Source organism: Pteropus medius, unplaced genomic scaffold, assembly GCF_902729225.1.
Source record: "Pteropus medius unplaced genomic scaffold, Ma_sr-lr_union100, whole genome shotgun sequence".
In the NCBI taxonomy this organism is placed as follows: domain Eukaryota; kingdom Metazoa; phylum Chordata; class Mammalia; order Chiroptera; family Pteropodidae; genus Pteropus; species Pteropus medius.
In genome coordinates, this window is record NW_024349519.1 from 9,109,865 (window position 1) to 9,247,220 (window position 137,356).

The 137,356-nt window shown below is 34.3% G+C and overlaps 1 protein-coding gene and 1 non-coding gene across 2 annotated transcripts; both read left to right on the forward strand.

The window, feature by feature from the left end:
• Positions 1-5,605: 5,605 nt before the first annotated feature.
• LOC120618799 (small nucleolar RNA SNORA42/SNORA80 family) lies at positions 5,606-5,738 on the forward strand. Its single transcript, XR_005657301.1, has one exon. It is a non-coding gene; the product is annotated as a small nucleolar RNA SNORA42/SNORA80 family (small nucleolar RNA).
• A 1,720-nt stretch (positions 5,739-7,458) lies between these two features.
• On the forward strand, positions 7,459-62,484 carry SYT10 (synaptotagmin 10). Its single transcript, XM_039882326.1, has 7 exons — positions 7,459-8,027; positions 23,837-24,194; positions 37,942-38,509; positions 52,660-52,780; positions 55,546-55,717; positions 58,138-58,267; positions 60,947-62,484. Exons 1-7 carry the CDS (start codon positions 7,877-7,879, stop codon positions 61,016-61,018), a joined length of 1,572 nt encoding a protein of 523 aa, XP_039738260.1. The 5' UTR covers positions 7,459-7,876; the 3' UTR covers positions 61,019-62,484.
• Positions 62,485-137,356: the final 74,872 nt, after the last annotated feature.

Here is a 137,356-nt window from a genome sequence, read left to right on the forward strand (position 1 = left end):
TTTTAATATTACAAATAATGTTTCAAAATGTATTTTTGTTGCTAAATCAATGAACACATTTATGATATTTTCCTTAAGATAAACTGTTAGAAATGAATTTCTAAGCATGCAAAACTGTAATGCTGTTAAACAGTTTAGAGAAATACAGTATCAATTTATTTTCTAATCAGCGGTATACACAATTACCTAGTTCTCCCCAAATCTGGCCTATACTGGGTTTTATCATTTTTTAAAAGATTATCATATTGTTAAATTTTGTAGTTACTTGACTACGAATGAGGTTATTTTTATATGTTTGTCATATGTACATTTTTCAAAAACATGGTTTCCTAATTCATTATTATAATTTGGATTTTGTTTTAATTTGTGAAAGATCTTTTATTATTATTGATTTATTGTTATTATTATTAACCTTTTTTGCATATGTGCCACACACATTTTTCTCAGTTCAATTTTTAATGGTGTCTTTTCTGTACATTTTTGTCCTTTATGTTATGGTTTCAATTTTTACAATTCAAAATTCTCTAAAATGAATTTGTATTTTATAATTAATTTTAAATATTTAAGGTATTCAAAATTAAATGAGCTCCCTGGTGATAAATCAGCTTAAAAAAATAACAGCTTCAGTGAGCTATAATTTACGTACCATAATATAATGGTCACTCTTTTAAAGTTTATGATTCAGTGGGTTTTTAGCATAAAAAACCGAGTTGTGCAAACACGGCCACTATATAATTCTGGAATATTTTCAGTCTCCACAAAGAAACTTCATCAATATTAGCAGCCACTCTCCATTCCCCAGTTCTCTCCATTAGACCCTAGAAGCCACTAATTTTTTTTTTATACACACTCTATGTATTTGTGTTTTGGACATTTTGTATAAGTGGTGTCATACAATATATGTTCCTTTGTAACTGGCTTCTTTTATTTAAGACAATCCTTTCATGGTTAATCCATGTTGTAGCATATATCAATAATTTATTCTTTTTATTGCCAATAATATTCCGTTGTATGTATATATCACATTTTGTTTATCATTCATCAATTGACGGATGTTACCACTTATTGGCTTCTAGAAATAAAGCTGCTATGAACATCAGCATACAATTTTTTTAATGAACATATGTTTCCAATTTCTCTTAGGTAGATACTGAGTAGTGAATTAGTAGATACTTAGTAGGAAGTTCCAAACTATTTTCCAAAGTGACCACACCATTTTTATTATCACCGGAAATGCATGAAAATTTAATTTAGTTTGCATTTTGTCCAACACATTTTATGTTTCTCTTTTCAGTACTAACTCATTTAATTTGAGGTGGCACGTTATTGTGATTTTAATTTGCATTTCCCTAATGACTAAAGATGTTGAGCATCTTTTTATATGCTTCTTGGCCATTTATATATCTTCTTTGGAGAAATATCCATTGAAATCCTTTGCCTATTTTTAAATTGGGTTATCTGTCTTTTTATTATTGACTTATAAGAGTTCTTTACATTTTCTGGATAAAAATCCCTTATTGTATGTGTGTTTTGCAATATTGTCTCCAAATGTGTGGGTCGTCTTATCACTTTCTTAACGGTTTCATTTGGAGCACAAGTTTTAATTTTCATGAAGTTTATCTTTTTTTTCTTTTGTCGGTTGAGTTTTTGGTGTCATATTTCAGAAATCATTTTCTAACATTTATAATGTTAACTCCTATATTTAGGGTTATGATCCATTGGAAGTTATATTTTAATGATATGAAAAAAAGGTCCAACTTCATTCATTTGTATGTGGATACCAGTTATTCCGGCCCCATTCGGTAAAAAAAATATTCTTTACCCCATTTAACTGTGTTGCTGCCTCTGTTAAAAATCAATTGTCCGTAAATGTAAGGGTCTATTTCTGGGCTCTCAATTCTATTCCACTGATCTACATGTCTATCCTTATACCAATAACTCAGTCTGAATTACTGTACAGTAAGTTTTGTAGTAAGTTTAAAAATGGGAAGTGTGTGTCCTTCGACTTTCCTCTTTTGTAAGATTATTTTGGCTATTTTGAGGCCCTTAAATTTCCATATGCATTTTAGGATTGTTTCACCAATTTCTGCACACACACACACAAAAAGAGCAGCTGGGATTTTTATATGGATGACATATCTACAGATCAATTTTTGACTCATAAACATGGGATACTTTTCATTTATTACGGTCTTTAAATTCTTATAACAATGTTTCGTAGTTTTCAAGGTTTTAGTCTTGCACTTCTATCACTAACTTTATTCTTAAGTATTTTATTCTTTTCTTGCTACTATACATGGAACTGTTTGTTTAATTTCATTTTGGATTTTTCATTGTTAGCATACAGTAACAGTTTTTAAAATACTGTCTTATATTCTGCAAACTTGTTGAACTCATTTATTAGCTGTAATAATCGAGTGGGGCTTTTAAAGACCACATTCAAGGTATGCGATATATCTAAAGCGCAACAGGAAGGCATTGGGAGTGACACAATCAGAATTACTTTTTAAACAGTTATGCATGATGGATTGTATTCCTGTCCTTCCTTAAATGAAACTGAAATGAAAATAGAGCAATAAAATGGCTATAAACCCAAGAGAACAAAAAGAATAGAAGACAGGAGATGACAAAAGCCCAAAAAAATGTCAGTAAGTTTATAAGATGGAAGCGGGTGAAGTAGTTGAAACTTCCTAACCCTGAGTCATCCTTCAGTTAAGCCCATAGGTTATAAGCTTTGCTAGTATATTTGGGGCTTCAACTTCATATTACAGTGTTCTTAAATATAAATGGAGAGCATTTATATTTAGTCACTTATATCAGCAGACACCTAAGATAATCCTACAACATGAAGAACAGCAACTAAATAAAAAAATTAAAAAGCAAGTTATTCAGAGAAAAAAGACACAAGACAGAAACAAGGAAAAGAAGTTAAAAATACATTGTTAATATGGTTGAAAAATAAGCATAGACTGTGTATCCTTAAAATAGAAAACAAAAAAGATCAGTAAACAAAAAGTATTGATATCTTAAAACTATAATAGCCAATAGTTGAAATAGTAGAGATTTAATAGAAGGTTTAGAAGAAAAAGTCTAAGAAATCTCCCTAAAATTAGAGTGCAAAAAATAAGGGTAGTAGAGATGGATATAAAAGAGAAAGGAAAATTGAAGATTCAATCCTGGCAGTCAAAAATACAACATAAATGAGTTCCAGAGAAGGCGTACATGGAAAAATAGAAAGCAGAGAATTCTTGAAGGAATAAATCAATAGAATGTCTCAAAATTGAAGAACTCAAAACTGAGTCTCTGAAATGTTCACTGAGTATCTGTCAGGACAAATGAACAAAGTGAACACCATGGAAAAAGAGAAGAAACCAAACCTTCCAAGTGATGAATCAGATTGGTTAAAAGGGTCTGGGGTCAGAACAAAACTGGACCTCTCAATAGCAATACTCATCTGTGCAAACCAGAAGTCTAGTCACCATCGTCACCAGTTGGAAGTGAGTTGTGACGCCATTCTCTGAATTAAGAAATACAGGAGCATGCCAAAGTGCGTACAAGAAGTTAGAATTGGGCTCTTATGTATGTGAGGTAGCTGTAGAACACAGAAAAGGAAGGTAGGACTTTTTTAAGTTATAATTTAACCTTTGTCACTGATCTTCATTCAGACGGAGCTCAGCTGTTCTGAGATTTCCTCATTTACCCACCCTTTTAGTTCCTGTCTTAGTTCCAGTCTTATAATAATTGAAATTATAGTCTCAGGAATGATTCCCCCATTCCCATCCCATCCCATCCTTATCTACCTAACTCGCTCTCCTCCAGATTTTGAAAGGGACATGGGAAAGGGAGAAAGAAAGAATTGGAAGATTAAGAAGCAGGGAAATGACAGTGCTAAGCATTCAAAATTACCACTTAGAAAAGCTGTGGCACATATATACAATGGAATATTACTCAGCCATAAGAAGAGATGAAATACTGCCATTTGCGACGACACGGATAGACCTCGAGATAATCATGCTAAGTGAAATAACCCAGACAGAAAAAGTTGAAAGTCGCATGGTATTACTTATATGTGGGATATAAACCCAAAAGCAACAAATGAACAGGACAAACAAACAGAGACTCATGGACATGGACTATAGACTAGTGGTTACCAGAGGGTAGGGAGTGGGGTAGTGGGGACGTAGACAGGGAAAGAGGGTCAAATATATGGTGACAGAAAAAAATCTAACTATGGGAGGTGAACACACAGTGTAAATATATATGCCTTACTGTTAAAGTATACAGCTGAAACTTATTGGATTTTGTTAACCAATGTCACCATAAAATAATTAATCAATTAATTAATTAAAATAAAATAAAACATAAAACACACATACACACAAATTACCACTTAAGAGGCTAGTTTTGCTTACAGAGGAATTCTCTTAGGCTCTTCATCTCCAGACCAATTCCTCCTCTACATAATGCATTCAGAAGGTCATTCAGAAGGAAGCTGTGACAAAGCCCCTTAAAGCCTGTATTTTCTGACTATCAATGCCTCATATAGTACTTCGCACAGCAAATGGTGCTGGAGTAAATGTCGGTCTAATCTGTTTCCCCCTCCTTTACTAGTTTTAGCACCTCCATCAGGGTGCGGGTGGGGAAGTATATGCAAATCTGTATTGTACGGTTTATTCATTAGGCTCTTGTTAGTTGAAATAGTTGGAAATATTTTTAAAGATCATGAATTGAAATTCTTGTCATTTTATCCTTCAACATTGAAAAAAATTATCCTGAATGCGGTTTCTACTCTTCCCAAAACTGCTTTGATTCACCTACTAATGAGCTGTGAGATAGACTAAAAAATAAAGAAAAAAAAAAATCAAAACTTTATGGTATTAATTTTAGATAAAAGCAAAAGTATTTCAGATAAATTAATTCATAAAAATGAATATCCATATGAAATTAACTCTCCTCGTTGTGGAAGCAGTAGCAACAGGCCAGGAACAGCATAAACAAATACCGGGTAAGTTATTTTCAGCATGTGTTCACTTGATATCTAACACTGAAATCAAACATAAGAAGGTCATTAAACAGACCTTCCTCATTACTCCACTTAAGTAATTAGAGTCTGTAAGTAGAATAAAGTACTCGCTTTGTCTTCCCACACAAGTTTGTTCATACAGTAAATATGAAAGCGCACCATTGCACTGCAGTTTGTTTTATGTGGGTCTGTCTGGATTGTGGAGGCCTGGAGGGGCAAGGACAATTGTGAAGGGCTTTATTAATGTGTGTTACTTCACTTAAAACATACAGTAGATATTTAATATATTTTAATTGACAGTGAAATTATTTCTTTAGTCAATCTGATCTAAATACCACCCAAATCGACATGTATAAAAACAAAAGCAAACGAAGCCTGCGGATTTTAGTTTGTCTTAATTCATGATAAAAATAGTCCTAGTTATACCAATTGTCCTATGAATCAGGTCAAAATGATTCAACTAATGAATGCTTACCTACTGGAATGCTATGCCTAATATTTATAGTAAGCCTTTACCATGGTGTCCTTACAGAGGAAATAATTTATCAAACTGTCAAGCAGTTTAAATAAAACTACCTAGGGACATGGTAATGAGATTTTGGCGGGCCCTTCTCTGTGGGCCGCTCAGTGGACCTACGCCAGAGTAACTGGAGCCTCGAAACATTGCCCAGCCCCTCACCTGTGGGCTGTGAGTACTGAAAGGGCTTGTACAGTGTGAAAAGGAAGAAAAAATAAAATAAATAAAATAAAATAAAATAGTAAAGTAAAATAAAAATAAAATAAAATAAAATAAAAAAGACTACCTAGTCACTAGTAAAAATATGCTAAAAAGTTCAGGATATTCCACTTCAAAAGTAAAAAATCTTCAGCTAATAAAAGGTTAAATCAATTCTCAGGTTATAATATGGGATCAAATTTGCCTGAAAACAACTTAAAATCAACGTAAATGCATTTACTGTAACCCTGTGGCACATGTTAATTAACATTGTTTTGTAGCTCTAGTTCCGTTAGTGATCTGTGTCCATTTGCATTACAGAATTATAAAAACAGGAGAATTCAAGATCCTTATTTTAGTTGTTATTGAGTAGTATGAGTTCTTTGTATATTTTGGATATGGGGCTCTTATCGGAGGCGTTGCTTGCAAATATATTTTCCCATTCGGATGGTTGTCTTTACCTTGTTGATGGCTTCTTTTGCTGAGCAGAAGTTTTTTAGTTTGATGTAGTCCCATTCATTTATTTTTGCTTTTCCTTCCCTTGTCTTTGAGGTCAAATTCCTAAAAATCCTCTTTAAGTCCAAGGTCCTTGAGTTTCATTCCTATGTTTTCTTCTATGCATTTTATTGTTTCAGGTCTTACATTCAGGTCCTTAATTCATTTTGAGTTAATTTTGGTGTGTGGTGATAGACCACACTATAGACTAGTGGTTGCCAGAGGACTATAGAGTAGAGGTTACTAGTGGAGAGGAGGAGCGGGTAGATAGATGGGGTAAAGGGGGTCAAATATAGCGGGGTAGGGGGAGGAAGTGGCGGGTAAAGGGGACTGAATATATGGTAGCTGAAAGAAACTGGGTTTTGGATGCTGAACACATAATAGAATATACAGATGTCAAATGATAATGTACACCTAGAAATTATCTGATTGTATTAACCAATGTTACCCCAATAAACTTAATTAAAAAAAAATTCTCATTTTACAAACCTGAAAGCAAGTTTTTCAAGGCTAAGCAGAGGTTTGTGTGTGTCGAATTTGAATTTAACCTTCCCCTCTTTAATACCCACGCTTTTTCAATACTTAAGTCACTTGCAAGAGTGATAAAGGGAGTCATGTTGTGCATTCTCAATTACCAATTACGGATTAATAGCCAGAATCCTGACTATTAATACAAATAACATATTTTGTTTTGTGATTTAAGAGGGTTAAACAATTTTTTTTTAAAAACAGGTAACAAATTTAAATTTACCTATCCATAGTATTTATGCGTAAAGACTTCTTAGGTTAAATATTCTGTGTCTAAACCATCATTGTTAGAAATCATTTTTAAAATGTTTTCCAGGGATGTCTTACTTCTTCGTATGGATGTCTGGTTTGATTATGCAGCTACACTTTCTAAAAAAAAAATTAATTGAACTTTTTCAGTTTGTCTTCAGTTAAAATGACTTTCGGAAAAGTAGAAGCGGATAGAGTACAGAGAACAGCACACATCTGTAGTGAAGTTCAAGAGATAAGGGGTTTCGGGTTGGGGAGACTGAGTCTGGGAAAAGTACAGACAAAACCGAGATTTCTCCGTCTCGCTGTGCGCCAATATGAGTAACCCCGGCCTCAGCTGAGAAGCCCAGCGGAGGCGCCCCCTAGGATGCCAACCCCTTCCCCAGCTGACTGCCGAAGCGGGGTGCGCGTTCCCCGGCGGGTCGTCCCGGCCCGCGCCGGGTTGCGATTGGACGCGGCGCCTCCAGGCGCCTTTCAGAAACAAAAGCGCACTGGGAAGAGGCGGAGGGGGCACGTTCTTGCGAGTCGAGGGCTTTAGCTTTTTCCCGTCTCCCCCCGCCCCTTCGCACTACATGCCGGGGTTCTCTCTGCAGCTTGCCTCGGCTTGCTCGCGCATCCAGGCGTTGGCGCAAACCCCGCCGCCGTCGCTCGCGCGGGTTCCCGCCTCAGCCTCCCCGCCTTCTTTTGCGCGCTCCGCTCCCGCCATGGAGCCAACTTGGGACGCCTAAGAGTTGCCGCCTGTCAGCTGCGCGCTCTCCAGCCAAAGTCGCCGCGGGCGGGATATGGCTTAGGGCGCAAGAGGGGTCAGCCTATAGGTAACGGCAAGGGGTGAGAAGTCGGCTAACTGAGGAAAAATAGGCCAAACGATGAGTTTCCACAAGGAGGACGGAGTGAGCAGCCTGTGCCAGAAGGCGCTGCACATCGTCACCGAGCTGTGCTTCGCGGGCCAGGTGGAGTGGGAGAAGTGCTCCGGCATCTTTCCCCCGGACAGGGGCAGCCAGGGAGGAGGCAGCACAGGTAACCCGCGGAGGGCTCCACTCGCGTCCTCGCGCCCGCCAGGACCCCGCGCGCTCCCCTCCCAGCCTCGGCGTCTGGCGCCTCCCGAGCGGCACTGGGGGCATCTTTGGGACGCCGCTCCTTCCTACCTCGCTCCTTTTCCCACTCATCAGCCGGCGACTTTGAGCGCTGGTTGTCCCGGTTTTGTCTCATCTCCACCCATCCGGCTCCTTCCACTTCTCTGGTCTGCTCCTTGCCCGCCGGCGGCGTCTGGCGCCCTGGCTCCTTGGCTCCCGCGCCCCCTCGCCGCGCTCTCCCACGCCTCGCGTCTCCCTACCAGAGTGGAACGGCGAGCGCGGGCGGCGGCGCCGGTACCGCTCGCCCAGCGCTACCCGCCGGGTCAGCTCTCCTACGGGACTCGGGCTGCCCCGGCCCATCCCGGGGGTCACGGATCGCGGGCTTGGGGAAGGGGCCGGGCGTCACAGCCTGTGCTTGGACGCAAAGAACCGCCTTACAAATGGGGCTGCGGGGGCCTCCAAAGGCAGCAAAGATCCCGGAAGGGGTAACCCGCGGCTGCGACCTGTTGAGCACTTGACAGTTTCCAAAGCCCTTTAATATATATGATTTTCTAGGGCTTCATGACAAAGTTGGTAAAACAGCAGGGATTATTAATCGTCCATTAGGCGACAACTAAGGCTCAGAACACATTGAGGGTAAGAGGAAGAGAGGAGAAATCCTTTCCACACACACACTCTCATATACACTCCAAAACACAGGCATCTTCTTACCCCTTCAGGACACTTGAAAAGAAATGGGGTGGGATGGGGGATATCGATCTTGAGAAATATGGAGGTGAAAAGAAATTTTAGGTGACAGATTTTTTTGAAGAGGGAGGGAGGGAACATATGAGAACCACTGTTTTGGGGACAGAGGTTTTAACGACCTGCGCCATGGTTTGCGCAGCCTGTCGTGTTATTCACATGGGAGAGATAGACTCTGGGTTTCTGGGCCGCGTGGTTTCAAAGTCCCTCGTGAGGGTCACTTGTTGCTTTGGGAGATTAAACAAACACTGGTTTCGAGATTTTCGGCACTGGTCTGGAAGGCTGCCATTCCTTTAGTGGTGTCTTATTTCTTCCCCTTAGCTTTGTTATCATTTTAGTCTACTGGCGGGGCTTGGTAGGTTGAGGGTAGCCAGGGCAACAAGTAAGAGCTGGACTTCTAGGCTCAGGAAGGAGCGCGACTGTAGTGAATCCTGTGTGCTGCTAGAAAGGAGGTGTGGAGGGCACATTTAGTGATCCACTACCACCACCAAAAACAAAGGGAGAGGGAATGGAGGTGGGAATAGTTTTGGTTTAGCTTTTACATACCATTATTTAAATAGAATATCTGCGGGATTTTCTAATTCTCTGATCCTGGCAACAGGAACCAAGAGAGGCTTCAGTCTGCACTTGGCAAAACCTGAGGAGATGCTGCTCCTGGACCTTGGAGCAGAGTGATACATAATTGGTGCTGTCCACGTGCTGGAAACTTAGACATTTTGCTCATGTATAACCACAACAGTCTTCTTGTTCAGTAGGTATTAAATTCCTAGGAATGTATGAAACTCAACTATTACTAGAAGCAACTGGATGAACATGGTAAATATGCGCGTTATGCCTATAATTGCTAAGCATGAGATAAACACTCATTGTGTGACCTTTAAATCTTCTGGTGATATTGGATAAAGTCTTCTGAAATGTCTTTAGTAATTTAAATGCTAAAGACTCAAGAAGGAGTACAATGGAAGAAATGAGAGTATTTAAAGACCTGTTTTGTTTTGTTTTGTTTGTTTTTTTGTCATTTAACAGTAGATGCTGTGAAGAAAAATAGTAATTTTTCCTCCTCCTTCCCCTCTTTGTGATCATACACCAAGTAGTGGTTTCCTGGGTCTCAGATTGGCTGGTGATGAAAATTTGTGGAGGCTGGAAACCAAATAGTACTAGCCTCTAGATTTTTTTTTAAGTATACAACTCTATTAGCTTAAGCTAAAACACAATACTGTATGAGTTACAGAAAGGATCTGAGCTTGCCCTAAGCACTATAAGTAGTTGTCATCCTAATTCTTTTCGAACTTTCCCTTGGGAAACAAAGGGGGTGATTAGTCTAAAATAAATACATTTTTCTCCCCTTAAGGGAAATATGGACTATTCAAATGGGGTATTTGATTTAAAAATGAATATATATTGAATGGCTATCACTAGAGAAGACACTCTACTAGGTTTTATATAAGATATAAAGATGCACAAGATTGCATTACATTTTACATTTGTAAATCTATGCACCAGAAGTAAAATACTTTAATCAACAAATGAACTCCAGATATTAAGAGATATCTTTGAGATTCAAAGATTATTTACCAAATCTTTAATTATATTAGTCACTCAGCTTTATGTTATGCTTTAAAGTAGATTTTCTTATAACTTATTCATTTGTGTCCCTTACCATTGGTCCCAAAATAATACTTTCAGTAGGTGATCAACTTCTACTCACTGTTTGTTTAATGAGAAACACATCGTTGGTAGGAGGACAGTGACATTGAATGGTACAGTGGTTATTAACTTTGAATGTTAATCAGCACTGCCCAGATGGTGTCAGTCACCTAAGGTTGCAGTGACAGTTGCAAGCTTCCAGATTGTGTTTATTTTTAGATTCCTTCACATAAGGGTAGAGGCAGAGAAATTCAGGTAATATCAATTAAAGTCATTCTACGTTAAAGAAGTTATAAATCACATATATATGTAAGATATCCTACTGGTTTTTAAAATGCCTACAAAGAGCAAGCTTCATCATCCTCTTTACCATAACAGCTGAAGCAGAAGCAGCATTAGTGATATTGACATTGAAGATCTACAAATCAAGTTGACCAATCTCGTATTTCAATAAAACTTGTGAAGACTTAGACTGAAGCCACCAACACAGTTAATTTACTCTTGAAATAATTTATTACAGAGATTATTGATGTCAATATCACTAATACACTAAAAAGTTCATCATGTATAATTTTTTAAATCATATTTTACAGTCTTTTTACCACTGATTCTCCTCCTCTTCTTAAATAGTTATGTCACCCACTAAGTTTATCTTAATACACAATGTGATTTAATACTAGAATGCTTAGGAAAAATACAAAACAATATATTGGCTTCAAATGTTATTTTTTAGGTACATTGTGACTAAATATACGTAATAGTTTTTTAACTAGATTTGGGTTCATTTCCAGTCAGTCTTTAATTGCTGCTTCATATCCAAATGCTTATGAGGTTTTAGGAAACTATTTAGTTTGAAAGGCAGACCTCATAAATCATAGCTAACCCACTCCACTTAAGCTCACAGTCAATCACAGCTGTATAAACCTAACCTTAATTTAAATATTTAAAATAAACATTTAATTTGTCAATGTTTTTGATCTCGCATTTTACACATTTAATGTTGTTCTAAAAGTTTTTCTCTGTGATTAAGGCATTTTAAGTCTATCATAAGGGCTTAATATGAGTGAGGGGACATCATAGGTTTTCTCTACAGGCACAAAGCAATGATTACTCAATTTACATATAATTTTTATATCACTGTACTATTGAGTTTTACATATTCTAATGATTGTATAAAGAATTACAAGTCAGAAACATGGTAGAAAATTTTCCTTGAGACTTGTAGGTTTGAAAAGAGTAACTGAACCACAATGAATTCAAAATTATAAACCCATTTGAAGAAGGATATATGAGAGGATTTTTTCCTTCCTCCACATTGTCACTCCATTGAAGAATGACTAGCTTCTATAATTCTAGTGTAGTTTTATTAGATCATCAATACATGTTGTGTTTGGTCTCATTTTCTCTAAAGGGTAAGAGACAACTACCTTCAAAGGCCAAACAGGTCTCAGCAAGCATCTAATTTTTTAAATTCTGAAACATCAATATTTTGGCAGTATTACCAGGATCTTTTTTTTGCCTTAATCTTCTTTTTTCTTGTGACAAATTAAGATCTGTATTTCCTCTTTATATGAGCAGTGATTCTCTGAAATCTGATTATTATAAGAATGCTTTCATATACAAAGTATACAGCTATGCATTTTATTCGTTTAATCACATTTTCTTTAAAATTCAATCATTATAATTTTGTTTTATGGAAAAATTGGTCATTATTTGGGACACATCTGCATTCATTACAAACTTTTTTTGTACAAAATTCTGTCAGAAGACAAACATTGTCATAAATGTTTAGCAGAATTTCCAATGCCAATTAAAATTATCTATATTTGAAAATATAATTGTGGTCTTTCTGATCTACATTGTATTCTACTAATGATGTGTTTATTAAGTCAATAGAATGTAAGCTCTTTGAAGGTAGTGCTATGTTTACTGTTTTATCCTCAGTGCCTACAAAAATCTCTGGTTCCTAATAGAATCTCAATAAATATTTGTTGAAAGAGTGAATAATTAAATTAATGAATTTATCTTCAAAGGGCCTCAATTTCCTTATTTATAAAATGATCGGTGCTGTTTAATAATCTCCAAATTCCTTCTAAAAATAAATGTATATATTTGTAGCTCCAGTATCTAATACAGTATCTTATGTAGATAAGCATCAAAATATTTAGTTATGATACTGTCAAAAATTAGAGCACTTGAGGCATATAAAAGCTAGAACATAATGAGCAACATACTCATGAAAAAACAGTGAATACCATGGCTAAATTTGCATGGCATAACAAATATACTGAGTTTACTGAAGTTCTAGAAAAGTGAGAATGTCTTAATATATCCATTTACAGTGATAAAAGGAAAGCCTGTTAATTTGCTTAAGTAGAAAGTAGCTTGGAAAAAAATATATATTCAAATTGCTCTTAGTTATTCTAGTTAAAACTAGAAATCATCATTTTGCAGTTGTGAAAACTAAGGTAGGAAAAGTTAGCAACTTCTCTTCAAATCACAGCTAGTTATTGATGGAGCCAGGATAAGAAACCAGGGCTCTTAGATTCTAGGTTCAACAAAAAGTGGGAACATTGCTATTCCTAAGAGCATTCTTGGTGCTAAAAGGCACCTGAACAAATGTTTGTAAAGATAGGCTCTAAACTATTTCTATATTATTGACTATAATTAGTGGCGTATAAAAACGTATCAATAAAATTTCTCGGTGTATAATTATGACCCAAATCCCAAACTTTCTTTTCAGCAGATTTGCTGTCATCCAAATGTAAGACACAATGTCCTTATTTTTCTCATTTGAGTATATGCATGCATATGCACTTAAGTGTACACAACTAAATCTTTACTTATATTCTTGGCCAACTATAATTGATTTATTTCAATACCCGAATCTTGTTAAAGATTTTAGTGTGTTTTAAAGGAACAATTTTGAACTCATAAAATTATACATAAAGCTCCTTTATATGTTCATGAAAAATCCTGTGATGAAATCACATATTAGATTACCAGTTAAATTGTTTTTATTCATTTTTAATTAGAAAAACAATACATTAAAATCTCATTTGTTTTATTTTCCTACCATATTTTGGCTAAGTTAAGTAATTAACAGTTCGTGTTATTATTAAAATTCAGTACTAAGAGCATTGGAGGCAAAATATTACAGCTTAAAAGAGCTGAGACTCATCTGCTCAAAGATTCCGAAGTATAATTAGCATGAATGTGTCAAATAAAATTAGACCTCCTGATAGGGAATGTTGCTATTAAAGGTCAATAAATTATTTTGCTTGTTTCTAATTTGTACAATATCAAGTTCCTTTGTTGGTGACAGTGTTTAGAAATAAATCCCTGGCTGAAGACATGGTTTCTTGTTATTATCTAACATGATAGTTTTTTCTTCATAACAGTAAATATCTTAAGTAGCCACTGATACTGTAAGAGCTGACATTAACATAGCCTATGTAGACTATAAGAAAATACAATATAACATATATGTAATATACATATAATATATAGACCCTTTTTTATTTTAATTTTTAAAATTTTTCAGTTACGGTTAATATTCAATATTAGTTTCAGACGTACAGCATAGTGTTATACATTCATATAATTGATGAGGTGCTCCCTCTGATGTATGTATCTTTACAGAATTTGCTGCAATGGCCTCATAACTAGAAGGGTAGAATCATCCTGGGGTCTTTGAGGTGGAGGAGTCGGGGAGAGGAGGTGGAAGAACTATTATTAATAACTTTTTTTCCCCATTCAGGTAGATCCTGAGGTAGGTTATGATCTACTGTCTAATGTTCCATTATCGAATAGAAAACATTACAGTTAATTTTTAAAATCTTGTAGAAGTCAATTTGTCCATATGGCAGAATTATTTTAACCAAAGACTCCTGTTTTCTCTTCAGTCCTCATTATTTCCTTAGTTCTGTTTCAGTAGTCATAGTGGACAAAACAATATTAAAAAGCTTATTATCATTTCTGATATGTTTTAGTTTGAATTAATGTATCAGATGTGGTATTAGCATTATGCTTTTATTCAACACATGTTTATTGAGCACTTACTATGTGAAAGCCACTGTTCCAGATATTAAAATGTATTGGTGCCATTAATTAAATGCTATGCGTAGTTGTTCAAGTTGATTTAGATGTAGAATTAATATACAATCACAGATTATAAATCATTTACTCAATAATGAACATATGTAAAGATTTTTAAAATAAGTTCGGATATGTGAATATCATATCGAGTACCATATTTGAAAGCACATTTGATTGAATCTAAGATGCTATCGATTATAAGATGCACCAGTATCTTACATAGTACCAAGAAAGAACAAAGAATGTTGCTAATTAAAGACTTGATGCTTTCGATAGTAAGGAATTTTTATTTTATACTTATGAAAATACCTCCGTTAAAACTTAATTAGACATAGATTTTTAAAATCATGTCATATATCGCTCTTATACAAACAAAAAAGGTAAACAAAATAAATTGGTTAAAGTAACTTTAAAATTAAAGTTCTGAGTCTTCTGAACAGCTTTTTGATTCAGAATTGGTGATGCCTTTGTTATTTCACCTATTATTGGACTCCATGCCATTAAGAGTGCTGTCAATAATGTTCATGATGCACTTTTGTTCCTTAAAAGAATTCATTAAAAATATAAAGGCCATTGATGTTGTGCTCTAAAGCTCGCTATACAGTTATGAGGAATGTGGGCACTGTTGCCAAACTCATCTGACACTTTCTTTTCCCTCCCAGCCCAGCAAAAGTTTGATTGGGTGTGCATCACTGTTTTCTCCAGTATTTCCTTCCAAGTCACTGAGACTTATACTATGACTTTCAATGATGATGCTTTTCCTTTAGTGCATACAAAGAGAAAACTATGACACCATTACTCCCTGGCTATTAGTGATTATAACAAGCCATTGAAAGGTCATGTACTGGATTTGTAGATGAGGAAGAAACTGCTAGTTATTTCCCAGTATTCACTTTCTTCTTCTATTTCACAGTAATAGAATCCTTTTTTTTAAAAGCAGTATATGGCAGAAGTAAAAAAAAAATTTAAGAAACTTAAAAAGGACAACTGTTCTCAGCCGCACCAGCCATAGGACTAAGTTCTGTCTGTCGGAATGTCTGCAGTGGTGATGCCCACTACTCCTAGGTTGTGCCCTTAAAATGAAAGGACATTCCCTCACCTTCCCTTCTCCCTTGATATTCCTCCTCCATCCAGCTGCCCGGAATGTGGACGTGGTAGCTTGCCATCTTGGACTTTAAGGAGAAAACAGAACTCTTTAAATAGCAAAACAAAAATATAGAAGAAATCAGGATTCCAGACACCTTAAAGCTAATGAATCTGCCCTGGCCTGCTTGTGCTGGGACAGTTACATGAGAGAAAAAACTTCTATCTTGTTTAAGGCACTATTAATTTGGCCCCTTGTTATAGAAATCAGAAATTAGCCCTATTATAATTGTAATACCATATGAATAGTATAAATAAGTCGACTTCAAAGATAATTCCAAATTTTTATCCTAGAGGCAGCTTGCCTCAGTTTTTTTTAATACAAGTTCCTCATTGAAGTTTTATTCCATTCTTTCTCCACAGAATAATGCCATATTCATAGTCTGTGTTCAGGCAACAATGGGGAACACTGAAGAAACAAAAGGCTTGGAATATCTATGAACTAAATTATAATTTATGATTAATTATAAGAAATCACACTTTTATACATTTTGAAAATTAAACAACTAGAATTTTAAAATGAAAAAATATGATACAGATAGACACCGATGAGAGTATCAGCTAAGGAAGTGTTACTTGAGAACAGAGAGCATGCCAATTGGTCTATGCTATTCTGTGAGATAAGAGCCATTTTCATGGGTAGTATGTAATTAGACCTAACAGTTTTCACAAGCCACAGTGAATAGGACCATACAAATGTTATGATCTGGTTATACAACCTTTAGCAAAGTTCTGCTTTACTAAAAGTTTCTGAGGAATTGGCAGGTTTTTGGCTTACTCTGATTTTTTTTTTTTTTTTATAAAAGTGGTCTTTGTTTTGCAGAACTGTCACTTTATTTTGAGATATTAAGAAACAATAAAAGAGTAAGACCTTTATAGAAAAAATGAGTCGGAGATACACAGTCAGACAGATAGATAGATAGTGGTAGAGCAATGGTTATGCATGTGTATGTAATCAAACCAGAGTCTGAGCAATTTTAAACCTGATTGTCTTGGAGCCTAATCTAATTTCTGTAAATTTCATTAACTCTTAGTCTTATCAAGATATAATAGGATAAAGGTTATATAATAGACTCTTTTTTATTATCCGAAGACATTGAAAATTTGAGCTAGAGAGAACCTATTCATCAAGGTTGCCTATTGCAATAGGTAACTTCAAAGTCCATGTGGAAAAGGCAAGCCATTCATATTTATCACTCTGGCTCCTTTCCTTCAGTGATCTCTTCTCTACCATACCTCTTTTCTTTTATGATCATGCCCAGACATTTATTATGCTAAACAATGCTACCTTAGAATTATAAATTGAGATATCTCAAATCCCAACCAAAAGTTCCTATGCTTTCATCTTTCTCATGTAGAAATTCCAAAACATTCACTTTTCTACTTCTCTGTGAATTTCTTGTCAGTAAACACGGCATCGTACTTATGATCCATCCTTCATCATTGCAATCACTTTCTCCATTGAAGTTTATCACATTTTCCTAAGGAGAGAGGTACCTCATTGATGGACAAATCCATCTGTCTCTCAATCCCTACTCCAAAGCAACTGAATAATTAGGTGATTTTAAAACCAGGCAGACTAGTATCACTCTATTAGCACAGAATTTCAAAAGAACTCTCAATTCTGACCAGATATCCTATGTTTTCCAATTCAATTGTCTGTTCTCTACAGTTCCTACTTCAAACTTTCCCCACTCTACTTAAATATTCCAAACTATTCTCAAATATCCTAAAATAACTGGCAGTTGACCCTAACTCTTACTTTGAATAGAAAACACTACTCGTAAACAAGAATTTACTTGACTTTCTACCCAGACTTATAAAATTACCTGATTCCAGAACCACCCTCTTTTTCTTAAAAAAGAAGTGATCCAATTCTTTCACTTTGTTCATCCATTGTCACCTTTTATGGGACTTCATTATTAATTACTGACTTTGCTTAACTTTCTGTCTCTTGTGTAATCATTTCTTTCTATGAGTTTGAAAACATACTTAAGTATTACACATCTTAATAAAAACAGTTTTATCAATTCCATGTGCTACTCTAGTTATTGTTCTTGCTCTCTTCCTTTTCTAAACCCAGTTTCCTGAAGGAATTATCTACTCTCATAGAATTCACTTCCTCACCCTCATTTTTTAATTAAACCACATAGTTAACACAACCTCTGTTTCACGAGTCTCATGAAATTCATTAAAGATCTACTTGTTAATGGTTACTTGTCAACTCTCATTTTAATTGAACTTATTTTTACTTTTACACTGGTGACCACTTTTTAAAATATATTTTCTCCAAATTTCTGTGAAAACACATTGACCTGACTTTTTAAAAACTCTTCTCCTTCTACTCTTTCTCAGTGTTTTATGCATTTAGACCCTTTGTTCCTTAAAGTTATAGTTCTTTAAATATTGGTGTATTCAGAATTCCATGGAGGAGCTTTTATCTTCTCTGTCATGGATTCAGATTCCACTATTTAAGGAAGTTCTTCCATTTTACCTTGAGTTGCAGTCATGCATGACCAACAGTTTACTCAAAATGTCTATGTACATGACCACAAGTACTTCAAACTCAGTACAGCCAAAATCGGAGTCATGATCTTCCTTACTTCATCATACTCTTTGTCTCCCACTGTCTCACATTTCTGTCCTTCAGTCTTCACACTCCTTTACTTCAGCTTTGACTTCCCGAGTATCTCCTGAATTTGCTCATTTTTCCCATTTCAGAAATCCTCGTTTGGAGCAACTATAATTTCTCATGTGGATGACTTGCAATCTGTTAACTAGTTTTTCCTCTTCTAGTCCGGCTTCTACTCATATCGTCTCTCTAGCCAGAGTGTTATTTCTGAAATGTGTATTTGATCATTGCAATAACTGACTTAAACATGTTTCTGGGGCTACTTATCTTTCTTTGAACTAAGTCCAAACTCAGAACATTCTTCCTGTCATGGTTAAAAATGTTGAATTGAATCAAAGTCATAAAAGAATCATTTAATACATTTTGATGACTTTATAAATTCTCCCAGATCCTCCTTTAATATTTTGATAGTTAGATTCTTTTTTATTTTGCTACACAAATTTGACTGAAAAAAAGTTGTCATAAAGATCTAAGTATTAGTTGATTTTGTTTTTCAATAGTTTTAATTTTTAGATATTAAAATATCTAAAATATATAAAATATAAGAAATATATAAAATATAAGAAGCTCGTTTTATAATTTGTTTTATTTTTTAGGATAAAATTTTAATTAACCTATCATCTTCTTTCACTTGTTGCTATTGAAAGGAAATACCTTTCCCCTTGTTTTATGTTTCTTAATGGAAGGATCTACAAGATAGGAATAATCATGGAATCTTGCCCCACTCCCATCCCTAAGAAGTGACATACCTGTTTTCCCTTTCTTTGAAGCTCCATATCCTCAGGAAACAAATACTCTGCTCCTCCATGTGGTAATTTTACAGGACTGAGTTCTCATGGAGAATATCTGTTGAGGTTGTCCAGCCAGGCCTGTGACTGTATGAGCAAGTCTAATTGTTGCACTTCTTGTGCAAATTATAATGCTAAATACTTTATATTTTCTTATCTAAACTTAACAACATTTCTATGAAATAAATATAAATATCTCTCTTTTACTGAGGCTCTTAAAACCTAACCGGTATTCCCAAAGTCACACAGTGGTGTTGACGTTTGAATCCAGGTCTATATTGTTCCACAGCACAAGCTATGTTAAATTATCTTCTTAGTAAGAGTATTTCTGTATATTCCCTCCAAATCAGTCAACTTTTAGTCATCCATCCACCTTGAAATCCACAGACATTTGAGTGCCTTTTGAGATAAGTCCCAAAATATGTATTCAATAGCTCCATAAACAATTTTTGACTATATTGTATATACTTGACACTAAAAATAAAAAGGTGAATTAATTTGTTTTTTGCTTTGAAGGATCACAGAGTGAATGAATTAATAGGATGTGAACATGTGAAGAAGCAAAATAAATACAGATCCATATTTCCTTATCAGCAATTATGAAACCTCAAAACCTGAAAACTCAACATTATTTTTTAAATTATGATAATTTGGCATTAACACTTTACCTGAATTGGCATTTAGCTACTTACAGTCTTTGATGATCCCATGTTGTGTAAATAATTCATACATTTCATTATAGATATATTAATGTGTTTGGTTACTGAATGTTATCCCAGATAATGTGTGCCATATTATCTTTCTAATATCCAAAAGAAAATAATAATAGTTTTTGAAACACATCATGTCCCAAAAGTGTAGGATACAGGATTATAGACCAATTGATTATTATAATACTAGTGTTACAGTTGTGGGTATGCTTTAAAAGCCCAGAAGAATAGAAGAGGCAGAGAGAGCTTCAGGGAGGAGGTACTATTGTATCTGATTTTTGAAGGATGAATACAAATTTTCTAGGCAGCCAAATAGAAGAAAATGCACTGTCACTACATGAAACAGCCCAAACAAAATCATGAGAGTATTGGTGAGGTCAGAATAAAGAATATAGGTAAGAGAGTAGCAGAAGAATGAAGCTGGATCAATAGCCAGGGGTCAAATCACAAAAATGTTATGAAATACCATGCAAAGTTTGGATTTGCCCCAGGCGGCTAAGGGGTGACCTGGAAGGATGTTAAGCTAAGAGAGCTACGGTGACTATATATATCAGTTGCCAGGACTTGACTTGTTTTCCACCTGCTACACTGGCATTGATGAGACAAACTTTCATTTTCAAAACTGACTGTGTTTGGGTGAAATATTTTATAGTCCCCCCAAAAATAGAACCAGATATCAATTTTAGAAAGAAAATTATCAGCAGAAGGGACGATGGAACTAGGGTCAGAGATATCTACAGAGCTTTGTCCTAAGATGAAAACAACCTTATGAATGCCAAACCTCATCACTACAGTGGCATAAAAAAATTTCATAAAACTTTTGTGGGTGGAATATAAAATTTTCTAATACTCAACCCTCATTAATAAGAAGGGAGGTGTTTTCAATTATAGACTGAAAACTACTTCTCCTTTTTCCCCTACCCCACATTGTCCTGCAGTTTCATTATATCTTGGCTTTGGGCTCCAACTAGGTAGAAGTTACACTGTTGAAGAAATTGAGTCAAAATATTCAGAAAAATGTAATGTAAATGGAGCTGAAAATACATGAAGTTTCTGAAACCATAATTGTCTTTATTCCTCCATTTTAAAACCATAGCTAATATCAGGAAACACATTAATTTTGTACTTTTCCCTTTTTCTCAAGTTATGGTGCCAATGAAAAATAAAAATTAAAAATAAAGTAAACCACCATATAAATGGGAAATATGTTCAATGTTTCTTTTTAATAAGCAACTGGCAAGTGAAAGAGAATATTAATGTCTCTGTATCACAGCATGTCAAATTAATTTTTATCCTTATAATTTAGTAGCAATAAAAACATGGAATTATTTCAATTTCCATTAGCTACAAATGGGAGTTTAAACAAAACCATTTTATTTTACCAGTCAGGAAAATGTAAATTAAAACGAGGTATCATTTCCCCATCAGATCAATGAAAATTAAAGTACAACAATATTTCTCTGAGATTGTAAGAACTAATGAACTCATATGATGTTTTTGTTACAGCCATTCTAGGGTACATTTTGGAAATATCTGGTAAAATTAAATGTGTACATAACCTATGACCCTGCAGTTCTGTTTTTAGATATTTACCTTAGAGAAACATTCACAAATATGCACAGAGAAGGGTGCAAGGATACTCATTGTAGCTCTATTGTAGTAGCAAAACATTGGGCATAATCTAAATATCCATCATGATGAAGTATTATGGAATGGTATGTGACATGAAGTTAGACCTCAGGTATTGCTGAATAAAAAAAAATAAATTGAAGAAATAATCATGCAGTAGCCCATTTAAGTTTTAAAAAATGCATTAAATAATTCTATATTTTTATGTTATTTTAAGAGATATTTTTGTTTAGTAGTCCTCGAACTAGCCAGATACACACCCAACTAGAATCTGTGGTTACTTCTGGAGAGGGGAGGGCCCTCCCGGATTTACAGTAGTGGTTAAAGGAAATTAGGTTTATTCTGTATTAGTTTGATAGGACTGCTATTACAAAGTTCCACGGACTGAGTGGCTGAAATGACAGTAACTTATTTCCTCAGAATTGTGGAAGCTACAAGGCTGTGATCAAGTTGTCAAGAACGTTGATTTCTTCTGAGGTCTTTCCCCTAGACTTGTAGGTGGCCACCTTCTCCCTGTGTTTTTACCTGGTCTTCCCTCTGAATGTCTTTGTCCTAGTCTCCTCTTATTATAAGGACACCAGTCACATTGAATTAGGGTCCATCCATATGACCTCATTTTGCCTTACTTACTCACTTAAAGGCCCTATCTCCAAATACAGTTACATTCTAAGGTATGGAGGGATAAGACCCCAATGTATGAATTCGGAGGGTGTAAAGGAATTCAGCCTATAACATATTCCTAACATTTTTATTTGAAATAAACAAAAGAAATTGGATTCATATTTAATGTTGAAGCTAAACAAAGTTGTAGAAGAAATTACAAAGTTTTCTAAATCTAGAAAACTTTCCTTTCATAGGAAATCTATTTGGTCTTCAAAACTTTAAGAGTGTTAACACACCAAATTGCTAACATTGGCTATCTTAGAAATGTGAAAATGGAAGCAAGTAAAGGATATTAACTTAAAAAAAAAAAAGTTTACTTTTAGAACAGTTTTAGATGTACAGAGAATTGGCAAGATAGTACAAAGTTCCATATTTCCTACACCCTGTGTCTCCTATTGTTAACATTTTATATTAGTATGACACATTTGTTAAAATTAATGAATCAGTATTGATATATCGTTAACTGAAGTCTACACTTTATTAAGAGTTCCTTAGTTTTTACCTAATATCCTTTTCTATTCCAAGATTCTGTCTAGGATACCACATTGCATTTAGTTGTCATATCTTTTTAGTCTCTTGTTGGCTGTGACAGTTTCTCAGATTTTATTTATTTTGTTTCATTTTTGATGGCCTTGACAGTTTTGAAGAATACTGATCAGGTATTTTGTAGAATGCTCTTCTACTGAAATTTCTCTTATATTTTTCTAATAATTAGACTCTGGTTATGGGTTTGGGGAGGTAAAGTATCATTTTCATCACATCATATCAAGAGTGTATACTATCAATGTGATTCATCACTGTCAATGTTCACTATAATCCCCTGGGGAAGTTTTCTCTACTGTGGAGTTATCCCTTTTTCACCCTTTCTCAGACTTTACTCTTTGGAAGAAAATTACTCTGTATAGCTCACACTTAAAGAGTAGGGACCTGTGCCTCACCTCCTTGAGAGCAAAGTATCTACGTAAATTGTTTGGAATTCTTTTGCATGAGAGATTTGTCTCTTCTTTCCCATTATTTATTTACTCAATCTTATTAACTGTTTGTACTATGTTCCTTTGAATCATTTTACATAATGAGTATATATTAATTTTGTAATTATTTTGAAATAAGAATGTTTTAGAGAAACTTAGATAAGAAATCATTAACTAATTTTGGCCTTCGGAAATTAAGAGCATGAAAGACCATCAAACTATGGAGTTGGAAAATACAGCTAATAACGCACACATTCTCTATTAGTAATATGTTATTCTCATTTAGACTATACAAAGTGGTTTATACAAATATTTAACATTATTCTCTGCTGAGAGAGAGAGAAGATTGTATCTTTAGATCAAAGATGAAGCAAACAGAAACCTTTTCTGTATATGCAGTTTCTGAGTTTCTTAACCTTCGTGACTTCAAGTTGCAAGTTGCCAACCTTCACTTTGCAAACTCTTGGACCCATGGAAATAAATGATATATTCATGTATACAACTGGAAACTCTTCTTGGGATAGGATTTTTCAAATATCTTCTTTGAGAATTTCCCAACGTAATTACTAATTGTTCTTCCCTACAAAGATAACTTAAAATTAAATTTTTGAAACTCTAAATGAGGAAGCTATGATTAATAATTATAATGTAAAATTATCTCACCATTTCTACTGTTTTATATGTACTATCAAGGCATTAATATTTATTCACATTGTGATTTTTTCCAGATATTTCAGTAAGCTTGTTAGCAGTCGTTGTCAGCTTTTGTGGCCTGGCTTTGTTGGTTGTCTCACTTTTTGTCTTCTGGAAATTGTGCTGGCCTTGCTGGAAGAGCAAACCAGTGACTTCCAACGTCAGTACTCTTCCGCAGAGCACTTCAAATGCTCCTACCGAAGTTTTTGAGTCCGAAGAGAAAAAAGAGGTTAAAGAAAATGGAAAGCCAATACTAAAAGCTATTGAGCCTGCAATAAAAATCAGCCACACTTCCCCTGATATCCCAGCAGAAGTTCAAACTGCTTTAAAAGAACATTTAATTAAACATGCACGTGTGCAAAGACAAACTACTGAGCCGACGTCATCATCCCGGTAAGGAAAGATCAAAGGTATAAAACCCGCTCTCGCTCTCGCGCTCAGAGCTCTGTGTGTGTGTGTGTGTGTGTGTGTGTGTGTGTGTGTGTGTGTGTGTGTGTGTGTGTGTGTTGTTGTCTGTGTGTGTGTGTGTGTGGTGTAATTTCATAAGAGAAAAAACTGAGTTGGGAAAGGAGAAAAGACAAACAGGAGAAATGAGAAAGATATAGGGAACATAATTGAATAAAGAGAGAATGGGTAGGACATGTTATTATTTATTGACTTTTTCCCTTAAAATTATCATTGGTTGATAGCTGCTGCTTATACTCTTTCAATTTAGTTTAATTCAATCAATAAATATCAAGAAAAGGGACATATGAAATCATCTAGAAATTCACAATCAAAACCTAAGAACAGAGATCGATGTTTAGCCTACATTTGTTTAGCACCAACACCATAAACGTGGAACTGCTGGAAAATTGCTTCTTTGAACTGACATAGACCAAATGCATACTATGCAGGGTATGGTAAGTTCCACAAGAGCCCTAGTGAACACCATGAGCATACCAAGGAGTAGACATGGAAGGAAGGAAGAGGGAGACCTCCTTAAGAAGATACATTTTAACTCAGCGTGAAAAAATCAGCAGAAGTTTGCTTGAATGAAAATAATATGCTATAATCTGTTTCAAATTGTGTTAACTGTAAAGAAAAAAGAGATTCTCATGAAGAGTCATTTTTTTCTGCCAAGTATGGTATTCAATACTTAAAATGAACAACAACATGATAGTGGCAGTTTTTTTAGTTCCCAGAAGTAGCAACTAATTTTACCCTAAGGCAGAGTAAAATCAATGATATTGGGAGGTAGGTTGCTAACAAATTGACTCCCTAACCTTACCTTTCTACCTCTCTAAATCGAAGGTTCATCCATGCTTTCTGACATGTCATACTTTTGTGGGTTTAGAAATCTATCAAATTGAAAAACTGTGCAAGGATTGAAAGAATATTTAATATATCTTTTATGAAATAAAAAGATGATTGTATCCATAAATAAATCTTCTTCCTGAAATAATTTCAAAGGTATGAGTAAGAATAATTATTATTTTGTGGATAAGGAACTTTAGGATAAGTTCGATGCATGGTCTATCTTTTTCATATTATACTTTTCTGTACTATTTAAGTTTTATAATCCAAGTATGCCTCATATTTTTCTTAATTTTCTTAAGCAGTGACATTTAGTGTCATTTTTTAAACTTTTATAGTTTTGATTGTAATATGACCCAATATATATTAATTTAAATTTATTTATTATGGATATTTAATAACAAAATAATTATTCCACATGCCACTTTTTAAAATATTTATAGGAAAACTACTTTAAAATGATCTCATGTAGTTACCTGATTATCACCGGTATCATTGCTGCAAACTGTGGCCTAATATATCTAACATTTTAAGACACTCAAATTTCAGGATAAAAATGTTCACTTAATCTACAAAATATTTTTTTAAATATCAACAGCTATGAATATATATCAGCTTGTTGGCATTCAGTATTTTTCAACTCTTTTAGTTGATAAGTAAACCCTATATAAGGACACTCAATTAATGAAGATAAATTAAGGTAAGCTATGAAAATAACTTCACTTTCTCTATCGAAATGTTTTTTTGGAAACTACAGAAAAACAAAATTCTGTCTCTAAAACATTACCAATGAATGTAAGGAGGCATCTTATCTGATTATCCCTAGCTAGGGGAGAATGAAAGAATACATACTGTGAACACGTGTGTGAAGACTTGATCTTGGATGCAGACTTGGTTCCTAGAAATAATCTATAGTAGGAATGAAGACATATCATTCAATCAAGCCCTGGATTTCTCAGTAATTAATTGAATAAATCAGAAAAAAAAAACTTTATCTCTCAATCTTAAAAAAACATAAAAATTGGATTGTACATATCACATATATTCGAAGATAAAAAGTGGAATACAAATTTATAGTTTAGAACTTTGATATCATTCCATCTGCTTCTTTGAATTTTCTCATTTATATGAGTGACTGGGAAAGAAAGATTAAAAAATTATTTTTGAGTATTATAATTCAGTCACTATGCCAGGCACCCTTCCTGCAAATCCTCCACCAACCTGCATGAAGTAAGTGTTATTAATTATCCCCATTACTTGCAAGTTAACTGAAGCCCAGAGAGATGTAAAAATTTGCCCAAAGTCATGCAGCTAGTGAGAGTTAGAATTCAAATTTATCCAGATTGGTGGAATACATTTTAAGCATTAAAGTCAAGAGGATATAGTTTTTATAGCAAAAGGTGTTGGCTTCAAGTCTGCTGAGGACAGGTAGTTTGGAGGATGGAGAATGGGGGCATCTTTCTGCTCTTTCTACTCAATTAGATAGATGGAATTATATATGGTTATTATGAATGACTAAAGTTATGATTTTAATGTTTGGCCTTGAGATGAATTCTTTGCAGAAAATTTGATTATTCCTAGTTTTCAGAAGCCCTAATCTACATTAATTACTTCATCATACTAGAAATTACCTTTATATAGAGAGGAAAAGGAAATTGCTGTGTTCATTATGCCATCCACTTGGACACAGAGATCAAGCGTATATTATTATAAATCAAATTCTTTTGCTGAAATGCTAACTTTTCACTGAGATGTAGCAAAATCAAACCACACACACACATACACACAATGAATTTAACTTTAATACTTGATTTCTTTACCTTATTAGGATATCCCAGCTCCAGTCTGTTGCAACTCCCCTTTATTTGCTCAGGCAATAGATGACAAACATCATACTTTTTCAAGTTTTATTGGTCTGTGTATTTAAATAACATCCTGATTGGTAAGGAAGTTAACAGTATTTCTGGAAACTGTCACATTTTTCAAGTTCTCATCTCCTTTTTCAAATACCTGGACATTTGGTCTCATCAACCTGCCAGGCAAACAAACAGCCCAGCAAGCATCTGGGTATTTCTCCATTATTAACATTCTACTAGCATCCACCTTGATTGATTGTTCATTCATCCAATAGGCTTATTCAGTAGACATTTGCTTCTGGGAATAGTCAGTGTATTCTGCCCACTCTTTCCACTCTACAAATTCTAGGGAGCTGGAAAAAAATTGACAATACAACATAATTCAAAGATAAGACATATAATACCAACTTCAATATAAAGAATTACAAATGCAAACTGTGGAATGGAGAATGCAAAATTCAAATAAAAAAATTATTTCCAGCTGAGACATGGAGAAAGGCCATCAAGCTGAGGCTAAGGGAAACTAGGAATGCACATAAATGGCAATGGGGGGTGGAGTAGGGGTGGGGGGAGCGCATCCCAGCGGGAAACATTTTATGTGAAAAGTCACAGAACAGAAAATCTTGCTAAGAAAACAGCAGGTAAGTTACCTTGGACATTTGGCCCCATCAGCCAAATATAGAATTGAATGGAAGAATAATAAAAGCTAAAGTCAACTGGAATTAATGTATGAGAAGGCCTTGAAATCAGAGCCAAGATGTTAAAGTCTGTCCTGTCAAAAATTTTTGCAGCAGAATAGTCCCTTGGATAAAAAGCTGTGTTTTAGGAAAATTAATCTGACAAAAGTTTATAGGACAGACTTTAGAAGATGACCTCTGTTTTGTAACTAATATAATAGTTCAGCCATAATAAAAATCAGGAAGTAGCAAACAACAAAAAAAGAGAAACCTGAGAAAGTTGTAAAGGAAGAATCTAAGATCCCTTATAAAAAAAAACAAACAAACAAAACAAACAAACGAAAAAAAAACATTAAGTGATATTCTAGTCTTTCTAATTCTAGTCCAAACCTTTTAAAAGCCTGATGTTCAAACCGTTAGAATCTGAGATACCAAACTACCATTATAACATATTTGGAGGTTCCACATACTTCACAGATAAAGCTCTACACTGCTTTCGTAGGCAGAAAATCTGCCAAATTCACTTCTGCATTGCTCTTGACACCTAGACAAAGCACTGTAGGAACTAAGGGCATATCTGTTGATCGAAAAAAAGCTGCAAATAAATTCATTTTATGTGACTTCATTTTATCTATTCAAATGGATCTTTCATGGTTGCCAATAAGAAGGATACTTTGTCTATTTATCATTCTCCCATAGTCTGTCGCCCTCCCGTAGACCTCAACTGCCTGCCTCTGTGCTTTTTGCTCATGCTGCTTCCTTTGTTTAGAATGATGAGCTCTCTTTTATTTACTATAGGATCTTTAAGGAAAATGCATCTAAGAGTCTATTTTTTCTGCCCAATTATAAGCTATTATCCTTTGTTATTTAAAGCCATAGTTACAGTCTAGCAATTAATTACTTATTGTCTTAAAATTGAGCTCTACCTGTTTGCCAAACTAGATGCTCAGTTCTCAGAGTACAAGGCTGTGTAACCTAATCTCCATCACTGCATAGGTGCATAATAAGCATTAAATGAATGTTCTTGATTGATATCTCTCTACTTCACTTTGCTCCTTTAAAAGCGGCATCAAGTGGTGAGATAAATTGTGCTTCTATTAGAAAGAAGTTAGTGATGGTATACTTCCAGGCATGAGTATGAGGACCAATTTTCTGGGCATTCGTTAGTGGTGGAAAGATGAGGTGAATAGTAAGTGGCAAAATAATTTGTTGAGGATGAGGAATTATATAGGTTAGCCACTGTTAGTGAGAATTCTAAGGACCTACTGGAAATAATTAGGAAACCTAATGGCAGATCTGATTGAACTTGAACAAAAGCAGGAAAATGTACATGGAAAGAAATCATTGACTCATATGTGTTGATTGATTTGCTGTTGGCTTTGGTTGCTTAGAAAAGTAATTCTTAAAATCACACGCAATGTCAGAAAGAATATTCAATGTACACTTAAAGTAGAAGTGAAGAATTGTGTAAGAATATGTAAAACTGGATTGCATAGTTTAAGAGATTTTTTTAAATTAAATTTCTCTCAAAACAGCACAAATTGCAATTATCCTTTCCAAGACATTGTAGGGAATGGAAAGCAAGATGTTACACCAAGGGTGAGTTTAAAAGATATATAATTAACTAGTATATCAAGAAAGAATACTTATCCAGAACAATGGAAGTACCTGAGATCTACGTCTTTGAAATAAAATTTCATGAACCATGCACTTGAGGTGGTTAAATAATCTCCTTTATGAAACATATGCATTGGGTGTATGCACTAACTTCTTTTCTGAAATGAGATGACTCTATGAACCAAGGTCGAGAGAAAACCTCACAAAATAGATTCAAACTTGGAGAGTTTGTTTTCTGGCACTGGTAAATATTATCTCTTCTTTCAAAGCACTAATTATAAATTGATTGGGCCCTCCTCCTTCGTAGTACAAATAATGCTTGAAAAGTTTATTCTATTAATCACAAGAATCTTACGGTAAATTATTTTCATATAAACTTTGAAAGGCATTTTCGAGTTCTAGCATGTTATGATGAAATTCATAATAGGTGAATTCCGAATTTCATAACAATGTGCTTCAATAGATGATTGGATAAAGATGATATGGTATATAAAGACAATGGAATATTTCCCAGTCATAAGAAAAGATGAATACCACCATTTACGACATGGATAGATCTTGAGATTATCATGCTAAGTGAAATGTAAGACAGAAAAAGTTGATAACCATGTGATTTCATTCATATATAGAATATAAAACTGAAAGCTACACATGAACAAAACAACAAACAGAGAACAACCAGTTACCATGCTTACCAGAAGGAAAAGGGAAAGAGGGCGGCAGGTGAGGGTCAAGGGGTCAAATATAGAGTGACGAAAGGAAATTTAACTTTGGGTGGTAAACACACAATGCAATATACATATGACATACTATTGAATTATACACTTGAAACCTATATGTTAACCAATGTTAGCTCAATAAATTTAATTTTTAAAAAAGATGAAAAATACTGACTCTGCCATTATAAAGACCACAATCTAGTAAAAGTGTTAGGGAATCCAATCTAAAAACAGGAAATTTCAATACACTGTTTGCGGTATGCCCAAGGAGATGTGTCAACACAGAAGAGTTACCCAGGGTGGTAGAGGAATTCAGTTGGTGGACTAAGACATTTTTCTCCAAAACCTAGCTAAGCTCACTGGGAGGTAGGCTCATGATAGCTAGCAGCATACTTCCAGATAAGGGAAGGCCTAAATGACACAATGAGCACAGAAATTTAGATTTAGAATACATAATTAGTGTCAAAAGAACTTCTAGATATCTAGTAATACTAAGTAGAATATGCTTGGAGTTAATATTTTGAGCAGTTATTATTGAGAGACTTTTTTATATTTAATGCTTCATTTTGTATTACTTTTTTAATCTTGTGATATAAAATATGTTCTTGGAACTTTATTTGTATATCAAAACTACCAGGAAATATTTTCCAACCTAATTACTTCATAGCATTCCTTTAAACATATATTAGATCAAGAGCAATTGTTTATCATCTGTTGTTATGATTTTTACACCTTTTTTGACATGGAGAAAGGTCATAGGACAAGTATTTTCAGAATAACTGAATATTTATTTCATCGACTGCTATTAAATGACAAGTTACTGGTAAATTTTTTGGACAGAATAGATAAATTACTTTAATGAATTTTAGCCATTATATTACATAATTGAGAAGAAAACAGTTTTTCCTCCAAAGAACTTTTCTTACTATTTGATTGTTAGTGATATGACTAAATTTTTTTAGGGAAAAATAGTTAATTAATTTATATATTACAGTATTTATTGAACACTTGTTATATGCCAGGCATTTTTTAAACATTTGATACACATTAGGAAACAAAACTCTTAAAAATCCCCACCTGCATCCTTGTGGAAAAGAACCAAACATAACTAAGTAAATTACTTGATATATTAGAAAGTAATAAGTTCTATAGAAAATAATAATGCAAAATAAAGAGATTGATAGGCCAAAAGGGAGGGAGGGGTGATGTTGCAATTTTAAATATGATAGTCAGGATAGAGTTTGCTTAGAAGATAGCATTTGAGTAAAAGCTTGAAGGAGGGTGGTGGGCTGTGAGGGTGTCTGGGAAAGGCTTTCCGAGCAGAGGACACAGCCATTGCAAGGCCCTGAAGCTGGAACCTCCCGTTTGTGTTCCAACTGCAGCAAGAAAGCCAGTGTGACTGTAGCAGAGAAAGCAAAATGGAAAATGCTAGGAGAAAAATCAGAGAGGCAGCAAGGACTAAACCATATTTGGCTTTTACTCTAACATGGGAAGCCACAGGAGGGTTTTTTTTTCAGAGGAGTGGCATGATCTGACATGTTTGGAAAAGATAATTCTGCCGTTTTGAGAATAGACAGTGAAGAAGGCACAAGGATTGAAGCAGAAAGATCACTAAGGAGGCTCAAATCCAGGCCAAAGGTGATAGTGGTTCCAACCAGGGAGATGATAGTTATTGATGGCGAGAACTGGCTGTATTAAGCATATAGTTTGAAGGTAGAACAAACAGAATATCCTGACAGATTAGCTGTGGCATATGAGTATAAGGAGAGGAGTCGAGGAGGACTCCAAGGCTTTGGCCTGAGCATCTGGAAGGATCAAGTTGAGACAGACAAGACTGTGAATAAGGTGTTTTTGAGAGAAAAGAACAGATCTAAACTTGCCGAGTTTAAGGATTCTATTATAAATCTAAGTGAAGAAGTTGAGTAGGTAACTGGATAATAATTGGAAATCTGGAGAGAATCTATGACATATATAAATTTAGGGTCCAGAGCCAGGAGCTGATAACATCAAAGAGGTGAGTGTAGATAAGAAAGAGAAAGCCAGAGGTGAATCCCTGAGGTACTTTAGTATTAAGACATCAGGAACACCATAGTGGACTGAGAAGTAAAGACTCATGAAGTAGGAGGGGAGCCAGGAGTAATAACCTAGAAGCTAAGTGAAGAGAGTGTGTGAACAACCAGGAGTGACTCTGACAAGGTCAGGGGGGATGAAGCCTGTGGCTTGACCTGTGAGTTTGACAATGTGCAGGAGACATTGTTGACGTTCTCAAGAGCAGTCATGCTGGAGTTGGGCATGTGAAAAGCTAATTAAAGTGGGTTTAAATAGGATGGGAGGAGATAAATTGGACAGTGAGCATACCATCCTCAGCCTTTTCAAGGAGTTTGCTGCAAAATGTGTTAGAGAAACAGCAATACAGGGAAAGTGGAGTGAGTAGAAGATTCCTTCAAGATAGGAGAAATAAGGGTATGTTTTTATGCTGAAGATAATGATCTAGTAAAGAGGGAGAATTAATAATGCAGGAATGAGAAAGCATTCTTGAAGATTACATGAGAGAAAATGAGATTTAGTATACAAGTGGAGGGACTGTCTTTAGATAGGGGCATGGGTAGTTAATTTAATATTCACCTAAAGGCAATATATGTGGTTAAAGAGGCTAATAGGAGGTTGATGAGGTACTGGGAGTCTGTGGAAGGTTTCTGCTCTTTGCTTTAATTTTCTTAGAGAAGTAAGAAGTAAAGTCATTAATTGAGACTGAGAATGAAGAAGAAGGTGATAGAAGTTTGAAAAAAGGTGAGATGTGAAATAGTCTTCTTGCAAATCTAGGAAATTAAGAGAGAGAATGCATTGCTGTGCAGCATTAGGGCTGACGTGAGGAATGTGGTCTTAAACTTAAAGTGGAACAGAGAAAGCTGTTTTATGTTTTCCTTCTGTTGTATTCACTTGCACATGTGCAGGTACAGCGATAATGGGGAGTCGAATTCAACCAGTGCTACAGTTTTGCCCTGGGACTAAGAAAGTAGAGAGCAACTGATGATATATATATATATATATCATCAGTTCCCCAGTTGCTCTCTACTTTATATATATATATCTATATATCTATATCTATATATATATATATATTTATATATATATAGATATAGATATATAGATATATATATATATAAAAGAGTGGCTTTAATGATTAATTATGCAATTGAAACTGGGTAAAAAGGGAGAAGTTATATTGAGGAATTAGTGATTGTAAAACGGATTGGAGGTTCTGGTGAGTGGGAAAGATTATCTGAGTGAGAATATAAGAAGATCTGAGCTGGAAAGATAAGAGCTTTGAACAGAGAGGCATGCATCAAGTCATATTGACTCCATCTAGCTACTCTCAGATGTTCCAAGTAAAGTGGGGAAAGTTTTTTCTTCTCCATCTGAAAGAGTACTTGGGTGGCGCTTTCCTAGGTTTGAAGGGTAAGAATGTGATCTGTAATAATCAAATAACCTGTACTTTGACCGAATGGGTATTTGAGAGTAAATAGCCACTTATCACTGTCATTCCAAAAGAGAGAAAGAAGAAAAAAGAAAGCAAGAAGAAAAAGAAGATCTGTGTTGTCATGGTAATAGTTTAACATTGTAATAATTAAAGCTTCTCTTAACTGACTAGCTAAACTGTGACTTAAAATATGCACTATTTACCCTATAATTAGGGCACTGGCTTACTAGAACAAAAATGCTACTACTCTGATTCCTGTTAAAAGGGGCTTTACAGCTGCAGAATTATATTCAGAGGCATAAGAAAAAAAATTACTGATTTTTAGAGAGAAGATAGAAGATTAAAATTTCCTTGTATTAAAAAGCATAAGTAAGCAAAATTATGGAATCGACCTATAGAAAATTAGGAATTAACTTTGGGGGTTTTTTTGCTCACAAAAATAAAAAAATGTTTCATAAATTAAAGTGATTTTGGTAGAAATATTAGATTATTTAATAAAATATTCTAAGCTTCTTAGGAATATTAAATATATAAACTGGATTATACTAGACTCCTTTAACAATTTACAATATATAGTGCTTGTATTCTTTTTTTAATTCTTATTTTCGTAAATGACCTCTGATGATTCTTTGACCCTAATTACCCCATGATCCTGTATATCTGGTACAGATTCAGGGTCGAAATTTCAGAGCTGATCCTATTTAAATGCATTAAATAGGATCAACCTAAGGAAACAGATCACTTCAATCTTTAATGAAATTAGAGAGATGTACAATCATTCATCATTTAATGGCGTTTGTTAACGATGTTTGTTTTCAGTACTTTTAATATGGGTAATTTTTTCACCTAAGAGGAAGACCGTTTATTGATTAAAGATGAGAAATATTTAAGACACCAATTCTATACTCACATACAGAAACTAAAATATTAGGTCTTAAATTTAATATAGTTCTAATTAGGATTTAATTACCTCATCTGAGATAAAGTAGCCTAGTATGTTTCTTTACACAGAAATAATTTTTCAATTGTTATCAAGTCTTAATCATTTTTTAATATATAGTAGAGATTTTGATTTTCTACTTAGTATTTTCAAAACATTAGATTTCGATTTTCTACTTAGTATTTTCAATTTATGGTAACTAGCCAAAAAAGTTTAAAACATCTCTAAAAAATATCTTAAGCTATTTTAACCAAGTAAACTTTGGATCTTATTGAATTAAATAATTATATTGTATATAATGTTTAAGTGAAAATTTTACATAAAAACATATATATGTTTTATTATTTTATATGGTTACTTAGAATTATTAATTTTTAGAATAATTTAATCAAATGGGATAACCACCACTATGACAGTACAGCACGGTGGTTAAGGGTGTAGCCACTAGACCCAGACTGCCTCAATCAAATTGGTCAAATTTCTATTTTAGCACCTGCCTAGTGATGTGATTTTAAATAAGTTGCTTACTTCTTGTGCTTCAGTGTCCTTATTTATAAAATGAGGAACATAATGGTAAGTACCTCATAAGGTTACATAAGGATCAAGTGAGTAGATGAAGAATTTACAAAAGTACCTGACACAGAGTAAGCACTCAATGTATTAGCCTTTACTGGCAAAATCTGAAGAGCATGGTCAAACTTTAATTTTTTATTGTGAAAATTTTACAGTGTTTATCTCTTTTTTTGTCTCATTATTCATTATTCTCCTTTATTTCATCCAAAATTCTCATTGGATATTATTTTCTCCTGTTCTAAATACTGGAATATCATTTTTTCCTTAAGCCTTCTTCCATATAATTCTCTTTGACAGAGGCCTCTCTTTCAGGCAGTGAGGCTAAGCAGAATGCTGTGGAAGCAATAATCCAAAATTGCTGCTGTGCATTTTCACCTGTGGTACCCTTCTACCACTTTATCAGTCTCCATCGTTACCTTTGTTTGCAATATATATGCTGAACTATCATTTTTTTAAAAAAAATGTTTTTGAGAAGTCTATAAATAATAGGGTTGCTGGTACTTGCACAGCTCATTTTGGTTTGTCTTCTTTATTTATATAAAAGTGGACTATAGAGAAGTTAAATTAATTTCAATACAACCATAAGCATTTTTTTATGCTATCTAAATAATTATTCAGTATTTCAGTCTAGTTATAGAAAATAAGCTAATTAAATATGAGAGAATGAACTCAGAACACCTCAGATTGTAATTCTGATTTTAATCTATTGCATATTATTAATATATATATAATATGATATCTTGAGCATTTAGACCCATAAACTTATCAAAGAACCATAGAACAGCAGATGATCATAGAAATTGTGTTAGGAAACACGTAGAGGTGTAGCATCTCACCTGAGACAGAAATCTTTTCTTCAACATCTAACATTTGTTTCTACATTTCCTATTTGGGGAAGTTCATTACTTCACAGCTCTAGATATTTTTAAACGTTCCCTTATATGGAGCTGAGTCTGTCTACCTATAACTTCCATAAAGTCTTATTAATTCTGTCATGACAGTTCTTCAGATATTAGAATGTGGCCAGCATTAATTCTGCCTTTGCTTTCTGCTCTGCTGCTTTCTGCCTGTTCTAGGTTTAACATTCTCATCTCCTCTAATTCTCAATGGTGTCATGACTAGGTATCTTAATTCTGGATATTAACAAATTTTTTTATTTCTCTTAAATCAGCTCTTACGTGTGTAAAAATGAATTGGTTATTAAACACTGTTATTAATAATAGTGCTATAAAAGATGTAGACCTGATGTAATAGACAAGAGTTGAGTAAGAATTTTGAAGAAAGTGCTGGATAGGTATTAAGTGTAAGAGCTGAAAGAAAGAAAGCCATCTAAAGGCTACTCTAGAAAGCAAAGTATAAAATGATAAGGATCTGGACTGAGTAACAATGCAAATGGAACCAAATGAACAATTACATGAGGTGTTCCAAAGCAAACATAACAGGATATAGAAAGTCAAGTAAATCTCGTGGGTAAAAGAAAAGTGATTCAAAGCATACTGCAGGTTTCCTAGTGTGAATGAGTGACAGAAACGTTAGGGCTATTGTCAGCAATTGTGGGAGAACTAGTCTGAGAGCAAAAGAGAGAAAATGAGTTTGCTTCAGATAGAGGCAAAATTAGTACATTCATTTACGCATCTCCCTTGCAGATATGGAAATATGAGACTAGAAGCTTTTGCAGCTAAGATACATCTAGGTAATTATCAGATTCAAGATAACGATAGTCAAAGAGCTGGCCATTAGTCTGATGAAGAGACTTAGGAGAGAAAAGAAAAATGACCTGGGACTAAGCCTTAAGGAGACAAATAAGTTGACATATCTCATGCTGGAAATTACGGAGGATGTATAAGTAGATCTTTATGTAAATAAAATCTATGGGATATTAGTAAGCTTATATAACTAATGTTCTAGAAATGTTGAGTAGATGAATAGTAATAGTGACTAAAGAAAAGTCGGTTAGAATTTTGAAAACTTTATTATGTTGATCTCAAATTCTAAAATTCTGAATTTTTTTAATTCTTAGAATTTCTGAAGCCAACTCCGTGTTAAAAAAAAAAGAAACTGTGCTCATTTGAGCTGTCACAAATTCATATTCTTTTTATAAGTAAATAGTAATTCAGTTATCTTAAGTATTAGAAATAATTAACACTATAAGAATATGTAAACTGGGGGTGACTCCATAGTGTAGTGGTTAGCATGTCTGCTTTACACGTGGTTAGCATGTCTGCTTTACACACAGAAGGTCTTGGGTTCGCGCCTCAGGTGGAGCTGTGGACCATACCATGGGTGCCCCAGGCCCTCCAGTACCCCAGGCCCCCGGAGTGCCCTGTATATACCAGGCCCATGGTGCATGCCACGAGCATGAGGGAGGAGATGCCCTGCCTTGAGAGATCCAGTTCTTAAGGGGAAACAGCAACATCCGTAGGTCAGGAGTGGAAGTATGAATGGGGAATTAAAGAGGGGGAAAAAAAGAATATGTAAACTTAACATTTTTTTATTTTAATGCTGTAGTCACGAAAACATGAATATTTATGTCCATCAGACATAAATATTGAGATAAAACGATACCAGCCTTCTGTATGATTTGTCTACATAATGCTTACCCCTAGGTATTCCCAGATTAACGATTCATAGCATTTTGTGGAATTTGGAGCTTTGTTGTTAATTGTGTTTCTTTATAATTGTACTTAATTATTGAGAGTACAACATTTCAAAAGCTCATAAATATTTACATTTGTATGTTTCAGGTGTTCGTATAATTTTGGGAGACTTTGAATATTGCACTTCTGGCTTTTCAAAAGTAGCTCTTTGAGTGTGTGTATGTTTGTTGTTTGTGTGTGTGTATGTGTGTATCTGTCTGTTGATAAAGATATAATTCTTTTATTATCCTGGGGATGGGGGACAGTTTATATGCCAATGTTTAATAATACCACTAATAAACTACCTAAATGATCTTGTGTGTGTGTGTGTGTGTGTGTGTACAGCCACAATTCCTTCAGGAGACACCTACCAAGGCAAATGCAGGTTTCCAGTGTTGATTTTAGCATGGGTACAGAACCCGTTTTGCAAAGAGGAGAAACAACAACCAGCATTGGGAGGATAAAACCAGAGCTCTACAAGCAGAAATCAGTTGATTCTGAGGGCAACAGGAAAGAAGATGTCAAAATCTGTGGGAAATTTAACTTTACCCTCCAATATGATTATGAAAACGAACTTCTAGTTGTCAAAATTATCAAAGCCTTAGATCTCCCTGCTAAAGACTTCACAGGAACTTCGGACCCTTATGTGAAGATGTATCTTCTTCCAGATAGGAAAAAGAAATTTCAGACCCGCGTACACAGAAAAACTTTAAATCCTCTATTTGATGAAACTTTTCAGTTTCCTGTAGCGTATGATCAACTAAGCAACAAAAAACTACATTTCAGTGTATATGATTTTGACAGATTTTCTAGACATGACATGATTGGGGAAGTGATTCTTGATAATTTGTTTGAAGTCTCTGATCTCTCCAGAGAAGCCATCATATGGAAAGATATTCATTGTGCTACAACAGTAAGTAATAGTGCTACCAATACATTGCTTTTTATTTGACCTACAGTGGTGTATAAAACTAAATATTAACCAGCTTATTGTAATAAGTTTACAAAGTTATGAAATTTATGTGCTAAGAACCTGCCAAGGTAAGATTTAATTACATATATAATAATAGTTCAGGCACCTAACAGTATATAGGTAACATCAGTGATTGGGTAAATAAAAAAAAGCTCTTGTAAGTTACCAAAAAAAATAGGGACAAGGGATTATTCTTAAAAATAAGAAAATTATTTTTTAATTTGAAATAGTTCTTTTTGTATTTTTTCCCTAACAATGTTTCATTAATTACAACCAATATTGGGAGTCCTTATAGTTTCACTATAAATTATATGGATGTTAATTTTAAAATTTATACTGGCAGTTTATTGCATTACATCATCATAACATTTTCAATTGTTGTATTTTAATTTTATGGTCTTCGTTGTGATACATATTAGGGAACAAAGAAGAAATTTCAAAACCAAAACATATTTCAAAAGTATTGGGGCTCTTTTGATTTCATATTGTCTTTCACTTTATTACTTATTATATTCCTACAGGGGAAAAATGGTAAGCAGTGATTTTTCCTGTTTTAAAAAATATGACATCTCCTAAAATGCAAAGGCAGATAATTTATTGTTAGGTTATTTCTCTTGATTTCCCAATCTTTATTATTTATTCTTTTATTCATTCAACAAATATTTGTTAAGTGCCTACTGTGTGTTTGGCATGATCTAAGTACTAGGGATACAAAAAATTATATGAAGCATGTTCTGTTTATGTATTTAGATTCAGGGGTAAGTAACCCCCAAATGATGTCTGAAAATTAGTAAAATCGTCTAAGAGATTGACAATGGTTTGTTTGTTTGTTTGTTTTACATTTGTACGTTTTTGTGTTTCAAAGTGATCCTTCAAAAAAAAGGAAGAGATTTTTTGTGGAGACTTCAATTTTTGACTGCTAATGAAACATTAAATTCTTTAATTTTATTTTCAACTCTTCCTCTGCCTAATATATTAACTTTCTATTTCTGCTATAAAAATTACAAATATAGTGTCTTAAAACAACACAAATTTATCATTTTTCAGTTCTGTAGGTTAAAAGTCCGACATGGGTCTCATTGGACTAAAATCAAGGTGTTGGCAGGACTGCGGTCCTTCCTGGAGATTACGGGAGATTCATTTTCTTGTCTTTTCTTGCTTCCAGAGGCCACAAGCATTTCTTGGTTAAGATTATCCCCAGATAGGATAATCTCCCCATCTCAAGTTTTATAATCTTAATCACATCTGCAAAATTCCTTTTATCATTTGGGAACATATTCACAGATTCTGGGAATTGGCATGTGGCCATCTTTGGGGGTGCCTTTATTCTGAGTTTTATTTCGGCATTCTGGATATGAAAAGAGGTAGGCAGATATTGAAATGTATTATTATATTATTCTAGTCAAAAGACATTTCTTTTTTACTGAAACACTGAGGCACACATTGTTCTAGATACTCATAGCTTTTTTATTAGAACAATATAATGAAACCTAAATGTTTTGGCTGTGGGACCAAAGTTCGCAATATACACAAATATTATATATTATATGTCATCTCATATATATATAATCATCATTATGATTAGCATAGTATTTCATTAAAAACTTTCCTTTGAAAATCATTAAGCAATTTTATATTTTCAGATTAAAAAAATGAAAAAAACTGACATCGGTTGAAATGTGCATAAGAAACTTTTTTTTATATATCATTAACTTTAAATAATTTCATATAGAAATTATAGGGTTTTCTACAAAGAAGGAGGGAAAAAGAAATAGAAAGCAATGTTATATACCCTCATGCATTCCAGTCCTGTAGAAACCTGCAAAGGTGATAAATTATGTGGACATAGATATTAAAAAACTGTGTAACAGATAAAATATATATTTGAATTAGAATATTAGCTTTCTTTATATAGATAACTACCTAGTTAAGGATAAATCTTGAAAAAACATTATTATAATTTAAGGTTCTTATTTGAGATAATTATGTATGTAAAATAAACTAGGAATATTGTTAATTTATTGTCGAAATCTTATCAGGTTGAAAGAAGAGTTATATATTTTATATTCATAATTTCATTACTAATAAGTTATTTCTATACAAAAGGGATTGATATTTTTTATCAGGAATTAGCAGGATTTTTTAAAATTTGAGATTGAATGAAAAAAGAAATAATAAAGGTGTATCTTTAGTCTGTGCAAAAAATTTTCACTTTAGGGATCATCCCATTGTATATCACAAATTTGGCAAGCCAATCACCTACAGCACTAATATACAGATATTTCCAACGTAAGGGGAAATCACATTGAAGAACACTGCACCCTGTAACACTGCTCACTATTTCTGTAATAGGAAGGAGAAATATATATTCATATTCAGTTATATATACAAAAAAGCCTATGTGAGGACACACAAGAATTTAATAATAATAGTACCTATTAACAGGAAGGGTAGAAACTATTATTGGTAGATAAATATAGAAAAAGAATGACTTATAACATATTGTTTTATATACATTTTATCTTTAAACTATAGGAGTATAATATTATTCAAATTTTTAATTAACTTTTTTCAAAAAGTAATAATTATACAGACTAATGTATTTTGAATATTTAAATGTAGTTTTCTCATACATACTCAAGAAGCCATTGAAAGTATAAAGGAAAACTTTCCCTTTTCTGAACAGGACTAACTTCATTTTGCATATTTATTTACTCATCTATTCAGTGAACATCTTTTCAGTACAATCTATGTTTTAGACACTCACAAGAAAGGAGAATGTGTATACAAAACCACCTGGTTCACAGCTATAAAGTGCTTGAATCTGTTATCTTCTAAGGAACTGTCGAGTATTGTTTAAAGAGTTGGTCTTGCCATGACAAATACAAAGAAATTGTCGTATTCATTGTGTCGACCATTTAATACTAAATGTTCCAGCTGAGCTTTGGTTTGAAATAATGTATTTTCTTACAGATTACTAAAATTTCTTTAAATGTTTAAAAAATAGTTTTAATTTGTCTTCTTATTTCTAGTGATATATTTTTCATTCTTCCCTCAAGCATCCTGGATCTATCCCAGGATCAGAAGAATACTACATATTTTTTTTGCATTTATCTGTCAACAAATTCTCTTCTAAAGTTTGTTAATCGTGGAATAATGTACTACCAATAACATTTTAAAGAGTGACAAAAGTGCAGCCTCATTTTAAGGGAAAAAATGTGGTGGAAAGCAAGGCAGTAGAGTATAAACCTTTTCGCTCAGGGGCTGCCTCACTAGGCTTCCAAGTGCATCAGGCAGTATCGGAGCCAAAGGCCTGCAGACAGATACAGTGAACCCACATCGCTCCTCTGTGAAGATTCCTAATTTTCTATTTCATCTCTGCAGTAAACCTGACCCCGAAGTGTCACAAATATCACATATGATAATGGGCCACCATTAATTGATTATTAGCTCAAAAGATGCAAATAAGTTCCGTGAATCTATCTATAAGGTTTTTTAGTCATTTGCAAGAATTGGTAGTATCTATGTTGCAATATAAAATTTAATTTAAATTAAGTTTAAAATAATAGAGTCTACCATAGACTATCACAAAATTTTGAGAGTTTCCAAAACCTGATTTTTATTGACCTTAACACCTGCTCAACTCAGGCAGACTGTTAAAAGGAACTTTGTCTCATGAATATTTGGTATTTAATAAATGTCTGGAGTTTATTATATTATTTTAAAAAATTAAATCGCATCTGCATACATTTAGAGGACAAAGTTTCAGTGTCTGTTCAGTCTCTTTTGAGTACATTTCATTTCATGTGAACTATTACAGGTAAATTGGCTTTTAAATAGCCCACAACAACTACATTAGCCTTTTATTATCAGTTTAAGCAGTAGATTCCTCTTTTGTTTTACTGTTCTGAAACAGTGTTCTGTTTCACAAAACAAAAAATCAAAGTTAATGCATATCTAACACTTAAATCTGTGCCACCAGTTTTAGACTGAATTCAACACTGATGCCATACTTTTTAAATAAAGATAGAATTGTTGGGTAAGCACAGCTGTGGTATTTCAATGATATTAATTGAGAGAATATCATTTAAAAATTGGTAGCCAAAGCTAACCATATCGTAATTATAATATTTAGGGTTATTTAAAAACGCAAGTTGGTTTTTTTTCCAAATTTATTGCATCTACATAATTTCCAATCTAAGTTTCTACATCGTTCTACTTGTAAAGGTTATAATCACCATCGAGCTTCTCTGTCATCCTTGGGGGTCTCTCTGTCTCTGTCTCTCTGTCTCTCTCTGTCTCTGTCTCTGTCTCTGTCTCTGTCTCTCTCTCTCTCTCTCTTTATCCATCTCAGTCTGTCTCTCTCTCTCTGCCTTCCATTCCTTCCCTCCCTAGCGGTATCACTTTAGGTAAGTAGCTTAAGATTTCTGAATTTGTTACCTCATCTATAAAAAAAGAGGTTTTTAATAATATCAACTTTACAGGAATATTTTGAAAATAAAATGAGATAACAAATGTGAAGTTTTTTTAAAATTTAAAGTTGCTAAGTGCCATTATCTATAATCTTGCACATAAAGAAAATAGCTATTTGTTATCTACTCGAATACTAACATCCCAATTTCATTCATGTCTTAAGTTTCTTACCCTAATATTTAAATTTCTTAAAAGTATTATCCTCACTTTTTAGAAAATAAATGAGAGGTACTTATGTTGTACTCTTTAACTCAATCTTGAAGTGAATAAAATATAGCAACATTGTAAAAGACTATGCCATGGCATATATTGCATGAAGTCTTTCTATAAAGTCACTAAACCAAAGATCCTACTGACCGAATATCAATTTTCTTCATGTTTTTTGGAGTGCTTTTAAATGTTAAGAATTCCGCACAATCCCACACCCTGTGGTAAGTAAAGGCATGTTTTGCAAGTGTAGGCATCTATCAAATACCAGTCTACAGAAGAGCATAGGTAATGAGAATAGAAATTCTGCCCAAATAGGCTATTGTCATACCAAGTAGACCGCAAATGTTTCAACTTGTTATCTAGTTATGTATAGAGGAACAATTGTTATGTCTTGGCCATTCAGAGAAAAATAATGGCTAAATAAACATTTGGTAATAGAGGCTGGTTACCTGTTCTGCCCACTTATAGAACAAGGATCTTAAATCCATCAATTCGACAAACTTTTATTTAGTTCTCCTATTTACCAGACACTCTTCTGGATGTTGTAGGACATAAAATGTTCCTGTTTTATGAGGCTTACTTTATAGAAAAGGGAGTAGGATAATAACAAAGGAAATAGATAATATGTCCAGTGAATGTAAGTGGTATAAGCAACATGAGGCAGAATAAGGGATAGGAAGTGGCAGTGGGGTGGGGTCACCCTAGATGGGTAGTCAGATAAGGCCTCTCTGATGAGAGTGATAGATGAAATCAGAGAGATGGCAGAGCGTCAGATCACCTAGAGCCCTTAGACTTTGAAGAGCAGAGGTGAAACCATACTAATCAATTTAAGGTAGACTTTAGTATAGTGAAGCCAAGTTCATCCGGTCCAAGTATTTACATACAGAGATACTGAGAGAGCTCCTTTAAATAAGGATTTTGTAAAGGTATATAAAAGCATCAACACTCTAAGGCAGGGGTCCCCAACCCACAAGCCGCGGACTGGTACCAGTCTACGGCCTATAAGGAACCAGGCTGCACAGCAGGTCAGTGGCATGCAAGCAAGCGAAGCTACATCTGTATTTACAGCCGCTCCTCAGTGTGAGCATCACCGCCTCAGTTCCACCTCAGAGCATCAAGCATTAGATTCTCACAGAAGCACTGGTCCCTGGTGCCAAAAAATTTGGGGACCGCTGCTCTAAGGGTTGCTGTATACAGCATTATACCAATTTCTATGCCCCATCTATAAATAATGATTAATGTTTGAGAATAAGTCTCCAGTTCCTCTCACCAAGAAGCTTAAGATATTTCCTAACCAGTATGATAAAGGGAAGGAAGAGTTCTTATCAAATTTGTATCCTCTTCTTATATTCTAAGTTGCTCTTGTCCCAGTGTCTGTATTAGGCTATCTCTTTGTTTAAGGCTCCTCATGACACAGGTGGTTGTAAGTCTTAGTTTGTTAAGTCCAGAAAAGGCTGTTTTAAGATCTCAGCTCTGTTTCTAGAACCTGAGCGCTTCATGGCTCCTGGTAGATAAGTCTGTGACTGCATAGGATGGGATAAAAACTAAATTATTTTGGCAGAAAGTGATCTTTCCCACTTGCATTGGGAGCCGAAAATGGTTCTCCCACTGAGCAGAAATTCGGCGCTATTAAATAGCATCCCTGGCAATAGTTGCGACTGTTAATCACTTAATGCTAGAGAGGGTTTGTAATTACCCCACCTCTAACACTGCCATGTTTTCTGCTCTTTTCTGTTCTGACTTTAGCAAAGTTTCACCTGGACTTTGTACCATGGAAAAGCACAATTCTTATTATTGTACACTTAATGCAAAGTGCATTTCTTCCTTCTTGCAGAAATGCAAGCAGGTCTCACTAAAGGGCACCTGGTGAGCATTTCTCTATCTTCAAGTAAAGATGGCAGGAAAGAATCAATAATGAAAAATGTGACATAAAAATCTAAGAATCTAACTAGGTTTTATAATTGAACCCTCCTTGCCTGTTTCTGCCCCCACGCTCATTGAACATGATTGAAATCTGATTTAATCAGAATCACTGGGCGAAGGAGAAAGGGCAAGGAGGAAGTGCTGTTGGAAAATTGTGGTTCTTTGAAGGAAAAGAAGGAAGCTAGAAACTGGAGGTTATAATGTTAATTACATTTCCTAATTGTATTCTATCAGCTTCTTCCCCCTTCCTCCCAGGGTCAGTAGACTGCTTGTGCTGGTGAGTTGGAGGAGATGACCAGATGTGCAAAGAAAAAGAGTAACTTATACACCTTAGAAATGCATTTGACTCTGAAATTCCAATGTGCCATAGAATTATCTAAGATCACATTAGACTAGAGGGATATATAAATAAAGTTCAATAAAACTAATTGATAAGTATCCTCTAACCTTAGCTTCCCAAATCTTAAGTATATCTTTAAACGGCTCAAAACTGTTAGGACTATTAGTTTATTGTACTTTTAGGGCCACCTTATATGGACACGCCCTTGCACAGTTCCAGGGTGTTCCACTCACAAAGCCCACGACATCCATAAACAGTGTTGCAATTTGCTCACCTGTCCCAGCTTACTGAGTAATCTTCACTCCTTCAAACAGATGTCTCTGCAGACATTGAACTCATGACCAGGCCTGATGCTTTTATAATTAATTCATTCATTTATTCATTCAATAAATGTTTTATTAAGCATCAGCCTAATGCCAGTCACCAACCCCAGAAAAATTGTTTTAAACAAGAAAAAAAAAATAATATCTTTTTGAGCATCTACTATGTGTTAGGCTGCAAACTAGACCCCTGTGACATAATTATTTTTTATATTACACCTTTGAAATCTAAATGCAACCCCTACAGGAAATTGTTATTAAGCATGAACATGGATCTCATCTTGCTCTGAGTAAGTATTCCAGAGGACGGTTCATTAGAATAAGGTCAGTGTTGCCATTTAAATTATCCTCTGGCATTGCTAGAGCCAGTGGTCTCAATTTGACCTTCCGAATATTGTTGGATATTCGGAACCTTAAAGCCTCTTTTATATGTATCTCCATCTGTTTTTAAGTCCCTTTACCTTTACTCATTCTTCAAGGTTCAGATTAAATACCACACACCCCTTAAGTCCTTCAAGATCCTCAAGGGAAGAATCAGGTACTTTTCATCTCTGATTCTATAATTAAAACCAAAGAATCTCTCTGAAAAGCACTTACAACACTGGATAAAAAAAAAAAAAATTAAGCATGTACTTTAAAACTATGCAGACCTATGTTTTTCTTCCAGCTTGTCCCCTAATTAAGTATGTGATGTTCTGAAAGGTTAAGTGACTTGACTAAAATCATAAACCCTATGAAGAGAACAGTTTTGTCTGGTCATCAGTGTTCCGCCAGTTAATAGAAGAGTGCATGACATTTTGGATGCTCTCAGTAAACACAAACATGCTAATTGAATGAATGTTTAGAGATTGACAAGGCATTTGATAAAGCTAGAGTGCAGTTTTGGAGTTGTGAGAACATGAAGAGAAATTTGTAAGATGAAAGTAGAAAAAATATTAGGAATTAGATTGTCAGGGACTGAATGTGTCATGTTGAGGAGAGTGAACTCTGTATTTTAGGCCAGAAATCCCCAGCGCCCGGGCCACGGACCAGTACCCGTCCGTGGCCTGTTAGGAACCAGGCCCCACAGGAGGAGGAGAGTGGCAGGCTAGTGAGGAAAGCTTCATCTGTATTTGCAGCGGCTCCCCAGCATAAGCATCACCGCCTCAGCTCCACCTCAGATCATCAGGCATTGGATTCTCATAGGAGCACTGGTCCCTGGTGCCAAAAAGATTGGGGACCACTGTTTTAGGCCCTGTGTGTCCAGCGCATATAAGAGAGTAAAAAATCAATCTCTTTGAGATTTTTAGCAGAACCAAGAGACAGTATAAATGACACTGCATGTTCATTGTCCTGTGTGGTCTTTCTTCATGAATCCCTAACCAGATCAACCCTGAAGGTCTCTACTTTAAGGATCACATCCTTCATTTAGCACATTGTCTGGAAATCCAAGTGATAACTATTTTTTATGACCATTTTTTCTTGAACTTGAAATCAAATTATGAGCATCAATTTATTTTTCATGGTCTTTCCAATGAAGATCCACCAACTCAATAGCAAACAAGGCCTAAAAGGACCTCACATTCTCAAACATGCCTGAACTATATATATTAGCCTTCATTTTACCATGCTTAAAATTACTAATTTTAAGAGCTAAAGAATAAATTAGTTCATCTCCTCGAACGTTCTCATGTTATACCAAAGAAACTGAGATCAAGTGATGCGAAGTCGACTGTTCAAAGTTAAATTCCATGATTTGCTTAGTTGAATGGAAGGTGTGAGTTAGGAAGAAATAAAAATTTTACAGTAGTTTGAATCCAGTAGACCCACTCTGGGTCTGCATTGCTCTGTAGCTTCATTTCGTGAACAGGTGGGTAAAGGACTAGAAACTTGATAAGGAAGCACATTTGATCTAGTAATACATTGTGTGACAGTGTGTGGAAAACCATCCATTTTCTTACCAACCAAGAAATGTGGAAGGCAGGCTGCATTTAGTGTGCTAAAGTGGATGTGATAACTGATGTCACCATGACAACCAATTGTTTGTTTAAAGGCTTTTTTCAATAAGTCTTAATGATTCTTACTTTCCAATATATCACTGAATTCAAAACTTTCTTCAGCCAACACCTGCCCACGCCTGTCTACTTCACTGGCCTCTGTCTTCTATCTTTTTCCTTCCTAATGTAGCCTTCTCTAAATAAAGAAATGCTTTTCAAATATTATTTTTATGACCATTATTATTAACCATAGTATTCACATACATTATTATTTTTTCTTCCCTGTGAAATTCCATCTCTTTAATCTTTCATCCTCCACTGTAAAGATTATTTCCCTCCAGGAATGCTTCCCTTAGTTTTTCACCCTTGGTTATTGACCCTTTAATGTGCCTCTTCTTCATTTCTTGCATTCATTTGCTATAGCTTGATCTGACTGTTAATTCGCTTAGTCCTGAAATAGGATATGGAGTGCAACTATTTGTATATAAATTTGTCTTTCAAATGACTTTTTTTTTAATCTTGGAAAGCCAATACATGGGGAAAAAACTTTGTAACTGTTCATGAGCTTGAATATAGCTTATCATCAGAAAATAATCTTTATCTACCCAGTTCTCTCTGTGGAGCCAGCATGAAGAAATCAGATGTTCAGCCCCTGACCTGGCCTTTTCTTACAACTCCTTTCCCAAGTATGAAGTCATAAGATTTTCATGGCGAATGTTCAACCAAATACCTTAGTGTATATAAGAATGAAATACAGGTCTTCTTACCTGAAAATAATTTTATAGAACACTATATCCTAGACTTTATAGCCAGCTTTCAAGTGATTATTTGCTCAAAGATACAAGAGTTTTTCAAAGGTTAATTTAGGAAGCTCGTGCTTATAAAGAATTAGAATAAATGAGATTGCTCATAAGTAACATTTTCAGAAACTCGAAGTCTTTCTCATTTTAAGCCAAAATTAGCACTTCAAATTTTAAGGATTTTGAATAAAAATAACTGAAAAAATATTGTACACTTCTCCACCTTCTTAAACGGGAAATATAGGATATTTTTCCTTAGCTTTAAGACTTCGTCATCATTTTAATATTAGTGACTGTTCAAGTCTATAATAAAATGCTCTTTTTAAGTTACTGAGGCATTATTAGTGTTTGTTCCCCTTGATACAAAATGACCTGTGCACAATAGGCAAGGCTCAGTGCAAAGGTCATTGCTATCTTTTTTAGAATATCTGCTTCCATATATGCACATATATATGTATACATGCATTGTGTTTTTGCAGCTTCATTTATCGCTGCCTTCACTAGCCCTTCAGCTATTAGTTTTCTCATCCCAACATTTCACGTGTCAGTTTTGACATAATGTAAATTGATATACCAAGTAAACATTCTTGTTAGAATTTTTTTAAAAATAATAGTAAATAGGTGTTGAGTAAGAAATAATGTAGTCTCTTTATATAAGCTAATTTTACTGCATATTTATGCCAGATGTTCAGTAACCTTTCAACTTATTTCCTGGTTGTTTGCTGGGCACTAGAAGGGTCAGGTTGTTAAAACTGAATATCGTTTTATAAACTACACTGGTCTGAGGAAGACACAGAAGAGACAGCAGTTAAAACTTGACCAGCTCTCTGGAGCTTGGCCATCAACACGGGCCAGACTTGGTGGTGGGTACTGAGAATTAGTGCATACAGTATAGCTCAATGTATGAAAGCCAAAATCTGGAGTTCTGTTGTTACATCTATTATAGGACCTTCTTAAAAGTCGTATAGCCATTTCCTTTTGTTAAGTTCATTTCTCGTGATTATCTCTTAGATAGCTTTCGGTATTAAAAAATTGAAGAATATTGGTATTTATCTTAGAGAATGTTCTGCCCTTTTCAGTATGTAAGTGGTTTTAGTCCTTTCACATCCATACTTCTTAAAGAAAAAATATAGTCTAATGAAGTATCGAATTTTTGTGCAGTTATTATGGATGCATGTTATAAATTAATTTTTCACCAGCCAGTTCATTCCAGTTTTCTTAAAATTCCTGATTACATCATGGAGTTTAAATATTTAAGTAGATTTCTTATTATCGTAGTATGCAACAAGCCACCTAGCCAGTCATACAGAGTTGCTCAGAAATGTCCTCAAATCATGCTCTTTGTTTTCAATTTCTTTGCCCTAATACATACTCCTCACTTTAGCCTCTTTATGTTTACCAATGCCTGCTAATAACTGATAGTCAAGATTATTTTGTAACTGGATCCATGGAAAAGATCTATAAAAATTACTCTCACATATTATTTAATGTATAAAAGTAAAACCGTGTCAATCAGACATGTGAAAATATGTTTTATTTTCTTAATTCCTTTAGATGTCTTTGTTCATATACTTTATTTCAGTTTGCATGTGGTGCATTTCCTGTTAGATTCTTGGCATTTCATCTCTGAGATCATGTCCCCTATTTCTTTTCTACCTTCGTTATCACCACCCCCACCATATTTCTTGGTGGAACTTGATATCTTGCTCTACATTCATAAAGCGATTCCTTAACTTTTACCAGCTAATAACAGAATGTGTCTATTATAATTGATTTCCTGGAAGGAGAATACCCAGTGAAGGAAGGCGGGGGATGGCTGCCAGACAGAAAACTTCAGCCCATTGACTCAGCCTAAAGAAACACTTGGGAAAAAAAAGAGAAAAGGAGCGAATCATCAGATAAAAATAGAATTCAGACTTATTTTCTTAGCCTTTTACAGACTAATCTTTTTTCAGCTGAGATCTTCAAGGGCAGGATCATGCTATGTTTATCCCAGTGTCTACAGCACCTACCAGTGGGCCCGGCAAATAATACTCAGTACTTCTTGGTGGTAAAAAGAATGAATCCTTGACAGGAGATTGTACTCTTCCTACTTTTTCCTCAGGCCTCTCATATTGGATCTTGTTTACTATTTTGGGTCTGCAGCAATCCAACAGCCCAGGGGAGACCCAGTAGGATCTAACTTTCTTATAAAATATTTACTTTTACTAATTTTCTCAAAAAATAATAATTACATCCCTTGATTAATTTTTTTCATTTATCCAGTTCTTACTGAGCACTTGATATATATGAGGTACTGCTCCACATGATAGCAATGCAGCAATGAACAAAATAGCATCCCTTATCATATGCCAGACACTGTCGGATACCTTGGGCTTTGTTGACAGTATCTTATTTAATGATTAAAACCTGTGTGGAGTAGATATTTTCTTCAATTTGAAAATGAAGTTTCACAGATTCAAAGCTTAATTAAATTTCCTAGGATCTCACAGCTAGGAAGTAGAAAATAGGAACAGAACAAAGTTTAACTGACTCAAAGTTTATGCTCTTAATTACTAGGCTCTGTTGCTTCTAGATCATGAATAAAGAAATGGAATTACATGAATCAGAACCTGAGCTGTAAGAATATGCCCAATAAATGTTAATAGCCTGTCATAAAGAATTTTTAAGAACCTAGTCTTTTGACCTGAGTGCATAGCAACTTATTTCCCCCAAAATTAAATCTACCACATAATGTCTTACCAGGAACGATTTGATTAAATCCTGTAAACAACTTTTTAAGAGACATCCTAAATGTGCATTTTCATATTCATTTTCATTTGTCACTATCTATGCAACCATTGTCAGCAAATATATCTATATCAGGGTACTGATATAGATGTGGATGGTTCTGTTATAAATAAAACAAAGCAGATCAGCTTTCATCCAGATTAATTAATAATCTTTTTATTCCTTAAAAAAATGCACTGAGTGCCGGCTATGTACCAGGCAGTTTAGTAGGATGTAAAAATAAGACAGACAAGAACATGTCTCTCCTAGACCTTATATATTGGAATCAGAGAAACAAACGAACAAGAAAATGAATTAAAAGGTAATTTCTGATGATGGTAAGTGCTATGAAAAAAATGTGAAGCATCTGTGAATGGGGTGATTGTAGGATAGGAAGGGAGAAGACCTGGCTGAAGAGATGCTGTTTGAGCTGAGCCCTGCATGGTGAGGACTCAGCCATGTAAAGATATAAGAGAAAAAAATTCAAAGGCCAAAAACTTCATTTGTTTGAATAATAGAAAAAAAAAAGCTTTTGTGTCTGAATCAAAGCGAGGCGAGCTAGAGAGGCAAGAGATACAGTTAGAGATAGGTAGCATCCAGATCACACAGGATCTTACATGTACAACCTTATAATGCATGGTCCAAACAAAGACTTATTTAACAATTGAAGGAGATGTTCTTAATAATGATACCAGAACAATAAATATAAACCTAAAATTTTCCACTTATATGCCATGGTAACCTTAGAAGGTTTTAAGCAGGAAAGTGAAATAATTTGATTTGCATTCCATAAATGATCGCTTCAGCTGCTGGTAAAGATTAACTTTTGAGATAGGAGATTAATTTTAGAGATTAATGAAGTATTCCTGACAAAAGGTGATAGTGGCGTGAGTGATAGTAATAGAGCTGAAAACAAAGTCACTAGTTTGAGATATATCTCTGTAGATAGTGCAGAGAAGACATGATTTGAATGTAGAGGTGAGGGAAAGAGAAGAATAAAAGTGACTGCAAGGTCATTGGCTCCAGCCTCTATATCAATTATGATATCATTTACTGAGTTTAGAAAGACTGACAGAGGAATTGGTTTTGGAAGATGATCAGTAATGAGTACAATCAGCAGTCTAGTTTTGACTGTATTAAGTTTGAGATTCCTATAAGAAACACAAGTGGAGATGTCAAATAAGCAGCTGGGATATTACTCTCTTTTCTTCCTCTGTTTTGTATTTTGTTTTCACTAGCTAGTGTTTGAAATTGCTAACATTACCAATTGCCTTTCTAGGAGAGTATAGACCTGGGTGAAATCATGTTTTCCCTTTGTTATTTGCCAACTGCTGGACGTATGACATTGACAGTCATCAAGTGCAGAAATCTGAAAGCTATGGATATTACTGGCGCATCAGGTACGCACATCACAGGCCAGTGGGTCAAGGGTATATTCCCAAATAAAATATTCCATGTGCCCCAAATTATATATAGTGATTGAATTATTGAGTTCATTTGTCTGTAGTGGGGTACTATAAAAGTAGAAAAAGACATTACCAACTAAAGTATACTTCAGATCACCTCTTTTATTTACATTATCATTACAAAAATTTTAAAAGGTGTTATCAAATAGGTCGACTTTGAACTTGGGTTTTTATTTTATTTCCTTCTCTGCTGATTTAGTTTTTTCCTCAGAAATGCCTAATTTACCATCTGCTTCCCTACTTCCAGCTTGTCACTTGCTTATAAAGGAAGACTCTTGGACTTTAAGCCATTCACTTAAAACTTTCATTACTCTACAAGTGAGGGCTACATGAAGACATATTTAGACTGAATTTATTTCTCTCACCCGATCTGCAGAGAACTAACCAGTTTCCAAGACCACCACTGGCATTCTTATCATAACCTTTCTGACTAAAAATTTGGCAGCTTTAGAGACGGGAATAAATAAAGTAAATGAATGCCTCTCGAAGTTTCTTAAAGACATTCTTGAAGGAAATTTCTCTTGTGTCAACTTTGATAAATTGGTAAAGTCATATCATGCTCTTTTATTCCTTCATTTAAATCACTACAGTCCTGGAGGATTATTTATAATTGAATATGTGAACTTGAGCAAAGTCCCGTGAAAGAAAAAATGATAAGGGCAGAGTAGGAAGGTCAGTAGCATTCGTTGAATTAAACAGAAATAAGAAATAGTGGAGATATTAGTAAAAGATGACATAGGGGATTATCTATAACTTCGTGGTTCTTAAGAACAAAAAAGTAAATAAACTAAATTTGCATTACAGAAAGCATGAGGAAACTTTAAGTTCTAGTGTAGAAGGAGCTCCAGGATTTACTAAATGATTAAAAAAATTAGGTGCAAAAATAAATGTAGATATTATGCTCCTTTTTGTGTAAGACTGGGGATTTTTAGAATATATATTTTTGTTGCTGATATTTGCATAAAGATATACTGTTGTGACACAAAAACTAAAGAGTAGAGAGGTATGAAGACAGATGAGAGGGAGACTTTGGGTCAATAAATGTTGAAGAATTGAAGATAAACAGTGTGCTCTGCAAATTATTGTTTATTCTATTCCTTCTACCATGTATAAAAAGAGATCAAATTTTGAGACAAGCAAACAGCATCAAAGTTGTAATTAAGTAAAAGATTACTTCATTATTTATAAGAAGCTTTTTGTGGGAGGAATGAGTGCTTTGAGAACACCATTAAATTAATTCTCACAAAGGGCTTGTGAATCAACTAAGGAGTCAGTATATTATCCTTGTCATGAATAGAGTAGAGAAATGTCACCAGAGACATAATGGAGCATCAAAGAATAAACCAGGCCTTATTCCTATTGTTAATGAGAGGTGTAGGCCTCGGGGATCATACACAAAAGTGGATCACAAAAACGAGCTTCTCCTGTAGAACATACTTCATATTATTAAAAAAATTAAAAGTAAATGGAAAAACTGCCATTGAACATTGCAATTTTATCTTGTTTTCTTCTACATACCCAATTTCTAGCCACAAAATATGTTTTTACCCTTTAGTGGAGATGCTTATGAATATAAAGATATATTTTTCTAGAGCTCAAAAAGCATTTATTTCATCAAATAAATTAATATTGCCATCATTTTGCCCTATTCTAAAGGAAAAAGGTTTATTATTACATTGATGGAAAGAGAGAAAAAGTGGTGGTGGTGCTACAGGTGGAGAGTGACCAGAATGAAAAAAAATAATAAAAATAAAGATTGTTTTAACCATCTAGCATGCTCACTCCAGTGCCAACACTCCCTCCTTTTAATAAAAATGTAAGACTTTTTAAAGAAACTTTTGTGTAATACTGTGCAATTTTCTATAGTACTGTAACAGTTGTTCTTCTTAAGGTGGCAGGAGTAAGAGGGGTAGAGATCAGTCGGCTGGGACAGAACTTGTTAACAATATTAGATCCCTTTGACTCATAACAATATAGCTGGACTAAATCTTTCTTTTTCAATTTAGCATTATATGACAACGTCATAACGGGAATCTTGTGGCCATCTTTAAGCCAAATTTGCCTTTTTTGTTGTATACCGTTGAGCAATTTAATAATTATTTGTTGTGATTATTTCTTCAATCCGAGCTCCTTATCAAGCACCAACTCTATGACTCTCGAATGAAACCTCTAAATTTAGTTCCTTTTCCAACGATTGAAAAAAATTCTAACGTAATTTTGGCTTTCTAATTTCTACTCATTTTGATCATATATGCTTGTCTAAATATAATATTACTCTTTCACAAGTTTTAGTATACTTATTCTACATCATTTTGAGGGAAATTAACTTTCATACAATTGTTTTTACTTGTTAGGGTTACATTTTCTAGAAATCACTTCTAACAAAATGTGTCTTCTAATAGCTGTGACTAAAAGACATAGCTCTGGACTGGCTCCTGATACACTAGTGTGTTTCTCTATTGTATTAAAAATAGTGAGATCGAGTTAACTATTTTCTAGTTCATTCAAGATAAAAGCTTTCAATTAAAATAAGAAGGCTTAGAGCGTCTGCAGTCCCTAAATAAGTCATTTAAATTTAAAACTGGTGATACCAAAGGGTTAGATATACCACTTTTATTATTTAGTAACAGTCAACCACAGTTTTATTTGTACTTTGTACTATTTATTTTATTTTAATAAAATTACCTTCTCATTCCTAGATCCTTATGTCAAAGTATCTCTGATGTGTGATGGTCGAAGATTAAAAAAGAGGAAAACAACTACAAAGAAAAACACTCTAAACCCTGTGTACAATGAGGCCATTATTTTCGACATCCCTCCAGAGAATGTGGAGCAGGTCAGCCTCTCCATTGCGGTCATGGATTACGATAGGTACGTGTATCTATCTATCTACTCACTGAAGAATAGCCATGTGTAGTCATGCAGATTAAATTCAGCCCTTCAGGCTATATACTGCCACAACAGTTTTAATGTAAATTGGAAGAAGGACAAGTTATTCATTCAAAATTCACTTTTTCCATGTTATAATATTTTTTCCTTCTCCAAAAGAAGTCATTATTAAGTTGAAGGACAGAACACGTGGGGCTGGTGAAAGAATGGGTACAGAGGCAGTATGGAATACACTATAGAAAACACTAGTGTGAAGCCTTTTTACAGTAACAACAGAAATCACAATAAACGGAGTTTTTCTCAACTGGACTGGAACATGAATATCATGATTCTTATCGGAGCTCTGCTATTAACTAGCTGTGTGAAAGAGAAAGCTAAATAATCACTTGGGGATTCATCTTTCCCATTTGTAAACATTAGCATAACATGGAACTGTGTGTGAACAGCGAAGATTAAGAGTAGAAGATGGATAGTAACCATAGGAATAATCAGCCTTAAAACGTTGCCGTGTGGATAGCTCTTCCATTTCATACACTTGGAGTCACTTCTATTTTCGTGGAATAAATTGCGAACTCTCAAGTGTAGCTCTGAAGATTCTTCTTGATGCAACTCCTACATTTTATCTTCTCAACCTTCTTCTGTCTGAAATATATCAACCTAGCCCTGCCATACAGCCCTGCTCAAGTCATCACTTCTGTGTCTTTCTTAGTTAACCAACCTTTTCTTCATCTGAACTCCTTGAACTCTTGTCCCACTGAAGATTCATATCTCTTCTTTGGGCCTTGCTATATACTTCTTTTTATTGTTTTTCTTTTTATATTTACAAATCTTTTGGAAGGGAATACTGTATGTTTAACCTACAAAATTATCAGCACATAGACAATGCCTTACTATACTTATTTTGTTCTAATAATAACACAAGTGGTACAGAATACATATATACAGATACTCAAAAATGTGTCTATTTTAGAGTATCACAAAAATGGTAGAACCAAGATCCTATAACCAAGAGAAATTAATATGTTATACCCTCTGACTCAGAGCTAGCAATGAAACACTGGAAACTAAAATGATCTGTACTATCTATTTGAAATTAGTTTATATCACAGTTTACAAAAAAAGCTATCATTAAAGAGAAAGAGCAAGAGAGAGAGAGAGAGACTCTTGAATTGAATTAGTTGAAATTTTAAACTCTAAAACTGTAGTAATGTTTTTATCAGAAGCCCTTGTTCTGCTTTTCCACAGTAGTGATTGCAGGTCAATTCAATGAGCGTTTGTCACCCAAATAATTTAAGGAAGATGGATCCTTAAATATATAAAACAAATATAAAAAACATTGTCTTCTAAAACTATGCCTGTCTGGGAAACCTTATGTTGAAGAAAATGATACTAAATATATATACCTATATCAGTGACAAGAAAAAAGTAATGAAATATCCAAAAATCATCTCAAAGTCTCCTTAGAGAAGTCTATCAAAATAACCTTTAGAAATCCCTTTAAATGACATTCCATTCTTGAGAAGCAACTTAACGCTTACACACTGAATCAACCGTCTTGATTCAAATCCTGCCTCCGCCTCTTACTAAGTGTGTAAAGGCAGGCAGTTCCCTGGACCTCTGGATGTTTAGTTTCTGTATCTATAAAATGAAATAATGATAATGATACTCATGGTCATGGTATGAGGATTCAGTCGGTACATTTAAGGTACTTAGAATGGTGTCTGGCACATACTAAGTTCTCAAAAATATTAGCTATCATTATTACCTTGATTCATTGCTGTGAAAACAGGACATGAATAGAAAACAGGAATGTTGTTCAGCATGCTCTGGTTCTATGCAATAATAAATCAAACGTTGTGGTGCTGAACATAGATAGCCCTGCCTTGTTTAATTGTAGTACAAGCAATCATTCACTGACATATCATTTAGAGTCAATTAAATATGGTCATTTTTACAAGAAAGTAGATATTGAGCTCTTGATGAGAAATCTAAGCACTACTATAAAACATTAAGCCTTGAGGAAAGAATGGGATTTGATTTACATCATTTAAAGTTAATAGGATTGTTTCCAAAAAAAAACCTCATCTTATAGGTAAGGACCAGCTGGCATTTCACATTCACACTATTTTTATTACTGTGGAATGTGCTTAAGTTACAGAGCACTAAAATAGTTTCAGTGTGCTCCTTTTACAAATTTATTTTTGAATGCTGGTCTTATTTAGTAAATTTTAGTTTACCTAAGTTTTTTTTAATTTTACCTAAACTAGTTTAATCTGCAAAATTGTCTAGAATCAGTCACAAAATCAGTGTTTTAATTATATACTTAAAATTTTGCTACGGTGTGTGAAACTGCATTTATTTTTGAATGTTGGAATGAAAGTGTGATATTCTCTGAATCGTAGGGTAGGACACAATGAGGTCATAGGAGTGTGTAGAACAGGACTGGATGCTGAGGGTCTTGGGCGAGACCACTGGAATGAAATGCTGGCCTATCACCGAAAACCAATAACACATTGGCATCCCTTACTGGAGGTAACTGTGATTCTCTGACTCCTGCTCTCTCTCTTTTTTTTTTATCTCCGTTGCTTAAATATGTATATGCTAATGTTTCTGTTACGTTTTATATATTCACCAATTTTTTTAAAATAGATATTGTTCGTGCTTTTGTCTCACAGACTCTATCATCCAATATTCAAAGTTCTGTGTGCCTTGTTGGATTTTAAAAACCACTAAACTTTCTCAGTTTGGTATTCCTTTGGACAGTGTACTAGCCCATAAAAACTGCAAGTCTATTATTTTCTTGGCAGAGCCTGAAAACTTAGGTCAATGAGTGCTGGAGTAATCAAGTAACCAACTGAATGTTGGTGCTTCTCCTTTGTGAAAACAGCCACCTCATCTAAAAATCCCCAGAATCTCTAAATAGAGGTACTATTACTTACTACAACTCATCGATATAAGGGGATAGGACTATCTCCCCAACTCTGGTCAGGAAGTAAAATTACTCACAGAGTTTTAAAATATCAAGGCATGAACTTGCCTGAGTTCAAAGCCTGACTGTGCTGTATGACTACATGTTGGAGAACTTTGGGGCAAGTTACTTTAACCTCTCTAAGCTCTGCTATTACTCTGTCATAGTAGTAAACTCACAGAGCTTACTAAATAAAATGCTGAATATTGAGTTCTTAGGACTAAGTGTGGCACAATGTTAGCTTCAATTATAACTGATATTAATAGTTATATTAACTAGAAGAGGTATCAATTCCAGTTTCTGTCAAGATTTTTAGTCATGAAGTTGTCGGTCTACTCAATGCATTGAATGTTGCTAGATGGAATGACTCGTTCCCAAAGACAGTCACCGGAGCCTCCTGAAGAGTCACAAAGTCAGTCATTTATATGACCTGATTAGATAGGAAATGTAAGTTGACAAAAGGAGTTGTGGTAGATGATGGAATTTATACAATTCAATAAAAAGAATAGTTATGATAACTACATAGTAAGTGAATAATATATTGCTGTCTCTCCATGAATAAGATTCTGCTTCTTGTTCTGGCACTAGGCCTAAGGGCAGTACAGTATAATTAACTACCAAATGTCAGTTCTAATCTCAGCTTTGTCACAAAAATCTAACCTTGGCTGTGTTACTCAGGACATTTTAGGTAAAATTTGATGAATATGGTACCAACATTGCATGCTCAGACAACAGGTGAACTGTCATCATAGATATTTGCATATATATGTTTCAAATCTTCGCCTCACATCATCATTTATTGTAAATCATAAAAGACACACACACGCAAATGCACATTCACACAGCACTTCCCCTTAAAGTACTTCAGAAGTATAGACAAGTTTGTTCCCTAAATAGCTCAAGGAGTCTTGGGAAGGTTGTGTTTCTTTTCAACAGTGTGTATTGTTTAAAATATAAAATATACTCTACCGCTTTTTATACAGTTACTATCCTTTCCTGGTTCTCCTCTTGGTTTTTATTTAAAGTTTGAAAAGTGAATTTTAATCCTAAGAATTTAGACATGAGAGTAAAGTTTGCTGGGGAGAGAATCACACTGCAGGAACACATGTGTTCTAACCCTTGGTCCTCTGGCTGGCTAATTCTGGGCAGAACATTTACTCTGTCTGGAGCTGCATTCCTCCATATTTAATGAAAATGGAAATGCAAGCCCCTCAGACTTCACAGGAACAATGTAGGGAGAAATGAGATAATGCGAGCAAGATCTTTTAACTAATGAAAGGATATGTATGATATAACCTTGGACATATTATACTTAATTATGACTGTTTAGTAAGCGTTTGTACATTTATCTGATGGAGAGCTACGGACTAGGCATGTGTTTGTGTCAGTCATTGTAGGATATACAGGAAGAATAAGCTACAATATGGACATCAGAAGATCCCAGATGTTTTTCTAGCAGCGGAGTATCAGAAGACAAGTGGACTAAAAGATTATGTAAATGTACTTTCTCCAGCAAATGGCTCCTTTTTTCAACTCCTGCACCTACATTCATTGGTCAAACAAAACATTTGGACTAGAGACCTAAGAACTGGCTGGATTTTGCACTGTGGGAAAGTGATGAGTGTATAATTATGTGTTTTGTTACCAGAGAAGTGATTAAAATGAGAAGGGAACAATTCGAGAGCTGGGTAAGTTGGTGAGACAGAGAGTAAAGCATTATTTAGAAAATCTGGTTACTTCTGCCTAGATAATCAAAAGTTTATTCTGTTGCAACTAAACTTTTTAAATACACATAATATTTAGGAACCATGAGACATTATTATTTTTCGCCTGCGGCTCCCCTTTGCCAAACTTAGCGCCTGTCATCTCATTAATTGTCATCTCATAAAAGTCCATTTCTGCCTTAGAGCAGTGTGAAATAAAGTCTCTTGTGTCTAGAACCTCTTATTGCATGTACCTAGCATCTATAGTAAACCAATAATTATTTTACAATAAGAACAGTCATAGAATGTGAAATGAATCTACAGCCATGACTAGTTGTCTGTACCATGCTCTATGAGATATTTGTGGCCCCTCATGTTACCCGAGAAGGTGAGTTCTGAAGAGCAGGGAGAGTTATGTATATCTTCTCTTCAGAGACTTGCATTTCATGAGTGAATATCTACTATTAAAATGTTGCAACAATTACCTACTATGTTATATTTTTATACTAGATCATACATTATGAAATTATTGTCTTTCAGTTACCTGGCCGGGCAACCAGTTTTGATAGTCAAGGATCCTGCTCATCTCCCAAACCACCTTCCACACCGTAATGCCTCCAAAATAAGTCCATTATAGTAAGGACCAGGACCATACGCTCATCACATAAGAAAAAAGTAGAAGGTTTGATTTCCTCACTTAAAATATATCCCGATAATGAACAAACTTGATGTGAAATTTTCATTTACTTTTTTGTCTGTTTATTAACTTTGGACATCTTGATATATTTTACTTGAATACAAATAGTCCTTACTTCCATAAGGCATTTTATTCTTGCTGTCATATGCCTATTAGCACAAAGAGTGTTTTATTAAGTTGTAATTCTTTGCATAAACAAAGAAATACATGTTTAAAAAAGAATCTATACTTATCTAAAATTAAATATAGTTTATGCTGCTATTGTACCAAGTAGCACATGTCACAGGTGTATGGTTTTGATTTTGTTACAACTATGTTCATTTCTAGTTATGCACATTTCTATGTAAACTCTAATTGAAAATTTGAACTTAATTTACACAGCATTAAATCTTTGTGTAATCGAATTAATGTAACTTATCTAATACATTCTTTCATTCTCAGCAAATTATTTTCTTAGTGAGGTCTGGCTTTACTAAACTCAACTTTGTCTTTCAAGTGTGTTTAAAACATACAGATAAAGCTATAATTTAAAGAACCATTTTGAATATGGATTTAAGAAGTAATATTTAGTAGCTGAAAAATGGAGGTTGAGCCATTTGGGCTACCATTTTATATTGTCTTAATGTTACATTAGTTCACACGTCTGTTGCACTATTTAACTGATACTTTTAAAATTCTAATAATCTTAATCTCAAATGTAGCATTAGTATTCCTAAATGAATAGAATTAGAAGTCGTTCATTTTTTTAAGTGTTTGTAAACTTCCCAAGTACTGTGACATGTATATTTTGTGTCATGAAGCTATCGTGCAGATTCTGTATTTCTGATAGACCGACTAACAGACACCAAAGGTACCATAAATGTCTGTGTGCTCATCATTGTTTAGGTTGTATACAGAAATAGCGACTTTTAAACCAAATCAGACACTAATCATTAAAATTGGATGTTTTCTTAAAGAAAGGATGAATTTTCAGCAAATTAAATACCATTTATCATGAATAATATAATTCTAAAGTTTAATGAAAATAAAAAAATAATTCTAACAGTCCAGACCCACAGTCCTTTCATGAAAGGCATTTGCCTTCATAAGGATCAAGAATCAAGCCCCAGTGGTAAAAACTATGCAAACGTTTTTACATGACAGAATTTTCTTTTAAATCAGGTCAACTTTTTATTGTCTCTCCTATTGGAAGCTATTTGTACTGTGGATAATGCATATTTTAAGTTTCTCTTGACAGGAGATTGAGATAAAAACAAAACAAAAAAAGGCAAGACAATCTACACTTAGAATACAAAAACACATTCATCAGAATGAGAAACTTTAATCAGAAATTATAAAATTTAGATTTTAGTAAAATCTCATGTTTCTAAATATTAAAAAATAAAAAGTTTTAAAAGTCTTGAAATCTTGTTGGCATCTCTCATAATTATGGCATTACTGTTAATTAAGATGTAAATATTTTACACATTTAACATTTTAAAGGCAAACGCAATTCCCTAAAATTGTTCAAATGCTTGTTACCATCCTAATGAAAACAAGTATTCCTAGCTAAATTTTCTAATGGAAATTATAGAAGAAACCTGTTTGAAAATTCCTGGCTACCTTACCAAGCCTAAAAAAACCACTTGCTGTAGACAGAATGACTGAAGATGAAACTTCCATTTTGGAATTCTTTATTTTACTGGGAAATAACAATTGTCAAATGGGAAGATAAAAGTTATCTTTTAATAAAATGACATTTTCGAGGACAATTATTTTATTAGCAGTTTATGATTAATTAGCAAATATGTTTTCTAAGTGAATTTAATAATTTTCTTCTGAAAACATATTTAAGGACTTGATATTTATTCTTCGAAGCTCATGATTTTCTTTGCCTCCTACGGAGAAAAAAGTCAGTGCTCGTGATGAAAAACTGCAACCAACTAACAAAGGAACTTTAATATGAGAATCATAGGTTAAAATAAGTTTTAAAGTAATTTTTAAGAAAATGTCTTCTAGGGATTAGAATAAATTTATCATGCCAGAGAATTTGTTAATTCTGTGAGAATCTCTCACAGTAATTTAAATAAGTTAAAGTAAAATAATTTTAAGTAAGGAGAGAAAATCATCACAAGTCATCTTTTATGCAGTACATGAGAGGTTTAACCTCATATCGATAAAGCCTGATCATTTAAAACAATAGCTTATATTATAAAAATTTAATCCTACCACTTTTAATATAATGCATTTTCACTCTGCACAGCCACACATTCATAAACATAACTTACCCTCTTTCTACTTGTGATTGAAGATAGAATGTATTTTATTTAAATATTCAGAATAAGGTTTGATGTTACAGATTTCCTCCACTAATTTGTGTGAAACACCACATTTTAATGACATCACTGATACACTATGAAGTTGTAGCTTAGGTATATAATGAATACCTAATTTCAGGGACTTATTCAGGGACTTGCCAAACATAAGTCTAGGAAAAAGGAGCAAATATTGATTCATTAGCATAACAACACCGATGTTCTTTTAAGTTTATTTATTCATTTATTTTACCTGATTCACTAAGTAATCAGGATAATGAGGAAATTGAATATGAAAAAAAAATAGTGTTTGTGGGGTAAATAATCTCACAAAAATCTGAACAGTCGATGCTTTTTTTACACTGGTTTCTTAATAATGTTTTTCCTGGCACATTTAATTTTCTTTGAAAAGCCAGCCTTGCTTCTGGTACTTTATTTTACATGTAAAACTTGTGATATTCATACATTCATAGTTCAGTAAAAATATCATTAGGACCTGCGCCAGGGAACAAGACATGAGAGCTCAGAGCCAAGCACCCACTTTCTTATGCAGTTTTGAGGAGTGTGTGCATGTTCTAGTAGTTACTGCAGGGAGATCACAACTGATCAATACTGACTCAGGTTTTAGATAAAGCAAATATATTTAAACCTACTTGGTTATGATATTTAATTGACATTTTCACTTGTGTTTATTCTCCTGTAATGTTTATTATTTTAAAATGTTGCAGACTCAGTAAAAAACTATCAGTCTTTTAAGGTTTTTATTTAAGTATTGTTTCAAAAATTAAAAAGCCAAACTTCCACTCCTTTCTCAACTTTTACTACCCGTAAAATAAAATATAACATTTCAGAATGAGTTACCAAAAGAGCCAAAGACTATTACAAATAAAAGGACACAAAATCTTAGCATTGAACACGTGGTCATTTGTTTACCTCTTTAAAAAGAGTATTTGATACTATCTCAGAAAATATGTATTCACAGAATGGAGTGCCATCTGATTTTTTTTTTTTTTGCTACCTTAGTTTCAGTAATAACCAGTTAATTTAATGACCTGATAATTTTTTTAAAAAAAACTAGAGTTGATAAAGATTTAAGAAAGTCATTCAACCTCAATCGAATCTAATGAAAATGTAGAGATCTGTATTCTTTACAACTTATTCTTGAAGCAGCTCTGGTTGTTCCAAGGTACTTTAATTGATCTAAACTTTTATAGTTTTTAGACTTAGAATTTATTGCTGCCAATAAGAAATAATGCAAAAGCACGGAAGTAAAATAATTTAAAGTAAGAGTCTAGATAACTAAATAGTAAACAGATGTGTTAAAGGATATGGAAGTAAAGATACTTCAATGCAGAACCAAAAACTCCTTTGTACTTTAACTTTTAGTAGAAAGTAAATCCTCTAACACTGTTCAAAGAAACTCATGACATAGCATTTTAATAGTTACTCCAAGACATGGCTCAGGATATGATTCATCTGAACCTACTAAGGCCCATTATTTAAAAGAATTAGTGAGTTTGTATTTTACATGGAAACAGAGCTAATTAAACTCAATGCTATTTTCAGTATGTTATTCAATAATATTCTTTAAAGTAAAAATTTTCTATTTAATTAAAAGTCTTTTCTTATATTTACTCAACTTTATGTTAATTAAAGTAAATGGTAATTTAATCAAAGATGCATTAATAACATTTGTCATCTGCCATTAACAGTTCACGAAAAAGATGTATATTTGAACAGTGGCATTTAATTAATATTCAGTTCAAGTGTTTTCTCATCAAAGTAAAATTTATTTTTATTTTTGCCCTATTTATCATGAAGATAGGCTACAGGGTTTGACTTCATGGGATGACAATATCATGCTATAAAGACCTAAAAAATAAATCACTACATTAAGGTTGGAGGTGAGACTTAATAAAGTTTATTGAATGCCAACATTCTGAATACTAGAAATGATGACTGAAAAAATAATTAGAGGATGCTTAAGAGAAAAGATAGGCTTCTTCGTGCTTAAAATGATTTGAATATACTTTTGCAAGAAAAAAATGATAAGAATAATCTTATTTTTATCCATACTGAGACATTGAAAATGACTTGCTATTGATAGACCTCGGGACACAAATAGTATTTATATGGAAGTATTTTCAACTCAAACTGACAATAACTTCTAAGCTCACCTGGGTCATGAGAACCCTCTCCAAAGAGCAAACTATGCCTCATCTTGTCATGAAAGGGTAAAAAAAAAGGCTGCTTCCTTTGGGAATTTTGTCGTGATTTCATCTTTTGTGCACAGAATCCCTATTTACTGTAGAGGATGGATTTCAATTATTCAACTTTATGTTTTCATTTCCTCAGAAACAATTTATTGGGTAACTGCATAGTATAGAAATGAGTCAAAAATTGGTAAGAGAAGTAAGTCTCAATGTTGGAAGGTTAATGATTGAATTTTTGTTTTTGTTATCTCTTTCAAAATTGTTTTTTTGTTTTGAACATCAATATAGGAAATTATGTTTGACTATGATTTTGCTGTAGAATAAAGTTTGTGAACCAAAACAGTCCTATAATTCCTGAGGCTATGAACAGACCGACCATAGAATCATTCTCTATAAAAATTGCATGGCTTAAGTCAATTTATGTAGATCATTTTGTGGATTTTATTAGTTTTTGTTTTTTTCTTTAAAAAGACACTTTAAGCTTTCCATTTTAAAAATACAGTAATCCCCACTGTGAATTGCTTCATAAATTCCATTATTACATAAGAAAGAAGCAGATAGACCAACTTTAACATACAAAATATTTGCAGTTGTGGTTTTTTATAAACAAAAAGTGCAACTTCAGTTCGAGTCATTCATATTAACATTTTATTGATCCTTCCAACTGAGAGCCGTGATTGGGTTCATCTTCAAAAAAATGAATAAATTATGGAATACAATGAAGTAAGACCTCCATTTCAGAATGAATAATCAAGAAGTCAAGATAGAAAAGAACTGCCTCTCATTTTAAATATAATGATTTCACTAATGAATAGTCTAGAATATTTGCCGATTACTCTAAGCTGATAGCAACCATAAAAATTCTTCATACATGACATTGAATAATTTGGATCCATCATATTTAATCTTGCTTTGTATCCTTTGGTCATTGTTCATAAGGTGACTTTTTAGCTGAACTTTGTGATGTAATACGTAGCCATTGTTCAAATCAATGTCTTTGACTTCCATATTATAGAACAGAAATTTTAAAATCTTTTGAAATTCGTGTTTCTGGCTTTTGTACATGGTAACCAGCCATTCGTGAAACTTGACAGCTATAATTGTCTTACTGAGAACAAGTGTTTTGCAACCACCTTTAAAAGATGTTACACATTTCAGTATTTTTACAATGTCTTCTTTAGAATGTGTGAACATACTGTCAGGTTCAGATGAATTATGTAACAATGAAACCTCAAAGCTGTTATGAAGTGTACAGTTTATGATTACTTTTGTAAAAGAAAATGGAAAAGCACTTGAAATATAATTTTACTGTTTCGTATGTATTTTGAAAAATAAATAAAGTGATTATAAATTATTTGTGTTTGTCTCTGAAGTAAATACCTTTTCCAGATTTAATTTCGAGAACTCTATGTTGCTGTTTCTTTACTAGTCATTATTTTTGACACTCATTAGAGAGCAGTGTAATTCATTTATCAATATTTCAATAAAGCAAGCAACCACATATCTCTTAAAAACCTTGCTTAATATATACCACTTTTTTCACAAAATTATTAATTTAATGTCCTGGATTCTTTCCATTAAGGGGTAATTAAACAATGATTAGTCAAGTGTTAAAAGAGGTAAAAACCCCTTTTCCATATTAGCTACATTTGTTTCATTTGCAAAAAGTCCCTACAAACACCTTAGCAGGTGAGCTAGTGCTTTGGGTATACCAGTTATTTTGTTTGTTTCTGTTTTGCCTCAGATTTTCAACAATGTTTTCATAAAGCATGTTTGTAGCAACTAGTTTTAGGCAGTCAACACAGCACTGACTCTGTATCTAGAGTCATTTTTTTAAAAGAAATAAAACACTTAAGAACGTGCAAGTAAATAACTCTGTACAGAATGCAGGATAAATAAGAGTAAGCGATCTGACTTGTTCTGTCCTTGCTTAAGCTCCCACATCCAAAAAGCGGGAGGAGCCTGAAATCTGTTTCTTCTGAAAACAAATGGCTATTTTTGTTAGTATTTCTAAATATTTCCTCAAGAAGTGATTATATTATATTTATTTTTTAGGAAATGTATATATTTATATTTACATTGATTTAAAATATATATTCCCATTAACCATATGTAGGTTTCTAATTGCCCTAGTCAATAATTGGCATTATTATTTGAATCTTTGCCAATTCAAACATGACAAAAATGGTATCTCATCAATGTTTAATTTTTTTTCCCAAGTGGTATTGATCATTTTTCATATATATTGATTGGCAATCTGGATTTCATTATTTAAGATTTTTCCCATTCTTCTGTTGGAATTATCTTCCTTATTAATTTTTAGAGGTTTTTATTTTGTTTTTCATTTAATGCAGACAAATTTTCATATAACTACATCCCAAACTGATCTGGCAAAGCAGAAGACACAATATTAGTCTAAAATATATAAAGACAGCTTATACAGTATATATGACTGGAAAATATTTTATATTAAAAATATATAAGAAATATAAAGCAAAGTGCAATTAAAAGTTAACTCTTGAAAAACATGAGTTGTTATCTTGACAGTTTTCTAGATAATTTTGGGCTGTCACCACTGGTGTATCTGAAAGAATTCGAAAGCATCCAATTCATAGATAAGTCATTATTTATGCTATTTAAAATTCCTTTTTGTGTTAGAGTTGAACAGTTTTAATTCTATTCACTCTCATAAAATAATACAGAACAAAGAGAAGTTACAGAAAATAAAACTAAAAATCTGAACTGTAACCACAAATAGAACACTTGACAGTTTTCATGTTTTTTAAACTCACTTTTTCCTCAAATAAGAAAATTCATATTAAATATGAATGTAAACTATGTGAATGGAATCAGTTCCCACTGTGAATGCATTCACTGAATCTAATTGTTTAGCTTTTATGCATTTTCATGAGCAAGTTGAGTTTTTTTAATATAAATTTCAGGACACATATGACTGAAAATTTTACCTTAAAATTTACCTTAAATTTTACCTTAAATGACTCAGCTAGACATGAGTCAGCGATGGGAACTTAAACCAGAAAGTAAAGACACTATAAGTTATACTCATATTGAGAACACAAGACAAAAGTAGGCCATCGAATTACACAACTCTTAAAGCATTGACCACACTGTAGCCTATGTAAATGGTGCCTCTAGGAGCACACAAATCTAACCACCTTACATTAGTGAATAGCAAAGGAGAAAAAGTACTGAAAGCTATAGTTACCTCAACCAGGAGCTGTAATTGAAAGCTAGTCAAGAATTGAAGAGATTTTTTTTAATTGGACATATTACCTAAAACATAAAGAATGTGTACTATGCATCAAGCACTTTGCTCATTACGTACCTTATCCCTAATCTGTACAAAATTCCTGGAAAGTATATTTATGACTATTTAAAGATGGTGAAATTGAAGCTGAGATCAATTAAGTGTATATACATGTAGTTAATGGTAGACTACAGCTTTGAACACATGGTTAACTCATTCCAAATTCTAAGCTTTTATTCTCTACATTATGAAATATGAAAACTAATATTTATACAACTTTAAAATATTTTCACATATGCTCTTTCTTAATTCTTACCACAAGGCATGTGGGTTTTATCACTCTCATTTTACAGAGATGGTGATTGTAGTTAAATGAAAGCCCAAGGTCATGTAGTAGATGGTAGGACTGGGCCTCAAATATAGGTCTTTGGCTCTCAAACTACATTCACAATTCATTACCTAATGCTTTTTCAGTAGAATACACTAAATGTACTATGAAACAAAGAAGAATTTATTAGCTTTGTGTCTCTTTAGATAAATCGCCAAGATGAAAGATTTATAAACTTCATTAACCTTTATTTCTCTATAAATTGAGATCAGTTGTATCTGCCTCATCTACCAATTAGTTAATATATGTGTCATTTATATAACATTCAAACCACTATGCAAATAGATATAACTAGGTTTTGGGGGGTTTTTTTACCAAAATCATTCCCATCATTAATACATGAAATCCATGGATGGGATAAATATTTTTAACAGCCATAAGATAGATGTATGCCCAAATCAAGTTGCTAAGAAGGGAGTTAAGATACCAAACTGACCCTGACCAAACAAAAAAGAGCAAGGAAGGGAAGAGAAGGATGATGGTGCATAGACTCAAGTCCCATAAACTCCTGCTAGCCATATTTCATTTTAAAATTATTTTTCATTGTCACTATTCTAGTTCAAGCCATGAAACCTCATTTTTTAAATCCTGCTAATTGGTTTAAAAACCTCCGGATTCTCATAGTAGTCACTTCCTCTTTAGGTTGCTTCTGTATCTTAGCTGTCATAAATAGTGCTGCAATGATTATAGGGGTGCTCATATGTTTTCGAATTAATATATTTTTTTTCTTCAGATAAATACCCAGAAGTGGAATTGCTGGATCGTGTGGTAGTTCTATTTTTTAATTTTTTGAAGAACTTTATGCTATTTTTTGTAGTGGCTGCATCAAAATATATTCCCACCAACAGGGGTCCCTTTTCTTCACATCCTCACCAACACTTGTTATTTTCTGTCTTTTTAATACTAGCTATTCTTACAGGTGTGAAGCGATATCTCATTGTGGTTTTGATTTGCATTTCCCTGATGATTAGTGATGTTGAGCATTTTTTCATGTGCCTATTGGTCATCTGTATGTGTTCTTTGGAAAAATGTTTAATGAAGGTGACTTTTATTTTGCTCATCTTTCCCTTTATTTTTATATATCAGTTTCAGCATTAATAAGAGAGAGATAAATTTTTTTTGCAAAATTAAGGAAAGAAGAATTTGAACTTAACAAAAGGTAAGTGATAGATTGGAGCCAACAAGACTGGGAACTATAAGGAAAGGTGTCAGAGAGAAACTTCTGGTGGCATCGAAATCTAGAAGGGGCATCAGTGTCCAATGAGATTTTAAGATTCCCTTGGGACCCCCTTAACATGCTTCCATCTACAAAGCCTTTGTTGTTCACATCAGCATTTGTGTGAGTAGGTGGTTTAGGGGACATATAAGGTGCTGAGTTCCATGTCAGGGTGATGCTAGGGGAAAAGAGAGAGTACACAACAGTGGAGGAGAGAAGTGGTAGAGTGGTCTCAGCTGCCATCTCAGTCACATTTTAATGCATAGAAAGGAGTTTACATGTAGATAAAATTGTGACTGTTTCAGGACAGTGTGTTTTGATATGATTTTTTTCTTTATATGTATTTTAATACATTTATAATACAGGGAACACATTTTACTATAAATGCCAATGATTTTTAAACAAGGAACCCCCCCAAAATAATTTTTAGTCATTAGTTCACTCAATAAATATGTACTGAGCAGCTACTCTATGTCAGCCATTCTTCATGAGACATAAAATATATCAGTGATCAAAAATACAAAAATAATCAAAATCTGTGATAGCCTGGTGATTGAATTCTATTCAAAGAGTCAGATAATAAGTTATACATAGTAAATAGATAAAATATGTATGGCAGACCCTGATAATGATATTAAGTGAAGAGGACAGATTAAGAGGAATCATGTGCTAAGAAAGGTGGGTTGTGATTTTAAATAAGTTGGTAAAATAAAAACTTAAATAGCCATCAGAAGTTCACATTTAAGCCAATACTTCAAGGAAGAATTAAACATGACGCTACCTTGAGAGAAAAATGTCCCACACAGAGGGAATAGACCATAAGATAGAGCACCCTTAGATGTTCAGAGGAAAGCAAGCTGGCCACTGGGCTGCAGCAGAGTGAGTGAGAAAAAGAGTAGCTGGAGACAAAATCAGAGCCTAAGTGAAGACAGATCATGTAGAACTTTTTGGGCTAAGGATAAAGATATCGGCTTCCTTCTACGTTAGGGAGTCATTATGGAGGTTTTAGATGATGAGTGACAAAATCCAATTATTTCACCAAAAATCAGCCCAGTGATCATGTCAACTATAGACACTGACTGTGTTATAGGAAAGCAGAGAGACCAGAGAAAATACTATAGCAGCAATCTAGAAGAAAGATAATGGCCACTCACACCAGAGTAATAGAGATGGAGAGAACTGATTGGTCTTTCATGTATTTGAAAATGTTAACCAAGATTTCCTGCCAGATTCAAAAATAACTAAAAGTATATTGGCCTAAAGAGCTGGAAAGACTAAGCTGCCCTCAACTGAAATGGGAAAGCATGTAGAAGAAGTAGATTTGGAAGGAAAAGGACAGAAGGTCAGTTTGACAGTTTAAATTTGTAATATTATGTAGCTGTTGAGTAGGTAGTTGTATAAATGAAAGAAGTCCAGATTGATGATATAAATTTGAAAGTCAACTGTATATTGTTGAAATTTAAACCCAGGATATCGCCAAGGAAGTGAATATAGATATAAAAGGGGGTAAAAAAAGGACTGAGCCCCAAAGCATTCCAAAAACAAAAGGCATGAATCAAGTAAAGGAAATAGTAAAAAAGACTAAGAAGGTACAGCAGGGATGATGGAGGAAAATCAGGAGTGCGCAGATTTCTGCAAGCAGGTGAGGACTAAGACTCGTCCAACAGACTTAGTAAAATGAAAGTGACTTGTGAGCTTAATAAGCACAGTTTCAATGGAAGGGCGGGGCCAATGTCTGGCTGGGAGTGGGAGGTCAAGGGATTAAGAGATAAATTAGAAGTGAGGAATTTGAGACAGTGAACACAAGAGCTATAAAGAAGAGCAGAAAAATGGAATTGTACTTGGTGGGGAAAGGAGGGTCAAGTGAAGTTTTAATTTTTTTTTTTAAGATGGGAAAAATAGTATCATGCTTGTGTATCGTTGGGAATAACAGTGTAAACAGAGAAAACATAATAAAACATGAGAGGGAGGCAGAACTTCTGGAGCAATGTTTTTACCTGAATGAGAGGAGTTGAGGTCTAATGCACCAGTGGAAGGATCAACTTGAATTAGGTGCACTGGCAGTTCATGTATCAATGTGTTGCCAGAGTTTTAAGCTATAGGTGTTGGTAAATTGGTAAATGTGATGGTGTAATCTGGGAAATTTTTCATTTGAATTTTGCTTCAGCATTCCCAGTGAAGGAAGCAAAGATGTCAGCCGAAAGGGAAGGACACTAGGGAAGTATTAAAAATCTGAGAAAGGAAGAATTGAGAAAATCTTCCAGGAGGGTGGATGATAAGCAGCCTAAGGAAATGTACTATGATTGCTGGATAGAAATAATCTACTTTGAGATTTGTGGTCCTGAATTTAAAGTAAAAACAGCGTGGTTGTGTGTTTTTCTCGTCATGCTCAGCTTCAGTGGTATAGACACAAAATTTTGATGGAATAGGATTAATAGAGAGAGTGATCTGGGAAAATAGGAGATAATAATCTAAGAGCAGATGCATGAAATTGAGAAAATAAAAGAATTTCAGTTATTTACGTCTTCCACAAGAAATTATACCACAGTGTAAGTCACAATAAAGATGAAATAATTGCAGTTTCTAAAATGTAGTAAACAGGCTGATTTGATATTATTCATTCACTTTTTTCCATGACGTTACTGAGAATCTATCTGAGTGAACAAAATAGATGCAGACCTTACCATTCTGGAGCTTAAGTTGAGGGTAGGAAAATATATTTTAATTAATAATTGTATTTGAGACATGCAACTTTTTTATACGGTATAATAGGAAGACCTAACCTAGTCTGTTGGAGCTCAATCAGTGGATATGTCATTGGAAGAAGGAATATTTTAGGTGAGATATGAAAGATAAGTTGTAAGGTGGGTATGATGGAAAACAGAAAACTGCTTGTGCAGAGACTCTGAGTACATTAGAAGAAACGAAAGGTCCTGAGTATGGGTGGAAGAAAAAGATTGGCAGAGTGAGGAGCAGTACAAGATGAGGCTGGGGAGATAGCTAGGTAGGAGCCAGCTCATGCGATAGTATGAATATTAATCATTTGGACTTTCTAATAGGGGAAGAGGATGCCTGTAGACAGGAGAGTTTCAGGTTTACATTTTTCAAATATTGAGAGAATAGATTGAAGGTGTGTAAGAGTGAAACAAAAAGAACACTGAAGGAGGGCAATTTTGATGGAGGAGGGGGATTCAAAAATATTTTCAACATACTGAGTTTGAAGTGACTTAAATATCGAAAAGTCTATGTCCAGAAGTCCAAATCATTTGCTGAGTATTAGAAGGAAGTAAGGTCTTTAAGGATATAAAAGAAATTTATGAAATAGTTATTGAAGAACACAAGAAAGCTATATGAGTTAATGTTAATGCTGAGAGGCTAAAGCATAAAAATAAAACAGTTATTACAGAATATGGACAAACTTGGAGTGCATTATGCAAAGTGAAGTAAGTCAAACAAAGACAAATACTGAATGATATCACTTATATGTGGAACCTAAAAAGGCCAAACTCACAGAAACAGAGTAGAAAGTTCGTTTCCAGGGTCTGGAGGCAGGTGGCGAAAATGGGGAGATGCTGTTCAAAGAGTACAAACTTCCACTAATGAGATGGATAAGGCATCGAGTGCACAGCGTGGTGACTACAGTCAGCAACAATGTGTTGTATACTTGAAAGTGACTACGAAAGTAATCATAACAACAAAATGGTAATTATGTGAGCTAAAGAATGTGTTAATTAACCTTATTGTGGTGAATATTTTACAATATATCCATGTATCAAATCTTCACATTATACATCTTAAATTTATACAACATTCTATGTCAATTACATCTCAGTAAAGCAGGATGAAAATAATTATGCAAATAGGCTTTATAAGCTGATGAAAAAAGCATTAAGAGGTTATAATCTTACCGTGGAATATCTAAATTTGAGATTTTTTTTTTAAGGTGGAACAGTGTGGGTAGCAAAAGGTACAGAATGCACACATGGAAGTGAAGATGTCAGATAGATGAGAGAATATCATTGTCGGCAGGTGGTTAAAGCCCTAGTAGCCTAAGTGTTTCACATGATTTGACCTAGAGATGAGTAGGGGGTGAGCGGGTGAGCAACTGCTACTTGAGAGATGCTGCAGGAGGAGGTTAGCTTAAGGCAAACATGTGGAAGACACGGGCTAAGCAAGAGTTTGCTGATCATGGATCAGGAATAGCAAGTGGCACAGTGAATGGATTTTAGGAGAGTGTAACATGGGAGAGATTGGATCAGTGGAGAAGCCCTAGAGCATTGTGGGAATGTGAATTTGAGAGTGATTGAATGACTAGAGTGTCTGAGGACCACAGGAATGCCAAGCAGCAGATTTCACTTCAGTCATTCCTGGAGGGAAGTGGGCTCCAAGCTTCCAATATTGCCAAAGTCTGGAAAAGATGTTCAGTGTTTTGTGATGGAGCAGGACGCAAACTTTCTTGATCTCCTTGAGTGACAGCTATGGGAAGCTTCTAGGGAACATTTCTTTTATTAAGCTGCATTATCCAATAGCTCAATTGTACTTCAATTCTCTGAAAAAGTTAACAGTTTTTCCCAAAAGAAAAAAGATTAATAGCTTTTAGTGAGGGTTGGGAGCATGAGTCACTTCATCCCCAAAGACTACCCCCAATGTCCTGTAGGCTGACCTAGAAAGCGAACTCTCTAATGTAAAGTATGTATTTTCATTTTCTGCTACTTGATGACACTTAACTTTGGATAAAGTGGTATGTTCTTCTACCATAAATGGAGACTCTTCAGCTGAGGTATCATACAGTCTTCAATTAACTGATTCTCTTATTCTAACATGTTTTTGATAAAAGCCAAATTATGCAACCCATTTTGGCTAAATGAATCATTCGGATACTCTTATAAGTTGTGTCTATATCATGAAAGCAATGACTAAAGCACTTCAAAATCTCTTTACATAATGTGATTTGCTCACCCTGGGTAAGAAAAGTCTTATGAGTTCAGGCTATTCATTAACTGCCGTGTGTGTGGAGGGTCCAACACATAGGCTCTATTCTGAACTTCTCAAAGGAAGCAGCATCAAAAGAAGGTTTCCACCAAATGTTTATCACTTAAGCTGCTATCCTGAATCTCTCCCTTATTTGTACTTTAAAGAATAGTTTAGGACAATTTAGGAATAAGAACAAAGGGGTGTTGCTTTAAGCTCATTAATTCTTGAATGAAAAGTGGTAAGCAAACCCCCAGGAAATAAATGACACTTCATCCTGGCTTCTCATTCCCTAAAATTCAAAACTCATCTCAAATAATTATTCCTTTTATTAGTTGGGAGGAAGATTGAGCCCTCTAAACCTCAACCTGAAAAGGTATCACATCCAAAACTTCAAATGATCATGAATCTTCCTTTGTTTTCTGAATTTGGTAATTCCATTTCTTCTTTCAGGAGAGCTAATAAAATTTGTAATCCTAACAGACATTGAGCACTTATGGTGAATCATTTATCAGTAGCAGAACTATGTTCTTGGTAGGGGCATCTGCAACTCTAGTAACAGATGAAGAAATTGAGTCACAGAACCTTTCAATAGCCTCCCCTGAATCATACAATTTGTAAATAATGCCAAGTTTTTATTCCAGAAGCTTAACTCCAAAGACTTATATCTTGAAAATTGCACTCTACCACCTTAAGGAGGCTAAAAGAGGGCTGAACTGAAATGGCAGTCAGTTGATTGCCTTTCCTGCCAGGGTGTAAGATTTTGTTCTATTGCCTGCATTCTCTTTCTATATTTAATGCAGTGATTCTAACCTCTAGCAGACAAAATATTTTTATAACAAAAGTTTTTTAATACTTTCAATAAAATTCCTGGTATGCAATAAAGGATTAACTCAGTAGTCCTGCGCATTCTAAGCAAAGGTTTGGCCCTTGACCAGATCCTGGAAGGTAATCTCTGAGCCCTTGGAATATCATACCTGAAAAGAGTATCTTTGTTTACCTGTGGCTTTGAGCCACAGCAGATAGTTTCTGCTAATAGCGTGATTTAGGGAGGGAGTTTGGACACACAGTATCAATTTGATCTCAGAAGAGCTAGAGATGGAGTACTACACATGGGTACTCCATAACTATGTGAATAACTCTCACTAAAAAGCCTGGATGCCAAGGCTTAAGTGTGCTTTCCTGGTTGGGAATACTTCATACATGTTGTCACATATTGTGGTGGGGAGAATTAAGCACTGTCCATGTGACTCCACTGAGAGATGACAACTGAGTGTGTGCTTGATCTCTCTGGACTCTGCCTTAGGCATACAGATGTTTACTATAATATCAAAGAACACGTAAAAAGAATTTGCATAAAATAAGTAGATATTTAAATATGGAATATTTTGACTATAATATATAACGTAGTCAGATGTTTGGACTTAGACCTCAAGCCAACTGGCAGCATTTACCATCAGAGACATGACTTTTCCACATGGTTAACCACTCTTGGCAAATTTCCAAAGTATAATCTTCCCTCAAAAGCACTATTCCTGGAAAATTAAAGATATTTCAGCACTGTGCAAAAAATCTTTTGTGTTTATATGTAAAACAAAGGTAACTTCTAGGTTCAGATAATTATGAGTAGATTTTTATCTATCTGGATGTTCTGTGAATTAAGAGTCATGCAGGATGCAGGACAGTTCTCTAGTAAAGGCTGCCCCAAATATTTCAGAACAATAGCATCTGATCCTTTTTCCTTAAATGAAACAGGACTGCAACACCCAAAAATATCTCCGTAGGGTCAGTGTCATTCCCGTTATAACTACTGATCTAATGACATAACTTCTTTCTCCATGGTTTAAGTCTGTATAACATTTCAAAATTCACATCTATTGGTCACTAGTTTCTTAAATTCCTTAGTTTATAGCAATTTATATGAATTCATACGTACAGCTAGTGGCATAACAAGCATGGCAGGAAAGAATTTTTATATGTTTACCAATGTTGTTTTTCTGACCCTCCTCTTTAAAGCTGACTTTTTCCACCTCTTTCTTCTTCCACTTCCCACAATCAAAGCAACTAAATTTTCTGTGATTATTTTCTTGAGGGAGAAACATGACAGGAAAAATAGAGTTTCTTCTTGGCTTTTTTGTTTCAAAAGCCGATACTCGTTGGAGCACAAAGATGACTTAGTCAAATTGAGGCAGAGCTTTCCTCCGTTTCAACTCCTATGAGACCGGAACAAGTTTTTAACAGGCTGAGTGGCGGGAAGCTGATCCAGGATGAGAAGGCCTGATATGAATGAATCATATGAACAGAATGAGAGGTTTTAAAGCAAAGGATTACTCTCAGGGAGCATTTTATTCAAGGACCTGGCAGCTGTCGGAAAGCTGACTTTTCCCAGTAACACTGGAGGGAGTACTGCCCACACCCTTTCCAGCGGCAAGCTCCCTACTGATTATAAACGGACCACAGCCAACTCTAAGCTGAGTGTCACCTGACAGGGAGTGACTTCTGCCAAAGCCGTAATGCTTCTTGGACCCTTACTGATGTATTCCAAATACTACTATCTCACCTGGATCTCCTGGCAATATCCTAGGACAGGGGAAGGGGTAGAGATTGGGTAACTGGATTACATGGGTGTTAACAAAACAAGATTAGAATAACAATATATAAGATTAGAATAACAATATATAAATTTTATTAATATGCTTTTAATTTAATTTTTTTCTTTTTTAATTTAAATATTTTTTTCAATTACTTTTGACATACAACATTGTATTACTTTCAGGTATACAACTTAGTGGTTAGCTATTTATATAACTTATGAAGTGATTACCCAATAAGTCTAGTACCTAACTGATACTGTGTATTACAATATTAACTATATTCTCTATGCTGTACTTTACATCTCCATGACTATTTTTATAACTGGCAATTTGTATCCTTTGCCTTTTTCACCCATCTTTCCAATCCCCTCCCATCTGGCAATCGTCTATTTATTCTCTGTATTTATATGAAGAAATCCAAAACACTAAGTCAAAAAGATATATGCATCCCTATGCTCATTGCCTCATTATTTAAAATAACCAAGATATGAAAGCAACCCAGTGTCCATGGATAGACAAATGGATAAAGAAGGTGTGGTACATATTATGATGGAATATTACTCAGCCATAAAAAATAAAGAAATCTTGCCATTTGTGACGATATGGATGGACTTAGAGGGTCTTATACTAAGTGAAATAAGTCAGACAGAGAAAAACAAATATATATGATTTGCATGTAAAAATCTAAAAATTAAAAAAAACAAAACAGAAACAATTTTAAAATTCTTTTAAAGCTTGGTAATATCACCCTGTCTAATGCAATGATAATATCACATTAGGAAAACGTGATTTTTTTAGGCATATCAACACTATTGAGCTAGCAAGTCTGGCTGCTGGCCCCAATGCTGCTAGTGTCCCACCCCATATGTGAGCTTTTAGGTTAGTACTATATTCCCTGGTTTTCTCAGACCCATGACCCACCCTGGGTAGGCCCAGAGATTTATAGACATGTGTGCATGTTCACGCAGTTTTGGATTTGAGGTTTTCTTTTGAGGAGAGAGGCAGCCGGTAGTGTTTTGTATTTGAATTTTATGCTCACCCAGCAGGCATAAGCAAAAGTGTGTAAATGTAATGGAGGAGGTACCTCCCAGCTCCTTACAGGCTTTGCTTCCCAGATTGAAACTCCAAGGAATGCCTGCAGAGTACTATATAAGGAACAGAACAGCACTGCAACTGCCAATCTCCAGGCAATGCCCCCATCCTCTCTTCCTAACTACTGTTTGCCCGCTTTGTGCCTTCTGATGGGTATTTTCTCCCAGCATGGATAATACAACCAGTTCTGCCAAACATACTGTTTTTTACTGGTATACTGTTTTTTACTGGTATTAGTCTGCTCAGGCTCCATAACAAAATACTACAGATTAGGTAGCTTAAACAACAGAAATTTATTTTCATAGAGTTCTAAAAGATAGAAGTCCAAGATTAAGGTGCCAACAAGATTGGTTTCTGGTCTTGCAGATGGCCTCCTTCTCACTCTGTCCTTATATGGCCTTTCCTTCAAAGAGGTTTCTGGTGTCTCTTCCTCTTTTTTATAAAGACACTAGTCCTATTGAATTGATGCCTTACCCTATGACCTCATTTAATCTTAATTACCTCCTTAAAGGCCCTATCTCTAAATACGGTCACATGGGGGGTTAAGGCTTCAACATACGAGTTTTGGTGGGGTGTGGGGATACAATTTAGTCCCTAACACTAAGTACTGGGTTAAAGGAGGAAGCTGATAACCCGTATTCTACTCACCATCTAGTCTCTCTCTTTCCCTTGACCTTACTCTCTCTATTTCTCTCTGCCTCTATGTATATACCTCTAGCTGCATCCTCTTTGTACTTCTCCATTTTTATTTTTGATTTCTTTCTTATCTATATTCTAGCACTGTGAAGGACCGCTAGCTCCTGAACCTTGGTAAAAAGAGAACAAATTCCAAGTTGAGTTACAGTCTGAAACTATTTTTTTCTAACTGCTCAGAAGTCACTACATCTTTAATATTTCTACTGATATTAAAAATCCCCTCCTCTTTGCAGCTTCTTGAAATCTGATGCCTGCTATACGCAGGTAACATCAGTATCATGTGTTAATTCTTGTCTGTGACACATTTTGCTAAATATGTTGTTGTTTTTCTCCAACATAAAAATATGTTTCAGATTCTAGTACCTGAGAATAATCTTGGCCACATGTCTAGCTGTATTTTATTATTTGGCTCAGAACATTTTGTCTTTCATCTCTCAATCAAAAAATGACCTTACCAGTTAACCTCTCCTTGTTGAAATAAAATCTAAATAACTTCCAAAGCTATGGCTGTGTCTAAACACATGTAGCAAAACTGAACAACACTGAACTTGTTCTAATTTAGTTGGTGTAAACCAGTTCATCAAGCCTGTTCATTTCTATAAACAGCAAGAAACTGAAAATCCTGCAGTTCTAAAGTAGACAAATAAACAAACAAACAAAAATGCTATACATATTGTAGAGAGTTATTCCAAAGAAATGTGGAGTCTAGACCAAAATGTACAGCCCCAAAGAGAAGGAGTTTGCATACCCTTGATGGAAACTGACCTCTTTTCTACTATGTCCTCTCCTTTTCCCTCCTTACACAGTAATTTAATTCCCATATTCCCTTCAAGGGCAGTAAAAATCCCACACCCCTCAATCATTGTTCCCTTAAGATTCCAAAATGCAGATTTTTTTAATCTCCCAGCTTTTTGCTATAAAACTACAACTTGATGACATATGTAATGGATTGCTCTTTCTACTTGTTTACTTGCCAAGATTATCAAATTTGCAGCAACAAAGTCCATGTATTTCTTTATAGTAAACAATACAGAACTAGGCACCTATCAAGATTATAAGAAATGTTTTTTGCTTTGATTTGATATGGACAATTCTTAATTCAATTTAGAGTCCCCCCCCCAAATTCTTAATTGTACAAAAAATCCTTGGTTTATTAAAAAAAAAAACAGTCTAAGAACATGATCATATTTGCAGAATCGATAAACAATAGAGGGACTGGAAATAGCATGTAGTACTAAATTTTTCATGTAGTATATTCATATTTTAATTGTCTCAATTGTATTTTATTGTTGGCCTTGAAAATAAAAATCTGGAGGAAAATTATCATCCTGTATATATAAAAAATATTAGAGTTTTATTAATATAAATACAAATTGTCAAACCTCATTCTAGCTATGCAGTTTATTGACATTACTCTATTTGCCCTAGAGAGAACTAATGGAAGGACACTCCTTAGAATCTGTAATAGTAGATTTCTGTAACAAAAAAAATTATTGTGCTGTGTTTTTTTTCTTCAGAGAATATTCAATGTTCTCTCTAGCAAATAATTTAGATGTAAGAAACCATGAAATTTTAATCACAGAAATAACCCTCTCAGCTTGTTAGTCAGCAAACACTATTACAGGGAATAAAGATTTGTTATAACTAGAAATCAAAGGTAACCAGTAATGAAATGAAGGAAAATAGTTTGAGATAAGGTACCACTGGTGTTTTGTCTAATTTTAGATCATATCCCCTATTGAACTCTTATTGGACAATGCTGTGAGTATAAATAAAGATATTAATGACATTTTTGTAGACTTTAGAAAATTAGAAAAAAAAAAGCTAAGTCAATAAGAAGTAAGATGACTACAGAGTAACACCAGGAGAACCATAATCAAAATCAAAGAACCAGAAACCTCAGTGCTCTATTTCTAAATGACTCAAAAGTAAAAGTGAATCATATAAATGTATTGAGATCTCATGTTATATTTGAAGCAGCAACGATTGACTCATTATTGAGTGGATATGCAACTGGTTTAAGTTCCTAAATTTCTCTTGCCTTGGACTATGCTCTACACTTAAATATGGAGTTTGTCTACACCTGCAGAAGAGGTTGGATCGTCGTAGACTCAATGCTGAGGGAAATGTGAAGCTGAAAGTTTCAAGAGCTATTACATCCTATGAAAGTCAACCTGGCTAGGTTTTTCTAAAAAATAAATTTGATACTTGAGAATTATGGAATGCAAAATGCCAGTGAAAGCAAGGGAATAAAGCACAGGCTATTATAATCTCAGAGTTCATTGCCTTAAAATAATTTGTTACATATTAAAACCTATTTGGTAATCATACCATACTTTTCACTAACACAGCCATCACACCTCTCAAATAAATACACTTCAAATCAAATTGCCTTGACGAATGTTGTCCATAAAGTCTACTTTCATGTTTTTAAAACTTTCACCATAAAAAGTAATCATGGGAGGAGATTATTTGAACTAGGAATGTATGGCACTGTTGATTCATATATTAAGAAAATTAAATCAATATTTAATAAAAGTAAATTTTACTGTTCTTCAATATTTTAGCACTCTCCATTTAGTTTACACCTAGAATGAAAATAATTAATATAATGTTCTATGATAATTTTTTCTAGAAACTGAAGGCAGAAATTACAAAGTAATAAAAAAAGACTCGATATGTAGTACACATTCATTTATTCTATTATCTTTGTCAAAACGACTGCTAGTGAGCCAGATGCTGAAATGCTAGGAATATATCAATAAGAAGGTACACAAAGTTGCTGTGGTCAGAGAATTTATATACATGTTTGAGGTAGAGAGATAGACAATAAGAATAAGTAAATAAAAAGATAATGACAGATTATGATATATGCTAAGATAAAAATAAATAAGAGGATATGATGAAGAGTAAATGAATGGATCTATACTGAATAAGATAATCAAAAGAGATCTTTTAGAAGATGGCACATTTAAGCCTAGACCTAAAAGATGAGAAGAGAACAAGTCAAGAGACAGCTAAGATGAATGCAGACAGCAAAAGCCAATCCCCGAGGCAACAAAGTGACTGGTGTGCTAGAAAAACCTGGAAAAGACACTCTGGGATCCATGTCCATTCCCGACAGATTATTACTTTGAAATTTAGCCCTGTTCTCCACCTCCCAAAAGGGGCTGTTTCCAAACCTTTAATATAAACATTTGAAACCTGCAGGAGACCTACAGGAGACCTACAGGTGTGCCTGACGCAAAGTTAATGGGATAGAGTAATATGAGAGTCTAACAGCACTTCCTTGGGGGGAAGGTGAGGAGCAGGGAGAATATCTAATGAGGGTAGATGTTAATCAATTACAACAGGAATCCAAAGAAGAGTATTAATTAAGATCATGACGTAAAGCCATTTATATTTTTGAAGTCACGATGGCTTCTATGTTTCTTCCTTACCTCTAATGATCCTGCTCTTAGGAAATAGCCAACTCAATAGCAGTAATATGAAAGCACCGCCAGTTGAATAAGCAATGTTAGCTGCAACAGTCTGACTTTGGCCATGGCCTCCTGTGTGTGAATACTGTGCCTAAGTGAGAGCACTGCCTCCTCCAACACAACTGTTATTCCCTAGGGCTGAAAGGATTGCAAATTCCACAGAAGCCCTGCTGAGTTTTCTGAAGTTTGTAAAATTAAGGTATCACAAAGATTCTTGAGAAGTTCAGTCAGTCAGTCAATCAGTCATTTTTCAACAAATATCACTACACAGCAAAGGGCAAGGCAAAAGAGTCAGTAGTGCAAACACTCTGGATTCTATGTGTTCTTTGAGGGCAGTTATCACCTTGACATGGTCCCATTCTCCACCTCCTGAAACAGCCTGCTTCCAAGCCTTTAATAGAGATGTCAAAAACTCAAATGCATACCAGAGCCAGGAAAGGAATATAAATGATTGAAACAGATGTAGTGGGCACCAATTCACATACCTCACTTAAAGCGGTCAGTAGCTACTTAGCTACAGCAGATCGTTGCCTTATAAATCCATATTTTAAAAAGAATCTTCCATATTTTAAAGAGAAGCCAAAATCTCTATGTCGTGCTGGTAACTAATTAAAAATTGTTTAAATCATTATGGTGACAAAATTTGAATAAGAAAAAATAAATTGCAGTCTTACAGCTTGGATATGACCTGTCAATAACAAGGTTGCAAAAATACTAAAGGTACCTTTAGGTACCTTTGGTAGCTAACACCAATTTAAATCTGTCCAGACCTCCTACTGTTTCCTGAATCGCCGACAGAGTCTGAGATTTAGACAAACTTCTCAGAAGATCCAGTAAATAATACATCGGTGGTCCCAAGAATATTAATATAAAGCTTTTTTCTCGAAGACTGCAGTATGCTTAACAAAGAAAAATAGGAGAATGAAAGAAAGTCAAAATTAGACTGAAGTGAAAAATGAAGAGGGGGAATAAGCAACAAAATTGTGGAAAGCAGAAATGTAGAAACTAAAAAATATGCAATTGAAATTAATACATGAGAAATGTAGGCAGAACAGAACTCACAATATCCATGGAGAGGGAGAAGAATGAAGTGGATACTGAATTCCCATTCCCACAGTGATTTTATATGTGAAAATGAGAAGCATGCCCTTCAGAATACAATAGAGGGTGCTTGCTGATGGGAGGAAGTGGCAGGGGTGATAAAGTAAGACAGTGGTAATAAGCTTGTCGAGAACAGCTAAATGAGAGGATATGTCTGCTAGAAGGACTTGAGACTTGAAAGGAACAGTTGCTATTTTTGCTTCTGTACTAGAAAAAAAATTTGTGAACTGTTTTCATAGTCCACTCTTATAAGTAGCATATTTAAAAGAATATGATGAACATGAGGACTTCTGCTTGTACAAATTATGACTGCTGGATCAGTAAGGAATGAGCTCACTGGTGCATGCCTAGTGTATGGTTTTGCAATAATAACCAGGGGTCATATCTGTGTGAGAAAGGATCTGATTAATAAACACCTCTCAGGAGAACAATAGCAATTGCCTGATTCTGAATCTCCCCACGCCCTCTAAGAACCCATAAAATCAAGGGAGTAAATAAATCTCATGATTTCCTATTCTGACAAAACACACATTAAAATATTTAGGAATGAAGGACCATGGTGTATGCAACTTGCCCTTAAATTGTTCAGAGGAGAAAAACTTTCTGATCTTCCAAATGTGGTCATTTATTCATGCATTCATTGTTCATTTATTGAACAAGCATCATTTGTTATATATGCCTTATTCAACATTATTTCTCTAAATAGATTGCCTGCATTTCATATGTCCTTAATAGGTATAACACACATAAAACTAGGGTATCTTAGTACATTCAAAAGATATAGAACATTGAGAATATTGCTGGCCTTAATTACATTTCATTTGAAAATGTATTGTAATTACTTTCCACATTGCACAATAAAACTTTTCTAACTCCTTCTATGTGTCACGTTAAATAGCATCTACTCCTATCTCTTAAATCACCTCTATTTACAAAATTTAATAAAGTCCCTGACTTTCTTTTTATTTTCCTTTTCCCTCATTTGACCAAACCCTCCAATCTCAGTTTCTCTAAATTTCTTTTTATCATCTCCTATATCGGTGATCATCGGATCCTCTCAGTTTTTTCAGCGTCCCTACATCCCTACTCCTACACCAGCACTTTTAGTGTCTTGTAAGCACAACAAAGACTTTTAGCTGACCAAGCTAAGAAGCATTCTTCCTCCTTAGAAACCTGGGCGAAGGAGAGAACAACTTTGGGGAAGAGTTGAAGGTGAAAAAGAAAAATAAAAACTTATAAGCAACTATATATTTTTCTTTATTACTGTCACATAGATGTATGTGGGATAAGTAAAACAGACTGTTTGCTATTTCTTCGAAAAAGAAATATAGGTTCTTGCTTTGTGAAACTCACAATCTGGTATCCAATTCAAAAAGAGAAAATAAGGAAATATATATATATATATATATATATATATATATATATATATATATAATTCATGTAGTAACAGAACTAAATATAAGAATCTCCATTTGTGTGGCAACCATATATGTCTTGAGACAGTATCAGTTTATGACTGGGATCCCTGTGTGTTTATTAACAGTGTGCCCTTGACTCTCAATTGTCTCAATTTAAAGGAGAAATTATGCTTGCCATATCCTTCAGCATAGTAGAGGGAGGTCTAAATTTAAAATAAGTTCCTTTTCGAAGAGGTGGACTTTATCCATAGGAGCTTATAAAAACTAGATTTTCCCTAGAGAAATTCTTCAGGGAAGATGTCTGCTAACCTCAGGTTTCTACCATTAAAAAAAAAAAAAAGATTTCTTTAAATTGTAATGCTAATGATGGCTCTTGGGGAAACTGCATACACCCTAATGTGTTCAAACACCCAAGTCCTCCGTAATTCTGAGTGAAGAGCAATTGGATGCTGACAGTGTTCTAGGCTGGGCCTTTCCTGACCCTTAGGAGACTAGCTAGACTTTGGATGAGAGAGGAATGAACGACAAGATTTCAATCCTGATCCTTTCTAACTTCAAGGGCTAATTTCAATAATTTCAATGATGTCAAATTGTTATCTTAATATAATGGTCAAACAAATCAATGATAAATCTGAAGTAAAATTAAGAAAGTTTACCCAGATATCGAGATACTGGTACAGAGGAAATATTTTTAAAGCAGAGGTTCTGAACCGGAATAAAAAGCATACTCTTTATATGTTAACCCATTTTACAGAACAGGTGGACATTTAAAAAAGTCTTTATAGAACTGAAGATTGTCACTTTTTAGAAATGCAGGTCAAAGAAAAAAATAAGTGATTTTTAGAATTTCCTTCACTGTCTTTCCACCTTTGGCTAAAAGGTCTCCTGCCTCAGACATCAGCGTTAGGCATCCAATTAAAAGAGTAAACATCTTCTTTGAGAATTCAAAAAGTTCAATTATTTGACTGATTGAAATAATTAGAGTAGTTTCTCGGCTATTGTTTTCTATTGAATGGTACAGACTTAAGTTGATCACTGCCAAATTTTGTGTACAAAGAATACAGGAGTTTTAAAGATACATGGTCCTTAGTGCCTCTTTACCTCACTTTTAAAAAGTCCCCAAGTGGTACCTTACCCTCTCATAACAAACACAATCTAAAAATGACTAGGTACCAAATGGCATCTATACATTTTTCCATACTGTACTGATGCTATTAAATCCCTACCGAAGTCTGAAGCTGTACTTTTAAGTTTTCTAGCTTGATTCACAATCCCCTTAACCTTCGAAATAAATCACTTTGTTAAAATAAGTCCCATCCAAATGTAAACGTTTTGTAAATAAAATCACTCAGAGAAGATTTCATTTAAATTCAACAACTTTTGAGCACTTATTATGTACCAAGTCGTTATTAGGAGTTATGAGAAACACAAAGATGAAAATGACACAACTTAGTCCCCCAAGAATTCATAATCTAAGGAAAGGAAAAAAAATATACAAACCATGCAAGAGAGCCTAAATGTGACACATCATAAGGTACCATCAAGGAGTCATGAGATAACAAAATGAAGTCAAACCCTGAAAGAGTTTACGATTTCCTGCAGAGGCGAACACTCTACCAGTGCTAATACTAAGTGGAATGTCTTAGGAGTTTTATTAGCATCACAAAGTGCAATCATATCAGGTACAAACATTTTAAAAGCTTTTACTATTCACCAGTTTCTATGTATGACTCTGGCATATTCATTAGTTCATTTAAAGAAAGGGAATCTGAATTCCGGGCGGGGGTGGGGGGTGGGGCAGAGTGTGAGGCTTGATGGTTACCTACAAACTAACTGCTGCAGATTGAGCAAAAGCAAGAATTTATACTGGCCACTCAGCCAGGTTTGGCAAAGGCCTCCTGCTCTCAAGTACCCAGACATCTTTTGATCATGCAATTGCACAGGCAGTAATCATCACCATGTGCACACATTATGGGAAGGTAGTCAGGAAAAGTATGGTAAAGAAGGGTTGTTTAGTAAGGTTTCTTATGCAGAATTAAGTCTCTGCCTTTCCCACTGTCGTGAAAGAGGACTTGTCTTCCCAGCAAGGAGTCAGACATCTCTACAAACAGAAATTTCCTTTATAAATGTACGTTTCCTTTACAAAATGAAAACTTATGTTCTATTTTTAGAGGGTTTTTTTTTTTTTCATGTTCTCAATGGCCTTTGACTCAAAATAATCCATATGCTAAAGAGACGTATTTGAGAGTGGCACATTCTGGTACCCCTCGCTGATCTTGAACTGCACACTCTAATGACTTCTTGTTTTTTATATGGTGTCAGATGATCTGTGTACTCAGGTTGATAGCTGCCTTGTTGCTTATACTTCCTCAGCTTTTTCAGTTTACAGGCTCTGCAGATGACATTTACGAAGGAGAAAATTACAAAATATCATCAATTTACATATCATGAATTTCATCGAATATATATTTATTTAGTTTTATTAGGTTTACAAGTATTCTTCAGATTTCTTCCTCAGTCTACTAACACTTTCCATTTAACTGTCCAATATAATAATACTATTATTTTCATCTTCTAGTTAAATTTTTTTAAAAGAAGAAAAAAAATGTTCCAACTACCAAAGATTTGTTCTCTCAAATTTGTTAACCTAAAAATTATTACTATATAATCAAATATAACTATAATTAATGTTGCCTTATTCAGTGTTCTTAAATACATTTAGACTTCTCCAATCTTCATTCTAGTGTTTCAAAAACAATTTGTTTTCTTTCTGGAATTAATTTACCATCATTTAACTGACAAAATATCCATTTTTGGAAGATATAGGACTACTGGAGAAAATGTTAATATATGTTTGGAAATGGCTTTATATAAATATCTTCTTAATTCTTAATAAATCTTTTTGTACTGATTTTTCTACAGGTTTATTACACAATGTTTATTGAGAGTTGACTTAATCATGATAGGCGAGGCTATACCTTATAAAAAGAAAAAAGAAACCTGAAATCTTAATGGTTTAACCCGATGAAAATTTTTTGCTCACACTAAGTTCATTGAGAGTTGGCCGCCCTCCTCCATCTTGCAGCTCTCTCTGTAACTAACATATGGTTTCCAAAGTCCCTGCTATCAGGACCAAAACAGGGTCCATCTGCCTGCACGCATCTAAGTGAAAGAAGAGACACATGCAAGTTTCGCAGCAAAGAAAGCAAAGTTTATTAGGGAGCTGCAAGTCCCAGAGACACAGACAAACTATCACTCAAAGGCAGGCCTCCCCCAGTATCTCAGGAGAGATTATACAGGGAAATATCAGTTGTCATGGAAACAAAGGAAGCTGGGATTGAAGGTGCTACTGATTAGATGTTTGGAGGGGAATGAGGAAATTGATCTTTGTGTCCGGTTCTAGAATCAGCCATAGCGCCATCCCATCTGGTCCTATGGCCATTGGAGTTGTTGTTGAGCCTCAATGGGCCTGAGGCTGAAATACATCTAAAGCCTCGACATTATCCTTTAAGTCTTACAGAAATATATTGTCCTCATGATTACAGACCTGAGGCTGAGTTAATATTATGTTCTAAAGCTTAATGATTAAAGGAGTAGGTATATAGAGGATAAGGTCAGAAAAAAAAAAAAAGTAAATGAGTCACAATGTCATTATCTGGGCAAAACTGGCTTGAATCAAAGAAAAAAACTATAGTAAAGAAATGAAGTTTGTATGTGATTATATCCCCACCTCAGAAGAAGAGAGAGCAGAAAAATTTCCGCAAAAGCTGTGTTTAAAGGACAGGCTTGCATGTAACTTACCTTAGTAAATGGCCAAGCACCAGTCACTTGGCCCCAAATTAACTGGAAGGGAGCTTGGAAAATGCTGTATTCCTGTGTACCAGGGAAGAGGAAAATGAAATGGGATTTGATAAAAATATAAGCATTGTCTTTGTCGTGCAAAGTTTTAAAAAAGAGTGCCAGCAGAGCTGGAGAGAACAATAAATCATTTTTTTTTAACTAAGAAAAATTGAAGTTAGTTTCACGTGAGAGTGAACTGCCATTTTAAGTCATAGAGACAATGAGACTCATTGTGAAAGTATAAACTAAAAATTAACTGCTTGATTTTAAAACAAATCATAAGCACCACATGACTTTTCGCAGAAGCTACAGCTGATTGTTTAAAATGTGACACTAAATTCCTACAACTTGAAAGCAGGAAAAAAAAAACTATTAACAAGAGAAAAGCATAAAACTTTATATGTTTTTTCTGACATGGGAGCGTTCAGAAGGAAATGAAGACCTGACCATTTTTACATAAGCTTGATGAAGAGTTAAAAGGTGTGGAAAAATATAATAGGACAAAGGGTATGAATCAAAAGCAGTAAACTGGGGGAAATTTGGCAATGCCTGTTCAGATTCCTCTTGGTGTCCCTTTGTCTAAGGAGGTAAAGATGCTTCTTTCTTTTGGATATAAGACCTCTCACTTGAGGGTCTTATGACCTGCTTCATGGTAAGGTCAGAAAGCCCTTCCTGCATCTGCCATTTCTTGAATCCCTTCAGTTTAACATATTCAATATGTCAAGGTGCCATATTTTGGGGTATTGGGTCTTGAACCCAATCAATATTATTAGTCTGCAGATAATTCAAGGGATAAAATAAGGTAGTGATAAATCTATTAGCTTAAGACAAAGACTTTTCAATGGATTTTAACTAATATTTCTGTTGTTGTCACATGGGTACAAGACAATGTCTAAAACTTCATTGCCTTCACTACATTAATTATTATTGAAAAAAATAAATGAAAGATGGTAGGTATAGGCTCTATTTCTCCCATATGACATGGAAAATATTTTTATATATTTTATTTTAGGCAAATGTATCACTTTAGCAGTGCTTTTGTTCTTTGCTGTAGAAATGACAGTAGCCGTTGAGATAGAATAGTAAGAGCTCAAACGTCAGCAAAAAAAAAAACAAAAACAAAAACAAGAGAGATTGAGAGAGAGATAAGGGACTCAGGGTCCATAACTGTTTAAATGTATATAACCCAGAAATTAGGGTCCTTGCTTCTTGGGATCTAAATAAAGTTGTTTCGAAGCCCCAATTCACAACATGTGGAAGCCCAGAACTCTTTCCACAATTTCTGCAGTTTTTCTTGGAGGGCTTATATCCCAAAGGTTACATCTTTTTCTAAGTTCTTCTTCCATTTAATCAGTTAAGGTTACAAATGATTTCACTGCCCATGTGAACAATGCTATTTCTACGTGATTTCTGCCAAGTAATGAAACTCAGCCTATGCCTCAATTTCCACACTTACTTAAGGTATCAGTGTGTATATTTTTCTCAAGACCTTTTTTTTTTGATTGAGGGAATGGAAGAAGGGTATATATTAGAGCATTAATGGAACCTCAAATTTAATAGTTGAAATCTCTATTCAAAATATCTTTAATTCACCAATTACCTAGAGCAGATATTTTTCACTGATAACTCACACTCCATGGAATGCTCCAGTCTTATCTTATTTTTTCTCTTCTTTATCTCAAATCATCCTCTTCCTTCCCTCTCTTTTTGATTGCCTTGGGAATTTGTACTGTTTCTCATTCTTTATTTTACAGAATAATTCTGGTCTCTCCAGCCCACTCGTAAACTAGCCTCAGGACCACCTTCTCATATCCAAACCCGTCAGGATGGTCAGCATAGCATGGCCCTTCACTTAACAGGACTCACCTTTCTTAGCAGGTAGTGATCATTTTATTCTCCATTTAGTTTGATCATAGAAAATCTTTTCTAAGTATTTTATAGCAATATAAGGTCATAATCTAGGCAGAGATTAGCTCTATTTAAAACTCCTTCTAAATTTCTCTGATAATTTTTTTGTTCATAAAAGGTCTGCCAAGATAAGGCAATTACAAAAAAAAAAAAACAAACAAACCTGTAATTGAATCCAGCAATACTGTATTAAACATGTTATATTTTGTCATCATCTCTGCTGTATTAGAATCCAAAGAAGAATTTCTTATGATTCTTTCCATCAAAATAGTTTAAGACAGTTGGATAAATAATATGAAAACATATAATACCAAAATGGGTAACATAGATAAATTCTTTTGAATTTCAAGAAAATCAATATGAGTTGGAATGTATTATCTGAGAATAATAATATCCTGATATACTAAGGAGTTTAATTTTAATTAGTAAAGCCTTCTTTGAAATAAATGCCTTTATTGTTTCTCATTCCCAGCTGATACAGAAAAAAAAAGACCTCTCTAAGGGTTAACCAAATCCAAGTTACTAGAGCTTAAAAACATGGCTCACTCCCTAGATAATGAGTGAAAGGATATAGAATGCTGGTTCAAAAATTGTGTTGAGTGCAGAAAAGATCTCCCTATCACCTGATGGCCTCCAAACTTGTTTCTAGGTTAACCATGAGTGCTGGAAATAAGACATTTGGCCAGAGAACAAGAAGAGCCAGATACAAAGGAGGTTTGACCCTCATGGTGCCACAGAACATTCAGGTTTTCAATCTCCTTATCTGCAGGACAGAAAACACCACCTTGCTTAGGTTTCAGAGTGTGTGCAGGACCAGATGCAGAAAGTCAAAGATAGTATATGCAGCTTTTCAAGGCTAATTAGACTAGAAGCTGATACAATGAGGGGTGAGATCACATCTAATGGAGTTGCAACTATGCACTTTTGGCCAAGCTGACTAAAGGTAGTAAGGATGCATGATGGCTGCTTTAGTTCACATATATGCAGATCACCTGTGATCAAGAAAAATTCTGAAACCAAACATGAAAAAGGATGAAGTGCCTGCTTTAGTCAGGGTTCTCCAGAGAAACAGAACCAATAAGATGATATATAAAGAGAATTGCTATAAGGAATTGGTTCACTCAATTATGGAGGCTACCAAGTCCCAAGAACTACAGTGTGAGCTGGCAAGCTGGAGACCCATGAGAGTGGATGGTGTAATTCCAATGCAAAAGCCACTAGGCCAGAGACCCTACACGAGCCAATGTTTTAGTTCAAGTCTGAAGGCAGGAAAAATCCTGATGTCCATCAGTTTGAATGCCATCAGGAAGGAAAGAATCTTACTATGGAGAGGCTTAGCCTTTTTTTTTTTATTTTGGCCTTCAACTGACTGGATGAAGCCTATCCACATTAGGGAGGTGGTTCAATCTGACTTACTCAGTCTATCAATTTATACATTAATTTCATCCAAAAGTACCTTCAAAGAAACATCCAGAATGTTTGAACAGGTACCTGGTCACCCTGTAGTCCAGCCAAGTTAACCATGAAATTAACCATCACAGACCCCTTTTCCAAAGTCTCCCATGGCAAAATTGCCTTTAAAAAGTTTTTAAAATTTCAAACTCATGACCTTTAAATTTTAAGATTATCTTTTATGAAACAAGAGAAACTACATCTTTTAATTACTTTGCTGACACATTTCTAAAATAAGGCATTGCACATATTTATTCAAATTGAGTCAATCAGAAGCTGACAAAACAAGGTGAGCAATGGCATGTCATGCAGAAAAATACAAAACCTTAAAAAAACTAAGTTTTTCTGAAGGCAGACTTTTTTGATAGATTGATTTTATTCTCACTTTTCTGTAGGATCAATTTTATCCTCCAAGCATTCCATAGAAATTATATATTTATTGAGAAAATATGATTTAAAGGAGCATTTGCAGGACATGAGCTATATAGACATAACATCCTTTTCAAATAATAAAAACTGTTAACATCTTCATTTAAAAAATGTATAACTTTTATTGGTCTCTGAGTAAAGATACTAATATGGAAGCATGAAAAACCATTAACCTGCCAATAAAGATATCTGCTTTACACCTGGAAGTGTCAACTGAGATTCAGTCTCCTGGTGCCTATCTACACACCTCAAGATGCATGAGACTTAAAAAGGATATCACTCAAACACTTAAATCTTCACTCTCTCTAAAGCAGCATTGGTTACAGTACTAATTTTGAGATATGTTTATATTTTCATTCTATTCAGATATAAAGATCTAAGACTGCAGATTATGTGAAGTGAGTAAACTCTATATTACAACTATTTCTAATGACTAATATCTCACTGCCCATCACCTAACTATTATGTCAGATACTCTAAATGCTTCCTTGAATTTTTCATACATAATGTGCTCTGCTTGAGCTGCCGTTCTTCAATCAAGTGTATATATGTATTCTTTCTCTCTTAGTTTTTGAAAGCTTAATTGCAACACTGTCAAAAAAAATCACAGCAAAAAGTTCTATTCATTTCTCATCATTCTCATTCAAATCTGTGTTTGAATTTGTTAAGTGGGAAAAGATTATGTAAAATGTATATTTTTTAGCATGAATGAGTAATCTATGTAATAAATTTTTATTAAAGTAAGAAACAAGAGCACTGAGTGGATAGAATAGAACATTTAAATTCTCATAAATAGTGAGACTATTTTAATGATTAACAAAATATCTGTTGTTAAGTCAGATGGCAACATATGTCCCTCCCCAAAATGAGTTCTGAATAAGTATATATTTCTTTTCCTTTTACCTCTCAAAAATATTTTTCTACTGACTATAAGTTCTGACAGAAATCTAGTTAAAATTAATTGTAGTTGCATTATGAAACACGTTGAACATCAGATTACTTCAAGTCACACAGAAAACTTCAAATAAGTCACTAGGAAGATGTGGTAATGCTTAAGTTAAGTTGAACTGTTTTAGCTGCTGTAGGTAGAGATTGTAACTACAGTAGTCTCATCTTATCTGAGGTTTTGATTTCTGCAGTTTCAGTTACCCACAGTCAACCACAGACCAAAATGGTTAAGTGAAAAATTCCAGATATAAACAATTCAAAAGTTTTAAAATTTTGTGCGGCATTCTGAGTACTATGACGAATTTTTGTGAGGTAATGCTATGCCCCACCCAGAATATGAGTCATCCCATTGACCAGCGTCTCCATGCTGTAGCCGCTCCTAGCCCCTGGTCACTTAGCAGTCATCTTGCTTATCAGATCACCCGTGGTGATATCACAGGACTTGTGTTCAGGCAACCCTTATTTTACTTAATAATGGCCCCAAATCGCAAGAGTAGTGATGCTGGCAATTTGAATATGTATAAGAAGCTGTAGTGCTTCTTTTACATGAAAAGATTAAAGTTCTCGAATTAATAAGGAAATGCAAAATTTGTATGCTGAGGTTGCTAAGTTCCACGGTAAAAGTGAATCTTCCTTCTAGCCATGAAATTGTGAAGAAGAGAAAAGAAATTTATGCTAGTTTTGCTGTCTCGCATCAAACGGCAAAAGTTACAGCCACAGTGCATGATAAATGCTTAGTTAAACAGATAGAAAAGGCATTAATTTGTGGGTGGAAGACATGAACAGAAAATATGTTCCAGTTGAAGGCAACATGTTGCACCAGGAAGCACTGAGCCATGCAAAGACTTCAGCAAGGGATCCCCTGAAAAGAGTGACACCAAGCCATTTACTGCAAGTTAGGGATGGTTACACAGATTCAGAAATAGGTTTGGCATTTTATTATCTCACATCATCACAAGAAGAAGGATAAGTAAAGTACAATTAGATATTTTGGGAAGGGGGAGAAAACATTAACATAAGTTTTATTACAGTATACAATTATAATAGTTCTATTTAATTATTATTGTTAATCTTTTACTGTGCCTAATTTTAAAATTAAACTTTATCATAGGTCTGTATGTATAGGAAAAAACATAGGACATATAGGGTTCAGTACTCTCTACAGTTTCAGGCATCCACTGGGAGTTTTGGAACATATCCTCCATAAATAAGGGGGAGCTACTGTAATGGTAAAAATGAAGGATTGGAACTAAGTGATCTGCCTCATAAATCTACCCAAAACAGTGGTTAAGCAGATAGGATAGCCTGTGTTTCCCATATCAAGATCTTATTTAATAAACAGTATCATCTACAGACCATATCACCTTAGACCATTTTAGTTAGAGCTTGGAAACAGAATCAAAATGACAGCAACATTATTTATCAGTGAGAATGAGGGTTAGCTGCATGTAATAGAAATAACAGAATCCAGCAATAATACTGGCTAAATACATGTGGGATTATTTTTCTCTCATTTAAAAGAAGTCCTGAAACAAAGTCCAGGACTAAAATTGCTGTTTCTTGGTCATTAGTGTTATTGTTCTATTCAACCATCTCAAGGGCATGATTTTCATCATCATTGTTTCCCCATGTTCCAACATGGATGTTAGAGTACGGTCATCACTTAAGGATTTCAGGAAGGAAGCAGCAGGAAAAGAGGCGCGAAAGGAAAAGGATCAGTCGAAATAGTCTCAATTGGTCCTAAATTTTTAGAATTTATAAATTTTTGTGTGTTCTACAATTTTAAATCACTATTAAAACTATATAAAACTTATAATTATTTTATTGCCACTTGGAAAGGGTTATATTCTCTATAAAACATAAAAGTTTCTTTTTTATAGATTTAAAATAAACCTTATCATTTAGCTCTTTTATTTTCTGTAATTATTTTTACTGATTTATTTTAAAACTTGAAAAAAAGTTCAATTTCTGAAAATATTTTCCTATATCTTTTAACAATTTTTCTTTCATATTTCGAGTGTGATTCTTTTCAGTGACCATAGAGTCATCATTTCTTCTGTGGTATTTTTAACCTTTTTATATCTCCTTTTCCTTATCTATAAAATAATGATAATATCAATACCTATCTTGTAGAGATATTGTAATTAAAATGACATAATATATGTGAAATATTTAGCAAAATGCTTGTCACATATTAAGTGCTAAATTAGAATTACCCATCATTTCCATCATAAATAAACAATAAACAAATAAATGTGGCATGATTTTAACCAATTGTGGGATATAATTAAAAAGAAGACAGACCTTTTTGTTAGAAACATTCTTCTTCAAGTAAGAAAGTGGCAGTAATAGAGTAGAAAATTCAAGAAAACACAAGCACTGTAAAGTTATAGATTTTTCCCTATTCCATTTACTGTTATGTCTCTGGTGACTAAAACAGTGCCTGACACTTAATAGGCACTTGGTAAATATTGAATAAAGACTGTATAATTCTTGGTGTGGCTATAAGCCATATTTGATGTCATGATGAAGTAAATTCTTTTGATCAGCTTTTAACATCTAAAGTCAACCTGTGGACAATGCACTAACCCTTGGTTTGGGTTGCAGAACAGAACATAAACATTGCAACCTTTGCAACATGAAAGTAAAAGTATAGCTGATAGAAGATAGAAAGTAAAAACAGAGAAAGATGTCATGACGCATAAATCTGATAATTCTCATTTTTTATAGAGTTGAGGCAAGATGTTGGGAAATGTTGATTAAACTAAAATAGGTGTACATTTGTTATTTAAAAGTACAAAGGTAGCCAAAAGAATCCAAACTATAATCTAACGAAAATTCAAGGGAGAGAAAGGGAGATCATGTAGGTGAGATAAATTTTCCTTTTCATAGCAGGGAATTAATAGGGGTTGTCTAGCGTTGATAAATAAATGAGCATAACCATATTATTCCAATGTATCACTTAGGGTTTATATACGACTAAATATGAGGAGTCCACTGTCAGCTTCCATTTTGTGAAGACCGTCATTTTACAAAGAAGACCATGTGGCAATAAACTAATATCTCTTGCTGGCAGTTAGCATGACTTGCCAGCCATGTGAGTGGCCCTGACTGGAATAAAGTGTATTCTCTAACCCTAGCCAAGTCGTTAGATGACTGTACCACTGACCAATACCCAAATGAATGGGGTCATCTAGCAAAGTAGACTTCCAGGAAGAGTGCTGCAAGTGTCACCTGGTTTCTTCTTGCTTCTTACAGTAAGATGTAAGAGAAGAGACATACGATAAAAGGAGGGATATTAAACACAAAGAAATAAGGACTTGCTTATGAAATGCCCCAGCTTTCCAGGAGGCAAGCAATGATAAAATTTTAAAATAGCTTCCAGGCAAAGGACACTGCCAGGACACTGCCAGGAATATTTGGTCTAAAGGTAAAGCCCAGCCTTCTCTGAACTGTGATATAAGCAAGAAATAAATCGTTGTGTTCAGCCACTGAAGTTTGGAGGTTTTAATCATTATTACAGAATAGCCTAGTATATTCTGACCAATGCTATAAGCAAAGCCAGCAAAGCAGATTAGAAAGGAGTAGATTGTATCTGAGAGGCTCCAACAGGGCAGCGTGTCAGAGCTAGCTTCAGGCCAAAATTTTCGTATCTGCTTCTGTACCCTAACACCATATTTAAAGAATTTTTTATATGGTGCCCGATGAATAAAATAGCTAGGAATGGGTAATTAGATAAAAGAAGATAGAAGTAACTGGATAACTAGAGTTATATTGCATCCTGATTACTTAAGTTCTTCTTGAAACGGCTTTACAATACAGAGGCACGTGCTTAATGATTAGAAGAAGCTAAGTACAAATCTTAGCTTAGTTGTTAGACACTTAACTTCACCTCTCTGGGGCTCTGGGAAATTTTATCTACCTCCTGAGCTTCTTGTAAGATTTAAACCTATTTACACATTTTTAAAAAATTGTTAAGAACAGAGCCTGTTAAGCTAGACTGAGACTAAAGTTTCTCTATGCACAAAGTCTCAAAGACAGAGGTTTAGTGATTAAGAACATAGATAGACCCTGGAGATGTGAATCCTGGCTCTCCCACTTATTTTTTCTGTGACCTTTCATTTAACTTTTCTATCCTTCAACTTCCTCATTTGTAAAATGGATGTAATATGAGTTCTTAACTCATAGATTTGTTAGAAGAATTAAATGAGTTAATATTTGTGATTAAATGAGTTAATTTGTGATTAATTTAGTTTGTAATTAAAGGAGTTAATATTTAGAATGGCCTGGCTTTTAGTAACTATTATAAAACTAATTTTTAAATAAATTCAAAATAAACATATAAGAAAAGCCTCATGGAGACTAAACAGATTTTCATAGTTATTGTAGCTCCCGTTCTTTAGTTCTTTATGTTTTTTTGTTTTGTTTTGTTTTGGCTTAACAATAGGGCATATTGAATCAGGGTTTTTTTCCCCTGTAATTCCTATTAGGTTATCTCAATTTTTTAAATCTTCAATTGAAGTATGTATCTATGGAACTTAAATACTTTTCTTGTTAGTTACCTGGAAGTTTTTGACAGATTGTTGATAGGCACTTGAGTAATATAGTTTTTTATGACATCCTAATCATCATTTCAACCTTTCCTAGCTTTGAAAAATTCAGCGTTCTATTCTGAGAGACTTGGCAATTTCTTCTGTCTTTAAATTACTTGGCTTGTGACAAGTAATCTTCCATACACAATGTAACTTTACATCTCAGTGCTGCATCACAATGCAGTCTTTTCAAAGACATTTTAAGCAAGATTTAGGAATCCAGAATTAACTTACAATTCAATTGCCTGTGGAGTTATCAATGTGTCTACTGAGGTGACAATCAAAGAAATCTCTGTAAAAAGCTGAGTTCTCATGGGAAAGGCAATGAAGACTTACTCCTTGCCCTGGTGGCCAGCAAGTTTCATTTGACATTTCTAAACTACATCCCAATTTGAGAAAGTAGAGGAAAATGTGCAATTTGGAACAGAGAAAAGAAGAACAAATTATTGAATACCTTGCAGAGATTCTGTGCAAATCATTTTATATATTTTATCTCTACTCATAATCTGAAAGATTATTATTTTTGTCTTTATTCAGATGGAAAAAAGTATAATATTAAAAAAGTTTAAATAACCCTAAGTCACATAATGTTCTTAAAATACAACTGAAGTGGGAGTTTAAGCCAGGCATGTCAAAACAGAAGATCCATGCTTATTCCATTATGTTACTTTGCCTATCAAAGAAATTAGTATGTGCTATTATATAGATGATTAATTCATTAAATAAAATCTTCCAATATTCCATTACCATAACTAGCATACCATGATCTTAAAAAGAATATCAAAACTTACTGAAGCAGAAACATTTTGATGATCTATACATAAATATTTCCCCACTCCTTCCTTTGATCCATTTCCCTTAAGTTCCCATGGAAATCATTTCTTTTTGGTCTATTATATATTGCAATATGTTGGTTTCTCGTGATTTGGGCTAATTTTGTCTACTTCTATAAAAACAGTCTTGAACAAAATCTTGCAATCACGCTAATTTTTTTTTATGTCCTCTCTTTCCCTTTTCTAAAGTATCAGTGTTAACTGGTAATTATTATTGTTTCATTTTTGTTGTTTTCATGTCATTATTTTTATAGTTTTATATTTTGCTACGTTTTAATTGTACCCAGACATTGTCCTAGGCAATCATTAAAGATCCTGTCTATGTGGAAATTATAGAGTCTTTCTTGATCTGCTGTCTATTTTCATAATCTTAAACCTATCTACAAAATTATTCTTTTGTTCTTTGATTTTGCTATTTTTGTCTCAATCTTTTCACCTTTACTTTTTAGTCTACAACTTAATTAATTGAGCTTATAGTGAAGAATATCAATTTTTGCTCTTTAAATTTTGTTTTTTACCCTTTTCCTTAGTTCTCCTCATTTGATATTTTTTGTCTCATCACTTTCTGACCTTTTGAAAAGAAAATAAGATTTCCTTCTTATAATTATATAGACCTATATTTCATTTTTTCATGTTTCCACAAGAATTTGCTGATCTTCCATATATTCTGTATAATTAATGAATTTTACTATTTCCAGAGCATATCATGATGTACATTAATGTACGTGTGTGTGTTGATTTGATTTTTCTACTTCTTTTTAGTTCTCTCAACTAGACTCACTGATAAAGTCTAACATACTTTGAGTTTGCTTCTTTATAAAAAGTCTGGAAAGTGTATACATTAAGTAAGAACAGGAGGTTCTAAAGCTTTTGTGATGTCAAAGAGAGATATTGGTAATTCAATGGATGGCTTAAATCACAAGGATAGCAAGCTAATAAACCTCTAGGCAAGAATGAGAATATCCTTGCTTTCAGCTTTCCACTACACCAATTCTGTGTTTGACTCCTTTTCCTGAGACTGACAACCATCTTATTGGGTGAAGGCCCATGGTATGGTGCCTCTCCAGCTTGCTGTGTTTCTCATTTCTTCCAACTCTGCTCTCCCTACTTTTCAAAATTTATAAATGCAATGACCCATTCTCAAATACCTTACAAAAATTCTGTGCAAATTATTCACAAATTTTATCTCCCATGGTTCAAATTTCTGTGTAGGTAATGCCATTCCTGAGAACTAGATCTACTCTATTTCGTTCCCAAACTTAAGCTACTACAAACCTGACTTTCTACCCTCTTGGAGACACAAGGATTCCATATGCTAGTAGACTAGAGGCCCTCTGAAACATTCTCATAATGTCATAGACACAGCTGCTTGGTACTATATTGTCTTTATTTGCATGTGCAAAACTTTTTTTCCCCTGAGCTCATCTTTAGTATTTAGGTTGTAGAGATACTGTTGTAAATCAATTCTTATTGTCCAAAGTAGTAGGCTCTCCAAAAGGGATCAAATTGACAATTGAATATGTAATTGCATATGGGGAAAATCTTAAATATGTATCATCTAAAAATATTTAAACTATTTAAAAAGAAGAATATCTTATGAGAATTGTGTAGAATATTAAAGGATAGGACCTTCCTTCTGAGATAAACAAGTCTCTCAATTTTCAGTAGTAAAACAATATGATCAAATGTCCAAATGAAACCATAAATATCTGCCATCTACTTTTCTATTATTATACTAGCAAATGTTATTCATTGCTGTGAAATTCTAATGATTGTACTCTCATTTATCTTGAGTCCTTTCAAATTAATTTATTTCATTGATAGAAAAATGTAATAGGAGATGTAAACAGTATAAGGGCATATTTTGAAAATCACATCTTTTTCTGGAAACAGATATCCAGACTCTCATTCCTACCTCCCAGAGTCAATAACTATTACCAATTATTTTTATGTGAACATACAGAAATATTCTATGCAAATACATATTCCTAGTACTGTTCTGATTATCTGACAAAGATTTATTTATAAAATCCTTGTAGCAACCAATGAGTACATATTTTTTAAAAATTATACTCATTTTTCAGACAAGGAAATTGTGGGACAAAAAAATTAAGTAACTTGTTCACAGTCCCACATTTTACAATCAGTGGAACCATAAATCTACCACAGAAATTCCATTTCCATATATTATGCATTTAACCATAAAGCTCTACTGCCTCTCGATAGCCCTTGTCATTCATATTGGATACCATTATACAAATCTCTTCATTTTACATTCAACAAGTGCAACAAATGAGAAACCAAATTATTTTGCACATTTGTATAAGAATGTTTGCATACGTTTTTTAGAAACTATTCTTTGTGTCTGCAAAAGTATATTAGGAATGCAAGACATGTTTTGTGTATGAGGTTAGAATTAAGTCTTTTGTAAAATTAAACTTAACGCCTTATTTTAGGGAGAGGATATTATGTTGGAATTAAGTTCCTTTCTCTGTTAGTTCTCAATTCTACTTTTATCCTAACCCTATAGGTGTCTGTTTGATCCCAAATGCAATCGAGAATTTCACTTGAGAACAAAGAGTAGCAATGTTATCATTTGTAAACAGAAAATTTATTGTATTTGCCTTAACAGGAAAAATGGAGATAAGATAGAAAAAAGGAGGTGATGTATTACAATATCATACATTAATATTCTCTTATTTTGAAATGGAATGCAGGTATAAAATAACAAGAAATATGCATAAAACTATAAATACTTTAAAATTTAGAGAGTGTAGCATAACACAATGGGATTATCCTATGAATAATGACAAGATATTACAGATACAATCAGGGCATATAAAGTCACGTTGATAGCAAAGGATATGGAAATTATGGTGATGATTAAATAAAGCTGAAAACAAAAGGAAGTGTTCTCATAAGGAAGTGCTGACTCCCTAGGCCCCGGGTACTCACAGGGTAATGGAGCTTCAAATGTTAACGCCGCTGTAGAGTGACAGCAATGATTCCTCCATGTGTAAGAGCTCACTTTGCCGCTCATGGTGCTTCATATTCTCCTACCTGCTCCCATGCCAAATGTCTCATCCAACGCCACCAACTTCCCCAAGACTCCAAAATCATGTCTGCCTGCTAACAGTTACAGTTTTCTGGTGAGGTATAAATCCACAACCTTCTCAAATTGTTACTGTTTGGGTGAAGCCCGGGTCAGTGTCCAGGCATAATATTCTTCAGCAGTTCAGAATTCAGACTTTTCTGAGGTCTATTTGTAATCCTCCTTTAAGCTAAAATACCATATTCTCACAATAACAATGCAGCAGATAGAACATAACTTACATATCAAGTGAACTTGAACAAAAATACTGAACTACCTCGAAAAGCTTACTCCATCTTCAAGCTAATCTGCCAGTTTAACTTCTGAGTCAATGTGCCCAGACCTTTGACCCTTTCCTCTTTTCCCAGGTAGACTCTGGAAAGTATACAGAGGTCTCAGGCTAGGCACAGAGTTTCCATTACTCTTTCCTCTGGGGTAAGAAGCCTAAGTTATTATCTGTCTCTTAGCTCACCCTGGCACCAGTGCCTGCCGGTATCTGGCCTCGTGGTCTCCCCCTGACCATCCTCACACTCTTTTCTTAGAATATAGGGCTATTTTTAAGAGAAAATAAAAGAGAGTGATCTAGAAGGTGAAGATATGGAGATCTGACTTTCCTGTGATGTGTAGGACCCACTTCTGTATGTAAGTTTCCTACTCAACTCTAAACTGGTAAGTTGGACTTGTCTGCCTCATTTTTCAGCTTATCAGCTCTTTTGGCATTTGAGGGCAAATTTGCACACAAGGCCTTTCACAGAACAAACCCAAGGAGAATGGAGTTATATCAGCCAAATAAAGCAAAACGTACCACCTTCCTTTAGCAATTTAATAATGTTAAAACCTTGTGGGACATCGCTCACCAATGTACTTGAATTTTCAGGTTTGAATTTGTTGGGAGATAATTCTCCATCACATTTTTGTATATTTCATGTGAGCTTTTCTTCAGAAGTACCTTATGTAATGGTTGTATCACAGATAGATGTGGAAGATAGAGATCATGTTTGCTTCTGGGGTAGAGGACAGATTTGTTTCCTGATCAAGATAATTAAAATAATGTCTCCCTCTGGGTTTGCTAGAGGCCCCTTTAAAGGATTACGATTTTTTAATCTCAGGATTTCTTAGCTGTGCACAAACCCATTGTTTGTGCAACATCTACCTGGGCCTGCCTCTACATTGCCCTTAAAGGACTTGAGGTGCAAAGGGAACTGATGCAAACATGTAAATCATGCTACCTGCTGTGCCATGAGCTATAACGTCTTTTGTCTTTGACCCAGGAGTCTGTGTCTTCTGCCAGCATCTGGGAAACTGTGGCATGCTAACTTGTTAGCTTGCAAAGGGATAAAATGTCAGAGCTTTTATAGTTCTTGACAGGCTTTTCTCTAATACAATGCATATTTGTCTTCTTTAAGTATCGTCATGGACATCTTACAGACAAAATAAGTTCCAATTTAATCATTGTTTTGTTTTTTTGATGTTCAATATGTCACTACTTATGTTCTAGCAGCTTTTCCTCAGACTTGCATTTTTATCCCTTCTCATAGTACCCAAAGCAATTATGAAAGCATTCTTGTTTTTGACAATGATAAGATGTTATAGGCTTATGATGAATATTATATGATATTTCTGTCCTAATATAGAATCATATATTCTCTAAAAAGCTCTTATTCTATTTAAAGAATATCACAGATAAAAATCTGGATTCCAGAGTAGCCATGATGACATTGTGTCATAGCAAAAATTTTCACTTTTTGTTCAAAGCTCATTAATTCATGCTTGCAAAATTTCCTTTTATCTTGCTCTAAAATTAATTCAATTTTTATTAATTCAAATTTATTAATTATTTTTTTCTCTTCCCACTAGCTTTGATGCTATACATACTGTCATGTTATAACATGTATTCAAATACAATATGACCCCCTCCACCTCCTTAGAAGTTTCTATTTTCCTTTTTCTTTAAGGTCTTTAGATTGGTTTCGAAGTGCACAGATCCAAATCACACCTCATAGCAGTGTCTATAAGAGTGAAAGAAATCTTTAACTTTCCTCTATTATCCAGAGTTCCAGTTCAAGCAATAGAGAGCCCTTTGCTATAAAAAGCCAAAAGGAATTAGTGCTTTTAAGAGGTAGAGGAGTAGATTCTAGGATGGGTTTCCAGGAATAACTACTTGAACCACATCACTGAACAGGTCTGTCCAGGGAACTGCTTTTCAAGAACAGTGGGAAGCTAAATTAATGGGAAACCATTATTCTGGACAGTTGTCTTCACAAACACACTACCTTAGCTGTGATGTAGAGAGCAGGAAACCACTGTCAGGCCTGTTTTCTGATGGAAAATATGGCCTTAACTAGAACAAAGGGATCAGAAAGTCATTGTCACAGCTGATATCTCTAGAGCAATGCAGCACATACTCAATCTACAGTGGACATCTGCAGTGATACAGCCTCCCTACCTAACAGAGTATATAGTTCTAAATTCAGTCTTTGCACAAATGCATCTGATTGGCACAAACTAAATCATATCCAACAACAGAGATATGAGAAAACCTTAGTAGGAAAGTGTAGATTTCAACCTTTTAATACACAAAAAGTACAAAAGAATGTGATTCGAAAGATGTCAAGTGAGTCTCGATGGTCTCTCTTTCTGGAAATGTCAATATGTGTCATTCTTCCCATTAACTTTGAACAGTAATAAATCATCTGCTTAAAAACCCCTATCACTCTCCCTTCAATTTAGATCCAAAGTCATCAGTGACAAACAAGTAGCAATCTGATTTCCTTTTAATTCTTTCAAATAATCTTCTTTTATCTCTTGCTCCTTGCTCCAACCACCAACGTCCCCTTTTTTTTCAGCCATGTTAGCCTCCTAGTTGTTCCTTTAATATGTCAGGCACATTCCACTTCAGGGCCTTACTGCTCCCCACATTCCTGAAATGTCTTCTCTGGGTATTTGCATAGTTCTTTCCCATATGTTCTCCAATACATGGTACTTTGAATGTCACCAAATCAGGGAGACCTTTTCTGATCAACTTACTTAAATTGCATCCTCCTCAATCTCCCTCCTCTGGAATTCCCAATCCATCTTTACTACTCTATATAACACCCAGCACCATTCTAGCACACTATACATTTTCCTTACACATGGTATTTATTGTCTTCTCTTCCTACTAAGATGTAGAGCCATGAGTGCAGAAATTATATTTTGTTAATTGTGATACCAAATGTGCCTGGAACTGTATCTGCCATATAGTAATGGTCAATAAAAAATTTAACTAATCAGTTAATAAGGGAAAAACAATAACCTGCTCCTACATAATATAATGCATCCACTATCCTTTTAGAAATAAAAAATTAACTATTCGCCTCTTCTTTGGGGAATTCTTGTGAGTCACCATGTCGTTTTCTGGGAGCTGTTCTTTGCTCCTCTATTTCAGTCACAATTTTATCTTGATATATTTTGAGCAATTAACTAAATAATAAACTTAACTACAACCAATACACCTTGTATAAAATATGGGAAGAGATAATAAAAAACAAGGGAAACTGGTTAATGTTAATAAATACATAATAAATCAAGGAGACAATATAGATATATTATAAAGTCTTTGTTTCTACTACTGGACATAGATTTTAATTAGTATTTATAATGTTATTACTCTGCTACCTATTCAAGATTCCCTTTGACCTTGGCCGGCACTTTGGCGGATCAAGGTTTGTTACTTGATATAGATCCCTTCGTTCTTGAGGTCTTTGAATCTTAAAGATCCTGCTTCCACGTGGTTGCTATACCTTTCATTAAATTTTACATCTAAAGTACTTGAAGGTTCTGAGAGGATTCCCTTACACTGTAGACATACACTTCTATGCACTTTATGTAGTAGCCACCTTATATTCCCTAGATAATCAGGATGAATCACCCCATCAATAGTGTATCTCTATGTTTTTCACATTGGGTTCATACTAGAGGAGGCCAAAACAAACAAGTGGCTATCTTACCTTCCCAGTTTAGTGGAATTTCCATCGTTTCCTCTGGTGGAAGCATCATTCCCTTAGGAATTAAGACCCCTAATGCAGAAGAGTATGGGGCACATATTTTTCAAGTGAGTAATTTGGTGTAATAGCGAAAGGTGCCGCTTTCACTTCTCCCTTTGTTTCTCAGAGACATCTATTATGGTTTTAGAAGAGTAAGTACTAATTTGTCTTAATTCATAGAATATATTATACTTCTAGAAGGTAAGATTTTTAACTTTGCAAAACGCTTTTCAATAAATTTAATATCTTCAATAGGCTAATCCAGCATTTTCTAAGACCATAATTGGTACGTGGTAAAATTAATTAATATTATGAAAATCAGCCCATTATCTCTCTTTTATTTTTTTCCTGTACAATGATCTCCTTAAAACAGTAAGATTGTGTGGGGCACCATAATGGTGAATAAAGCATTCGCTAAGATTCAATAGTGATGTTGCTAGGAGCAACATGACAAGCAGGGAAAGCAAATGCATATTATGAATTATCTTTCTCCATCACATGCCCATAGGAACTTTTCTTTGGAGTATTAGGTGTATATTCAGGAAAAGTGGCAGTGCAAAGGAAATGAATGTGAACAGGTTAATTATGTAATTTATTTGTACTTCTAAGACCATCTTAAACCTCATATAATTGGTGCTACTACTTGGTATTGGAAATTTGTTGGTATGTCTAATTCTGTAGCATGATAAACCATATAAAATACTGTTACTTTCAGAAAATTCATGTCAATGGTCATTTGGTATTATTTACCAGATATTCAAAGCAAGCCAAATCTGATTCACAAAAGCAAAATAGTTATTTACCAAAGAGGTCACAGCTTTGTTTCAAAATCTTAAAAGAATATCTAGTGATTCTCCTCTAGAAGTTTGTTAGAAGCCCCATACCGCATCCCAATTAGTCACAAACACTGAGTATCACTTGATGTGCTGGCTTTTCAAAGTTAAGCTACTGAGATGAATTTTTGTGGAATGAATCTTCTATCTTCTGACATGTATGTATCTTAACAAGCATCTAGGTTCTTGCTACTTCCTATTCAGTCCTATAAGCATGATGCTTTCAATGCAGTGAACCAGAGCAATGCCCTGATGAATAGTGATGAATGATTTCCCTCATGACTGAACGAAGAAATAGAGCCTGAGTCGATGTAGACCTGAATCAAGATAGTTAAAGTATATTACTGTCCCTACCTGGTGAGAGCATGCTGCTCTGAAATTCTCAGCTTATTGGTAGAGAAAAAGAATGACCTATTTTAGTAGCTCCATATCAAGTACTTATTTGTTTGAGTAACAAGACCACATTTGGAATAGTAGCTGCAAATGGAATTAGAATAACCACTGGGCATGATGAGTTTAATATGCATGTAAGCACTAATTATAATTAAAAATGTATTTGTGCTATTATAAGTCAGGATAATGGTTACTCTTAGGGAGATAGTTACTAGATGGGAAGGAAGACACTTTTGATGAACGTATTTAAAAATTTCAATCTTCTCATTTCCCCATCCCATTCTTCATGGCACTTCTAATCTCCTTTCTCTGTTTTAGTTACCTCTGTTATTATGTTTATTATTTATAATCTCCCCATCCCACTGACCTTAGTATAATTTCCATAAGGGCAGGGATCTTAGTGAGTTTAAGCACAAATTATTCTAAAATCTAAAGGAATTAAAGAAAACAGATTTTCTTGTCCTTATGAATTAAAGTTCAAATGAATTATATACAGATTTCTCCCTTTTCAGATTTTAATTCTGATCAGTCTCACCGAAATGTATTCACTGTCCTAGGGGTGTTGAAGTTCTTTCGAAGAGCTACACCCTAGACTCTCTGGCTGCAAACAGTCCTCTGAAGTTGCATCAATTTAATGCCACATTTTTCATGAAACTCACTTTTACAGAGATTGATTAATAGGAAACAAGAGATTTCCACAGCAGTGACCCGTGCGCATGAAATTTAGAAAACAAACCATTCTTCAGTCCTTAAACTGTTATCCCAGCCTAGATCATGTTCCCAAAACCTAACACCTGGAGTAATCATAGACTGAGGCAAAGACTCAGTGGTTTCAACCACAGGGAGGCCAAAAAAAAGTCAGTCTGTGCTGGTCGTCCAGACCTGCAAACCTAAAATGATTTTGGAGAAATCTCTCAGAAAGCGGTTACATTTTACATGATAAAATCATATCAGAAGAAAAACCTCCAGTCCATTTTATTGCTTTTTCAGATAATGGCATTGGAGAAATTGCTCCCTCCTTTCAAAGTTTAGCAATTTGCAATGATAGCAGCTGTAGTCACTAGTTTATATTTTGAGTATTTTTCTTTTATATCCATCCAAACCTCATAATTTTTATTTCCTCTGACACTCCAGTACTGAATTAAATGGAGGATGTGAGTAGGAATGTTCAGCCCAGTGTCCTATTGAGTGTTTCTGCATTGCTAAAGAATGATGTCTTGCGGAAGAACTGCTTTCATCTGTCTCTCTGGAAAGATTTCTACAAGTAGAGGCAATTTGAATTATCTATTGGGAGTGTTTTTGAGTCTGTGGACCATCACACTTATGAATGGCTCCTTCATAAATTCTTTTTTGGTGCTGAACACAGAATGAAATTTGGGGCAGCAGATTCAGTGTTGCCTACCCGGAAGTGGCAGCAGCCCCTTACTGTGTTGCCTGGTATATGCTAACCTCAGCTATGTTGCATTTGAAAAACAGTCAACATTTTCATCCTCCAATGCCAACCTAAAATAAAGCTTTTCTTTTTCATGTAGTTACATCTTTGATTCGACTCCTCCTTCTTAAATAGAACTCTGCAGCCCACCAAGCATTTATTTTTGATCCTCTCATGATCAGCACATATGTACTAAAAAAAGCTGCTCAAGCTATATAGCAAGATGCATGCTAAATTCATCTGTGTGACCAACCTATCACTTGGCTCAGGCCACCCCTGTGGTTCACCGGCCCTTAGTGAAATCATTCACTCTCACAGCTTTGCTGACATCTTTGCTTCTTTGATTCAGATCTTCTTTGTGGAGGCCTGTTTTGTGGAACTAATCAGCTGTGATTAAAGTTACCAAATCATAAAGATCTATAGATTAAAGCTTCAAGTCTCTTGCCCAGGCCACAATAGTTAAAATTTTGTCAAGTATAGGCTCCCTCCATGACTCACTCTAAGCCTTTAAAAGATAACAAGATTAAAATGATTCATGTATTATGATAACAAAATTATCACATTTCATATCTACATTATATATGTAAATATATATAAGGTTCTAAACACACTACCCTAAACAGATTTTCTCTTCATTATTTAGGTCCTCAAATTATTTCTCTAAATTCTAGCACAATGAGTCCTGAATTGCATCTAATCCCTAAACTGAGGTCAGCAAATTTTATTTCTGTAAAGGATCAAATAATACATAGTTTAGACTTTGCAAAACAAGAAGCAAAATAAAAGAAGTTATATAGCTACTTATATAACCATTAAAATATAATCATTTAAAAATGTAAAAACTGTTCTTAGCTCATGAGCCGTATAAAAACAGATGAGATTCGGCCTCCTGGCTATAATTTTCTGTCACTTGTCCTAAAACACAGCATCCTCATTATCTCAAATTTCATTGACATACATTTTGTTAAATCCAGTTGAAAAATATATTAAATATTTCTATAAAATATCCCATTATCATTTGTTTTTTTCTAGTTTCCCATCATCTATTCTAATCACATTATTTCTCCTACTTTAATTCAGTCACAGATTTAAATTACAAATGAGACCTTTCAATTCAAAGTTCCAGCTTCTTTTCTCTGTGATACCTTTAGCAAAATCACTTTTTGTGTAAGGTCGGACAAGGTAGGTAGTAAACAATCCATTAGAAAATCTTCAGTGAGCAAATGCCCTGGCCATAATCATAGAAAATTTGTAATATATAGAAAGCACCTTAATTTAAATTACAGGACATATTTGTTAAGTAACGAAGTAGTAAAATTAAGAAAGAAATATGTAATACTATAAAAATTCTTTTTATTATAAGAAAAGTTTTGGATATTCAAATTTTGTTTCTTTGGTCAGAAACACCAAGGCCTCTGCCATAATTACTATTACCAAGAGCTCCAGGTTCTTTTCTGGGACTACGATTTTATTTTATGACCTTTCCTTTCTTCATAATACACTCTCAGATCTATTATCTTAAATGCAAATTTATTTTTTAACATGAAGTGTATAAAATTTAGGAGACAGACTTTGTTATTGAATTAAAAAGTCTGACTCCATATTTGATATTTGACTGCTGACAGTTTTAAGTCCCACTCTTTTCTCCTCCCACCTTGCCTGTAGTTCTCTCTTTGGGAATGGATGGGGAATTTCAAACCATGCAAACCCTGCACTGCCAGGTCCCTTCTTTAAAAATGATTTTAAAAAATAAATAAATAAAAAGCCATTCACTTCTCCCTTCCCTCAAGCTATTTGGGACTAACTTGGGTAACTGCCCTGCTCTCCCCAGAAAGCTTCATATGCAAATAATAAACCTTCTCATACCCTCATGGTGCATGTGTGGCCTCATCAATCTCAACGTCCAAACCTCTTTTGGGTGTGTTTTGGGTGTGTGTTGGGTGGGGGAGGTGGGTGTTTTCTGCCATCCATGTGGCAACAATAGTTATGCATCTGTTTACTATAATTCTGTCAGCCCACTTAAAGCCACCTTGTTAACGGTTGTGTTCATTCTTTCTCTTTCTATATTAGAATTTGGCATTTTCTTCTGTGTTCCAGCTTACACTCATATCTGTTTCAAAATGAGTTCTCAAGTTTCTTTGACCAAGGAAAAGTGATCTCTTTTATTCAAGTTGATGTTATTACATGTTAGATCTGAATAGAAAAATTTCATTCTCTGGAAGTGTAACTGTTCCACTGCTCCCAAAATTCCTAAAGGAATCCCTCTACCAACTTATTTGTACCATTATTATCTCCTTACCTTTGTCTAGACGTATGGGTTTCATCTTCTATCCAAAGTCTAAGTTAATCTCATATAATTTACCTATGTTTATAATTATCATATCTATAAACACGGTCATTTTGACATAAGATTGCTCCATAATCCCATTACATATAAAGACCTACTGCAATAGGGAGTTTTCATCACATCTTATCAGGTCTTTAACCCCATATATTGTGTTGGAATATTTATCTCTCATGCTCTTGTATTAGGTGACTAGAGAGGCTAGTCTTTACTACTAACATGCAGGCAGTCCTTATCATTACATAGTGTCTGTCTCCATCTTTTCCCCTTCACAGATGGGTTTGTTAGAAAGCATGTGGAGACCAACTTTATTTTTCTCTAACTCTCCATTAAACTCGTTCCATTGAAAAGTTCTTTTTAATCTTCTAAATAAAATTGCTGTGAATCTCCGAGCTTTTCCTAACACTCTTAGCTAACAATATAATTCTTGTCCAATTATTATATTATTCCAAACTCAATTCATCTGCTTTTGCCTACTTCAGACTCAGAAGCCTGAAATGGCAAGGAATGCTCATGAGATTTCCTCAGACTCATTAAGCTCCTGGGACATTGGTAGAGTCTCCTCCATTGTCCACTTAGACTCTGCTTCCTGCCTTTGAGTGATTTCTCCCTCTCCTGGAGTCATTTCACCACTCCAGAAGGCTCACTTACATGTTGTCCCATTAAAATGACCTCACACTTCTGCTGGGTCTACCTTCTATACTTAGGAGGTATGTCCCTTTCCCCCACCATGAGTGGAATTATAGCTCACTTCCAATGCAGCCCTATTTCTCTGCCACCAGGCAGGTATTTCAAGTGACGCTTTTGCCTGTGGATATTTCATGGAACCAGCCCCTGGGCCTTTGAAATTTGGAATTCAACTTTAAGCTGTCTTTGTGCTTCACTTGGAGAAGACCATAGGCTCTTCAACGTCTTTTAGGTAACTTCGATATGGCTGATGAGTGAAAGTTTGGAAAACAGGCTTCGCCTATTACTCAGAAAGTATTGTATATGTGATCTAAACTTTTTCTTTGCTTCATGACTTCTAGGTATGGCTCTTTGGCTTTGGAGGCTTACAAGTCATCTCTGAGACAGCAGAAAAAATTGCCTTTAATCATTTAACATCATGTTATATTTAATAAAACAGAGCTAGCACAACCATTTAGAAGACAAGATATTATGGAAAGGACCTATGAATAAAATAGAGCTTTTTTCACTCTGTACTGGAAGAAATCAAGAAAAGACAAGAGCTGCCTTGCCCAAAATGAAAATGGGCCTAGGAGAGAATCTTCCCTGGAGTAGTTTAGGACTCAAGTTTCAGGCTTTCCGTAAAGCAATGTGGTTAAAATCTTGGCCCTGAAGTAGGATGAACAAGATCCCAATCCCCATTCTGCCATTTATTTCATATGTGATTTTGAAAATTGTTTTATACTTTTATATGCACTTTAATCAACTGAAAACTAAAAAATGTGTGGAAATCGTTTTCTAGTTACTCATAATGCTTAATGGAGCTAGGTTACAATAATGTAGTTCAACAAGTGGAAATTTTACATCTTATATTTTAGCTTCAGATTCTTTAACATCAAATCTTCTTGTAAAATAAACTATTTTTCCACTTTATACAAAAATTTAAAGCTATAGAATTTATAAAGTTTATTTACCATGAGAGATAGGAAAACTGACTTTTCATCTCATCTGTGTGGTCATCAGTTTTCCCATTTATTAGTCTAAAGACAAAGAAAGGAAATTCTTATTCTAAAAATAATAGAAACTATAATAAATAAATAAATTATGCTTCTATGAACATGAGATGCAGATTTTTCTTCAATATAATGTTTTATTTCCTTTTAACATATTCCCAGAAATGGAACTGTTGGATCACATATAGTTCTATTTTTAATTTTTTGAGGAACCTCCATACTGTTTTCCATAGTGACTGTACCAACTTACAATCCAAGCAAAGGTGCTCAAGGGTTTTCTTGTCTCCATATCCTTGCCAGCATTTGTTATCTCTTGTCTTTTTGATGATGATCATTCTAACAAGCATAAGGTGACATCTTAAAGTTGTTTTGATTTGCATTTCCCTGATGATTAGTAATGCTGAGTTCCTTTCATGTACCTGTTGGCTATCTGTATGTCTTTTTTTGGAAATTGTCATTTTAGATCCTCTGCCATTTTTTAATAAAATAGGTTTTGTTTTTGTTTTTGTTTTTTTTTGCTATTGAGTTGTATGAGTTTTTTTATATTAGATATTACTTCTTCTCAGATATATAGTCTGCAAATATTTTCTCCCATTCTGTAAGTTATCTTTTCATTTTGTTGATTGTTTCTTTCACTGTGCACAAACTTTTGAGTTTGATGTAGTTCCACTTGTTTATCTTTTATTTTGTCACTAGTACTTTAGGTGTCATATCCAAAAAATCATTGCCAAGGCCCATGTCAAGGAGTTTCTGTTTGTTTTCTTTCAGGAATTTTATGATTTCTAGTCCTTTGTTTAAATCTTTAATCCATTTCAAGTTAATTTTTTTGAGTGGTGTAAGATAGGGGTCTAATTTCATTTTTTTACATTTGAATATCTAGTCTGCCCAGCACCACTTATTGAAGAAACTGTCTTTTCTCCATTGAGTATTCTTGGCTCCCTTGTAAATTGGCCATATATGAAATTTATGCTGAACTTTACCGAAAGTGATTGAATACCACATCAGCCCCAGAAGACATTTAGATCAGCCTTAGTGGCCAGGGTTGTTATGGATGGTAGAATATCCTAGACTTATTCTTTGAAGACCAAGGTAGAAACAGTATAATCACAAATACATCCTATTGTACTTGGATTAATACCTTGTGCTAATAGAAAGAGTTAATACATAAACTTAAAGAAAAAAGCCACCTGGCTTTCTGGGGCAACCTTCTGGTTTATGTTACCTGTTCAGCTAATTATGTCTAGAACATTGAGGATATGGATGAGATCAGTATGGCAAATTGGCCTCATGGCCTGTTCTTAATGACTGAGATGCTTTTGATAGTAACATTAATTATGTGTTTTATGAGAAATATTGAATGGATTTGGTCCCACCATCTGTTGGTCAGATTAATCAGAGTGGCCAACAAAGTGGCATACTCACAAGAAATTCAACACATTCCAGCTACACTGGCCTTTGTGGAGTCTCTAGGCTGTAAGGCCTTTAGCCACACTCTTCCCTCTTTTTTAAGACTCTTCTCACCCACCCAATCTTTTACTCTAAGTATTCAGCTCCTATTTAAGTCTCATTTTCTCAGAAGGTGTCTAATCCTCTAATCTAAATTTGATAGCTGTGTTGCCTTCTTATAATGATCAATTTTTTCTATCAGATCATATATCCCCAGATATAATTGTATATATATCTATATATATCTATATATATATAGATATATATATATATATACATACACACACATATATGTACATATGTGTGTGTGTGTGTGTGTGTGTGTGTGTGTATTTGGGTTTATTTTTAATGTGCAGCTCTCCTACTAATTCCAATAGCTTCTACTAAACTCTAGGAAAGAAAAAGCAATACCTGTTCTTGTTTGTGACCAAATGTTCTGTACCTAAATAAAATGCCAGGCACAAAAAAGGCCCTTAATAAAGATTTTCTTGCTGAATGAATAAATATATGAAGAATGAGATGGTACTATTATTAGCTCCATGTGGTGGTAGGCCTATCCAATATATCCAATTTACATTCTGTATTCTTCCTTGCAAATGGAATCCCAGTTGTATTTGGGACATTAGTATGGTAAAAATCTATATTTCTCTGCCTTTGTCTTTTCCTTTTCTCTTTCCTTTTTATCCTGCTTAGGATATTGCACTTAGGAGGATATTGGTAGATAAAATTAGAAGGAGCCTGAGTTTTTGATGATATTGTGGAGTTACCATGCCATGCATACATCATGGAAAAACTAAGGTAAAGTCTCACAAATTGAGTATAGAGTCCAAGGGGACATTAGAAACAATCCACTTAGAACCTCTCTTTTAAAAATGAGGAAAGTGAGGGCCAGAGAGGTTACTTCATGAAGATCTTATAGGTAGTAAGGAGTAAATGCAGGATTATAATTCAGTTTCCTCACTTTCAGAGTTATAACTTCTCTGAGAGTCATTGTTGTTGCTTTTTCTCATGTAGAAGTATTGAAATTTCTACATAGCATTTTCCAGGGAAGTGACATAAAGGAGGAAGTCATCTTGTCATTAAAAGGAGCAAGACATAGAGAAAGGGGCTGACTTAATAAGATAGAAAGAAGTGGAAACAAGAGTGAAAATTATCATATCCTGTAAAGAGGCAGACTTTTTTTCAGAACTCAGAGAATATATGTAGATTTGATTTAATGGAAATTTTTCTTTCAAAGGAAAGGAGTAGCAATATTTATTTGTGTTAGTTTTATAAGGAAAAAATATTTCCTAATGTATTTATAAATTAAAATGAACTACTTGTAATATAATCTACCAGTTTCCAAAAACATAACACCATTCCAATAATTCAGTAGCAATGCTAGAAAACGAAAAATATTGCTATTTCATCATATGAGAAATGGTGATTTTTTTCTGAAAAAAAGTTTGTAATATGCCCATCAGCTTAGGCAATTTAACATTGCATGTGAAAATATATCAGAGTATTACAACCATCCAGAAGGAATGAGAACATAAACCAGGCATAACAGTGTAGCTGCACTCAAGAAAAGAGGAGAGAAATATCATCCGTTACATAGAAATACAGAATGCCTCCACATAAGTAAACTTCACAGCGATCTTACAATTGTATAAGATAATGGAGAAAGCTAAGTTGGGTGTTAGAACACCCAGAAATCAAACATGCATACACCAAAAAAATCGTATATGATTACATCATAGAGTAATATGATGTGTCTGGTATGGGATGCCTTTTTAATAAATATTGTTGAATAAATAAGTTTTTTATTCAACCATGAATATATAGGGAAAGAACATATAGTTCCTTCATTGGAAATTAATGCACTGCATTCATCTGGCTGCTTTTTAAAATTCTAAGTAATCTATAAATAAGTTCCTGTAATACTGTAGTAGTCAAGTTTCCGTCAGAAAAACACATGACTTTCTAGGTATTTCAATGCAAGGTGGTAGGCTTCCTACAAGTCATTGTGTTACAAAATTTTTGAGAACTGTAGAAATAAAAATGGGGTTGGGTGGGAGCCAGAAAGAGAACAGGCATGTTCTACAGAATCCAGAAATTGTAGGAAGCTACTATAACCATCACAGGAGACTGAATTTATGTGGTCACCACTGACATGCAGCTATGCAGAAGCCCGTTTTTATCTTCTGCTATAGGAGAATACTCCAAAAGAGGATTCCCAGGTCAGCTGCCTCACAGTTGCAGAAGTGCCAAGAAATTCTAACTCCTTTTCACCTCCCAGTCACAGACAGGATGCCGCCTGTTTTTAGAACCTATGCCTAAGCCCTATTAACAATAGAATTTGTTAGAGGTAACTTATCTATTTGTACTGCATAAGTTTTTAAATATATAATAGTGAGGAAAATAGACACAGTCCTTAAAGTTTTATCATACACAAAAATATTTATTTCCTATGGGAAAAAATAATTATAAAAACAATAAATGTAAATAGACATATGTGTATATATATTACATACTATATATATCTATATATTAAAATATTTTTATCTATAGTGCATATATTTAAAGTAATATATATTTTATTAATCTATATTGCATATTATATGTCAAGCGCTATTCTAAATCCTTTAAATGTTTTAACTAATTTAATCTTCATAAAACCCATATGTGATAAGCACTATTATAATTTTCATTTACAGATGAGAAAATTGAAGCATAGAGAAGTTTAATAAAATTTACCCAAGTTCACACGGCTAGCAATTAGCAAAACTGGAATTTGTACCTAGGTAATCTGGCTCAAGTTAATGTCTTTAAAACGTTGTGCTGACTATGCCTCTGCTCTCCAGCACCAGGACATGAGGAGTAAGATGCTATGGCAGCACATGGGGGGAAAAAAACTAATTGAATCTAAGGGACTTCAAGGAAGTCTTTCAGGATAAAGTGATATTCTAGTTAAGACTTGAGGTTGAGTAGACATTATCTAAGTGAAGAGGAGGAAGATGGCATATTCCGAAAGACATAGTGTATTCTGAGGCCAGAAAAGGCCTGACTCTACATACAAAGAGAAGTGAAAGCCAGTGAGTCTGGAGCATGAAGAGTGCACAGGAAAATGGCAAGTAATGAGCCTGGAAAGGAACCTAAACTCCCTTTTTGTGAGCCGGATATTAACATATGCCAAGCTCTAACCTGGAGATTCAAGCTAAAAGATGAATATCCTAATACATACCACTCTTAAATAATTACCCCTGTCCCAGTGTAAACTTCAGCAGTATTCAGACCAGGAATAAGTAGACACTTTTGAGCCTAAAACAATGCTCAAAGATGACAGGAAACCATTGAGTGCTCTAGGAAGTAGACTGATATGAAGGAAGATGCTTTAGAAAAGGGAGTTAGGAAATGGTTGAAAATTAATTTAACTTGTAACTATATCAAGAGCAATATCTGACTCAATTTTCCAAAACATATATTTTTTAACAGACACAAATAAATGGCTCCTTGTGGTTCCTTTTTTTTTTTCCATTCCATAGATTTTTACTGATAGTTAGCTGAAAACAATGCAAAGCCCTAAAAATAAAAAATGAATGACGCAGGCTCTGCACTCAAGGAGAGAGAGGATTATTATAAGTGCAAAGATTCCTAAGCCCAAGGGGCTAAGAGAACTCATGCCTCATCCAACCAGAGGTGAAAAGAGGCCATGGAGGCCTGCCCTAAGTTTGGAAAGCAGAGGAATTATTAGAGTAAGAAGGGAGATATGATTAAAGGCAGAGTCCTTATGTCTGAGAAATTCGTAGTCTACAGAGGGTGCAAGGAGTGAATCCAGAAGTTTGGACATATTGTTATTGTGACTGGTAGAGACACTTGTTATGAGGGTACACAAATAAGAGCAGAGGAGTGATGGATTGAAATGGTTGCAGAAGACAGAAGCAGATGGTAAACAGGCAATTGGCAAAGCACCAGACAGAAATGTGGAGGGCACAGACTTAGTTCTCAAGTACAGTACATCTGGGGAAAAAAACAAAGGCAAAATGACTAGCGATGTCTCAAAATGGGTATCAAAATGAATCCCATTAATTGAGAAAATAACTTGATCTTAAATCTGCTTGCTAATTATGATTTTCGATATAATATTTGCCTGGAAGTAATTTCACTAAAAATCTTATAGAATGAAGTAAAGATCAACTGAAAGAATTAAAAAAAACTTGTCCTTCTATTAATACCATTAGCTGAGAGCTAATAAGATTAGAGGATATAATATAATAAAGTTATTCGTAAGCATCCTGAATTTGCATTCTGTAATAGAACTTTCAAAACAATGTTTGACTAACTCACTGTGGCTTCTCTTCACACAGTTAAGAAATTTTTATTTCTCCAGGCCAGTAAAACAAACTTTTCTGCTCTTTCTTACTCAAGAGTTTTATTTTATCCAAATTAATCTGTTGACCACAGGCCCTGTGAGTAATTGCAAAAGACCTGCTCTCAGGGATTTATTGGCATAGCCTTAGAAAAAAACCATGGGACAAATATAGACAGCATGGGTTCTCAGACACTTTTTGCTTGCTTGCTCTGTTTGTTTCTGCATGGCTTCTCTGTTCCTCTCGCTTAAAGGCTGTATGTTTATATTCTCTGGTTTGCTCTGGCTTTGCTTTTGGTTTTGCTTTAGTTTTTTGTTAAAAGTCAGCAGAAATGTGGGTTTGTGTTAGCAAAGGTTTAGCACAACGCAGGCATAAACAACTGAGATGTGTAATTTCATGAATTTGAAAGAGATAAATGGTGAGCAGTCGTTTCTGGCATTGGGAAAGTTTCCAAATGGCAGATTGGACATAGGTGAAAAGGGGAAGAGAGGGGAAAGAATAAAAATGGAAACAATCTGAGTTAAGCACTATGGGCCTCCTAAAAGTCTTTGCCCTTGACTTTACATGTTTAAAATTTCCTATTAATAGTGGAACATCTCCTTGGACTCTTCTAGATGGAAACACAAACACTTCATTCTGCTTCCTCCAGACCTGCTCCCTCTGCTGCTCCAATGCAAGGGAATGCAATCACCATTCACCCAGTTACAGTGCCCATGTGGAAACCATGGAGACCTTACTAACGATTCCTTCAGACAATTACCAAGTCCCTGTATGGATCTACACGACCTCTTATTCTATCCTATATTTCTCCCTTTTCATTTCCAAAGCTAATACTTGAAGTCCAGCCTTTAGTCTCTCTTATCAAACTTTTAACCAATCTCCTAGATTCTGAAGTCTTCCAAGTTAATCCATTCTAGAGAATGTTAATATATGATTTTTCACAAATTACTACATTGATCACGTCACTCTCCTGTCAAAAATCTTTAGCTATTTTCCTTCTGTGGGACCTGTTAAATGCCAACTTCTCTGCTTGTATTTAAAACTTTATACAACCCATCCAGGTTTTATCCTGACTGCTCAATGACTCATCCAAATAAAATAATCTAAACCATTCTCTGTTGCTGAAATGTTCCCTCCACCTTTCTCATGCAAAATCCTTCCATTGGTCAAGGCCATGAACATTGACAACATCCTCACACCTATTTTTCTCCTCTGAGCTCCTGTAGCACTTTGTATAAATATCTCTCATGACACTTGCCCCATTCTATCTTATTTTTTATTTATTTTTGTGCCTGTCACTTTTTCTGCTAGGTGTTATTAAGTGAAACAGTGAGAATATGATTAAGAATATGGGTTTAAATCTTCTGCTCCTTAATCCTTATATGGCCTTGGGAAATTATTGGACTTCTTTAAGACTCAGTTTCCTCATCTATAAAATGGAAATGATTATAGTGTTTGCCACATACAATTATTGTGAAGATTAAACAAATTAATATGTATAAAAGACATGGAAGAGTGCTGATATGCACACAAAAGTGATTAGTTTTAGTACTTCTTTATCTTTACAACTCTTACAACACCAAGAGTATAGCTTATATGTGTCAAATGTTAAATAGATATTGTAGAAGGGAGGGGAGAGATGGGGTCACTGAAATAATAAAATGGGAAGGAAGGAAGGAAGGAAGGAAGGAAGGAAGGAAGAAGGAAGGAAGAAGGAAGGAAGGAAGGAAGGAAGGAGGGGAGGGAGGAAGGAAGGAAGGGAGGAAAAGAAAGGAAGGAAGGAAGGGAGAAAGGAAGAAAGAAAGAAAGGAAAAGGTGGGGGAGGAAAGGAAGGAGTGAGGGGGAGAGGAAGAAAGGAAGAAAGAAAGGGAGGGAGAAAAAATTTTAAGTGAAAAAAAGTTAAAAGTATTATTAATAATAAATTTGGACAAATGCATTTCTATTGCAAAAGAGTCTTCCAGCCTACAGTATTCAAGTCCTACAGTATTTTTTTCAATAAAATGCAGTAGTGTTTCACCTTAATATGATGTATTACTTCTACTAAGGGTGTTCACAATCTAGTTCTCCAGCCCCAGAAAATCCACTGTCTCCTTCACTGTGATGTTCTGATGTTGTGCTAGTCCATGATGGTTCACAGCTCTGCAAATGAAAACAACATGATATTGTGTCCTGAACAGATAAAAGTTTTATTTAAAAGGCCGTTGGACAATTTCAGGTTTATATAAACAAATAAATGTTATTCTCAAAGGCAGATTTCACAGTGCATGAGTGTACCAGCATGTAAAATCTCTGCTTCCGATCAGTGTTTAAAATGGCAAGAGTAATGAGAATTATTGAAACTCTTGGAGTCAAGTAATAATCTGAAAAGCTATGTATGCTGAAATAATTGAACATGACTGTTATCAAAGGGAATATTAATACAACCAGAAAACTCTTAAAGATGAAGGATCCAAAATAATGGGGAAGAAACAAAAGAATTTTGTCAATGTTGATAAAGGGATAATTTTTTTGTTACCACCAAAGGAATAAATCTAGGGTAAAATTATCCATCTCTTTATAACTTTTCCGTATAAGATGATTACCTTAAACTGATAGCCATGTGATACATGAGCTTTGGATTTTGATCAAGTGTATATCTAATCAGACTATTTCTCTCTACCATATGAATGATCAGAGACACAACATACAGACACAACATACTCAAAAGTAAATTAATTTTCCACCCTCTTCATCATCCCAAAGCTGTTGTGTTCCACCTTCTGTCTGGAATGCACCCCCCTCTGTATGCCTATCTCCAACCACCATCCTCACCATCACACACCTAGAAATGCCTTCTCTTCTCTCAAGGCTTTGATCAAGACACATGACTTCCTTCACTACCCCCAAATGCAATAACTCCTTTCCCTGAAAACCTAAAGCACTTCTCAAGAAATTAAATAGCCCATCAGATTTTATGATAATTTTCCTGTTTGCCTTACCAGTTTACGGCAGAAACTTTGTCAAGATTCCTTTAACCACCTTGCTGCCACTTTCCAGCAGCTACCCCTTCTGTGACCACCTTCTCATTCTATCTAAATCCCGAATTTTCATTTTAGTTCCAAACGTAAGTCTCCTAGGAAGACTTTCCTGAATCCCTGGACTGATTCAGATGCCACTCCTTAGTGCTCTACACATTCCTATCACAGCATTATTCTATTGTATTAAAATAATTGATTTTCTTATAATCATTAGGTTATAGTCACGTTTCTCCATGTCCAGATCTGGATCACATTCCACTCTGTGACTGTAGTATCTAACCTAATGTATGGCCTATAGTGTGTTGAGAAAGTGGCCTAATGAATATCTTATTTCTCAGCCATACTTACCTCATTTCATTATCTTTTTTTATTTTTTATTTTTTATTGAAAGAAGCGGTAGATAGGGGAAACTCGATTCTGCAAGATTATTCTCTTTGCGATGACAATTACCTTTTTGTTAATCACCTCTCTTGCCTTCACACATGATAATAATATAAATCCTTTTATAACTGACAGAAGCTTCAGAGATCATATAGAACAAGTCCTTTGTACAAAAGCACAAAGATAATATGCCAGTGACTCAAGGACACTGAAAACTCTACATGTCTAGAACCAGACTCGACATTAATCTTGTGTTGTTGTGAAAGCATTCTGAACATGTGATTAACAACTGCCAACAATTGACTTTTAAATAAAGGATATAATCTTTGATAAATTGAGTAGGCTTCATCTAATCAGTTGTAAGGCCTGAAGAGCAAAACTGAGGTTTCTCTAAGAAAGAAGAAATTCCCCCTATAGATTGTAGCAAGAGTTTCTAGCTTGCCCTTCCTAATGGCCTGCCCTATGGATTTCAAACTTGCCTTGCCAGTCCCCACAATAGTGGAATCCAATTCCTTGCAATAGACAGATGATAGATAGATAGATAGATAGATAGATAGATAGATAGATAGATAGATAGATAGATATGAGACAGAGAGAGAAAGAGAGAGAGAAATTCCACTGGACCGTTCAAAAGGCACAATCAGGAGCATAGAGGTAAAATCTGTCCCCACCTTTGAAAAAGTCTCCTGAAGTCTAAGGAAATGACTGCTTAGAAAGGCATGTTTGACTTTATAAAAGTAATTACAAATAAAAGATCACCAGCAATTGGTGGAGGGACTCTGCAATATACACATACTAATAACTCAGAGTCAGTTTTAAGCACAAACAGACCCAAAGAGGGCAAATCCATGTTGCAATAGCACTGGTCAGCTATGATTTTTCTTTCTCTTCTTGCCTCTATTTTTTCAACCCCTCTCTCTACCTCCTGTAGAGTCCATAATTGCAGCTAGTAAGCAAGAATGGTGCTAAGTGAAAAATAAAGATTTCTGTACCCTCCTCTCCTAAGAGAAGCTGCCAACCTACAAGAGATTCCAGATTAGAGAAAGAATAAAAAGTTTTACCATTAGATAAGATTGGAAGTCTGAATTATTACAGTTATTGAATTAAGACTCTGTTTGCAACTTAAAGTGAACATAGAATTTCTTATACCAATTGCATTTCAGGTTAATACTGTAACTACATAGAAGGGGGAATTATGTAAAGGATACATATGTAAGTGTGTACATAATAAATCTAAGGGAAATGTTTGATGAAGAGCAAGATATATGCATGGCCTTAGTGTATCCCACAGATGGCTTTTAAGTTACAAGGGGGAAGAAAGCAACTGTACAATAAACTGGATAACACTCTGACTGGATGATCAAAACCGACATTACCAATGAGGGCCAGATGGACAATGTGCACCTCCAAGTGAGATACTCAGAGAAAGATATAGCATTGTTTATGTAGCATTCTGATCTGGAATGCATTACCTAAATACATTCGAAAACAAACAACACATAAACCCAAACTGAGAAGCATTCTATTATTTTTTTTAAAGACTGTATTTTTAAAATGCCAAAGTCATGAAAACCAGTGGAAACTGAACTAATTTACAGATTTCTTTAAAGACGAGTAAAGAAATATAACTAAATACAATTCCTGTCCTATATTGGACCCTAGGTTGGAAGAGAAAAAAGTGCTATAGAGGTCGTTATTAGGTTGACAATATTGGAATATATGTGAGAAATATGATAAAAGTAATATATCAATGTTAGACTTACTGAAGGTTATAAATACACTGTACACTTGTGAACTGTCCTGTGGCTATGTAAGAGTCTGCTTTGCTGATCATTGCGAAAACTACACTGGGGATATAAAAGGCCTTATTCTTAGGAAATGCTCATTGAAGAATTTAAGAGCAAAGAGCCACAATGTATACACTTTAATATCAAATGATTCAAAAGTATTATGCAGATTGATATAGAAAGAGAAAGCAAATGATAAAGCAAATGGAATAAAATGTAAATAATGGATAAATCCGAGTAAATGGTATGTGGGTGTTCTTTGCGCTGTCGTTATTCCTGCACGTTTTCTATAATGTTAGGATTTTTTTTTTTAATTAAACGTTTTTTAAGAGCTTCCGTATTTCTTCTTTAATAATGATTTCAGAATACAGCATTTTGATGTGACCACCATGCTATTAAAGTCAGCCTGAGCCTAAGAATTTAACTTAAAATCAAAGTGTCCTGATTTGGAAACTCTCTGGTCTTCCTTGTTATGGTAAATAATTCAACCAATGGAACAGAACTACATGGGAGCAATGGTGCTTGTGGAGATGCTATTTAGCTAGTTATTAAAAGGTATCTTCTCACCTATGTGTATTTACTCTATAAGTAGAAAATATAAGTACAACTATGTTCATGTGAGGTATTTGAATGTTTATCAGTAAAAGGCAGTCGAATTCGGATTAATGTTAAACTAATTAAATATACATAATGAAATTCAAATTCTATTTCTAAGGCATCATCTAAGGAGGCTGTGAAATTTCAATTTACATGTATCTATTTTCTCATTTGTAAAAGAAAATAGTTGACTAAGATTATTATAGGGTCTTTTAAATTAAATGCCTAAAGTAATTCAAGTGAGGCTTGACTGAAAGACTAGAAGGAGAATGGGGTGCACAAAATATATATACCCACATAAAAGGGAAAAAAGGGAAATACATTCTTGAGAAAATTAAGCAGTGACTTAAAAATATGAGTTTCATCTTTCTTCCTCTTTTTGCCTACATTTTTAGGAAATTTAATATTTTGACAATAAAGAGCTATTTGTGCCTTTTAATCTTGTTTTCTGGGGCCTTTGGAATTCAGGAAATATAAAAAGTTATCAATAGCTTCAGTAAGGATACAAAGGAACAGCACAAATTTTAGAAAAACTTTTTGCTTTAAAAGTTTTGAAAACTGATTCTGAGTCTTGTGATGCTAAATTGATCAATGAGTTTTTTTCTCTCATGACTATAAGAATACAATTATAGTTACTTGCATTGTAAGGCACAAAAACAAGAGGTCTCACCTGAACTTTTCACTTCTTTCTTGTCACTGATGACCAGACATCATTTTATGACATCAATAAACTACTCTTAGCTATTAATAGCCACAATAGTTTTAATATCAATAGATGAAGAAAATATAGTGAAGCAAACAAAAAAAATTTTAAAGAACGTTTTATCTACCTTCAATACTCTCAGATAACGTTGGTAAACAGACAAGAAAGATGTATGTCTACAAGAAAAAGAGAATAGGAGTATATGAGAAATGAAAAAAGATGTCAATAAAATCTAGAAGAATGAATGAAGGCATGAAAACTAACCTAATGCAATGGAGAAATTTGAAAATTAATTGCCTGTGGGTAGGTAAGGGTAGTAAATCAGAGATATGCAAAATGAGTCCATTCAAAAACAAGAAATTGCAGGCACCAAATATCTCAGAAAGCCAAAATTCGAGTGAAACTACAAAAAGACATGTATTGAAAGGCCCCACAGAGTACCCTGAACAATAAATTTAAAAGACTCATATCAAGTTGCTTCAATGTGAAAAGAATACTAGGAACAAATATAGGATCTTAAACCTTCCGGAAAAGGAATAACAAAAAACAAACAAAAGACAAAGCAAATATGTAAGAGTGGGAATCAGAGTGGTATCAGATATGATGAAATGGAAATTGAAGAAAATGTAGCAATATCTTTAAAAACACTTAGTGAAATGAGACCTAAACTAAACTTCTATACCTAATACAACTATCAATCACATCTGAGCATAGGGTGAGGACATCTTTAGATATGCAAGATCTCAAAAAGTTCACCTCCTGGCACCAGGAAACAAAATTTAATGTACAAGATTTCAAGAATGATGGAGAAGACAGGCTTATGAAGACATCAGGAGTACAGCAGTTTCAAGAACAACCATTCCAGATTGGAAATGATAACAGATTAACAGATGATAAATATTTGACACTAAAGATTATCTGATGTTTTGAGTATCAGGTAGTGGTAACTACAGAGTTAATTAAATGAATGCCAAAAAAAAAACCAACAAAAAAACCATAATTATTAATTCCCAAAAAAGGCAAAACAAAACATTGTTTAAAAATGTAAATGCAATCATTATACGAATTACTATATGACTCAGCTAAAGTTAATATTTATTTAATCCTAATAATATAAAATCTGATTTTTTTAAAATTGTGCAAATCATCAAAGGGGAAAGGGGCTAAATCTTTATCTTCTGTACTTAGAAATCAATGAGTTATGTCAAAAACTGAAAAATCAAGAAACAGTAGCATATGCATATTATTTACAAATTAGAAGATGAGTACCAGAAGAAATAACTAAAAACGATGATGTAATTGCTTATGAAGAGGCAGAACTAGAGTTTACAAGGCTGAAACAGATCTTCTTGTTTCCAGTGTAAACCCATTGAGTTTTCAAAACTATTTCATTATGCACACACATATTTAACACAAAATAAAGTTAAATAAAAAGAATAAATGAGAAATGGCTTTAATAAATTTGTAGAACTTTAGAATTCATTTTTATTTTATTAAACATGATTGTATCTACCTACATTTGAATATTTGTGTATAATTTATATATATAAATTATCTTCAGTCTACAGAGAAATGAGATATATACATAATGGATTTCTACAACTCTGGCACTAATGCTTCAGCTTCCCAGGAATCCACACCTCACAAGTTTGGAAACATTATTCTAAATCCTAAATTTTAACTCAGTAGGGTCTAACTTAAAAGGAGCTATAGTGATTGCTCACAGGAAAATAGGTTATAAAACAGTTTCTTATTTTTTCACAATTGGTGACATATATTATAAAAGTGATATTTCCTTGGGAGAGGATAATATAACAAAATCTATGGTTAAATAAAAAGGTGATGATTTTCAGAGTGTTTGTGCATGAAAAACATAAAGCCCTATAACCAACCCAATCTTTTCCCATCCCACTTCCAAGAATAAGGGAGAGTAGCTCAGAAACAACAACAAAACATACACCCTAAGGTGTTTTTCTTCTTTATCCAAAGAACAAACCTGAAAAATTACCTGCTCTGTAGAGAAGCTAATTTTCTGTCATGTTGCTAAGGCATTTAATTGCTTAGATTATGCAACATCATGTTAGCTAATCTCTTTGGATAAACAGAGCACGAAAAGTTTAAGACTACCTTCAATCTTCTTTTTCAAACTTACTGTTTAAGAACACATCCATTCAAATAAAAAAAAAACAAAATATTTAAATCTGTCATGCTTAGCAGAGACTATAGGCCCAGAATTAAGATATTAAGCACAGAAAATACAAATACATTTTATATGGAGATGATATATCTCCAGAATTTTTTGCTTTGAGGATTGCCCTTTAATTGGACTAGAGATACGCATGTCTAAATTACATTTGTGGGGTCTCAAAAAAAGATTTTTTTTTCACATTTTCTACTGTCCTTTTACAAAGTTACCATTAAACAAGCATTTACTTAATACTCTCTTCAGGTCAACTATTATGGCCACACGAATGCCAAGTCTACAAAAATAATAAAAATTTTTCTCCATCCTTAAGTATGTATCAGTTTAGTAAGGAAGAAAATGCAAGCTCATAATTGCAAGATGTGGTATATTCATACAATGAAACACCATTTCAATTAATTGAATAAATTATGGTTACACATAACAACATGAATAAACTTTAAGAAAATAATATGAAATTGTGGAAGATTAACACAGTATGATACTGTTTATGTAAGATTCTAAAATACGCAAAACTGACCAACCTGTTGTTTAGGGATAAAATATAAGTGACAAATTATAAAGAAAGGTAGAAAAGATAAGCATAAAATGCAGAAGTGATTATTTTGTGTACACAGCCAAAAAAGTCTCTGAATTTCTCCTGCTCAACAATCTACCATGTCTATCTACTGAATCTAACAGATTTCCATCACTTCAGCCAGAGAAGTCCTAACTGCCACAAAAGAATAGCAATTTTATCTCATTTAAGTTGGATGGAGGATATGATGACATAAAATGGTGTTTGATTTATTATTTTCTTAACACCTTTCAAATATTTTATAAATATTCTATAAACAATTTAAAAATTAGTGGTAAAAAGGTGAAAACATCATGAAATAATCTGGGAATGATATGCGATTTTAAATAAAACATTGCCACTTCCCCTCCTTCAGGAAACATTTTCTTTCACAGGAGAATAATTTTGACCTATTTACTCTTTTGCATCCTCTTAGTGCTAACAAGTCTTTCTCTCTTCTCCTGCTTTATTTACCGCAGGCTTCAAACCACTAATTACCTCTGGACTCTAATTGTGGCCCATTTAACAGACTAGCGCCCCCTTCTTGTCATCACTTGGAGTGCCTTAAAAAAAAAAAAAGAGAACCAATTCTTTTAATTAAACCAAAGTATGTGGAGCATCAAATGAAAGCAAAAAAGAATTTCTCAGGTCTTATAGATGCAACTTGTAATGATTAAAACTAACTATGCAATGTAATTCTTCCTATTGATAAGTGCTGGCAATTAAGTTTAATGTAAAATATGGGTTTGAAGTAGTTTCTCAATTAGATTTAAGCTTCCTGATGTTTTTTATCTGTCTCTCGAGCATAACTTGCCTCCATTTACCGGGATTTAAAAATAAAATGAAAAATGGTTCCCCACAGGGACCACTGAATGAAATTAATATTCATGAAAATTACTATTAAATGTCATTCTTGTTCTTATCTTGTGGTTCTAACACCTGTGAGACTCACAGGCAAGCACTCTGCAATTAATACTTTCTGGCACTAAAATCATTCCTCGAATCAAACCAAAGATATTTTATAGCGAAATAATTCCAAAGAAATCCAAGAGTGAAGTTTTAGAGCAATTCAAACCCCTGAAGCAAACACAGTGCAAGGAATGGGTTTCTTACATTGATCTGCTGGTTGCCAATTTGACCGTATGAAAACAAAAACTGAAGGAACATATCTGTACCAGAGAAAATCAAATTAAGAACCAGTGTGCTGCATGTACATACTATATATAATATACTAGGCTGTAGTTTAAGAATGAAACTGACACTTTATTATAAAGAAAAGTGGATAGATGTTTAAAGTCTTGAATTCTTAAAATGTCAGTAATAATTACATACCGTGTATACACAGACCATGAAAAAAAATTCTGTATGTAGCATTAACTTCTGTGGGTGAATTAAACTCATTCTCCTCTACTGACATCAGTGTATAGCTTCTTTGTACTGCTCATTCACGTGCTTGTATGGACACAATCATTTCTTCTTGTAGATTGGTGAAGCTTCCAGGATAGAGCTTTTCCTGAAAATGTACAAATGTAATAGAAAGCAATATAAGGTTTGTTTGTCTGTTGACTTGAACATGTTTAGAAGCATAGGAAATGCTTAAGCCATAACACATCTCAAATAAAACCATAGATCTGTATAAAAAATGCATCTTTTAAATACAACTTTAAGATAAAAAGTGAAAATTGCTAAGGATGTATTTTATATTATATTGCTTTGTAATTATGACATCAGAATTTTCTACTTGATTTTTTCAAAATGAAAACAGAACTATAGCAATGACCTTTTAAAATTCTAATTTCTTTAGCAGTTTATTCTTTCTGCTTTACATAAACCTATTTATTAGGTAACTAGATTATTTATTAGGTGGCCAGATTGGGAGGAAGAGTGACTAAAATGACTCATTTGTAAAAAGTTTGCTACGGCAACAAAATTAGCTATAGATTTGGTCAGGTTTTGTTGGGCTGTTGAGTGTGCTTGCAGTAAAGAAGGAAGAAAAGTACAAAGTTGATGTAATTTGGAGGGTAAGGAAGGAAAGTTCTGCACTGGAATGTCATTTAGGTTATCTTCAGGCCCAGTGTGCAAGACTCTGTGCCAGGGTAAATAAATAAGCAATCGCATAATAGTCTCTGCGGTCAAGGAATATCACAAGACCACTTTCTTCATGGCTTAGTAAATAAACATTTCACAAGTGGCCCAAGGGTCTGATTCCCAAATTAGTATGTAGAAAGTAGAGGCAGAACAGAATAGAGTCTGCAATATTTTGAATTTAAGGGATATATCATAAAATTTATTCCAACAGTGTAGTTTTCAAGGATCTCCATGGTCTGCGTCCAGCCTAAATTGTCTGTCCTGTTAGACATGCTATGTGGCCCACCGTCCGTTCTCATAAATTGTCATGCTACCCATGCCCACAAACTTTGCACTATCCCAATTTAATACTAAGCACATTTAAAACAGTATGAGTTCAGCTATGTAGACTACGCATGTAGAATACAAACCATGAGAGGATACATACTAAATGTTAAAAAATGGTCTCTTTTCAAAGATACTATGTTTCTTTTTTGCCAAGTATTATTATATGAACATGCATTTTGTTTCCTCTATGAGCATAAAATTATTTGTAAGACTTTCTCTGAATATAGAAAATAGGTTTTTCTTTCTGCCCATTCAAGCATTTCATCTTTTTCTAACAAAGACAGAGTAAAATAGAACACATAGAGCAAACAGCTAAATTTTCAATTTTCTGTTTTTCATTTAACCATAATCATCCTTGTTACTTCTGACACATAAAATTATACAGCAAGAATTATATATATATATATTTTTTTCTTCTTAGTGCAGATTGTTATGATGGTGGGGGAGTAGGATAGAAACACTTCTTAGCAGCAACGTTTGTTTGTTTGTTTGTTTGTTTATTTATTTATTATTTTCTGCCTACTTCACTAAGAATTGAATCAAATAATCTCTAAGGCCCCTTCTGGCAGTAAAATTCTAAAAGGTTTTCTTTTGTGTGCATTTTATTGGTTTCCTTTCAGAATCCTTCTACAAAAGAGTAACGTTAAAATCTAAGTCCCTAACAAGAGAGTGAGAACTCCTTTCCTTCCCCCAGAGCCCACCAACACTCCTCATGTTCATGCAGGTAGAGGGCAACTACTTTCATCTCCCTCCAATCCCCAAAAGGGAAAAGACCAAGCAAACCCTGCCCCTCAACCCCAAGCCCCACACATTGATCTTGGTTACAGGAGACAGTGGTTTATTTCTTTTTTCAATCTTAGTTACTAATTTCACCTAAGACTTTGCATGTATTTGAATATTTCTACTTGCTGGTCTGTCCTTGTTTCAACTTTTTTTATAAACTTTGCCCAAACTCTACTAAAATTGAGTTTGTTCAACTTTTAAAATGTGTTAATAGCCAGTAAAACTGTCTGATACTTAATAACATTATGTTTAGTGGTACAGAATTATATCAACTTGCCTTTCGCTCTAAAATATTGCTGTTCAATATTTCTTCCATTTCTCTACAAGAATAGCTACCTCGAAATTGTGATGTGTGACAAGTTTTAGAGTCATGCACTTTTATCTTGTTATCTTGTATTTTTTTTTGACAAATTTATGAGAAATTACTTTGTCACCGGGGCAAATGTATAAAGCATTATACTGGAAGATGTAGATGCTGTAGAATTTATACCTTTTTAATAGAAATGTATCCACCAATAATGCATTTGTTAAGAATTCATAACAAGAAGGGAAATGAATATCTGAGGCACAGTTTAACTTTCTCTTCAATGTCTAAGAAGACAACCTAAGAATGCAGAGGCAGTAGAATATTATAAAATTGTCAAGATTATAGGAGTCCTTCTGCCCTGGGCTGTGGTCTCCATTTATCTCTCATAGAAAATAAACAACCACAAAGTAAGATGCTTCTTAACTTTAATAATGTATGTCTTTCACATCCAGTTGATTTAATCTCATAACAACCAACAGAAATCATTTCGAAATCTGTTCACCTATTCTTATTTTTCTTAATGACAAGATGGATACTAGGATATAAATTCCACAAAGGATACAACCTATTGGCCTCATGCTGCCTGGTGTCCCTCATGATGAGCACAGTACCTGCGCATGGTCTGAACTTTAAAAAAAGAGTGAATGAATGAATGAATGAATGAATGAAAAAATAAATGAATCCTAAAATATTAGGTCTAGAAGGGACCCAAAAGGTCTAAGTCCTCATATAAAGTTTTAGGTAAATCTCACAAATAAATAATGTTAAAGCCAGAATCAAAGCTGTGGTCTCTCGATGCCTTTTCTTCTCTGCTGTACTGTTCTTGCCTGCCTCTTTTCATTATGAACTTTAGTTCACTTCTTGAATATACACATAACAGATACACATATGCTTGCTCTGAAACACATAATACAGAGCAAACACATGTTGAATTATCTAGCAGATTTTTTTTACTTTACTATTTGTTGAGTTCTATTTTTGTACCAACAAAATGCAATAACAGGAGGTAACATTTAAACTAAGACCTGAAAGATGAGGAAGAGAAAAAAGGAAAGTAGAAAGTACATACAAATGTTTTGAATCAGAAAAAAAAAAAAAAGCAAGCTTGTGCATATAAGAAACTGAAAAAAACTGAGATTTTTAGCATCATAAGCCAAAGGAAAGCGAGATGAGATGAGGTAGTGAGGTGGACTGGGTTAGATCCTCATGGGCACAGTGGGGAGTCTGAACATTGTTCTGAGCAAATACAATCTAAGTGTCCATATGAGGCAAAGTAGATCAGATTAATGTCAGATTTCAGAAGCTATGATTTTGTCTTACTCTTCTTCAAATAACTGTAACATTTTTTTAGTACTTCCCAGAGCTGGGACTGGGGTGAGGGGTGTTAGAAGAGTGATCAGTGCCTTGGGTACAAAATTTAAGAGGATGCCAAAAAAACTCAGTAATCAAGATAAATATTTTTTTTTATATCAAAGTTCATGATAAACAAAATACCAAAATTTTAATACCATTATATGTTATATATTAATATATTATTAAATGCTATATATTTATACCTTATAGTTCTCCCCTTTGTTTAACTTATATGTGCTTATTTTTAAATTTGTCTAATTCTCTCTGAGAAATTATAATTTAGTTGGTATTAGGAGCTGTATTCTACTAAATCTAGCACCGCTCCTTGTTATAGAAAATGCTTAACAAATATGTCAATAGGGTCTGTCAGACACAAAGCAGAGTTAGAATTACAACTCTAGATAGATAGGTTAGATGATATAGATAGATAGATAGATAGATAGATAGATAGATAGATAGATAGATAGATAGATAGATGATAGATAGATAGATGATGATAAGTAAGTAGGTAGGTAAATAGGTAGGTAGATAGACAGACAGACAGACAGATGAGGAGGAAAAGCTTCAGCCCAGGGTAGTGCTCAGCATAAAGACTGTTAGAGGATGCTGGGAAGGTGTGGGGAGCCTTTTCCCACCACTGTGCTCAGTAGTCACCCAGAGATTTCCAGGAAGTACATTGCCTTGGATCTAAAGCTGAGACAAATCAGGAAAGGACCCATAGCAGGATACTGTCAGGTAAGTGCTCTCCTGATGATAGGTTCTCTCTTAAAGGGATATCTGAGCCACACACCTCCAAGGCTACCATAATGACTATCTGATGAAGTGAGTAATGAAAACATAGCAGAAGAGCTAAAATTGGTTAGTATTAAGGACCTTTGTTTTACATTTATATTTCCACAAAAAAAATCTTCAAAAATGACATGTCAAACAAATGGTTATCACAGTGTGAAAATCTGTTTGTATTAAAGCTCTAAAAGTAGACAAACATTATATATTGGTCTCTGGGGAAATGTCTTAAAAATGGGGGTTTTAAATGAATTTGTATTGATATTACTGAAAATCTTATTCAAGGAGAGAAATATATCTACTCACAAGTAGTAGTCCCTTATTTTATATATTCTTATCTTGATGTACATAAATAGGCATAACTCTTCAATGTCTCTAAAAACTGCATTAGGTTATGCCTAGGGTTGATGAGAGTAAAGTAAAAATAAATTGAATAACCTTTTTTTCTAATTAAGGTGCAGTCGATATACATAAATTGGATATTCTTATACACTTTTGGTGTAAATTGATATTTCTTTTCTGAAAACAATGTGCAACAGCTATAAAGCGTGTATACCCTCTGATCCAAATGTTTTTCCAAGAAAATTTTCTTAAGGAAATAACACAATATGTATAAATATTTATATTTATATATATTTATATATGTATGTGTCTACAAGGCAGTTCTTTACAACATTGTAAAAAAAAACAACAATTAACTGTACATTAATAGGGAATTCATTAACTATATTACACAAGCCAAGTGTCTCCTTCAGGCTTGACCAGCACACCCTTTGGTTTCAACTTTCTCTGCCACATATTATAAGACCAAAACTTTCATCCTGCATCTCTCTGCAACACTCCCACTTCTTCCACATCATCATTCATTAGCTGTTGTCCACTGCCTAGAACTCCTATTCCCTACCCTTCAATAGCAAAAACTGCTCTCTCACTTCAGGTCCTAGGAGAATGATTGTTGAAGGCAGGCCACGCTCCCCTTTATTACTTCAGCCTTTCATTGTTTCAAAAACTGACATATTGCATAGAATACTTCATAGGGTGGGATAAAGTGAACCATAGCGCAGAAGGAAATTTAGAGCTCTGAACTGTATGACATTTTCCTTATCCCCAGGGGGAAAGCAACCTGAACTCAAACAGCTAAGGCTGCTTAAATACCTACTCTAAGTAAAGGCCTGGCTGAATGGCTATGAGAGTCAGTGGCCAGGGAAATGAAATATTACAGCATTTTCTCTAATTTATTTGGGGAAACTTGAATTTGAAAGGCAAATTGATTTCTGAGAACATCCATACTACATATCATTTGTACCTTCTAAATTAGAATGTAATTGGGCATATTGTTCTCAAATAACTGATGCAAGTCTGTCTCAATTCCCCAAGGATGTCTTATACTTATTCGTATGTACATGTAGATGCTAGAAAAATACTGGGACAATAGCAAATATGTCTTTATTGAAGAAGCAGCCTACTGATACAGTTCTCATTATATCTATAAACAAATATAATACAGAAAACTTAGACTGAAATTGAAATATCTCAATGTAAAATGTTTCTATTTTCCACTAGAGACAAAGAATAAACTTACTTTCTTTTTCCTCTTAATAAATAGCTAAATATTTATAGATTGCTTTCAGTCCTGCCAGCCAGATGGCAATTACCATTGTCAGAAATACTAAGCAGCGATCATACCCAATATTTCATTTTGTCAGGTTACGTGGAAAGCAGCAGCCTCTTTAGTGCTAATAAATATTATCCCCTGGTAACACTGTTTGTGGTACCGAGGAGCCTTCTTGTTGACTGAATGACTTTATATATTTCCACTTTGCCTTTGGTCCTAGTTTTTCATCTTTAAAATAAGGTCGGAGAAGAAATCTCTGAGCTAACCTTCACCCATGACATTCTGAGACTCTTCCTGATGAGTAGAGATTAATTGCCAATGAATAGAAGTTTCAGACAACAGATGAGACACAGAGGCCACCACAAATGGCTATGCCTGCAAAGCATTGGAAAAAACTCATTTATCTTCCACGTAGGAAAAAAAGGACATCAAAAATTATTCATTTAGACTGCTGCCATTCACTCTATGTCAGAATCATCATTACATGAAAGGCAGCGATATATAAACTAATCCTCCTAAAATAAAACTCACAATTTCTCAAAATTATTTAAATCACTATTTTTTTGTTCATGCACTTCATCAGTAACAACTCTTCAAACAGGCACCTCCAATGAATAAATATGATTTACACATTATCCATATTGTACATTCACTACTATCAGTCTGATATTACTAATGCAGACTTCCTTTTTGAGACAAACATAATCTTAAGTAAAATTCTAACACTTTTACCACATCTCTCATTTTGGAGACCATAGTAGTGAGCTACAGTGGTTTTTCATCAATAAATATCAGATTGATCTATAATTCAACTTTTAAATCTCAAACTAAACTTGGGCATTATTTTATCTCCTATATGATTTTGAGGCTTGCTCAAATTAGAAACAGATTAGTTTGATTGTTAGGACAGAAAGATTTTCATTTAATCAGACACTGAATGCAGAGCAAGCCTTCCTAAATTCTCCAATTAATTTTATATTACCTAATAAATTTTGTTGTATTTTAATCCTCCTCTACTTTCTTTGAGTTGGAATGACTCCTAATATACAAGTTATGTAGACAGTCAATCTTTCTAGGCAAAGCTCTGTGGATTATAGGGACACATATCTTCAGGAAAAATTAATGACCAACCAGAGTCCACATTCTTGCTGTAAATCCCATAACTCCTAATTGCCCCTCATATCTATTAGATCATAAACTCTTGGAAGGTAGACACTGTGTATTCTCTTTTCCATATCAGTAATCTGAGTTGAGAAATGTTTTCTGCCTTGTGGAACAGACTAGTTTATGGCAGCAAACTATGAAAGGAAAAATTCTGTGTTGACACCCCAGTGACCTTCCCATCTCCCACCACATCCTAGTCCACTTGGGTAATTCTTCCATCATTCCTGTAAGTACTTAACAGTACCACCTGTAGGAAACAAAA

What these genes read in the sequence shown, in the direction of transcription:
- SYT10 (XM_039882326.1), top strand. Translation starts at nt 7,877, where the DNA reads ATGAGTTTCCACAAGGAGGACGGAGTGAGCAGCCTGTGCCAGAAGGCG. An exon ending in GGATATTACTGGCGCATCAG is followed by an intron (nt 52,781 to 55,545) that starts GTACGCACATCA and finishes TCTCATTCCTAG; the next exon opens with ATCCTTATGTCAAAGTATCT. An exon ending in GCGGTCATGGATTACGATAG is followed by an intron (nt 55,718 to 58,137) that starts GTACGTGTATCT and finishes TCTGAATCGTAG; the next exon opens with GGTAGGACACAATGAGGTCA.